This window comes from Phalacrocorax carbo, chromosome 15, assembly GCF_963921805.1.
Source record: "Phalacrocorax carbo chromosome 15, bPhaCar2.1, whole genome shotgun sequence".
Taxonomy (NCBI): domain Eukaryota; kingdom Metazoa; phylum Chordata; class Aves; order Suliformes; family Phalacrocoracidae; genus Phalacrocorax; species Phalacrocorax carbo.
The window spans coordinates 7,375,507-7,510,843 of record NC_087527.1 but is presented as its reverse complement, the minus strand read 5'-3'; the positions used below and the strand labels follow the sequence as shown (position 1 = coordinate 7,510,843).

The following is a 135,337-nucleotide window of genomic DNA, read 5'->3' as shown; positions in this document are numbered from 1 at the left end:
GGTGCGTTCCAGAGGGTGACACTGGGCTGCTTTTGCTGCAGAGCGACCACATGGAGCAGTGACCACTGCTTATCCTTGCGCAAGCTGCAGGCAGAATAACTGCTTGGTTATAAAGGGAGCTGCCAGGGACCACTGGGACATTCAAGGCCAGACTTTGCCACCCTATGGCCACTGTGGGTCCCTTTTCTCCTTGGCACATGTGGAGGTGACAGTGCTGGGGTCCCTGGTCCACCTGGGCGGGCACTCTCACCTTACTGTGTATGAGCCCGAGTCCTGTAAAGCCCCTGAGCCCGCACACCTAAATAATGCAGGGGCTGTGCGTTATGCATGCAAGTCAGCTCCGAGTGAGCACACACCTCTGCAGAAAGCAGAGCAGGTACCTGAGTGTTTCCAGGATCAGAACTTAAATGCGTAATGAGAGGCAAACAGCTGGGTGGCACAAACACGCCGGGGGAGCCGCAGCACGGCCGGGGATCACGAGCAGCATAACAAGCAGCTGCGCTCTGCAGCGTCACCGCATGCCGTGCCAGCACCGCGCTGACCCAGCAGTGCCGGTGTAAACCAGCGGAACTGCCCCGCTGCTGTGCCGGAGCAGTGCTGCACTGGGCTGCACCGCCGTGCGCCCAGCACGGCACTCGCCGGCTGTGCGGCAGCAAAACTAATGCTAAGGCATCAGAAGCAGAAGTTTAAAGGCATTAAAACCACAGGGTGATGTAAACAGTGGTTGGACTCCACGGGAACTATATTCCCCTATGGCACACACCATGCAGCGTCCCTGTGTTTCGGGTTTCACATCCAAAAGCTCCTTTCTTCCTTTTCATTCCAGTCCTACCTTAATTAGTAGAATCTGAAACACAAAAAATGAAGTTTGAATTTAACATAAGCATTGTGCTTTTGTTTAAAGTATCTGTAACACTAATTGTAATGAAGTGCCCGGGGTGAGCCAGAGGTTTATCATGCTTTGCTGGAGTCTGCTTGGGAAAGAAACCCCTGGCTGCCACCCCGGTCCCCTGTCCCACAGACACCCGGCACCGTGGCGAGCACATGTCCCGGCTGCTCCCGCAGCCATGTCACAGCAGCTAGAACTGCTTTTTGGAGCAGCTTGGTGCCTTCGTTTGCAGTCATGGAGGGGAGCATGTGCCTGGGCAGCCCCAGGCTGGCAGTGGGACTAGGGGCTCACAGACCCCCCGTGCCTGGCCAGGCGCCTGCCTGCGCTGAGGGCAGGGACCGCACATTTTGGGGACTCAGGCTCCAAACCCTCTCAGGGGAGCTGAGGGGGCTGGAATTACGGTCTTTAAGTACCATGTATTAAGTGCCTTCCCTGGCAACTGCTGTTTCCATGGAAAATGTTGACTTTCTGCCTCTCCAAGCTTTCTGCAGTGTTTCACAGAGCCATGGCGCTGCTTACGCCTTATTTTACACCGTGGACCTCAGCCCAATCAGACCTATTGGTGGTGAATAAATCTGTATTTCATGCAATTAAACTCCCTGGCTGAAGCGGTGGCGGTGCAGCTTTGATTACTCTTTCTTTCCCGCACATTGCTTTGCCCAACACAAAAGGTTAGTGGCTGCCTAAGGAGAGACTTTGCAGAAGCGGGTGGTGTTTTGCCATGGGAGGCCAGAGGAAGTCAGTTAATCGGCGTCTGTTCCCCGCCAGGCAGCAGCGTGAGGAAGACAATGGGAAAGAGCCGTGGCCTAATCAGGCGCTTTGAAATAGCCATATTTGCTGATGACAATTGCAAAAATAGAGGCTTTTCACAGAGACCGAGCCAGAGCAACAAACTCGGCAGGAGAGAGCGAACCTCCCTGAACAAGTGACCTCTAGATAAAGAAACCAAATAGCAGCTCTGAAACAGCAAGATAAGGCCACCGAGTTTCAGCAGAAACCCAACTTTCAGAGAGTTGATGCAGGCTTATTATTGCTTTACTATAATGAGCCCGTTCAGGAGAGCGGCAGGCGTTCAATCAGCTGCAGCTCCCTGGGGGGCTGATTGCATGCCATTGCCACAGCTATAATTTCATGCCCAGAATTGCTCAAGTCTCACTTTTCCCCATTTTTTTTTTGCAGACAGCGGATCAGGGGCAGTGCTGGTCCCCGCCAGCCCAGACCCTCTTGCTGCGGATGAGCTGGTGGACAAGATGGTTGCTGGAGCCAGGGATCTTGGGCATGCTACTGCCCTCAACCTGCTGCCGGCTGCGGAGGACGGCGCTGATCTGTCGGTGGAAGAGACGACGCTGCTGGTGCGGAGCCATGTCCTGCCAGCACCCACTGCTGCCCCTGACACTGACACAAAACAAACTTTCCCGGTTAAGAAAAAGCCACCTACTCTAAAGCAAGTAAATACAGCAAGGAAGCACCTGAGGCCCAAGCCCACCCTGCCAGGCCCCCCCAGGGCTGCCTCCTCAGTCAGCCCACTGGGCTCCGGCCTCCACACTGCCTCCCAAGAGCCACGTCTGCCAGCGGAGGCAGTGGCTGGGGTGGGGGACGCAGAGCAGAGCACCCCCGAGCTGCCCTGGGGGGGGCAGGCCACCACCAGCCACCCTGCACTGCAGATCTCCCCATCCACCCTGCCGCCGGTGGTCCCCCAGCCCTTCCCTGGCAGCGTGGGCGATGCCAGTGAGGCTCCGACCGCAGCTCCCACCAGCGCCGCCATTAACCAGACGAACAGTGCAGAGAGCGAGATGCACGGCTCCGCGTTGGAAGAGAGCCAAGAAACCACCACGTCCACCATCATCACCACCACCGTCATAACCACGGAGCCCACCCCGGGTAAGCCGCGCTGCCCGCACGGGGCCGGGGAGCATGGGGATGGGGTTACGGCAGCTGACAGGGAGCAGCCGGCTGTGCCGTGGCAGCGGCACCGCCTGGGTTTGTGGGGCTGCCTAAAACCTGCTGCACTTCAGCGGGGTCGGCCGCTGGAGGAGGGACCTGGGTGCTGGGTTTTAGGGCAGCGGGAGCACCTGGGCATGGGAGGGAGCTGCCGGGTGAGCTGTTCCCCCAGGGCAATCGCTGACACGAATTCCCCCCAGTCCTCTGCAGCATGAGCTTCCACGAACCCGAGGGCTACATCGACTCCACGGACTACCCCCCGCTGCCCCTGCACAGCTACCTGGAGTGCACCTACAATGTCACCGTCTACACAGGCTATGGCGTCGAGCTGCAGGTGAGCAGCGCGTTGGTAGGGGGACCACCATGGCCCAGCCCCCTACGCTGCGGCAGCAAAGGATGCAAAGAACCCATGGCCTTGGGCACAGCTGCCCTGAGCACCTGCACTTGCTAAGAAAATCCCTTACCAGGAAAAAAACCAGATTTTTCTTAGGCAGTGTAATAAATGAACTGTATGAGGGAACTGGTACATCCTGAACGTCAGTGATGATCAAAGCGTTAAAATGCCATGCAATTAATTTAACCACAAGACACTGGCAGGCAATTTGCAAAAAAGGCACTCAGCCTTTGCGGGAAGGGGTGAAGCAGCAGCGCTGTCTCCAGTGCGGCCACCAGCCCTCTGCCCCTGCTGCCCTGCCTGCTGAGAGGTGTGCGGGCAGCCCCGAGGCATCTGGGTGGGCAGCAAAAGTCCCCTCTCCAGCTAGTGCTTGCTTTGGAGGGTTTTGACAAACAGCTCCCACGCAGAAGCAGGGCCACATCCCTGGTAATAACGGCATGGTAAAAACCACATGGACGAGCAGGCATTTTGCAGCAAACCCCAACAACTGCAGACATGCGTGCCGCAGCAGAAAGCCAGGGCTGAGTTTCTGCAGGAAGGCGTCTGTAAATGCTGTGAGCTGGCACACACGGGAGCGTGGAGCAGCGGGCACGGCCGGTGCGGGTGCAGCACACCACGTGCCAGGGCTGCCGCCGTGCCAGCGCTGTGCAAACCCATCAGAGCAGGGGGTCTGGCCCAGGCAAGAATGCATGGTCAGCTCTCTCTGAAACGCTGTGTCCCACAGCCCGGCAAGGCTGGGAGCAGGGCAGAGGCCTTGACACGTTTCAAACACCATCAGTCCACGGTCTCCATGCTCTGGTGTGCAATCCTTTCTTGTTCTTGCGCTCTCCCCACGTCACCATTTGCGTCCAATTAAAATCCATTAACTTTTAATTCGTGTAATTAAGCATGTGCATTAAAAAGAGTAGTAGTTCCAGTGAGCTAGTTCCTATCATCCCTCTGGCAGGCACGAGGGGCTGACCTCCACGGCACAGCTGTGGAAGCGAGCCCCGGTGGGGAGGTTGCCCTGGGAGCCAGCAGAGCCGGGGAGCAGTGGCAGTGGCTCAGGGGCATGCACTGGGATGTGTGCACATCTCAGATGCTTTTCCATGGCAGTAACTCTGTCCCCCCAAATCCACAGGGTGCTAAAGACAAGCTGCTCCATTGTAAATTTGCCTCCATCCATAATCCATCAGGTGACACCACTCCTGACCTCACTGCATTGTAAACTGAGATTTTAATGGAGCATAAAATTAGCCTCTCCACCCCCGAGCTTTGCATTTTGCTTTGCTGATGCTGCTGAGCTTTTCAGACAAATTAAATCACAACGTGGGTCCTCACTAGCTGAGCATGCACTGTCTAGCCCGTCCAGCAACTGCCCCTGCAGTGCCCAGGATGCCTGCGGGCAGCCGGGCAGGGCTGAGCTGCCCCAGCTGGATGGGCACTGGTGGGAGCTGGAGGAGGACGGGCTCTGCGGCTGCAGGCAGCGGTGCCAAGTACCCCGGAGCTGCTGCCTGCAGCTGAGTGCAGCAAAAAGGCTGCCTGTGCCCTGTCCCAGGGTGGGCAGCAGCTCAGCAGAGGTCAGGGAGGAGGGAACGCCACCTGTCTAGAAGGGGCAAGGGAATCTTTGGCAGCAAGCTGATGATGCAGGCTTTAAACTGAGGGACTCGGGGGGTGGGACCAAAGTGGCAATGCTAACGCCATCACATCCAACAGGGGAATAAGCCAAGCCAGCCAGAGCAGTGACAAAAGTGCTTTAGCTGCCTCATGAGATGACAATCGGAAGACCAACCTCCTCAAGGGTGTGCATGGCTGTAGTGGATCCTTTTGCTCCCCTTCAGGGAAACCTGTGTGCTCAAGCACCTCTCTGAAGTGCCTGTACACCAACGCACGCAGCGTGGGGAATGAACAGGAGGGACTCGAGGTCTGTGTGCAGTCGCAGGGCCATGATCTGACTGCAGTCACAGAGACATGGTGGGATAGCTCGCATGACTGGAATGCTGTCATGGATGGCTACAGGCTCTTCAGGAAAGACAGACCAGCAAGGCGAGGGAGGGGAGTTGCTCTTTATATGGGGGAGCAACTGGAATGCATCGGGCTCTGCCTTGGAGTGGAAGGAGAACAAGTTGAGAGCTTGTGGGTAAAAATTAAGGGACAGGCAAATATGGGTGACACTGTTGTGGGAGTTTACTACAGGCCACCTGATCAGGAAGAGGTAGTTGGTGAAGCCTTCTACGGACAGCTGAAGTAGCCTCACAATCGCAGGCCCTGGTTCTTGTGGGGGACTTCAACCACCCTGATATTTGCTGGAAAAGCAACACAGAGAGGCGTGCACAATCCAGGACGTTCTGCAGAGCATCGAGGATAACTTTTTGGTGCAGTTGGTGGAGGAGCCAACAAGGCAATATATGCTGCTCAACCTTATACTAATGAACAAGTAAGGGCTGGTTGAGGATGTGAGAGTTGGGGGTAGCCTTGGCTGCAGTGACCATGAGATGGTGGAGTTCAGGATCCTGCATAGTAGAAGGAGGGCGACAAGTAGGATTACAACCTTGGACTTCAAGAGAGCCAACTTTGGCTTCTTCAAAGACCTGCTAGGAGGAATCCCATGGGCTAGGGCTCTAGAAGGCAGGGGGGTCCAAGAGAGCTGGTAAGTATTCTAGGACCGCTTCCTCTGAGCTCAAGATCTTTGCATCTCTGTGAGGGGAATCAGTCAAGCAAAGGAGCCAGGAGACCTGCATGGATGACCAAAGAGCTTCTAGACAAACTCAAATGGAAGAGGGAGGTTCACAGGATGTGGAAAAAGGGACTGGCCACTTGGAAGGAATATATTAATAATGTCAGGGTATGCAGAGATCAACAAGGAAGGCCAAGGCCCAGTTGGAACTAAAGCTGGCAAGGGATGTCAAAGATAACAAGATGGGCTTCTTTAAATACATCAGCAGTAAAAGGAAGACTGGGGCTACAGTGGGCCCACAGCTGAACAAGGAAGGGGCCCTGGCGATGCAGGATGCAGAGAAGGCGGAGTTACTGAATGCCTTCTTTGCTTCAGTCTTCACTGCTAAGGTTGGCGCTCAGGCATCCCAGCCCCCAGAGGAGGGAGAGAAAATCTGGAGACAGGAGGACTTCCCCTTGGTTGAGATGGTTTGGGTCAGAGATCACGTAGGGAAACTGGATCCTCACAAATCCATGGGCCCCGATGGGATGCGCCCACGAGTGCTGAGGGAGCTGGCAGATGTTATTGCCAAGCCACTCTCCCTCATCTTTGAAAGGTCATGGAGGACAGGAGAAGTGCCCGAGAACTGGAGGAAAGCAAATGTCACTCGAGTCTTCAAAAAGGGCAAGAAGTAGGATCTGGGAAACTCTAGGCCAGTCAGCTTCTCCTCCATCCCTGGAAAGGTGATGGAGCAGTTCATCCTGGGGGTCATCGCCAGGCATGCAGAGGAAAAGAAGGTTATCAGAAGTAGTCAACGTGGATGCACCAAGGGGAGATCATGCCTGACCAACCTGATAGCCTTCTGTGATGGCGTGACTGGCTGGGTCGATGAAGGAAGAGACGTGGATGTTGTTTATCTCAACTTCAGTAAGGTGTTCGACACTGTCTCCCATAGCATCCTCACAGGCAAGCTAAGGAGGCGTGGGTTAGATGAAAGGACAGTGAGGTGGATAGAGAACTGGCTCAACAACAGAGGTGAGAGGGTCCTGATCAACAGGGCAGAGTCTGGCTGGAGGCCTGTAACTAGCGGTGACCCTGAGCCAGCACCGTGTCCTTGTGGCCAAGAAGGCCATGGGTGTCCTGGGGTGCATTAAAAGGAGTGTGGCCAGCAGGTTGACAAAGGTTACGCTCCCCCTCTGCTCTGCCCCAGTGAGGCCCCATCTGGAGTGCTGCATCCACTTGTGGCCCCCCCAGTTTAAGAAGGTCAGGGAACTGCTTGAGCAACTCCAGCAGAGAGCTGCCAAGGTGATCAGGGGACTGGAGCATCTCCCTTATGAGGAAAGGCTGAGAGACCTGGGTTTGTTCAGCCTGGCCAGGAGAAGACTGAGGGGGGACCTTAGCAATGCTTACAAATATCTGAAGGGTGGGTGTCAGGATGATGGGGCCGGGCTCTGTTCAGCGGTGCCCAACGCCAGGCCAAGGGGCCACGGGCACAAGCTGGAACACGGGAAGTTCCACCTGAACATGAGGACAAACCCCTTCCCTGTGCGGGTGCCAGAGCAGGGGCACAGGCTGCCCAGAGAGGCTGTGGGGTCCCTTCCCTGGAGACATTCACACCCCGCCTGGACGCGGCCCTGTGCCCCTGCTCTGGGGGTGCCTGCCCCAGCAGGGAGTTGGATGGGATGATCTCCGGAGGGCCCTTCCAACCCCTGCCAGCCTGTGATTCTGTGAAGGGAGCTTCCAGTCCCTGCCCTGCCACCCCAGCCGCTGCAGGGCCCCTCCACAGGTGCCAGTGGGTGAGGACTGATGTCCTCCAGCGTGGCAGCATTAGTGAGTGCCTGACCTGCTGTTGCAGGCAGCGAGCTCTGCAGAAGGCTTTTTAACCATTAGCCAGCAGCAATGTAATGATTTATGTCCCAAGGAAGCTAGAAATAGGACTCATGGCAAGCAAGACAATAGATTTATCCCTTCTCTTTAGTTCGCACAGGGGATGTCGTACACGATACATGCTGATGAAGCCCATGGAAGAGACAGACAGTGCGGTGCAGAAACATCATCTGTGTTTGCATGAAAACCTGATTTTAAAATGACCAGTCCACCCTGTACATCATCTCTGACAGTGGGGCGGGTCCCACGGTGGTGATGTGTCCCCACCTCACAAACAGGCTTTGCCATAAAGACCCATGCCCTGGCTGCTCCCAACAAGCCTGCAGGATAGACAGATAAAATGCCAGCACCCAAGGGAGCTGAACCTGGAGGAGTCCCTGCACAAGCTGTTGCTGGCACAGGAGGGTGCAGCTGGCTGATATCACAGCCCCCAGCAGCATCTCAGCTGGCAGAGAGGCCAGTAATCATGGGGTTTGGGTTATCCCTTGCCTCCCTCCCCAGGTGCCAGGACCCATGGCAATGCACAGGGAGAGCGCAGGGCCCTGGGGTACACCCAGGCACCGTGCCTCAGTTTCCCTACTTGTAAACCAATACCAATGGCCCTATGCTGTGCCTCTTTGCAGCTTGCACTTTGGGAATTAATTAGCACAGGCATGCTGGAAGGTGGCAGTCCTAATTCTGTATTATTTCCTACCAGAAGGGCTGGGACTAGAGGTGGCAGGAGGAGGACTGGTGACCGCAGGGGTGGCAGCAGCTCTCAGGTTGGGAAGCAGAGTAAGGGACATGTGAGCTGAGGCAGCTGATGGACAGCAGGTGCCACTGCTCATCCCCAGTGTGACAGCCTGGCTGGGAGCAATGCCCGCACCAGAGCCAGGCAGGACAGCCCTTACCTCCCCGCTGCTCCCTCTTGTTTCGTCTGGTGCTGATGGACTCTCTTCCATTGCTTTTTAATTATTTCACATGTAGAAGTGCTGTGAGCTTCAGTGGCTCCGAGGCTAATTACATTGGGCAGGTGCTAGAGTAACACAGCGCAACTTCCTCAGCTGCCTCACCATGATGTGGATAATTGGTTAACATTTAAGTGATTTGGATTTAATTCACAGCTCCTGTAATGGAGATGGGCAGGAGTGATCTTACTGGGTAAGGAGGAATGGGGCTGAGCTCTCCTGCCAGGATGGTGTGATGCAGAAATGACTCACAGGGAATTCCTTTTTTCACATGGGTTTGCCAGGGCTGAGCTCTGGAGCCCAGACCCGCTCAGGGGTGCTGGTCTGGGAGAAGTCAGGCTGGGCTGGGGAGTGGAGCTGTTAAGGCACTGCGTTGCTCTGTGGTGGGGTGGCCTGGGGAGCTGAGGTGGATGGGCTCTGTGTGGAGCTTGGGCTGGTGTACTCCCCTGTCATGAGTGGTGCACGGTCTCAGCAGGTCCTGCTGGAGGCTGGACATGAGGAAGCATGTCCTGTGTGGGAGAAGGTCTCCCCCAGGATTCAGCATGAAGCACAGGTATGGCAGAGCACCTGAAGGTGAAGAGATTTACTTCTGTGAATCTTGTTAAAGGCATCTGCAGGGGAAAAGAGAAGCCCCTGGGACAGGAAAGTGCTGACCCCTGCATGGGGGACACTCCTCTCAATGTGGGGACCATGGGAGATCCCAGTGGTGGCAGGAATGACTGTGGCATTGCAGCCTTGCCCCAAAACAGCGACTGTGAGCACAGAGCCCTGGGGCTGCTCCTCTGGGCACTTGGAGCAGTTCAGGAGGCCACGAGGATCCTCTGTTTCCTTCCCTTGCACCTTTAGTGCCAGACCGTCATTTGCTGTGGGGGATATCTCCCTTCAGTGAGGAGGAGGCACAAAGCCTCAACATCAGGTGTGGTGTCAGGAAGGGCTGCCAGCAAACCTGCCTGGTGCTGGGGGTTGCCCAGTGCCGTGTGAGAGCTCAGGGTCCCTGCTCTGCTCGCTGCTGGCAGCCCCCCACACCCTTCGCAGCATCCCAGAGAGAGCTGTGCCCCAGCCTGCCTGCCCCCGCGCCAGCTGAGTCGTGCCATCGCAGCCCTGAGAGCTGTGGAGCAGCCAGTTCTCCAAATGCTTAGTTAAATTATATTTATTTTTAAAATTCTTGAATCTTCTTGGCAGGAAATAGAATTTCCCTAAAGAGATTTTCTAGTGGGTGAGCAAGGCTGGCAGTCTGAATCAAGGATCCCTCCTGTCTTCCCAACAGACTCTTTAGGAGCTGACATTGGTGCAGTCTTTGATTAAAGTAAGAACTTGTCCTCCCCAGCCCCTGGCAGGAACTTGCACATATGGTCCTTCTCGCAGCGGCTGACTGTCCCTGGCACAAGGCCACTGCATTCATCCGTACCCACCGGTTACTCGCGAGCGGACAGGGTCTTCTGAGGATGTCTGCCTACCTGGCACTGGCACAGGGAACTGTGGGTCCTTCGCAATGGCATCCCTGCTCCGGGCTCCTCTGATCCTGGGTTTACAGGAGGGGAAGGCTGCTGGAGGAGCCAAGCGGTGCCCCCACCCCATGGCACCCTGCAAAGGGCCGGGGAGATGCCACAGCATTCACCATCTCCCTCTCTTCTGCAGAGCTCTGCCTGCTTGAGCTGCTCATCTGAAACCCCTTCCCAGCAGCAGAGCTGGGGAGGGAGAGCAGAGCAGCGCGGCTGCCATCAGCTGCTTGGGTGGGACTCCTGAACATCTCTTTCTAATTTGCCAGAGTGATTCGGTGCTACATAGCATGCCTGATGCTAGTCATCACCAGAGGAAGCTAGCTGGGGAGCAGGTTTGTCCTTGAGTGATTTCAGAACAAAATGTGTTAGAAACACCCTGGAAACCTCTTTGCAGTGATTCAGACCTGGCTCAGGAAGCAAAACCCTGCCCCACTGGGATCTGGGGGGAAGCCATGAGTGCTGTACGTAGCCCACTTAGCACCCCTGGATCCCGCACTCCAGATAATTCATCCCAAGTAACATTTAATTCATGTCATTTATTAATCATTAGATCTGAACCATGCCACCAGGCGCGAGGTGTGCACGCTGTGCTCGGGAGGCTTGTTTTCAGGACAAAACCTGGGGAAGAAGAAATGACCTGGGCCGGGGTGGGGTCCAGGACAGGCACTTGCCCCGTGTTTCCGACGTGCCATGTGGCACCCGTGGGGACTGAGGATGGCCTTTCCCTGCAATGAGGGCCAGAGACTCTCTGCAGTGACCCAGCACCCTGCTGCAAAATAAGGCTCCTCCTGGGTTAAAAGCGTGGGCTGGAGTGAACCCTGTCATGCTCTGACCCAGCCTAGGGGCTGCTTAGCCCAGCCCCACAGTAAGGACCAGGCTTTTCCAGGTACTGCTCTGGGCTTAGAGACCTTTGAGGCATGCAGAGAGTTACCTGATGGGGTTGGGGTCATTTCTCCTGAGGAAATGTCCCTTCTTCCAGCAGAAGGCCAGAGGATGCAAAGCACCGCAGGTGGTTCAGTGCTGCTCCCCCCTGCAGTACCAGTGGCCCCTGGAGCCAGGCACATCCCCAGATTGTGTGCCAGGTTGGGGAGATGAGCACGGTTGAGACAACAGCAACAAATCCTTCTAGTCACAACAGTGTCGGGAGCGCTCGCAATTACGGGCTAAGGCTGTGGTGTGTGCTAAATATAGAGCCCTGGTCCTCACACACTTAAGGAAACAAGTGATCTGATGAGCATCTTTCTGCTGAGATATGAGCCCATTTATTAAGCTAAATGGACGTGAAATGCAAATGTGAGGTTACTTTTCAGCTATCTCCAAATAATAATTAAAGCCTTTTGGGACTGCTCATTAGACACATTTGCCATGTGACTCCCCATCCACTCCCCGGTGTGGATGAGGGATCCCGTGGAGGCTGCCTGGTGCAGGGGGTGGGTGGTGAGCACTGAGCCCTACAAAAGTACCCTGGTTTGGTACCTGTGCTGAACAGCCCAGCCACAGCTGAGACTGGTGAGCTGTGGCCATGGCCATGTTCCATGCCATGGTGCCCCAAGATGCAGGTCTGCTCCAAGGGCTGATGCAGAGGGAGTTGGGGTCCTACCACTCCCCTGACCAGCAACTCATGAGGCCTCTCCGTCTTCCTCCTGTCCAACCCTCACTGCTTCTACGCCCCTGCCTAAATCCCCAGTTTCTGCAGGGGACTAGCCATGGGCCAACTTGTGTTGCACAGAAGCGTACAGCTTTGAAACATGTCTCAAGCCAGCAGCTTTAGCTGTCTACGCCTGCTGACCAGGGGAGGGAGAAGGGGTCAGCAGTCGTGGGGGTCTCTTGGGCTAATGCGGGGCACAGGCTGCTCTATCGCAGCTGAATAAGCAGGTCCTGTCCCCAGTTTGCTGCCAGTGTCAGAGCAGTGCAGAGGGAAGGCTGCAGTGGTGTAATGCTCTGTGGCGGTGGGCGCTGTGTGTGTTTGGGGGTGGGACACGACTGCTCACCAAGCACCCTGCTGGGACCCCCGCCTTTGCCTCCGCAGCTCACGGGTCTCTGCTCCCACCCAGGTGAAGAGCGTGAACCTGTCAGACGGGGAGGTGCTCTCCATCCGTGGGGTGGACGGCGATGCCCTGGTGGTCCTGGCCAACCAGACCCTGCTGGTGGAGGGCCAGGTGATCCGCAGCCCCACCAACACTATCTCCGTCTACTTCCGCACCTTCCAAGATGAGGTGGTGGGGACCTTCCAGCTTCACTACCAGGGTGGGTGCCTTCCCGACGTGGCTGCACGAGGAGGGGTGGGATGGGGCGTCGGTCCCACAGGGCTCATGGGTGTGGTAGGATGCCAGGCTCTGCCCTCACAGATCAGCCAGGCTCCTGTTTCACTGCATGCCTGTGCTCAGAGCATCGTCTGAGGTGGGGGCGAGCAGCAGCTCATGTCATGTCCTGGGCAGAGGGTTCAACATGCACGGGCATCCCGGACCTTAGTGGTGGCTGTGCTTCTCACACCCGCCTTGCCCCGTTTCTGTCCCCATGCAGCAGCTTTTCCTGCACAGACTCAGACTGCAAGTCTATTTTTTCCTTGAAGAGCTATAAAAAATAGATGAGTTCAAGCAAATTCTTTTTAAAATAGAAACTGGGTCTGAGCAAAAGCAGTAACAGGTGGAGAAGCAGCAGCATGGTGGTTTGTCGGTGCTCTGCGTCTGGCACATGGCAGCGAGGTCTGTCCGTGGCACTGGGGGCACATCCAGCATGTCCCCAGCGCTCCCTGCCCAGCCTGCAGGGTGGCTTGGAGCAGACAAGCCCTAAACTCTGAAATGTGTGTGCTTGTTCCAGTGTTTATGCTGAGCTGCAACTTTCCACGGAGACCTGACTTCGGAGACGTCACTGTGATGGATTTGCACTCGGGTGGAATTGCTCATTTTCACTGTCACCTGGGCTATGAGCTGCAGGGTCCCAGGGTGCTTACATGCATCAACGCATCGAGGCCGCACTGGAGCAGCCCAGAGCCAATCTGCTCAGGTACGCTCCTCGTTAGCTAGCCTCAGTGCTAAGAAAAACTGGGATCCCCAAAGAAAAAGAATTAGAGTTGCTTTCTTTGTGCCGTGAGTTGAATGCGGTCCTGGGAAAGCATGAAAGCAATGCCCAGCTCTGCGCACAGTGCAGCCCGAGGTACCGCAGGTTTTCACGTCAGTGACAGTAGAATCTGCCTCCTAATTAGGCAGGTAAGGGAAAGGAAATTATAGATTTTATGTGTATGTTTGAGCATATATGTGTATACATAAAGCAGATAAAAACCAGGCAAGAGGTTCATGCATTAAAGACTGCTGAGAAGAGCTGGGCAGGCATCAGTGGAGGGGTCCATCCCCTTCGCTGTGCAGAAGCCGTGGGTGCAAATGCCTGCGTGTACCCTTTGCCTTGCCCGTCTCAGCGGGGCTGTGCTCTGTGTCGGCAGCACCCTGCGGCGGGGCAGTCCACAACGCCACCATCGGCCGCGTCCTCTCGCCCAGCTACACGGGGAACCAGTCCAGCAGCATGTACTGCGTGTGGGTGATCGGGGCCCCCCCGGGCCAGAAGCTGCACCTGCACTTCGAGAAGCTCCTGCTGACCGAGAAGGACAGGTGAGGCTCCAGGAGCTGCTTGTGCACCCAGGAGCTGCTGGCCAGCGGCAAGGTCTGCACTGAGCCTGTTTCCCTGCACCCCTGGGACCGCGGAGAGCTTTGCTCTGCCCAGGGTGGGACTGCAGGGAGCTTTGACGGGCACTAAATATTCCAAGGCTTGGAAGTTCCTAGCTGTCTCAGCTCCCCCACCTCACACCTCCAGCCCTCCCAGTGCCTGAGCTGCAGGCAGCCTGGGAGGTAACACAGACCCGAGCTCGGGGTGCAGCACGGAGGAGGCTGCCAGCCAGAGGATGGTGGGGACAGGGGCAGAGAAAAATCCTGGTGCAGAAGAGGAGGTTCCTGATTTAGGCGTTCAAGCGCTTAGGAAGCAAGACGGGTCTTTGAGCAAAAAGGGCTACAAGAGGCAGGCGCAGAGCACCAGCCCCGGCTATCCTGAGGCCTTGAGCTTCGTGCCAGGGGACCTTGCTGGTCTCCTGATCCTGCTGGCGGCAGGGTGATACAGTGTGCTGGGTCACACCCATCCTTTCCTCCCTGCAAATGCTCAATGACCAGCACTGCTCATCACCACGGCGCAAGAAGCTGCAAATCCCATGCTATCCTCATCCATAACACAAAGCACATGCTTGTGGTGATGATGCTTGTGTTTAAACAGTATTAACATTCAGTCTGGTAACTGGCAGTAAAGCAGGTTTATGGCTTGTAGTAAAATCAAAGAATAAAGCCCCTGTTTATGACACAGTAAAAGAGACTTATCTGGTTGGTGAATTTTTGTTTGCATGATTTCTTTAAAATGCCCTAATCAGCAGCACTGGAGGGGGAGGAGGGGCCGGGTGGTGCTCCGGGGGTGAGACGCAGGGCCACTGCTCAGATGTAACGTGATGTGTTCTCCCTTGCAGGATGGTGGTGTACAGCGGGGACACGAACCAGTCCGCTGTCCTCTACGACTCGCTGCGTGCCGACAGCGTGCCCTTCGAAGGGGTGATCAGCGACGGCTCCGCCATCAGGATCGACTTCCTCGCGGAGGAGCCCGCAGCCGCCACAGCTTTCAACATACGCTTTGAAGGTGATGTGCCCTCATTTCAGTACCTCTGAGAGCAGCAGGCCAGCCTCAGCCAATGCTCCCTGGCCTCAGGATGTTCAGGCAATTAACAGAGATATGGCTGTAGAAAAGGTCTCGGCTGCCCCCGGCACCAACAGGCCTGGTGCTTTACTGTGCCGCTGTCCCCGCGTTGCTGAAGGCACGCAGGGCTACCCAAACCTTGCCTGGTGCTGGAGTAGCTTTGGGGAATACATTTGCCTAGAAAGAAATAGGAAGAGACATAGTGAAATCACATTTACCAACAGAAATGTTGATGGTGAGCTGAGTGTCCATGGGGCACGTCTCCTGTGCCTTCGGGGCAACCCTGGGGCAGTGGGTGCCGTGTCCAGGATGGGGTCCCTCCAAACCCAGGCTGAAAAGGCCATTGATGCCATGGGAATCACACAGCCTGCAGCGACCATCACCACGAAAAGCCCAGTCTGTCCCCTTCCCTCAGTCGCCGTAGCGTGGCACTGCTGGGTACCAAACCCACGCCAGCCACAGGGACAGGGGCTGTCCTGGCTCCTGCCCTCGCTGCAGCGCTTGCTCAGCAGGCTGCCTTCCTCCTGACCTGCTGCCAGCGGCTCCTTCGGGGATGGGGCGCTGGGCAAGCCCCAGGCAGCTCACACAGATTTGCTCCAGTTGTCATTTAAGTGCATCTTGCTGCCAGGATCAGTCCCACGGGAGCCCCATGCCTCTGAGCAAGCTCAGTAACACAGAGTAACCCCAGGATAGATTGCTCAGCAAATACAGCGACTGGCAACACAGTGAGTGCGTTACTGATGCTGATACACAATGGAAGTGGGGTTTGGTTAAGCCTGCACGGCTCAGGACAGATAAACTGTTGTTAATCATGATTGCCTGTAAAATACGCCATGGAAGAGGCCATTTGTGCATGGTGGGTATGGAAGGATGTGCTTCTAGCTGGGGATGGCAGCAGACCCTAGGGATCACCTAGCAAACCCCCAGAGCCGAGGGTGTGAGGAGCAGGGGAAGGCAGTGCTGCCCCCAACCAGCTCTGTGCCTCCATGGCTAACGGGGGGTTTCTCTTCCAGCCTTCGAGCGGGGCCACTGCTATGAGCCCTACATCCAGAACGGGAACTTCACCACCTCTGACCCCACCTACAACCTGGGCACCACCGTGGAGTTCACGTGCGACCCTGGGCACTCCCTGGAGCAGGGCCCTGCCGTCATTGAGTGCGTCAACATGCGGGACCCATACTGGAATGATACGGAGCCACTGTGCCGAGGTCAGTCCCTGCACCGCAGGGTGATGCTGGGCAGTGGGCAGGAACCACCCCTGGGACCCTGGCTGAGCCCTGCCTGCCTTTTCCTCCCACAGCCATGTGCGGGGGGGAGCTGACTGCCGTGGCCGGGGTGATCCTGTCCCCCAACTGGCCAGAGCCCTACACAGAGGGAGAGGACTGCATCTGGAGGGTCCACGTTGGCGAGGAGAAGCGGCTCTTCCTGGACATCCAGCTGTGAGTAGCCCAGGACCTTGGTGAATGCCTGCCCTGCCAGTGTGCATTCCACTTCACTGCAGTATCCCTGCTCCCCCCACCCCAGGGACCCGCACCGTGTTCCTGTTCTCCCCGTCAGAGCTTCCCTAATCCCCTATGATGTACTTGGCACCCAAGGGGAGGTCCAGGGCAGTACCAGTGCCCCTCCCCGAGTTCAAAGTGTTGATACACCACCCATTGCGGTAGTTAATTGCTCCCAAGACAGCTTCCGAACTCCTCTGGAGCAAAGCCACAGCAGCACACGGCCACGTGCAGCTACGAGTGACATGCAGCACTGTCATGAGCTGGTTCATACAGGGCTGGGAAAGCTGTAAACCTTAGCTTAGTCTCTGGGATGAATGTGATACAGGCACTAAGGGAGGGCAAGGGGCAGGAGGAGGCTCTGCCCAGCCCTCCATTCTGTGCCCTGCCTTCTTTCTCTTGTGGGACCAACATGTTGGCAGGAAATGCATCAGTTCCCCTTTTGACTGCCAGCCCACTCCTGTGCCATTCAGCAACCTGGCTCAGGAAGCTGTGGGGAGCAGAGCAGAGCTACCCAGCAAGGCCCTGGCTGCACCATCCAGGCACGGGCAGGCGTGGCAGCACTGGCTGCACATGCAGGGGTCAGAGGGGTGCAGGCTTCAGTGCCAGGCTGGAAGCCCTTGCCATGATAATGCTGCCGATGCAAAGGGAATCTCCTTCGATGCTATGTTGGGTTTTCAAGAGGAGGGTGTGTTCCAAGTAGGGGCTTAGGGTCATAAAGGTTTTAAAGCTTTCTGTAAAAATCACAAGTCAAAGCTCCCAGTGCACCTTTCCTGGCTTTGTGGGTTCTTGGGCTGAGGAGAACTGGAGGCCAAGTGATTTGAAGTCATCAAACATAAATGTCACTGAGAAAATCATGTTTGACAGAAAGCAGAGATTTACTACAAATGTCAGCTTGCCATGGGGATTAGCTCGATGCCTTCCAGGAACATTCTTAATAAAACATTTGGGGATCAGCTCAGGTGTCTCCAAACAAGGCTGAAACAGACAGACTGACGTGCAGGGCAGGGGTCCCACAGTGACCAAGCACGTTGTGGGCCCACAGGCACTGTGTACACACAGCCAGCTGGATCCTGCCTGTGTGCAGGAGCCCAGGCTTGGCTGGGAAAGTTACTTCAGCCTCAAACCTAATGGAGACTCCTTCTGCAGGGCCAGGAGCATCCTGGCGCTCTCCCCCTGCCCCATGGGGAGGGGAGGACATGGTGTCCCTGCCCCAGCCCCTCCTGTGCTGCCCGGCAGCAGAGCACTGGGTGCTGGCTGTGCTCGCTGGCGGGGATGAGGCAGGACAGTGAGCAGGGAAAGGCGATCTCTGTGCCCGTCCTTGGGGTTGATCTGATCAGCTCACCCACGCCGCCAGCACCAAGCAGGCAGCCAGCAGTGGGGCTGCAAAGGCAAGAGAAACAGCCTGGCAGCAGGGCTGGCAGCCCTGGCTGCAGGGACGGGGGCGGTGGAGCAATGTTCCCCCCGCGGATGAGCATCCATCGCCTGCCCTTTGCTCGGCAGCGAGGAGAGAGCCCCTTGTTCCCTCCCGCTCACGGGGCAGCCCCATCCCTGCTGCAGACGGGGTGGGTGGAGGCAGCTGCCGGTGCCCGCCCTGGCTCTGGGGCAGGGTTTGCCGCCTGCCCGGCAGGATCCCAGCCATCTCCGGCGGAGCCGCTCCGGCTCGCCGAGCCATCGGCGGGCCGCCACTGCTCTCTGCTGGCCGCGGGGAAGGGGCGCCGCTCCCGGGGCGCTGCGGCGGGAGAGCAGCCCCGTGGGAGGGGGAGGGGAGCCCCGTGGGAGGGGGAGAGCAGCCCCGTGGGAGGGGGAGGGGAGCCCCGTGGGAGGGGGAGAGCAGCCCCGTGGGAGGGGGAGGGGAGCCCCGTGGGAGGGGGAGGGGAGCCCCGTGGGAGGGGGAGAGCAGCCCCGTGGGAGGGGGAGGGGAGCCCCGTGGGAGGGGGAGAGCAGCCCCGTGGGAGGGGGAGGGGAGCCCCGTGGGAGGGGGAGAGCAGCCCCGTGGGAGGGGGAGGGGAGCCCCATGGGAGGGGGAGAGCAGCCCCGTGGGAGGGGGAGAGCAGCCCCGTGGGAGGGGGAGGGGAGCCCCGTGGGAGGGGGAGAGCAGCCCCGTGGGAGAGACTGGCCTCGGGGGTCCGTCCCGCCGCCTCCAAAAGACTGCAGCAAGGTGGGCCTCCACGGTGGTCCTGGCCTTTTCCACGCCCTGTGCGGCAGGGTCTGGTGAAGCTGGTGTCACCCCATCGTGGGGCTTTGGGCCCAAGGGAGCCACCGGCACCTCCCCAACCTTTGGGGCGGTGGCTGAAGGCTTGCTCCATCCCGAGCCACCCAGGGCTCTAACCGGGGAGGATGGAGCTGGAGTGAGTTATGTGGTTGCCATTGGAAAACCAGCACTGCTGACCCACTGGAGACAGGTCAGTCCCACAGCACTTGTCCAGCCTGCCTGGGATGGGGCAGGGGCCGGGATGGGAACAGTGATGGGGATGGGCTGTGAAGCAGGTTTGCTGCACTGCAGAGCCAGGGCAGGCGGTCGCCTTGCTACCCCTTGGGCCTGATGCTGTCACGTCCTCCTGGGCTCCCTGCCCAAGCTGCTCTCTAACCAAGCTCTCCTTTCCAGCCTGAACCTCACCAACAGCGACATCCTCACCATTTACGATGGGGATGAGCTCACCGCCCGCATCCTGGGGCAGTATGTTGGCAGCAGTGGTCCCCAGAAGCTCTATTCCTCCAGCCCTGACCTCACCATCCAGTTCCACTCAGACCCTGCTGGGCTCATCTTTGGGAAGGGGCAAGGATTCATCATGAACTATATAGGTAGGGACAGCGGGGTGCTGGGTGCGTCCCCTGCCCTGCCACTGCAGCACAGGTAGGGACCATGACACGCAGCCAGAACAGGTTGTCCACGTGCTGGGTTTGGAAGTGGGGCAAACTGCTGTGGCACCAGCACTCCACATCCCACTGAGCTCCTGCAGAAACCCCCAGCCCCACGGCAGGTCTCTGGGTCAATCCATTCTGGGGTGTCCCCGTATGTCTCCCCTCTTCCAGGCTGGGAAGAAGGCAGTAGCATTTTTGGTCCCTGTTAGCCCTGGTCTGGCCCAGTGCAACTGTGGAGCAGAATACAGAGAGAAATTTCTGGAAATAGGGGTGCAGGTTCTGCCTACACACACTCTGTCAAGCATGAAGCTGATGGCACTGAGGCACTGCAGCAAGGTGTCCTTCTAGGAGAGGTCACTGAAGCCAGTCCGCAGGTGTGCTACTGAGATGGATGTTCCCAGCTCATAGCTCCTTGCTCTGGAGAGGCTTAGACTACATCTTGAGATGTCTGCTCGCATCATCCTTTGGTGCTGCCACGTCTGCCAGACCAGGGCGGCTGATGCCCAAGGAAGGGACAAGGACTGGGAAGGGCATTCCTTCCCCACGGCTGCCTGCGGTCTCGCTGCCTACCTCTCCCCGTACCTGTGTTCCCCTGGCAGAATTCTTCCAATCGTGTTTTCTTTCCACTGCTGACAGTCCTGGTTAGGACAAACAGTGAGCAAACTGCAATGCAGATCACCTGCAGGGATGTAGGTCCCCTCCTCAGAGCCCTGCAGCACCTGTGGCCAGGCTCAGCCATGGGCACAGCACTCAGTGGGCACAGGCTTGGGGCTGGGGAGAGCAGGGCAGAAACCCCTCACCAGAGCAAACCAGCTATGCTGTGACCACAGCATCTGCACCACTCCTCCCATGTGCCTGCAGCCAGAGCTGAGCCTGGTGTTCCCAAGTTACTCTTTTTGTTCTGACCCCATCAAAGACACTGCCCTGTTTTCATCACCGCAGCCCTCCGTCTGCTTTTAGGGTCAGTGCTGGGGAGGCTTCAAAGAGCCCCCATTACCCACTGCTGCCCCACTGTCCCTTCCCTCTGCCCAGGGGATGCCAGCCATGGATCGGGCTGCCAGCTGTGGCTGTGCCCTTTGCAAAAGGCTGTGTGTCCACGTGCAGTGGCTCCGAGGAGGGCTGTGCCACAGGCTCCCACTCGGTGGGTGACAGCAAGCATCTCTCTTGACCGCAGAGGTGTCCCGCAACGACTCCTGCTCCGACCTGCCTGAAATCCAGAATGGCTGGAAGACCACGTCACACACAGAGTTGGTGAGAGGAGCAAAGATCACCTACCAGTGCGACCCAGGCTACGACATCGTGGGGAGCGACACCCTCACCTGCCAGTGGGACCTCAGCTGGAGCAGCGACCCCCCCTTCTGTGAAAAGAGTAAGTGCCCTGAGCAATACGCTACTGTCCCCATTGCATCCCCGTGACCCACACCACTCTGTAACGGCTAGCAGCTGCCATGCCAGGGCTCCCCACTCAGACGGCCTCTTTTCCCCAGTTATGTACTGCACGGACCCAGGGGAGGTGGAGCACTCGACTCGCCTCATCTCCGACCCGGTGCTGCTGGTGGGGACCACCATTCAGTACACATGCAACCCTGGCTTCGTGCTGGAGGGCAGCTCGCTGCTGACCTGCTACAGCCGTGAGACTGGGACACCCATCTGGACCTCACGGCTCCCACACTGTGTCTGTAAGTTCAGGCAGTTTTTCTAGCTCTTGCACAGAAGGTCCGGTCCCGGGAAGCCCTTCCCCGTGGCCAAGAGTTCCCCCAGCCATGGGGGCTGGTGCGGAGCTTTGAGCTACCTGAAAGCAAGGTGGGGTGAGATCTTGTGTGCTTCCCCACTGCCTCCCAGGCTCCCTCTCTACCTCGGCAGCCCAAGCCCTGGGGCTCACCCTGGGATATGTTCCCTTTCAGCTGAGGAGTCACTGGCCTGCGATAATCCAGGACTGCCAGAAAATGGCTACCAAATACTTTATAAGCGCCTCTACTTGCCAGGAGAGTCCCTGACCTTCATGTGCTATGAGGGCTTTGAACTCATGGGGGAGGTTACCATCAAATGCATCCTGGGCCAACCATCCCACTGGAGCGGACCCCTGCCCATCTGCAAAGGTAATGGTGAGGGGCGGCTGGGGGGGCATGGGGACAGCCAGTGACTCTGTCCCCACCCCGGGACAGCCCGGGGACCTTCGTCTGGCTGCAGACTACCAGTGGTTCTCTAGCAGGGAGCTAAACTCATCTGAGGCCTGGGTGCTTCTCTGGATTTGTGCTGAGAAAGCTCTGCTCCCCCGGGGAGGGGGAGCAAACCCTCTGGCCACTGTGCTGGTGGTGTGGGGCATGGGGGGGGCAAGGGGGCTGGCCGCTCGCTTGCTTTTCTTGCTTTGTTGCTTCCCATAGCGGTTTGCTCAGGCTCAGCAGGGATGCTCTCCCTGGGCAGCCGCTGAGATGGGAGGACTCAGCCCCAGGAAACCCTCCAGGCACTGGTCTAAATAAGGTCTGGGTTTAGTGCACTTTCTGGACACAGGAGGACCCTCCCATTTCCACTAAGCTGCAGGGATGAATTATTCTTAATTACTACTTAATGAGAATAAGTGGAGACCTTGTCTCTTGGACAGTGGGGCTCTGGAGGGTACCACTGCCCCAGGCAGAGCCATCCTGCCAGTGCCTCGCTTGCCCAGCCCACTCAGTCCCCTGCATGTGCTTACAGAGACTGAGGGCTTATTAAAAAACATAAGTTTGCAGCGTGGCTTGGGACCAAATGGGGCAGGGAAACCCCAGGCCTGGGCTCTCCACACAGCCATCAGCTGCCAGCACTCTGTCAAACCCAGTTATGTACCGGTAACTCTCCATTTCTCTTCCAGTGAATCAAGACAGCTTTGAACATGCTCTGGAAGGTAAGTGACATGCATTTGCTGGATGAGCTCTGTGCAGGGCCCTCAGCCAGAGCCTGTGTGGAGCCCGGGAGGAGGGAGGGGAGAAGCAGAGGCAGAGAGGGGATTACAAGGTGCTTGCAAACGCCAACATAATAGATCTTATCCTTTTAGTAGCAGAAGCTGCTGCAGAGACATCGCTTGAGGGGGGAAATATGGCCTTAGCCATATTCATCCCGGTGCTGATCATCTCCTTGCTGCTGGGAGGAGCGTACATCTATCTCACAAGGTGGGGTGTGCAGCTGGGCTGGGGGTCCAGCGGCAGAGCCCTGTGGGGACATGGCCAGGGCTGGCTCAGCACCACCGTGCTCTCATCGGCCACACGCCCTAAGCATGGTCCTGGGAAGCCAAGCAATGAGCTCCTGCTTCTGGGGTCCCTGGGGCGCTGGCGGGGAGCCGGGATGGGGCGGACATGGGAGGATGGAGCTGGTCATGCTTTGTTCTGGGGTTGTGCTGTGCAGCCCAGCGACTCTTGTGTCTCCCCCGCAGGTGTCGGTACTACTCCAGCCTCCGCCTGCCCCTCATGTACTCCCACCCCTACAGCCAGATCACGGTAGAAACAGAGTTCGACAACCCAATTTATGAGACAGGGGTGAGTCCTGCTGCGCTTGTTCCGCCCTGGGGACCGTCCTGACGGGGAAGCGTGGGTTTTGCCAGGCATGCAGCAATAGGATGAGTCCAGCTATCCTAATGCACGAGCGCTGAGTAACAGGGCGGGAGACTCCAACCCTGTTGGTCACTCCTGAGGGGCTGGGTGGGCTCCAGCAGGCAGGAGGAGGCACAGGGGGCTGCAGGGTCCTGGCGGGGAGGGCACCACTTCCCTGGGAGCAAAACAACAACCGGGGCCTCTCTTGCCGCCCAGGAATGGGGAGATTATTCTGAAATGCAGCTGCTGCCCTCAACTGGCTTTTCCTTCTTTTCAGGAAACAAGAGAATACGAAGTTTCGATATAAGGACAGCAGTAAGAGAGTCTCCAGCTGCAAACTTAATGTACTCTCATAGAACTTCCTCAGTAACTAATCCAGAGACCATGTGGAGTTTGGTTGGACCCCTGGACCTGCTGTTGTCTTTCCTTTTGCCTCTTTATTGAAGATTTTACTGTTTTCTTCACTGTATTTATTCTATTTAAACTGCGATAGGTGTGCTGCAGAGCCCCAGGCGCAGGCAGCAGCGGGAGCCAGGGCAGAGCCTGGTCCCAGTGAGGCCAGGGTGGCATGGGGGCTCCCGCTGTCCGCCCCCCAGGCACAGTGGCACGTACCCTGGCCCTGCCCACACCCACACAGGGGGATTTTTGCGGTTCTGATATTGTTAAAAATTAAAAATGTCTCCATTGCAAGAGCCTGCAGTTGATTGCTGGGAGCTGAGGTAGGTGCAGGGTTTGCCGCAGAGTTCTGCCAGCGCTGCCAGCCCTCCCATCCCATAGCTCCTGGCTCCCTTCGCCTGGAGCAGGAGCTGAAGCCAGGAGCTCAGGGGCTTGTGTGCCACTGGGGCAGGGACCGTCCTTGCTGTGAGGAAGTGGAGCACGCCTCAGGAAAGCTGCCAGCCGGCGCAGAGCCCTGCTTGCCATGCCAGGGTGCAGGGAATGGCCTGGCATGCACAAGGTACATGCCGCTTTCTTTTCCCACTTTGCTTTGGATGCTGGAGAGGCAGCGAGCCAGGACTCACAGCTCTACGGAGAAGCATTAACCAGCGACACCCCCAGCAGCCCACTGCCTGGGAGCCGTGGGAAACCTCCCTGGGCACTGGGAGCAGAGCAGACAATGCTTCTTTGCTCATACCAGTTGTTCCTCATTAGTAACACTTACCGTGACCCTTGCCAGGAAAATCCCAGTGCCACTGCCAGGACCCTTGCCCCACTGTAGTATCTCAGGGTAAGCAGGATGGACTGGGCTCCCTGCCGCTGCTCCCGCTGGCTGCAGAGCTCCCCTTTGCTGCAGGAGGGTCCGCTCCCTGCCCCGTGTGTGAGCAGCTACATCGGCACAGCACCGGGCAGAGACTAGGGCAGTGCAGCCGACCCAGCACCTCCCACCCAGACCCCCAGCAGCTCCCACCCAAAGCCCCCAGGGTTGGCACTTTTCTGGGGCTCCCAGCTAGGCAGGAGATGGAGAGAGGCAGGGGATGAAGGTGGAGGTTTTTTGGGGAAGGAAAGGCAGGCAGGCAGCATGGCTGGGCTCCAGTGAGGGAGACCAGCCTGGAGGGAGCAGAAGAGGCAGAAGTCAGCCCATCAAAGCTGGTCCCACCATGGGCGAAGTCCAGTTTGAGCCTCAGCATCCCCCACACTCCTTCACTGCCTTCACCCCTGCCACAGCCGGACACTGGCAGGGCTGCTCCCCATCTGTGGGAACACAGGCCCCCAAAGGGCCATGCCCTCCCCGGGTCACCCACGCCGCCAGCCCCCCGGCCAGGCCCTGGGGAAGGCAGCAAAGCTGCTGACGTGTCCTTGGCTGCTGGTGTCTTTCTTTTGTCCTTGTAGAACGGCAGTTGTAACCACGGGAGGCTGGTTTAGTTTCAGGATGGTTAGTGCAACTCTGCAGTGTACAGCTGAGACTTAGTTTTTTTCCTTTAAAAACAATGAATGTGTGTTTGTAATTTGTAAAGGTAAAAAAAAAGAAAAAAAAGAAAAAAATGTGCCAAAAATGTACTAAGCATTTCATTTCCCTTCATACATGACTGTTTTTATAAGAACAATGTGAAAATTGCTGGGATTAAATATTTTTGAACATGATAAAGTACTTCCGTGGGAAGCTCTAGTGTTCAGTATAACCTCAATACAAATTGTTCTGTATTTTTAAATGTCTAAAATGAGTTTGCAGAGACTTGGCCTGCAGGTCTGGCCTGCTGCAGAGGCACAGGGGCTGCAGCAGTGCAAACAAGGGTCAGCACTGATCATGTCACACACCTCACCTGATGCCTCTGGCTTGGCTCTGAGCAGTTTCCAGGGCCAGATCCTGCCCTGGTGCAGCCCCATGGTGTTCCCCTGATCCCATGGGATGGAGCCAGCCAGGCCCTGCCAGGACACAGGGTGAGCTGGCACAGCCCTGCGGACATCTCTCCTCCGTGGGATGCTCTGCAGGAGCCAGCACCGATTCCTCCCATGCCCTCCTGAAGCCAGCCTCGCCCCTTCCCGGAGCATCACCTGTGTCAGCCCAGCTGCAGCGATGCCTCGTAGGGCGGATGGGGGTCTGGGTCCTGCCCTGAGGCACTGGGACCCTGCTGGAGACCCGTGGCCATGTCACGGAGGATGTGCAGAAGGTTTGGGGGAGCCCCGCTAGCACAGCCCAGCAGGGCAGGGAGCCTCTGGGGACCCATCCTTCCTGTGCCCTGCTCATCCTGCAGCGCAGGCTGCCTGATCCTGCCTGACCAGGACAGCATGGTAGTGTTGTGTTGACAGTTGGACTTGATGCTCCTAAAGGTCTTTTCCAACCTTAATGAGTCTATGATTCTATGAACACCCGTGGCCATCACCTGGAGTGTCCACAGGACACATGCCACCTGGGCCAGGGCAGCTCCCCGAAATCATAGGGAGAACATGGAGGGGAAGCTGCCTCACCTCCCCCCATACAGCTCTGCACTGGTTGCATCCTGCACCACTGCAATCACAGCAGACAGGCATGGCTTGGCTCAGGGAAGGTCTTGGGTTTGGTTGGGAAAAATCCCCCCACTGCTCTCCGGGAGCCCCTCTGGGCTGAGCTGCTCTGGCAGGAGCTCGTCTCTGCCTCCCGCCCCCCACCTGCAGGAGGTTTCCCCCTGAGGAGCCCTCCTCCAGCCAGCTGTGCCCTGACTCATCCCTGGGGAGTGGGGATTATGAAAATCATCAGAAGTGAGCAGGGCAGGGTCCTGCCTGGAGGGATTCCCGTGCACCTGTGGGATGGCCCTGAGCACAGCCCTGCCCCGGGAGCATGGTGGCAGGACAGCGGGTGTCCCCACCTCACCATGGAGCAGGACCAGGGCAGGTGACATGCTGCGGGTGCTGGAAAGTCCCAGGGCAAATACCTTTTCCTGACACCTGCAGAGACCCAGGTTACTCTGGCAGTGGCAATGGCTGGCGGTGAGGAATGGGGACACAGAGCCCACCCTAAGAAATGACCTCTCCTGGGGCATCTGCCACCCTGCCAGGAAACCTAGGGCCTCCTGTGCAACCCTGCACCTCCACACACACAAAAAAATAAAATTATCCTGCACTCTGAAAATGCGCTTTTAAAAAGGGTTTTGATGTGACATAAGATAATAGCTTCGTTTAGCAGCTGTCAGGCTAATGCACAGGGGGGCGAAGGAGCCAAGGCTCTGATGCGGAGCATTCCCGGGGGAGGAAGATTGGGTTATTTTTGGACAGAGATTGCAAAAGAATTAAACTGAAGGGAAAAAAAAACCAACAAACCCTTGATGCTGCCATTCCTCCTCGGTGACGTAAAGCAGGAGCCAATCTCTGGCCTCGCGCTTTGTGCCGCGGATTAAGCTTTGTCTGGGCGCAGCAGCCACAGCCATTACCCGCCTCTCCCCTGCGGCAGGCGGGAGCGGGAGGACAGAGCGTGCTCGTCCCCTGGCAGTCACGTAAGCGAGGGACCCCTGCGCCCACCCTAGCTTGGGGATGGAGCAGCAGGGACGCCTCGCCTCGTTTCCAGCATCACGGCAGGGCGGCGAGGCAGAGCATCCCTGCGCAGCCCCAGGGACGCTCTGCCCTAACACGGGGGCTTGCGCTCCCCAGTGGGATTTCATGCAGCAGCTCACTGGCCACATTCCTGCACCTTCTCCCATCGCTGGGTTATTTCTCAGCAGGAGTCAAAAGCAGTTTAGGGGGAGCTGTGCTGAGGATGGAGGGCTGGGGTGGCTGCCGGCCCCCAGCCCCCGGCTCTGCTAAGGCCTTTGCTCAGCACCAAGAGGCAGGAAGAGGATGCGGGGTGCCCACGGTCACCGGTGCCAGTGGTGCCAGAGCACCCTTCAGTGCAGAGAGCCAGAGAACAGCAGCGGGGTGGGATATTAAAAAGCAAAGAGCCAGGGGCTCAGGGCTGAGCTAGCAGAGGGGGCTGGCAGCTGGCAGCAGAGCAGCACCCAGATACAGAAATGCTGAGGGAGGGATGCAGGGCTGAGTGATAAAGACATGCTCAGAGGATCCTGCACATTACCTGGGCACAAGCTGGTCTGGAGGGGACTCAGGGAATGGGAGCCTGTGTGGTGCATGTCTCCTCAGCTTGGGGAGCACAGGGAGGGCCCCTGGGAGCAGTGTCCCAGCTCCAGCCTAAACACTCTGGGAAATCCTGGCCCTGGCAGAATACAAGCCCAGTTTTGGCTGCAGCCACATCCTGGCAGCGGCTCAGGGGAGGACACTGGGCAGTGTCTGCCCCAGGAGTACATCTTGGAAAAAGGGAGAAGGAACCGCTGGAGCCAGGAGGCTGCCATGAGACAGGACTCCTGCCAGGGTGTCACTGGTGGAGCTGAGACAAGCAAATCCCAGGGCTGTTCCCAGCCCTTCTACCATGGGACGGTTCCTGTGCCTGCTCTTGCTGCCTGCTTCATCCCTACCAGACCCTTGCTGTCACTGCCGCAAGTCCACCAACCCTTCTTAGTGCTGGCAGTGGGGCTGGGCTCACACCTCTGTCCTGCAGCCGCCCCATGGCTGTAGGCACTGGTGAGGCAGGGGCTGCAGAGGCAGGGCTGTGGGGTGGGTGCTCCCTGCAGGCTGGGGTCACGCCTGCAGCACTCCAGGGTATCCCAGCTAAGCCATCGCAGCCCCAGGACCTGTCTGCCTGACTCACAGGACTGACATTGACCCTGAGCTCCCCAGGCTGGGTGCATCACCCAGGCCAAGCAAGAGGAGAGGAGCTGATAGGGTGGAGGAGGGACCTGCAGGACACAGACCCAGGAGGAGGCTGGCAGCAGGATTAACCCCCGCAGCATCGCTGCCAGCTCCTCAGAAAAGCACAGGGCAGAGGCATGGGATCCCTGCACCCTCAGCATAGGGCTGGCATGGGTGGTGCAGGACATGTTACAAGAAACCTGTGCTGCATGCTGTGGGCTTAGTATGACTGGGGAAATGCACACCAGGGAGTCAGGATGAGACCCCAGTCCTTCAGATCTCCAGTTCCCGCTCCCCTCCTCAGAGCTGAGGGAAAGCTGCACAGCAGATGAGTTGCTGGAGCAGGTGTAGTGTTGAGAACGGGGTTGCTTCACCACCACCCCCAGTGCAGCACCCTCCAGGGAGGCATCCTAAAGGCTGAGGAAAGAGAGGGGCAGCTCCTCCCACAGAGGAGACAAGCAGCAGAGCTGAGGAGCCATGGAGGGGCCCAATGGGGGGCAGAGAGCAGAAGGCAGACAGAGGGGAGAAAGGATGGGAGTCCAGAGCCCAACACCAAGAGCCAGCAGACTCTGTGACTGCCGACAGAAGGATGCGCTGTGTGCCAAGAGCAGGCAGGAGGTGCGGGCTGAGGCTGAGGGGTCTGGGAAGGAGCAGGAAGGAATAAACTCACCCACCTTTCTCCCTGCCACACGCAATGCTGCCAGGGTCCTGCAGGAGCAAACTGAGTGAGGGGCTGCTGTGGGGAATGAGCTCGTGGGAGCACAGGGGAACAGCAGCAGCATGCAGGAGGCAAAAATGTGCCAGGACAGAAAACAAGGTGCAGATTAGGTCTGCGCTTGCCAGGGGTGAGGTTGCTCTGGAGCAAGCACACACACGTGAAGGGCTGAGCAGAGCAGCCCTTTTTTCACTTCTAAAGCCCAGCTCCAGCCGTGATGGGGGCAGGACGCACAAGCTGGCCACCTGCAGCGCACAGGCACCGGATGGCAAAACCTGCGAAACAAGGCAGGGCTTCCCCCGCGCTGGGAGCGGTGACAAGTGTCCCACGCAGCTCCACGTGGCACTCTGCCACAGGGCAGGGCAGCGCTGCCAGGGCTCTGCCTGCTGCCAGGGCTCTGCCTGCAGCCAGGCTCTGCCTGCAGGCAGCTTCGCCCAGCAGCTCATCTGACACTGGGGGAATGGTGGAGGGAGGGCTGGACCATTGGGGCTCCTGGGTCCCCTGGATTTGACAGTATTCACTCAGGTGAACAGGAAATAGGTTCGGGAGGAAAAAAGCAAGCAAGCAGGAAGCAGAAAGGCTCACGACAAACCATTTCTCCGCCAGCATTTAAGAGTTGTTAAGGGACATCCCAAACTGCTAAAAATTTTACTTCCTCTACAGCCAACCTGCAAATCTGGTCTCCTCCTTTCCATAAGGCCAAAGCCTGGGTCCAGGCAAGGTCAGTTTAGAAAGGGATCAGTTTGAGAAGCCCCTTGGTTGGCCTGGCTGAACTAGCTGGAGCCAAGTGTGTGTGGGGCGGCTGCACTTACAGTCCGTCTGCTCCAAGTGCTGAGCTGCTGCTGTTGGGCACAGCCGTGGTCTGCTGGGGCTCTGCAGCTCCTGCACCCGCTGCCTACTGGCTCTCAAAGGGAAATCCCAGGAGCTGAAGCTGCCACGGCCCAGGAACCTCAGCCCCAACACTGCGCACAGCTGAGGGAGGAAAAGCCTTTGAGCAGCAGGAAAGGGAACAGGAGACGCCAACAGACAGGTTGTCATTTACAAGCTGAGGGACCTTCTTAACTGGAGGGGCAGGAACTGGCTGTGAGCGGGGGGAGGAGGGAGCAGGGGGGCTCACACACTGCTGCCACCCCCTGGGAATGCCCATGTCCCTGGGGGCTGCCTCCCCAGGTGTCTGCATCCATGGTGCTGCATCCCAGGTGTCCCCAACCCTCCAGGCCAGCATCGCCTGCATCCTGTCAGCCAGCCCCCTTGGGAACAGCCTCCCTCCACCCCAGGTGCTGCAGCACACCCTCACATCCTTGCTGAGGCATCCCTGGTTGCCTGCACCTCAGGCATTGCCTCCCTGGGTGCTCCTGTCCCCTGCATACCAGACGCATGCATCCTCAGGGACCAGCAACCCCTGCAACCTGGGTGCTGCATCCCCAGGTGCTTGTATCCCTGCAGCCAGTGTTCCCTGCACCCCTGGAGCCAGCATCCTGCACATCCCAGCTGCTGCATGCCTAACGGTCTGTGTCCCTGGAGCCAGTATCCTCTTTCCTGGGAGCCTGCATCCCTGAGTGCTCCCACCCCTGGGGCCACCATCCCCTGCATCCTGACTGCTGCAGCCCCCAGTGCCTGTACCTTTGGAGCCAGCATCCCCTGCATGTCCTCCTGCAGGCCCCCGGTGCATCCGCACCTCCCGCAACCCAGCTGCTGCCGCCTGTGTCCCCGGCGCCCGTGCCCCCCCCGTCCCGAGCTGCCCGCAGCCGGGATGGATGCTCCCCCGGGGACCGGCACCCCCGCCTCGCAGCCGCTCCGTCCCCGGGACCCCCACCCGGGTGCCGCAGCCCCGCTGCTCCCTCCCGCCCCGCCCGGCTGCGCGGTGCGGGGGCGCGCCGCGCCGCCCCGAGGCCGCGGCGAGAGGCGGGCGCGGAGGCGGGGGCCGGCCCGCAGCGGAGGGCGGGCGGTGCCTCGCCCGGGGCCCGCAGGCTGCCGCCCCGGCGCGGTCCCGGCGGGGGCGGTGCGGGCCCCTCCTGCCCGGGCTGCTGGGAGTTGTGGTCCGCGGCGGCGGCGGCGGCGGCGAGCGGAGCGGAGCGGCGGGGAGCGGCGGGGCGCGGAGCGGCGGCCCCGCACGGCCCGGCCCGGGCAGCAGGTCGGTACCGCCGCGTTGCATCGCACGGCACCGCACCGCACCGCATGGCGGGGGGGCTCGGCGGGGGGCGGCGGGGCCGCGGGGCGGGGAGCGGTGCCCTCGGCGGGGAGCGCAGCCCCACGGGCGACACGGCCGCACCGGGTGACACCGCGGCGGCAGGTGCCACCACCACGCTGGGTGACGTTGACACCAGCACGGCGGGCAACGCTGCCACACCGGGTGATGCGGCCACACCGGTGACACCAGCTGACGCTGCCACGCCGGGTGACACCATCGCACTGGGTGAGACCAGCACGCCGGGTGACACCGCCGGGGTGGCACGCCAGAGGAAAGGGCGAAGCGAGCGCCCACGGCTGCCTGGCCGTGCTCCAGCTCCGTAGTAGCAGCCGGCACCCTGCCTCACCCCAACACTCCTGCATCCAGAGGAGGCTTCTCGCGCCGCTCCCGAAGGCGACGCTGCCGGTGCCGAGCCGAGGACAGCCTCGCCACGCGTCCTCATCGCCATAGGGTCCATGGCCTGAGGATCCCGGCCAGGCTGAGCGAAACCTGCCTCCTCCGGGAGATGCCGGGGCCCCCGCGGAACCGCCAAGGTGCAACTTTCTGCTGCATCGAAGCCTCTCTGCCTTCATTATGTAACGCGGCTGCTGCCTGGCACGGTGCTCGCCTCCACGTCCTGCACAACTTCAGTGCAATGTGGAATTTATTTCCACTCTTCTGGACTGGCTCTGCTGGTTATTAGCTGATGAGCCTTTTCTTGGATCTCAGGCCAGGGGTGCTTTATGCGACTACCTGCCTCGGCGCAGGGCCTCAGCGCTGCATGCAACTGGACTAGAAGGGTGACGGCACCGACCGGCCCAGCAGCAAGTCCTGGCCACACAGGGTCCGCTGGGAGCGGTGCTGGCATTTGGGGCCCTGCGAGGCTGCTGCCGGCACAACCCATGCGGAAGGTGGGTTTGGGCAGGTTTTCATCGGGGCTGCCTGTGCCAGTGCAGGAGGCAGCTGCTGGGCTGGGTCCCCGCGGGAGGCTCTGCCCAAAGCATCCCCATGCAGCGCAAGGCTCAGCAGCCTGAAGGCTCCCTGGCTGCGGGGCTCTGTGGCCAGGCCGCTGCACGTGGGTGTGGGGGCTTTGATCTCTTACTGCTCTGATGGTTTGCCCTGATTTTCCTCCTTTGAGTTGTTGACAACAGCCCCGGGGCAGCATGGGGCCGAGTTTGAGCTGTGCCACCCTCGTGAGCAACTCCAGCTCAGGGACCTGGAGGCTGTCGGACCCCCCAGGTCTGCCCCCCTGGGCAGTCACTTTGTCAGTCAGCTTCTGAACAAGCCTGGCTCCTGTGCTGAGGTGGCTCCCTGCTCGCCTGTCAGGGTGAGAGCCACCCTGAATACAGATCATGCCAGGGCTCTGCCTGCCTTCCCGGGCATGCTCCAGCACCGCGGAGGAGCACGGGACGATCGTGCTGGCCTTGGGGAGCACCCCTGAGACCGGCCTTGTGGCTGCGCCCTGGGAGCTGAGGCCTAGGCTGGAGAAGTTGGTGTGTCTCAAGGGATGCCAGCCAGTGGGTATGGAGGAAAGTTATCTTAAAATTCCCAGGAGGCTGTGATGTGCCACGTGGATTACAGATCCCAGGACGGGCCACGCAGGCAACGTGCTACAAGGAAGTAGGGTGGAGGTCGGTCAGGTGTGCGGATGTCCCTTCCCGGGGTGTAAACTGCGTGAAGCCTGTGTACCCAGCCCTACACAAGGTCCACAGCTTCTGGGTCAGGTCCCAGCCAAAGCTCCACCAGCTGAAGTGCATCACCATTGCAATCAATAGGGAAATGCACATTCATTAGCAGGCTGCAGGACCTTGGCAGGGAAGGACAGGAAAGGTTTGGATGGCTTCCCTGGCTAATAAACCCATCCTACTCCTTCAAGTCAATGCTCTTACTGATGAGCTCCCACAGCATCTTCCTTCCGCCCCCTTACCTGTATCATCCTTGTTTCACTCCTCCCAGATGGAGAGCTGTTTACCCTGCAGCTCCTGCCAGCCTGCATCCCCTGCCAGCCTGCATCCCCCTGCTCTGCCCCTGCCCTGCCCGGGGCCGTGCAGCCGTTGGCACATCCAGGAGGTGCAGTCTGGGCACAGCACTAGCACAGATGAACTGAGAGCCTGTATCCTTCACTCTGCTTTTGGTGCTCCAGGGCGGGCTGTGACTCTCCACACGTGCCCAGCCTGAGCATCTGCTTGGTGTGGAGACCTAACCCGTGGACGCTCCTGTTCACCTGCTTTAAATGCCACACATCAGTAATTACAAGGCTCTCTGGTGCTGGCAGCATGCCACAGGCTGGGGTAGCTCTCACGTGCTTTCCTACCTGGTTTGGTTTTCCCTTCCATTTCTCATCCATTGCCTTGCCTGCCCCTCTGCCCCCGCTGCCTGCTGCTTGGAGGTGCCCAGGAATGGAGTTTGGGTTGAGCAAACGTTGCTTGTGGTTATGAGGAGTTGGAGCACCTTCTCTTTTCCCCTGCTGCTTTCCCAAGAGCTGTGATGGTGAGGCAGGACAGAGCTGCCCAGAGTTCACTGAACATGGGAAGACGGCAGCCGCTGGTTGTGTAGCAGACTTGTCCCCTGCCCGGGCAGGGAGGACAGGCTCTGCTTTTCAGGCCAGGCGTGCAGGGCGTTGCGGCGGTGCTGGGAGCCGTTCAGCTCCTGTGACCTGTGAGCTGGTTATCTCTAGTTGGTGAAATCAAACAAGCCAACCCTGACCTGCCACCATCACCGGGTGCCCTTGCCAGGCTGGCAGAGTGCTGGGCTCCGTATCTCTGGAGGGCAGAGCTGCGGGGCAGGCTCAGGGCTGTCAGCTCAGTCGCTGGAGGGAAAGTCATTTCAGGGCATTTAGATCGAGGGGATAAACTGATTGCTGCAAGATAGGGATGTTAAGTGTCTGTTCCCAGCTTTTCCTTGCTGCCTTATCAGTCAGATTTCAGATATGATAAGGCAGAAATAGAGGAGAGAAATGGGTGGAAGAGCAGGAGGGGAGATGGTTGCCCTGTGGCAGTGGGAGCCAAGGGACCTCTCTGTCCCCGCTTCCATTTGGATATTTGTGGAAGATGCTGTTGGGAGGGGTGGGGATTTTTCTCAGCGTGGGATGGTGTTGAGCTCCTGGGGAGAGAGGAACGCTCCTCATCCATCATCCCCCCATGAGGAGCCAGTGCCCCGTGCAGCCCTGGCATGCAGCCCCAGCTGCACCCTGTGCACTGAGCCCCCATGAGGACCCCAAGGAGAAACTGTTTCCCTAATACTTCATGGTTTCTTTCCCCAGAGCCTCCCTCCAGCACTGACTTTCAGGATGATCAGCCTGGGAGCACCGGCAGAGACCTTCCAGGCACGTTGCTGTTGACCCGCAGCACTGGGACCCCCGGGCAGCTTGGCTGCCTGCCTCCCCAGGAGCTGCTGGCTGCTGCTGCCAATGAAGAGCCCGCAGGCGTGCAGGAGAGAGCCACAGCTCTGCTTCCCCATGGCAGCCCCTTCCCCCCGTGCCCTGGCTGAGCTGCATGGTGTGGGTGCCTCTGAGGACCACAAGGACTGACCGCCGGGCCCCACTGTGCGCACCCACCGCCCGCTTCACCACCATGTCTTTGGAGTGGCTGATGGACTGGAGCTGGTCCCTGGATGGACTCCGAGATTTCATCGCCACCGGCATCCAGTCTTTCCGGGACTGCGACGCCACCGCCCTTACCGCTGTCGCCTGCCTCCTGGTCCTCTTCGTGTGGTACTGCTACCACGTGGGGCGGGAGCAGCCCCGCGCCTACGCCACCGTCAACGCCCTGATGCAGAGCGCCGAGGCCAACGGCGTGCAGAACGGGTACATCTACTGCCACTCGCCTGAGTGTGTGCGCTGCACGCACCATGACGGGCTCAACCAGAAACTCTACCACAACCTGCAGGAGTACGCCAAGCGCTACTCCTGGTCCGGCATGGGCAGGATCCACAAGGGCATCCGCGAGCAGGGCCGCTACCTCAACAGCCGTCCGTCCATCCAGAAGCCAGAAGTCTTCTTCTTGCCAGACTTGCCGACCATGCCCTATTTCTCCCGGGACGCTCAAAAGCACGATGTGGAGTTGCTGGAGCGCAACTTCCAGACCATCCTGTGCGAGTTTGAGACCCTCTACAAAGCCTTCTCAAACTGCAGCCTCCCGCAAGGATGGAAAATGAACAGCACGCCCAGCGGGGAGTGGTTCACTTTCTACCTGGTGAACCAGGGCATGTGCGTGCCCAGGAACTGCAGGAGATGCCCACGGACGTACCGCTTGCTCGGGAGCCTTCGCACCTGCATTGGCAACAATGTCTTTGGGAATGCATGCATCTCTGTGCTGAGCCCGGGCACCGTCATTGCCGAGCACTACGGACCCACCAACATCCGCATCCGCTGCCATCTAGGTAAGTGCCCAGCAGGGTGGTTCATCCTGGCTGGGCATCCCCGCCACGGGTAGTGCTGGGGGCTGCAGCTGCACCTGGGTGCAGGAGCCCAGAAAGGGCCTCTCACACCCTGTGCTCTCCAAATTCAGCTGCTAAATGCAGCCCCAGGGCCAGCTAATGGCGTGAGGAAGGCTTTGTGCCTTTGGCAGCAGCAGTATCCCCAGGAGAGGCTGGTGCTCAGTCCCCCCAGGTGCCCGACCTCCCCCGGGTCCCCAGCTCAGCAGCAGGATCATTTCACCTCCTCTTCCTGCAGACCTGGAGGCGTGGGCTCCCAGCGGTGCAAGATACTGGGCTGATTTTGTGCAGGAGCCTCCGAACAACCCCCGCTGTGCAGGCAGCCCCACCTCCCATCGCGGGATGTGGGGCAGCCTGGGATGCTGCTCCAGAGTCCGAGCTGTCTCCCAGTGCTGCCCCTCCAGCAGCTCCCCCTCCTGAGATTTTGAGCGCTCTACGTGTGACACAGGCAGATGTGAGCAAAGATGCTGCTTTGGTGCAAATCAGGGGAAGGGGGTCCTGGGGTATCCCCTCTGGCAGGGCGAGCTCGGGGCTGGCAGCGCAGTGCTCCCCGCCCCACGGGCGCCCGGGATGGGGAGAGCCCACGCGGCACAGATGGTCGGGACTCTGCCGTGCTGGAAGCGGCACAGATCGCGCCGGGGGAGGCACCGCACGGGCCCTGCTGGCAAACACCGAACGCGCTTGTTCAGCCAACTCCTCTTGGGTAAACACACTCAGGCAGTGACTGGCCATTTATTTAGAATAGGAATAGACTTAAGAGCTGATCTGAGGCGCTTTCCAGGCCTGGGGAGCCGCTGGGGATCCAGGACCTGCCCTTGCTGGTGCCAGGAGGCAGCCTGCTGCCTGGTGCCAGCTCTTCCCTCTCTTTGGGGCACAGGGGAGATGCACTTTCCTTCCAAGGGCCAGTGAGGCAAGGTCCAGACTGGCTTGAACGCACCCTTCCCCAGCAGTGTGGAGCCGGGACCAGCCCTCCAGCACACATGCCCTGGGGAGATGAGTGATGCAGGTCATTCCCTTGTCCTTCCACCTTTTCCAGCTCCATCTGCTCCATGGCTTCTGGCCCTGCAGCCAGGACACAGCACCGTGCCCACGGCATGCTGACGGGCTGCTCGTGTACTAGCTGACATCCCTACCTCGGTACTGGGGACTCTGCTCTGGCTGTGCCCAGGGCATGGATGTGTTTAAGAGGCAACCAGCTCTTTCAGGCTAGCTTGCTCTGAAAAGCCAGAACACCCATCAGCATAGCCGAGTCACTCTCTAGGATTTACCTCAACCCTGCGACTGCTCTGCTGAACACACAGAGCCAAGCACAGGCACCAGCTCTGCCCCTCCGAGGGACAGGGCAGCATCCTCTGGGTGCGGATGCAATGGAAAGGCTGTGCACTGCTGGCCGCCTCCTCCCCGCCTCCCCTGGCTGCTCAGCATCCCCTTTCCAGCTGGAGTGTCTCCAGCTGAGGCCGTTGTGCAGGGAAATGGCTTTGGGTTTCGTAGGCTTTGAAACATCCGTTAGAAAAGCAGGACGGCTTTTTGTGCTCCCAGCTCTCCCGGGCAGCTGGGAGTCCCTGCTGCGCTAGCTTGGTTTTGGCATTGCTGTGAGATCCATTCCTGCTCGTTTGCTGCATCGTTACCATTTGCAAGCCACGTGAGCCCTGACCCCTTTCTCCGCCACAGCTGCATCCTCGGGGCAGGTTGACTCTGCACCAGCTCCAGCGGTGCCTGGCACTGTGGGAGGTGACATTCCTGATGCAGGGGTTGCTGGGATCAACCCTCGTCAAACTGGCCTGACTTGCACTAGTATTTTAGGAAAATACTCATTTGATTACTAGGATTCTTCTTCCTGTGGCCTTCACAGAGCCTCATCCCTTATGAGGGTTTTGCGACTCTCCCCTGAATTTCTGTCCTTGCAGCTGCCTGGTGGGGGACAGACTGGCAGCATCTTGGGTGGGGGACTGAGTGACAAGGCAGATGCTAAGTGATGCAAGGTCAAATGGGGAGCTTGTGGCAGAGCCAGGAATTGAGGCCATTTCTCGAGTCCCAGTGCAGCATTTCCTCCTACCCCAGCCTTGCAGCGTACAGGGTATTTGCAGCAGAGCTGGAGGACGGAGAGGGCAGGATCTGCCTTTGGTCCTGAAGCTAGAAAATGCACCAGGAAACTGGCTTCTTACATACACCCCCATGTTCGTGGGCTCTGGAGACCAGATGGCCATTCCAGGTACAAAAGAGAGTGCCCATGACACTGAGCTCACTGGGGTACAGTGAGTAACTGCAGGGGGGTTCCCTGCAGCAGCTGGGGATGAGAGGGACAGGAGGGAGCGGGCAGGGCAGCAGGCAGGGGCTGAGCTGCATTAGGCTCAGAGTTCAGCTTGCAAATGCAGTGCCAGCTTTGTGCATCTTTTGAACCCTGGACTTCGCCATGCACTGAGTTCAGTGCAGCACATGCTGCTGCTGCTCGCTCCCTGGAGGGAAGCAACCCCTTGGTAGCAGCATGGAGCTCGTGTGGAGCTCACTGTTTGCAGTTCAGGGCTGCTCCCTTGTCCCAGGAAGCACAGCACCGCCCGACCATCCATGTCCTCTCTCTTTGTGCCTGAAGGTCTGAAGACACCCAGTAACTGCGAGCTGGTGGTGGGGGGCGAGCCTCAGTGCTGGGCTGAGGGCCGCTGCCTGCTCTTCGATGACTCCTTCCTCCACACAGCGTTTCACGAAGGTAAGCACAACACGCGGCTCGCAGGGCCTTGTAGCCTCATCTCGCACTGATGCCAGGGGGCATCAGGGGCCAGGAAGGAACAGGCAGGCAGGGCAACTGCACCCAGTCCCTTCTCCTGCCAAGATACCTGCAGGGCTGGAGGCACCTGCATCCCGTGGGGGTCACACCGCTGCTGCCCTTGGCTTGCACCGGGGAAGGCAGTAGGCCCTGTTCCTGGCATGGTGGGGCTTGCCCATCACGCGTGTTCCCTGCTGCTTGAGCTTGGTGGAGCATCTCAGTGCCCCTTGCCCAGTGGAGCCCCTGGAGCCCCCTCCTCAGCCTGCCCCAGGGCTCTCTCCCATCCTGACTTACTTGCAGCCCTGTAGCGCTGCCGCAGCACTGCCAGCGCAGCATGGGGCCCAGTGATCCTCTCCCTGCCTGGCAGCCAGCACGGAAAGGCTTCCCTTGTTGCCCAGAGCTTTGCAGGGCGGCGCAGGCTCCGACGCTGTCAGGCTCGGCATCCTCTTGCCCTTGCTCGCGGCAGTGCTGCCGGCTGCAGCGGCCCTGTTGCAAGGCAGCAGCTCAGTGCTGACGTGCCAGCGGTGCCTTTGTCTCCTGTGCGGGGAGACAAGCTTCACGCCCGCCTGTTTTGTTGCCTCTCTCCATCACTGATGGAGGCTGTTCTGCTTCAGCTCTCCCGGATTAACCCGCATTAGTTGCTGATGGCATAAAAGCATCAAGCAGAGCTGTTTTACGCAGGGGAGTGTGTGAGGAGAGTGGGAGAACAAAAGCTGTTGCTCCCACATCAACCCTGCTGTGGAATTGGGAAGCGCAGCTCCGTGCAGCGCTGCAGGGCCAGGAAAGCTAGAATAGTGCAGCAGCAGCTCCCTGCACAGCTCCAAGATGCAGCTGCACGGAGGCCTGCTGCCCTGAGATGGGAAACCTTTGGGTCTGATTGCCCAAAGCAAAACCAGAGCCCTGGCAGGAAGGACCATGCCAGCTGCTGGAGGCACTGGGCTCCCAGTAAGCAGGCGTTTGGTGGGGTTGCACTGGGCAGATGCCTCTGCCCTGCCCAGTGCAGCTGCAGGCTGGCTGTGCCGCCGGGGGTGCAGGCAGCAGCCTCCCAGGGTGGAGCCCATCACCTCTGCACCAGGGCGAGCGCTGGCCTCTCCTGCAGGAGCAGGGCGGGAGCGCAGCCTCACCCCAATGCTTGCATCCCACCCAGGTCCCCCGGAGGAGGGTCCCCGCGTGGTCTTCATGGTGGACCTGTGGCATCCCAACGTTGCTGCCGCAGAGCGCCAAGCCCTCGACTTTATCTTCGCCCCGGGACGATGATGGCGCTGCCCAGTGTTGTGAGTTTGAGGGCAGCCAGCGGGTGGGCGGCCGTGCCGGCTCGGCTCCGCCGCAGGTGCAGCACCGCTCGCGGACACCTGCCGCACTGGACGCTTCCTCCCAGCACACGGCCTCGGGGTCCTCCCTCCCGGCGGCTCTTGTAAATGGAAACTGCGACATGTATCAACACCCATCTCTTTCTTTCCATCGTTGGCTTCAGGGATTATTTTCCAACCTGACAGCGCATCGCCTTCCCTCTGTGGTTAGCTGCAGCACCACTCTCGTACGTGTTATGTTGCTACTGTGTTTTGCAGTGTTCAGAAGTAGAGTAACAAAACCAAGGGTGTTTGTTTGAATGTAATAATGTAAAACTTCTCGTGGTCATCAAAAGAACAACACACACACATGCACACACACACACTCATACACCAAAAAGCAAACCAGCCAAGCAGCCCAGCACTGCACTCAGCCTGCCTCTGTCCCGCTTGCAGCCCCAAGATGGACGGACGGACACTGGGGGCTGCAGCAGGCACAAAGCACCAGGTGGGGGCTGCTCAGGCTGGGGCAGACAGGGCAGCGCTCTGCCCGCAGAGAGCTCTTGCACCACAAGCCCAGGGGCTCCTGCTTCCTCCCTCGCATGCCAGCGGCACCCTGGCACGTGGCTCCCCGGCCCTCCTGCCCTGAGAAACCTGCTTGCCACACAGGCAGGGAGACGAGCACGACGCCAGCTCCCCTGCTGCCCTCACAGCTGCAGCTGTCCCCAGCCACAGCAAAGCAGCAAGCCCAGGAGCACGCCAACGTACACCCTGTTGAAGGGACAGCACACATCGAGCCCTGCTCTTTAAAGTGGCCAAGGGCGGTATCAACTGCCTAAATCCCCTCCTCGCTTTATCTGCAACCTTCGGATTTCACAGCCCAAGCTGGGATGCCCCTGCAGGGGCAGGGACCCTGTTTGGGAATGTAGCGTAGAGGGTTTTTTGGCAGTAGACAAAGGCCAGGGAAGAAAGGAGGTCACACTGCTTTCTGCGGCTCGATCTTCTTTCCTGGAGCCAGGGCGAGTGTATGGAGGCAGCTCACGCATATCTGACAGCAAATGAAAGGTTTCCAAAGGCAGGAGGTGTTTAATTCTGCAGCCCAAGGAACGAGCCCTCCACCCCCACAAGGAGTCCTGCCTGCCCAGCAACCAACACGCTTTTCCTGAAGTCACCCCGCATCCAGGGTTTGTTTGGGGTTTTGGGGGTACAGAGCTACCGTACAGTTTACAACATGCGACACGTCAAGCACAGCATGTCGTGGATGCTCACCACTGTCCTTGCGCCTCTGGTTGGGAAGCGGCTCCGCCGGGCTCGGTGGCCTCGGCACGGCTCTGGGGACCACTTGCCTTTGTGCCCTGCCCGGGAGGGAACGCAGCCCCGCTCCCCCAGTTTCTTTACAGATTTTTCAGTGATTAGATTGCAAGATAAGGCAGAGATTTCAAATACATCCGAGATATTTTTTACACCTGTCTTGTTACAGAATATCTGAAGTGCATGATTTCTACACGCATCGACTACCTGGAACCAGACCCTGAGGAAGCAGGCTGGCTTGGTAACTGTCTTACAGTTTGGTAACATTCATACAGTGGATAAGCAAAGATTATCAATAAACAGTTGTGCTGAAAACAGAATGGGCTCTGCCTGCTGGTGTAGCTATTCCAGGGTCAAGCAAAACACTGCGGGGTTGGGTCCTGCTTACCCCAGCGGCCCAGCCAGCTGCTGCTGGGGAGAAACATGCTGGAAGAGCAGGAGAGCCAAGGTGGGAGGAGGGGATGGGCCCAGGCTGTGTTTGCAAGTGGTATAGTGAGTGAGGGTTTTGCTTTAAAATACCCAGCCCTGTGGCACTTCTGCCCTGACCAGTTACAGCCTCCCTGGGCCGGATTTCACCCACAGCCCATGCTGCTGAAGAGCACAGGGAGTGTCTGGTTTGTATCTCCATCCATCTACCCTACCCCTCCAGGCCAGGCACTGCAGAGGCAGGCAGCCTGCAGGTTACAGCAGCGCTGTCTGCACCCAAGGCAGCAGAGACTGTCACCAGTGAGCAACACAAAGAGCCGCGGAGCCGCCTGCCACCCAGCTCAGCACACTCTCCAGGCTCCACAGCAGGGCCACCAGCCTGACGGAGAGTCTTCACATAAACCATTTCGGAAAATGCTTCCAAGTGCCTGCACTGACACATCAAAGGCAGCAGGCAGCTCCATCAGGAGCAGCTCTTGGGCGGAGGGTGCTGGGCTGCCACTCAGTTCCTGCCCAACTGCCTGAAAGCCAGTGCCCGACATCGCCCCCAGCATAGGGCCAGTTTGGCAATGCAAGGAATCACTCAGCATGAGGCCCTTGGCCCTCGTTAGGAGCACTCTTACATGCTCAGACAGGACACAGCCAGTGCAGCAGCTGCTCCTCATGTTTTATTACTTGAAATGACCGATTCTTGAACATCCTCTCTACAATGCAACCATTAAGTCAAGGGCCTGGAGCTCTTTGCTGTACTACCCCAAGACAACTTTCCTCTTAACAATCGAATGACAGAAATAGGCCTTGGTGGCCAGATGCAGTTCAAAAAGCAAAAAGGAATGAAGCCACCCCAGCTGTTCCACTGCCGACAGACGGCACAGCAGATTGTAGTGGAAGATTCCTGATGACAGCAGGCAAAAGCATCTATTTTGTGCTTTGCTGCTGTGCCAAAACTCCCTCCTGTCCCTCTCAGGATTTTCCTTCAACTTCTTCGTGTTTCCTGATAGAGCATGCAACCACTTCCCAAAACACCCAGCTAGGAGACAGCAGGATCTCCCTCGGGGAAGCAGAGCAGTCTGGAGCTGCCTCGCAGCCCTGCCTGCTGTCTCACTGCTCCTTCTGGCAGTCCGAGGCTTTCTTGCTTCCTAAGCGTCGCAGAGGGAACCTGGATCAGGGCTGCTGAGTGTGCAGAGATGAGACAGAGCAGCATCTATGAGAGGGAGCCTCTTGGCTCAGCATGTCGAAGGAGCCCAGAGCATCATGAGAGGGCTGGAGCACACAACCATCTTGCCTCCTACCTTCTCCCACCACCTCCTCCCTCACCTACAGGATTGCTCTCTGTGCTACACTCCGGAACCAAAGCAGCTTGTCCATAACTCCAGGGAGCAATGCCTTACTCGGTGACACCCACACGGAAGAGGGCACAGAGGCAAGAAGCCTCCTGGATGGCTGTAGCTCAGGCTTTCCAATGAGGTTTCACATCTACACTGCTGTTAGCTGACAGGCAACTAACTGATTGTACTTTAGTGCAGAGCAGTTCCACTCCTATTGGCCTCACAAGGAGGACAGCAGGAGCAGGGAGCAGCATCACAGAGCTCTCCTGCTGCTGAAACACCTCCTCAGCTGCCAGAGCTGGAAGCCAGATGGCAATCCATGCCCAGCCACCCCCCGGGCCAGCAGCTGGCTCTTCCTCTAGAGTCCACTGCATTTCCAAGCCAATGTGTGCAGAGGAGCCCTGCAATGGCAGAGCTACCTTGGGAATTGTCTGCCATCAAAGCAGAACAAGAAGTTGTGACAATGGTGACTCTACCGTGTCAGCTTCTGGGATCGCCCTGCTAACACTGACACAAGTCTGCTCCCCATTTCACAGTCACGCCGGTAACACATCTACCTTTAGCCATCTTCTAAGACCCTGACAAGTACCTACTTCGCAGGAGTAATTGAAGCAACAGGCACTGCCTGATCAATCCCGCCAGTGCAGGAACTCACCCTTGGCAGAGAGCTAACTAGGGGCAACAGGTCACCCAACCCCAAACCCTCACACCAGGAATCACAAACACAACGACCAAGAAGTAAGTGGGACGCTTGCCACTGCACTGACACATAGCACTTGGACGACTCTTGGACTTTTTTATTTTCACAGTCACATCGATGTGTCTGTACGTAAGAGCAGCAGGCTTTGAAATATACAGCATAGTCAGACACAGGTATCCCTCTCTCAGGTCTAAGCAGCCATCACCGCCACTGCCCCTGCAGCCAGCTGCTCATGGGGGACGCTCTGTCTGTCTGAGCAAGAGAACAGCTGCGAGGAGCTACAAACCCTCTTTGCTCCCCGTAGCTTAAGGGGCTCCGACTTGCCTTTTCTGTCAACAGAGAGTAGACAAAGAGCAAGAGCAAGGTAGTGAAACAAGCTCCTCCAACAGGAGGGAGGGGAGGAAGCAGAAGGCCGAGGAGTAGGCAGGTGTAGTGCATTCACACCACCACCGTCACCACGGCCCCTTGAGAGGCCGGCAGGTTACAGCTGCACTGGCGGGCAGTGGAGAAGGCAGCGCTGTGCTGTACAATCACCCATCAGGCACACTTAGAGGGACAAGGATCTCCCAGATTCAGCTAAAGTATAAAAACCTCCTGACAGCACCTGTAGGAGGATTACGAGTTTTGCGGCACTTGTTCTATTCCAGTTAGTCTGAGAATATGCAGGCTCTGTTAATCAAGGTAAGGCATTATGTCATGGCAGGGGATCATTTCTATAGATTAAGAGGTATAAATAAAGCCCAAGTCTGACCAGGGCAAGTGGAGGCACAGAACTCCAGGCAGATGCAGTGTCTGACTGACATCTCTGAAAGCCAGTACTGCCCAGTAGCCTGGTGTCTGTGTAGCTTAGAGCAAGAAGAGGTTTTACTTTAGGTCAAGGCACTCCAGGAGTCTCTGCTTGTGGCAGCAGAGCACCATGAATAGTCCTAGAGCCAATGTAAACCAAGCAACACCACTATCTTCTATCTGCAGTCTTTGGTAAGTGCTAACGTCAACGTCAACGATACTCTGCACTAGCACAAAAAGTGCTGCAGGAACAAGGCAATAAGAGTGCCCTTCCTCGGGGCAAGGCAGGCTGGAGACCCCATAGGCATCGCACAGAGCCTCATGCCTCCTGTGGAATAAATGGCTTTGAGATTTCACTTATTGGAGATGAACTAACTTCCAGCACAGGCTGAGACACGTTGCCTCAGCGCATCAGTTCAAAGCAGGTTCACTCCATGCTTCAGCAGCTTTTGCTTGGCCTTGCTTGGCAAGCTGAACGCACTGTCGTGAGGGTTGGGAACACCCGAGTTGCGGAGCGGAGCACCCAGCTGCTGGAAGTAGGTTTCCTGGACGGGATTCCGGCAGGCGTACACAGCTGTGGAGGCGTTCCTAGCAGGGCGGGACAGAAGGCAGTGGTCAGGATTTACAGCTTTGTGCAAGATCCCCTCCAACTCACCAGGCTGGTCATTAGGATGCTTGTGGCACTGGACTCCCAGCTATTGAGAGGGACTTTTATGTCTCAGCAGAGCAAAGAAACACAGAGCTAAAATGGACACTGAAACCCTACAGTGTATTACCAGAAGGCCAGAGGGAACGAGACCCTCCCTTTCAAGGGTCTTGGCATCCTAAAAGAGAAAGCATCATATGTCACATCCTCTGGGACCTACTCAGCAGCATTAACACCCATGCATGTAGTCATCTTCTGAGTACTTCCCTTGCTGGGAGACCAGACCAGTACATCAAGAGCTGGTAGTTAAATACTCCTCATGTCTAACACCCCTTCTTTCCTGGAGGAATCTCACTGCTGCTGTCCATAAGCAAATCCCAGCACAGCACCCTTACAGCAGGAACCATACAAGGCTGTTTAGTCACACGTGTGATGAAGCTCAGCCAGATACTGTAACCATGAAAGGTCAAGCTGTTGATTAAAACCCACCGCTCAGTATTTACCTGCAAGAGGGCTGACAGTGAGCAAAGCAAAGGACTCTGCATTCCTCCCTGATGGAGGAAAGCAGCAACTGATATGTTTGCCGACACCCTTCTGTGACAACTCTCCATAAAAGAAAGCAGTTTTAGTCATGTTGTTACTCAGTCTGATTCACACATGGAGTTGCTTTTTTTGGGACAACACAGAATACGCCAGCCTAGCCGGTATAGGATTTAAGGAGCCAGTCAAACTAATGCTAAACAAGGAGTTCTCCAGCAGTGAAGTGTATGATTCACATTCCCTTGGCAAGCTGTGTCAGAGAAGTGAAACAGTGTAATTCCCAGAAGCATCTTTATTTCATCATGTTTTGGACAAACAAGCCGGGTCAGGCAAGCAGAATGTGCACTCACAACATAACCACCTCCCTGAGATCAGCTACAGGAACAGGGGGAGTGCTGTAGCACAAGATCAGCATTAGCCACGGCTGCGTGGAAGGGCTCTGGCTGCGATAAGACCATCTTGCCTGGCGCATTACAATTGAGTTTGCCACGCACATTACAGTGTGTTTCCAACCCAACAAGCCGTGCAAGAAAACAAAATCTAGGTTGCCAATTCTGGGTGCCTTTGGCTCCCAGCCGAGACACAAATTTATTAGGAACAGCTATATTTAAAACTGCGTCTTAGAACCTTATGGTGCCAGGAACTGGCAATATTATAGCATTATTTCTTAATCCAAAGAAACCCTTCAGTTCACTTGCCTTGGTGCCATCATAGCCTCTCAACACCCAGATCACACTGCAGGCAGAATATTAAGTAGCCCACATCTAAAGAGCAAACTTCAGGGAATACTGCAACATGACTGATCCTTGGCAAGGGACACCAGCGTGATTACAATGCGTGCCAAACCTCAGCCAGCCTTAGAAAAGGGGTTCCCCTCTTCTGCTTATTCTGTGTGCCACACAGCACTCCTGTGCCTGGAAGAGGAGGGAGCTGTAAGCATACCTTACCTAATTATCACTTCTGAGGCAGTCGGAAGCTGGTTGAAGTCAGAGTGGATCAGCGTAGCAGCTCTCAGGAAGTGCCGATCCAGAGGGCCAGGTGTGTGGGGCAGGTTGGCTGCAGAACAGGAGTAAGGGGTGTATGTTAAAAGCCCACTCTGTAGAGGAGCATGCCCCCATTTACCGAGCAGGAAAAGGCTGTGGACCTCTCCCCCACACCCTGGATACCTACAGAACAACTGGGTGACACCCTAAGCCCCAGTGTGACCTCAATGAAATTCATCAGCGGCTTGCACTGTGCTCAGCCATGCACAAAGAAAAGGCCGGTGTACCTTTCTACCCCACACATCAGAGGGGTGAAAAGAAGGCCTGAGAACTGGGTTATCTAGAATCATTGGGGTTTCTCTTTCCCTAAAGCACTTCTTCTAAGCTGGAGAGAGGTGGGACACTCCCTGTGAGGCTGCCAGAAAAAGGGAAACATTAGAAGGAACTGGAGAAATATGTGCATGGGGCTTTCTGCGTGTCAGCGGTCTACCCACAAACCCAGAGCCACAGTCTCTGAACTGCTGGCTACTACCTGTTCCCAGTTCCTGCTTCTCATAGCCAGAAATGACTGACAAACGCTCTGTTGTACAGCAGGACAAGAGGCATCACACCAAGGATAAATAAAGTCAGGGGGGAGGGAGGGCAGGTCTGAAGGATGTTGAGTCCTGTCCTCAGACCTAGTCCTTAGCAGAACCCCAAGCAACATCTTTCTGAGCAAAGCAGCAGTAGCAGCTGCTCCATCTCCCAGCGGCCTCTGGCTCTCATCCAAACAAAGCGATCAACAAGCCTTCAGCAGATTATAAACTCACACAAAAAAAAAGAGCTTCCTCAGTAGGGCCTTATACCCGGGCTATTTGATTAAGAGTTATAGCAAGCAATGTTTCTGAGAAGTTGTCTGAAGCACGAGAAAAGGTTACTGTAAACCCTGCTCTCCCCCTTATTCCTCCTCTGAAGCAGCTGCTACTCCAGAAGATGAAATCTTACCCGTGAGTATGTTCTGAACGCAATCATAGTGAGTGAAGCTGTAGGTTGTCTTGGCTGAGGAAGAGGAGTCTTTGGGCAGAGTCTCCCTCAGATGAACCTCGAGGCCATTTAGAGAAGCCAGACTGCTGTGGTACTGCAGACAGCGGAAAAAAACAAGGCAAGTGTTAGAGTAGACACCCAGCTTTGCCTGGACATCCAGGGAGATACCGGAGGGAGTTGGGTGAGTGAGGCCAACGACAAAGGGACTGGACCCCTCCACACTCTGCAGCCCAGGCTCTCTCCCAGGAACGGCTGGGAAACTTGGGCACAGAGGAAAGTAGATGAGTCTTACAGCTTACAAGTTGGTGAGACAGGGACTCAGAAAAGGCCACTCTAACCTGAAAATAAGGCATTAAACCACCTGATGCTATTAATTACAGGAAAATGCAAGACTCCATTAATTTACCGTCAAACATTACTCACCAGGGCTCATTTTCACATCCTGGCCACGACTTTCAGCCACAGCAAGGAATATTGCTTCACTTACCAGCCCTTATTATACCAGACAGACAATATAGCAGGATGCAGTTTTACACACTTAGGCTGGATTTAATTGCCTGCAGTGTTTCCCACAGCAACCTCTCAACACATGAGTAAATCTTCTAATGGGCACCCAGCCTCCACACTGAGCTTCTGGCCAGCTGGAGACTGCAGGCACTGGGCTATCACCAGAAGGGTGGGGGGAAACCAAATCCAAACACCAAGGAAACAGCCTCACCTGTGGGGTGACTAATGACAGACCCAGCACAGAGCAATGGATTCGCACAGCAACGTACTAAGACGAAAGCCAAGCTGCCTTCCTGCCTGGACTCTGAGCAGCCCAGCTGCCTCGGCTGTGCTGAGGCTCCCAAGCAGCAGGCAGGGCTCAGGCAGGGCTGAGGGGCCCTCCGGCCGTGCTGGGAAGATAAACTCCATAATCCTCCAGCCTGCCCATGTGCTTTCCTCTGCTACAGAGAGGATCAAGCCTCCATTCAGTAGGACAGCAGCGCCTGGCCTACCCTTGATCTCTCTGGTCATGGAACAGATTTTCTTTTCTGTGCAGTGAAATGAACGGATAAGACCTAAAGACAGGCAGGAAGCGAGCCTGAAAGCCTCCAAAGCCTCCTGCTCTGCAGGGAAAGCCTGTATTGGAAACTGCCCTCCCGGAGGGATGATCGGTACTGCCTGGTGTTCTCAGCTGCACAAGTAGCATATTTTACCCTTCTTTGGTGTCATTCAGGGACCTCAAAGCATTCGACAAACATTAATTATAACTAAGCTCTGACATCCCTGAGAGCTGAGGGTCATTTTTAATCTACAGATAAACAAAGGAACAGACAAGTTGAGGTTATGCCTCAAATCCACCATGACGCCAGCAGCAGAGCCCGGCTCTGCTTAAACACCTTAAACACCACTCCTCTTCCTGGGATGACAGGAGGTGCAGTGCATCTCTCCTAAGAGATAACAAATACCTGCATCCTGAGGAAAGGTGTAGTCAGAAGAACCCAATCACAGTCAAAATCCAAGCTGTGTGAAAGAACGGTTTTACTAAGATGAGATCCAAAGCAAGAGTATGTGAGATGGAAGCAGCATGTTTGGGAAAAGAGGAACCTGAATGGAACAGGGCTTTGTCAACCCTGGGGTAATATATATACATAAAGGAAAATAGACTGAAATGCGATGCACCAGTATCAGGCAGTTGATCTTGAGGCTTAATGAACTGAATGACAAACTGAGCCCGGCTAGGCACACTGCTGGCCTTGCCCAGGCATCTGATGCGAGGAGGACGTGCAATGTGTCACTAGCAGAGCTAACCCCCGCAACAAGGCATTTCACACGCTAGCTACATCCTTCAGATGCTCCTTCTCATGGCAGGTCAGAGAAGAAGCAGAGTAGAGGCTCGTTTCCAGCCACAGGTGCCGCATGGGCTGCCAGGAACTGCATCGCCTCCGAGCACAGCAGAGCTGCACTGCCAGCTGGCCAGACCAGAGCTGCAACTGGAAGAAACCCAGAGAAGCTGAGGGTACTTGTGCGATGAGCATGACCCTCAGCTCTCGAGAGCATCAGCTCCTACCTGCCTGCATCCCCCTCTCTCCCCACAACCAGAGAAGACATGGTAGGGTGGGAGCTTCTGCAGCTGCCTGTTTGAAATGAGCAGAAAGGGGACAGAGCAATGTGCCATGTCTAGTCCAAAAGGCCAAGGCTGCACCTCCTGGCCTCTGCTGATTTTGCAGCAATCCCTTCCTGGGCATGCCAGCCCTCACATGCTGTGCAGAGGTGGCATCCCCCTGCTTATGGGGGGCGTCACAGCCACAGCCTCTGAGTCCCATTGCTTGGAAGTAAAAGGAATAACCTTGAGGCTCTGCTAATGCTGGGAGTGAGCGTTAGTCTGAGCTTCCCTCCAGCTTCCAGTCTGACGGTTAAAGAAATTAGGTTGTTCCTATGGCAACTAGCATATCAAACAGGCCTCTGCAGCTTTGACTCAGCTCCCTGGTAGGGAAGCAGGGGCCAGGCGGCAGCTCTGCAGACTAATGCTACACCGGGAAACGCCGGGGGCCGGCACATCCTTCCCCCGCAGCCACATTAGCTGCACTGCAACGCTTGGCACAGAAGCCTGCATGCCCAAGCAAACCCTGCAGCAGAGTAAATCGGGATTGCTCTGGTACAGCACCTCTTTGCAGTGCCCAAGTGGCACTCTTCGCTCTGGCCCCCGGAGAGCGGCACCAAGGAGGAGCAGGCTGGGGACGCAGACAGCCAGACTTTCACATAGAAGGGAAATGCTCTGGGGACTTGCTGCCAGACACGTCTCCCTGGTGCTTCCAGAGTGAGAAGCTGTGACATGCAAAGTGGAGGTTAAACAGAGAACAAACCTTGCTTTCCAAAAAGCACTACAAAACTGACGGGGTTTCCCAACGAATCCCAGATCCAGCACAGGCCTTTGGCAGCCCGCAGGGCTGTCTGACAGGAACACCTACACGTTCTGCACCGGCACTGGCACTGACAGACAACAACAGGCAACAGGAGTTGCCTGTGAGACAACACTCTCACCTCTCAGGGTCTCTGCCTGACGTTCGTGAACAGCCTCCCACATGGTTTTAGTTGTGGTGATGAACCCTAAGCCAAATGGCTTTGCCTTGCACAACACAGAGCAGGTGAAGAAAGAAATGGGAAGCGTGATCTGATGCTCGCTCTTCAGTTGTAACCCCTGTCCCTACCACCAGACAAGCAGCAGTGAGAGTATCTGCAGTGTGGAGGACCTTTCCCACTTACCACATCTTCAATGGAGCTCCGGTCCTCTTGGAGGTTATCTTCAGCCAGCAGGGAGAGCACAAGCCCCTTAATACAGTGAACATACAAGCTCATTTTAACCAGTTTGCTCTGTTTGCCTGACTCCACACCAGCCTGGGCTCCCAGACCATCCCTCTGAGGCAACCAGCCACTCTCTCCGCTCCTGGGACAGTGCATGTTCTCTGCTGGGTCACTGGGCAGGCTTTCCTGAACCTCTACAGCTGGCAGCTGGCTCCTGCTTTGGAGCTCTGATTGTACAGCAACGGCTGGACAACCCAAACCCTGCACATTGCCACCAGCTGCACCACTGCCTTCTCCAGAGACACTGTTCTGGCTCATAGTCTCTTGCTCGTCTTGTTCACTTGATTTCCTTCTGCTCAACTCCTGGGCAGGAGGGCAAATAGCTGGACTGCCACTGGTTGCAGGATAACTTTGGAAACTGCGTTGCTCAACATCAGAGTCCACAAGGGATTTTGCCAGACTCTGACTCTCCTGGGCATAAGGGTTTGGAAAGCAAAAGCCTTCCAGATACGGACCTGTAGTTTGAGCACATTCAGCAGTACGGATTGTGGAAGGGCTCAGCAGCTGTGTCATGTCTCTCTCTAATGGAAAGGATGCTTTTCTACTGAGCTCTGAACTTTTGCTGTCTGGACTGCTCAGTTTTGCAGTTGGAGAATTCTTCGTACCGGCTTCCATTGCGGGGAAGCCCTTCAAAGGGCCTGTGTTTGCAAGGCTGCCTGATTGCACAGCATCTTCTGGTGCAGCTGTGCTTGAAGCTGGCTCAGGGGCCTCCTGCACAGAGATATTATTCAGGTCTTGGTTTTCATGAACTCCTGTTGATTCTGAAACTGCCTGGGAGCTGAGAGTATTCTTCTCTCCTCTAGGGCCTGCTGTGGACACATATGACCTAGCGGGAGATGACAAGTTGATTAAACTACTGAGTAGGATCTGTTTGGAGTTATTACATACCTAATAACAACTACCACCTCCTGGTAGCATTCAATAACTTATCTATTCTCTGCTACAAAGAGCATCTACCTTGGAAAAGAATGGGCTAACAAAGGTGAAAAGCACAGGCCTCTTACACTGCAGCCTCCTGGGAATGTCACCCCCTCAGAAAGCACAAAGGCAGCACTGTGAGCTGAGAAACAACAGAACATCGCAGTTGGTCTTGGGAAACAGTTCTGCTTTAGGCTGCTTCGTAACAGAGATATGGACCCCACAGATTCTGTCCAGCCTGAAAGACCTCAGGCAGCTTTAACAGCCAGATGACAGAGTTTGAGTTAGTACCGGAGAAAACAGTAACAATGGCTAGTGAAGACCCTGCGCCACATGTTAGCGCTCCCTTGCTGCAAAAGGCTCTCTATGCATCATATTGATTTCCTACCTAGTCATCCACTCTACTGGAAAGTCTCGGAGCTCTGAGACTTCATCTTCTGTTAGGAATACCGGGATGATATGGACACCCTGTGGCAATGGAGAATCTGCAAAAGCAATGGAGGTTTGAGGATTAAATTAACATGCTCCACCATAAAGAACAGAAGCTAGTCTCCATCAGCCCAAAGGCTTCTGCAGGAGAAGGCATGCTATCCTCCCATATCCTGGGTCACCACAAACTGACCGCATCTGACTAGGCAGCATTTTCCCATTCTCTTCATACACTTAATATCCGACACAGTTAAATTTTCCCTTAGTGTTTTTTTCTAACTGTCCTGGCAGAATACCTATAAACTGATGCTCAAAAATTATGACTGAAGGTTTGGACTGAAAGCACCAGCCACCTGTTTTCAGGGCTCTGTCAGTGGCCATGTAGGCACATGGATAACTGGAATTAAAACAGGCGTGTTGGGAATCTGCAGAACTGATAATTAAACCTGAAAGAGCAAACTCCTTTGCTTAGCCAAAGGAAGGAACTAGTTCTGATTACACAACACCCACTGGCACATGCTGACTAGTGGCAGCAACACCCTCAGGGATGTACTCCTGCATCCAGCAAGAGCTTTGATGTGAATCCCAGGGAACCAGCTCATGCTCTCACTGCAGAGATTGCAGCCCCAGAGGGTTGCCCATATGCTGCTGCTGTGCACTTGGCAACCAGTACTCTGCAGCTGGATGCTCACCAGGCTCCCGCTGCTCCTCAGCTCCAGGCTCACTCTGAAAGAAAAGCCAAGAATCAGCTCTGTGGCATGACTCAACACCTGCCAGCAGTGCCACCAGGACATCTCTTCCAGCCTCCTCAGCCTCCCTGTGACTACAGCAGATCCCAGACCATCCCCTTCAGCAAATACTAAAACTGGTTTACCATGCTGGCCAGTGATTTGTTCCTTAAGTAGCCCCCAAAGTCAAGGGGACTTCCCAAGAACCAAAATACACCTGAAAGCTAGGACAAATACCACAATTTGCGATTGCTGCCTGCTCAGGGCACAAAAAATTGGTTCACTCAACCAGAGTAAGAGCAGAGTCCTTCTTATCTGGATCTTGATGGCTTTTTTGTAGATCTTGAACATAAATAATTACCTTTGACAAGCTTCAATGCAAACAAAAATTGATCTATTTTTCACCTTTTTTGTCTATTTGTCTAAACTTTCATTGTGTGTATATTTAGCACTAAATACCTAAACTTGGGTAAAAAGCTAATCAAAACATCACACAGATGAGAACTCATAAATTCAGTAACTTAAAGACCAAAAAAAAAAAAAAAAAGGCAAATTCCTCATGCAGAAGTCTTGAAAACTTACTCAATCATAACTAATATAAGCTTTTAGCATAGCATCAGCATCAATATTTGTCCTTCCCAGTAATGGCACACAAGATCTATGTGACAAGAGCTCCCACACTGCATCCTTACAAGTGAGTATCTGCATGCAGGGAATGTGTTCAGCAACATACCTGGCCTGGAGACTCATTGCCTTGGAGGAGAACTTTGGCAGTGAGAGGAGGTGGCAGCTGGGTGCTTACGATCCTAAACGGACAAAACAAAGTCATTCATGAGCAGGCTGTCATTTCCTGAAGCTCAGCCAGACTCCCATCACACAGCGCATCAGGACACGCAGAGCCAGCAGTAATGCTCACACCAGACATCTACTTGCACTGAGCAAAACTGATGGTGCTGCAGGGCCTCATTTACAGCCAGGTGATCCCTCGGACAGTCTCTAAGGTTCTGCTGCGCCCACCTCTCCCAAACCAGCCAGACACTCTGCAAGGGTTGAAAGGTCAGCCCCAGACAGGGCAGGAGCTAACACATTGCCAGACAAGAGGAACACAAGCTGGGTGACCATCAGGACTCTCGTTTTCTTCTTTCCTTTGGGTCAGTTCCACTCAAAACTCAGAAAAACCACCTGCTGGCATTTACTTTGGGCCAGCAAAGCTAGTTGTGCTGAGTCAAGACCTCGCACAGAGTGATCCATACAGGCTTCCTGCCACCCCATGAAGAGCTGTGGGCAGTGGAGAAGATTTGGAAAGGCACTCAAAGTACTGCAGTACAGGCCCCTTGGACAGTGCTTCCAGAGGTATTCTCTCAGTCCTTCCGTTTACATCTTGTTGAGAACCACGTTCTAGAGATTCTCCAGAAGATTCTAACAAAGGAGAAGTTTAACTCAAGTACAAAGCCCTTTGCAGCGCTGTAGTACGATTCAGAGTTCAGAGAACTATGATGGCATTTGATGAAAAAAAAATCTGAACCAGACAGAGCAGTGACACAACGAGGCAGACACACCGGTGAGGGACAGAGGCAGGACAAGTCTCAACGTCAGACATCCACTTCCACTGCAATACGCTGCCAGCTTTAAGGTGCTGCAGTGACTCATGCTCAGTCTCCTGCTTGCACATATGAGATCATTCCCTTAAAAATGGCTGGCCTGCCTCTGTCAGACCTGGAAAGATGCACACATTGTGGCATATTTCCAGTGCTCATAAAAGGTGCTACAAGAACAGTCTATGCCAAAGGAAAAAGGTGCTTGAATGTTATTCCCAAGAAATTCTCAGAATCCCTCACCTCCTGTCTTTCAAGGCCACCTTTGAGGCTTTTCTTGGTGTCGTTCAGTGCCACATCTGCAGCATCTTCAGCTATGATCGGTTGAAAGAAACCAGCATTTCTTGTCGGAAATTCTGACTCATTCTTCTGCACACTTTCTACCAGTATAGACAGTGGTCCTAGCCAACAAGTCAGTCAAAAATACATATATGCAGACACACACATGCACTGTATTTGCAAGACTGCAAAGAGTACACTAAGGGGAAAGCATAATATGTACACATCTTTCTTTTTCTTGGTGATTTCCACCTAAAAAGCCCAAGAGGTTCAGTGTTCACGTCCTGCTGAATATCAGACAGCAGATTACTACTGAAATCCAAACCTTGAATTTCTTCATGCTTCCATTTCTCCTACTGATAAACATAAATAACCATTTATCCTCTTTGAAATACACCAGCAGACAGGGATTACCTTGCCTGAAGCATTAATGTTCCTGTCAGTAACAAACAGCAGCCCTGTGTGTACAGCTAGTGCCCTTGCTCTGCTCCCTGGATCCACTCTGGGATCACAGCCCTGGGAAGGGGCAGATTTCATGTGCAGGTTAACCCTTTGGGTAACGCCTGGTTACTTACAAGCCTTTGTAGAGAATGCAGCCTGCCAAGACATGGGGAGACCGCTGGCAAGTTTGCAAGATGAGAGCTGCTTTCAGTAAAAGTAGGGGGTCCACCTAGATGAGGAGAACCACAAGACGTTAGGCCAGAGAATCCTGGGAAATGCTCAAAGCAGCGAATAAATGCAAAAGCATTGGCACTAAGGCAGCCCTAGAGCCAGACACTGCAGAGGACAGGCTTTTACCTTCGTTTTGTCCAGATTCCAGAGAGAATTGAAAATCTTATGGAGGTCACTGGTGTTTTTTTGGATGTGTTCAATGTATCTGTCCCACTGTCTGCTCAGTTCCTCCTGAGAAAATGCCTGCAGACAACATAAATCCACACAGCTGTCACTGCACAGGCCTTACGCTTTCAGGATGGTTAGATGCAATCAATCTGGTCACAAAGTGACTTGTGAGGATAAGGAGGAACATGATATCGAGAGGAAACTGCTTTAGACTGCGTATCTACAAAGCCTCTAGCAGACACCCACACTACCTCAGTGCAACAAGGGGGATGGGCCTGTACACTTTCCCAGGTCCCGATTCTTTGATATGTGAGCTTGCTGTGACTCTTGCAACCAGGATGGCAACGTAAGGGAACGTGCCAGCACGCATGTGCCTGGGCACAGCTCGGCTAATCTGGGAAGTGTTTAAAGTCTCTTTCTAGGCAGAAAGATCTCAGGTGCTGATCTTTAATTACCACGTATGCACAGCGCACTGGTCCATTGTAGAAGGCAAAGAGGCTGATCAGCTGCTCCAGAAACCGTCTACAGCTGACATCAGGGAGCTCAACAGCACAGCCCAGAACCTTTAATACAGAAAGGCATGAATGAAGAATGTTTACTGACAAAACCCAGGCACAGCAGGTGAGAATAACTCTATCGCTTTCAGATGAATATGACAGGCATGCAAACAACTGTGTGGCAGGCAAACAACCCCCGGATTCACAAGTCAGATGCACAGGAAATTCAAAAATACCCACAGAAGAGCCCTGACACAGACAGGATAAATAAATAATACCAGAAATCCAGTGTTTTAGACACACTCCCTTCCCACGTTAGATGACCTAGCTCGCTGCTCTAATAGCTACCAACATTTTCCTGAAACTAAGTACTTAAATATACTCAAATTAACTTGTTATTTACAGCAATGAAGATGCTTCATTTAGTTTCTGAGTTGCCAAGAGAAACAGAAGCATGAGGCCTTCTGCCTCAGGCAGAGCTCAGTGAGCCTGGCCAGCACTGCCAGCCAGAGAGGTCTGACCGATCTTAGCCCAGTTCCCAGGGGATGGTTTGGGTCACTTTTATCATGACTCTGCCGCACACTGTTCTTTATATACTAAATGTCTGTTGACACTGACAAAGCACTACAGCAGGGAATACTGGGGGTTAGAAGGAAAGATCAGTAGACTACCAAATATGGAGACTGAGTCTTTATTATAAACTACAGCACACAGAATCCTCTTTCTAGTCATTGCCAGTACCCACGGCTACATGTAATGATGCAGAGCTAAACGCTTTGCAGCCACTGCCAGGCACGTCTTAAGAAAACACATTGGGTGTGGAACGTACGTGAAGCCTTTTACAGAACAGCTGAAGTGACTGCCACGACACACGCCTGTAGGCTGTGGTAAACATCATTTAAGCTACCTTGCAATTAAAAGTTGTGCATTACAAGTTCCCACCCTAGCTCTCCCGGGGACTACCTGTGTCAGCACATACCATAAAAAAAAAAACCAAACCAGCCCTTTTTGTTTGATAAAGTATTTCAGACTTTTGCAGTTTTAGCTCTGTGACTGCCTCTAGATCTCTTGAGCTTACCCACAGATAGTCTCCATCCACTACAACTGCAAACTTGAGCTTCCTCAGGCGAATGAGACTTGGAGGAACTCCAGAAATCTCAGTGATGCAGTGCACTACTCCAGCAATCTGTCCACAAAGCAGTTCCTGCTGGTCAGGGAAAGTCTGTCGAGGAAGGCAGGGAAAAAAGACTTTTTTTTCTTTCATTTCAAAAGGACTTGGAAAAACAAATCACTACAGTATTCACGTATAAGTAAAAATGAGTTAAGTTCAACTCAATTATAAATCAAATGCAGTAGCACAGGCAAAGCTCTGGGGAAAAAATAATTGGACTGCTTTTTTTTTTTTTTTAGGCAGTACAAGGGCTTTGAGCTTATATAGGGGCATTTTCATCCCTCGTGTGTATTTATTCACATCACCAGAACAGACCTGGACTCTGCTGGAGGGCTCCATCACGAAGGAGCAGAGTGCAACACCACCGTGCCCAGCCTCAGAAGCCAAAGGACTTCTCTGCACCGAGTCCAGCGGAGCACCACCCCAGCTGGTTCTAGCCATATGAGCTTTCTTAAAACTTTTGTGAATACTAAATAAGAATCCAAAGCTCCACCTGGAAGCCCAACCATTCCTGAACCAGAACTATCAGCACTCACAACACAGGTACTCCTTTACAGGCACTGAAAGGAAAAGCAGACATTACCTGAGGAGGATAAAAATAACAAATCCCGGCACTTGTAGGATCTCCTTCTTCCTTAACCTTTGAACCATCATAAAGGAAAAAGTAATTCCACCTAAAAGAGCAAAGCATTAACAGAAATAATTGTATGTTTGAAAACTGGTATGCTTCCCCCTCTCCTTTCTAGCATTTCAAGTAGAACAACAAAAAGGTTATTACACATAAAAAAAGAGGCATCGTTCTTACATAATCACACCGAGCTGAGACGTGAAAGCAGCACTAAAAGGGTCCCGTGCCATTACACTTGACTACTTTCATGGGTTTAGGATAGGTTCTGTAACTCTGCAGCTAAAATACGAGGAAAGAGGTATGGACTTGTGATATACCCTCCTATCCTGAGCACACAGAATAGTTACCTTTAAGAATTAACCGTGTGCAGCCCAAAGAGCTCCCACAACCTGCTGCTCTTAATTGTTGACTGTACGTGACAGGCCTTGAGGAGCACAAGATGGAGGCTTCTTTCAGAAGATGGCCTACATCGTAATGTTATCCAGCTCATCACTTCAAGGATATATGTATTTAAGAACACTTTTTTTTTTTTTCTGTTCCTACTAGTAAGTAGCTAGTTACAAGCTTTGCGTGCAAGAAGCCTTCCAGTGGAAACAGATGAAGTCTGGAACAAAAGCAACATAAAAGGCAAAACTGAAGAAAAAAGTTATGGTCTGGCCATGAAAAAAAGGCTGATTCATCCTTAGATCGTCTCGCCGGACAGAGATTCACCGGAGTGGAATCATTCACCAGAGAGAGGCAAAGCTGTTGAGACCCTGCGCTGGCTTCCAGCAGCTCTGGGTCCCGCTCCGGGCCCTGCCAGAGCCCCGGGACGCGCTCCCCGCCTCAGCGCTCCGCCTGTCAGCCGGGAGAGCGAGGATTTCCCAAAAATAGGGAGAGAAAAAGGACAAACGCGCATTTACCGGGCCTCAGCGCGGCCCATCACCCGCCGCTCGTGACCGCCCCCAGCCCCGCGGCCCCGGCCGGGCAGGAGCAGCGCCGATGTCACCTCGGTACCGACGGGACGGGGACCAGGACCGCGCAAGCCCCGGGGGGGGGGAGGCCCGGGGGAAGGGGCTTACCATGGCGCCGAGCCGGGCTCCGGCGCGGCGGGACGGGCCATCGGTGTCGGGGCGGCCGCGGCGGGACGAGCCGAGGTGAGGGTTTGTCCCTCCGGCGGGACTCGCCACCACCGAGACTGAGCCACCCGCGCTCCCGCCACCGCCGCTTCCGGGTTAGGCGGCCCGCCGGTCCCATGACAGCGGCACGTGACCAGCGGCGCTACGGCGGCCGAGAGGGGCATGGCGGCGGCGGGCGCGTGGCGCGCGGCAGGCCGCCGGCGGCGGCGGCGGGAGGCGGCGGAGGAGGAGGAGGGCGCGGTGCTGCGCAGGGTGCGGGAGGCGCGGTGAGTGCCCGGCCCCGTCCCGCACGTGTGCGTGCCCCCTCGCCGGGCCCCGCTGACGCCGCGCTCTCCCCGCAGGGACGATCTGCTGAGCTCCGGCTTCTGGGCGGCCAGCGCCGGTGCGTGCGGGGAGCGGCGGGGGGTGGAGCGGGAACGGGAACCGGGCCGCCCCCCGCCGGGCCTGACGCCTCTCTCCCTGCCCTGCAGGAGCCGTACGGGCCCCGCTGAGCGCCAGCGCGGAGCTACCCGCCCGCTGCGTCTGCTACGGCCTGGGGCGGTTCGGCGGCTGCCCGGCCGCCCGGCACCAGCTGGCCTTCCTGCTGCTGCTGCTGGAGGAGCTGGGGGTGAGGATGAGGAGGGGGGCACCGGGGTGGGGGGGGTGTCCCGCCGCCCCGGCACCGCCCACGGCCGCCGCTTTCTCCGTAGGTGCCGCCCGGCCGGTGCTCCCTGTTCGATCCCGCCTTCTCGGCCCAGGAGGCGGCGGCGCTGGGGCAGCTGGGGCTGCGGCTGCTCCCGGAGAACGAGGTGAGCCGGAGGGAGCCGCAGACTGGCAGGGGTTGGCAGGGCCCTCTGGAGCTCACCCCGTCCCACCCCCTGCTGGAGCAGGCACCCCCAGAGCAGGGGCACAGGGCCGCGTCCAGGCGGGGTGTGAATGTCTCCAGGGAAGGGACCCCACAGCCTCTCTGGGCAGCCTGTGCCCCTGCTCTGGCACCCGCACAGGGAAGGGTTTTTTTTTCTCCTATTCAGGTGGAACTTCCCGTGTTCCAGCTTGTGCCCGTGGCCCCTTGGCCTGTCGTTGGGCACTATTGAACAGAGTCCGGCCCCATCCCCCTGACACCTGCCCTTCAGATATTTATAAGCACTGATGAGATCCCCCCTCAGCCTTCTCCTGGCCAGGCTGAACAAACCCGGGTCTCTCAGCCTTTCCTCATAAGGGAGATGCTCCAGTCCCCTGATCACCTTGGTAGCTCTCTGCTGGACTTGCTCCAGCAGCTCCCTGTCCTTCTTCAACTGGGGGGCCCAGAACTGGATGCAGCACTCCGGATGGGGCCTCACTAGGGTGGAGTAGAGGGGCTGGGGAGGGGGGACTCCCGGGATCCAGAAAGGGAAGAAGGAGGCACCATCCTGCCTCCGCTGCTGGCGCTCGGCTGTAACATGAGATGTTGGTTTACATGCAGGAGGGGAAACACGGCATTGAGGGATCGGCCACGCTGTTTTACATGGTGCACTGCGGGAAAGCCTTGTACAACAACCTCCTGTGGAGGAACTGGTCCGCAGGGGCACTGTCCAAAATGGTGATCATCGGGAACAGCTTTAAAGGAATTGAGGAGAGGTATGTCCAGCCCCCACAGGGAAAGGTTCTGGTGCTTCCAACAGCGCTTTCCTCTCCTTGCCTCCTTTACTTCTTTTTTGTATTGCTTCTGACAAAGATTTCCAGGTTTTGCTCATTTTCAACTTCCTGTCCTGTTCACAGTCATCAACCATCTCTTACCTTTTCCATCCCCCACACCTCTTGAGAAAAGTCTAAATCCACAGGATTGTCATGTATCTAATGCCGGTTACCTTGTGTTATTCTAGATTGTTGTCAAGGATATTCGAGAGAGATTATTCTTACATAGCAAAGGTATGAGCCACTCTGGTTTTTTAACATTATTTTGACACAGCACCTTTTAACGAGAAAGGAAATAAATTGCAATGGGAAAGAAGAGGGTGGTTATTTTTAAGCCTTTTTCCCTGGCTTAAATACACAAGTGAATCGCTTTAGGATCATTCTACATTATCTGCAGAACATATTGCATGCAGGGGTTGGGTTAACATAACACCATCCTCATTTCACTGCCTCTTAACTGAACTTTTTTACAAAGTTCTTCGGCATCGTACATAACTTTTTCCCCAAATGCTCCTTAGGTCTTGAAAGGGACAGAGGAAGTGGCGCTCCCCACTCACCCTCGGTACCTGGACACCTTTAACGACACCTCTGTCCACTGGTTTCCCTTGCAAAAACTGAAGGAGCTCTCCCCTGAGGTTTGGGACTTTGTGGAGGAGCCGACGTACCACGAGTGTGATGACTTGGAGATCATCAGAAAGGACCAAGCTGATGAGCACCATCCTGCTGCCGTGGAGTCCTAACAGCTCTCTGCAGCAGCGGGGGCTTGGGGCTGCATCTCCTCCTACAGCAGCTTCTGCGCAGCCAAGATGAAGCTCAAGCACTGACAGTGTCATCACGCCAAAAGTGGCAGCACCCAAACACTGAGCATGATGGGACATTTTTGTATCTTATTTAATAAAAGGTAAAGCTGTGCTTTGACTTATACTCAGTTACAGCAAACAAATTTAACTAAAACCTGCCTTTTACACCATCTGTACTGCATAATGATTGCTCTTTTGATCCCCTCCCCTTTCACGAACAATTCAAAGCCTTGGCATGTACTATGCCCATTTCAAAGCATCAGGAAGGGGGAATTATTTGAGAGGGGTCTGTGGCTGAAGGTTTTGGTGTCTAGTTCCAAATGCAGGCTTTGAAAAGCTTTCTCGCAGGCAGGGGCCTTCAGCTGCTCAGTGCTGCTGAAATCAGCACTTCATCTGTTCTTCTGTGAAAAATCAGGTCATCTCCCTCTAGGGAAAAAAGCCTTGGTTTCCCCCCCTCACCTCTGTGCCCTGACCTGCTGCGGTCCCAAGGAACACATTCTGTGAACTTGCTGGAAAAAATCCCCGCCCTTCCAGCTCTGCGTTGACAGGGCAGAGGGGGCAGCTGAGCATCCGGTGGCCCGCGGGCAGGCACCAGGCTGAAGGAGCCACCAGCACACCGAGAGAGGTGGGACAAGTCCCGGCTGTGTGCGGTAGAGAGGAGCCCGTTCGCTGCACAAGGGACACTGTTGGGACAGTAACTCTCAGCCAGAGCAGTGCAGCAGGCAGGAGAAGCTGTGACATGTCTGTCACCGGAGACCTTCAGGACTCAGCTAGACCGGCCCTTGCCTATCTGCTGCTGGAGCAGAGACTCCCCTCCCATCGTCCCTTCTGACCTGCTGATAAACCTCTAGCACAGGTGGCAATTACACAAGCACCTGAACTGCTTGTTCCTCGCTTAGCACCAACTTCCACATGTAATTTCATCTCTTGACACTCCCTAAACAGCTCTTGTAAGAAATAACTCCTTGCATACAGCTACAGTTTCCCTCTATTTACAAATCTGTAGCTTCTTTATTCTAAGACAGTTACACTAAAAATATTAGCAAGACAGTCTTGTCTTCACAGTGCAAAGCGGGGCCTCACTTAGCCATGTCGATGAGACTCTGGAGAGAGGTTGGCACCCAAGTCTTTTCTCCTTGTACAAACACAACACCCCTGTCAATGTAAATGACAATCCGTCCAAACGTATACAACTGTTTTCCTTCGTGCCGCTTTCCAATCACAGGCATGAAAACAATGTTGTGTTCCTCTGCTTTTGTCTGAATGAGGTCCTTAAAGTTCATTGGCACGGAGCTGGCGGCCACGCCGATGCCGCGCTGGGCCATGTTCTCAGCCTCGCGACGCTCCTGCATGGCTTCGTACTGGAAGTCTTTCCTCCGTTCGGTGTGAGTAAGGTAGGCGATGTTCTCTCGAGCGCCGGGCTGCATGTACCCACCTGTTTGGAGAGACAAAACACGTAAAAACAACATCCCAGTCCCTTTCTGGTGGAAGGTCTATGGGTAAACTCCAGGACACAAAGAGTAAAATCAATCAATAATGCTCTGAATCCTCCTTTACACATCCTAATTCATTAAGTTTTATACTGTTATTGCTAATACGACAGACTAGCTACGTGACTTTGAGAACTGCAGCAGAAGCAACAGGATTTGATACAACCCCAAATTGTATCTGAGCACGCACAGGCGAGGAGCATGCTGCACTGCTACTGGCAAAGGCAAGATGTGGACAACAAAAAGAATACTCCTCAAAGCCAAAACCTGGCTTGTGGTCTCCACATGCCGCTGCTGGGTTACAAACAGTGACTATCACAAAATCAGGCTAAGGATGGGGAAGCACCACGTTGCAGAAAGTAGCATTGCATCTGGAGCACTTTCACTACCAGCCCCAGTTCACTCTGTGGCTGCATGAGTACACCATGCCAAGCATGTCCCAATAGGTACACTCCTCTTTGTGTAACACTTGCCTGTAGCTGTACCATTTTACCACAGAAATAAACATAATACTTAAAATAGACTCGAGGAATCCTCCATGTTTCAGATGCAGATTCTCCATCACATGGTACAGCAAGGGGGTAGGAAGAATGCAGTAAAGGAGTTCTCAGTCTTGGAGGACAGGACAGTACTGCTCCCTCAGACACAGCCTTTTATACAGTTTAATTCCCAGCAACTTCCTAACAAGCTCTTTTAGGTCACAGGGAAAGTCACGTGGAAGGAAAGGGCAGTGCTCTAAAGCTAACGAGAAAAACCAGTATCTCACTGTAAAGAAAAAAGAACCCAACAAATTATAGCTTCAGGAGCCAACATCTTTAAATTATGGTCTCTCAGTGACCGACATAAAATACACTATGATCAGGCAAGGCTGAAAGATACTCAGTTGCTTAAGGCACAGGCAGCCAGCCACCAAAAAACTGTTTCTGCTTCAGTGAAGCACAGGCAATTATTAAGCAGCACCTTACAGGTGTTATTTACGGACACAGCAAGGTAAAACACACTTTGAATGTCACTGCTCATGCGAGCTGCTACAATGCCGATTAGCAGGGTCATGCCTAAATACAGACTCACAAGAACCAAACACCTACCAACACTGGAAGAAACAGCCCGGTTCATGATATCAAGAGCTTCATTAAATTTGTCTTTGATCGATGGATGCGCTAACACTTGGTCTGAGAACATGGACTTCCAACCCAAGTACCACTTTGTAATCTCTTCATAATTGGGGCTGTTACTAAGCCAAGAGCACAGCACCTGCAAAACATGACAGATCAAATGCAGTACTCCAGGTGCATTTATGGAAGAGTCCTTATTATCACGTAACCTGTTTATTACTGAGCTTTTGTTAAAAGAAAGGACCGTGACAGTGTTAGAAAATAGTCTGTTCTGATGTGTATGGAGCTATGAGTGGAAATCACCCCATTTGGTAGTTAAACCATTTCAGCACTGGGGCAACAATTTCTAGGCAGGAGTCACTAAAATGCTTCACAGTGAATCAAGCCTGTTTACTCAGCCTTGACAGTTTCTCACCTGCAGCCACTTTGGGAAGAAGTGTTTCTCCAGCAGCCCAACAAGACTGGAGACAGAAATCATCCCCTCCCAGTCAATCACCCAGTAGAAGGCATCCATGTGCTGCTGGTGAGGGTTTATGATGAGTTCGTTCAAACACATCCCTGGGAAAAGGGGGAGAAGGGTTAGGGAAGAACTTAACTCACAGTTCTACCAGTGCCCTGACCTATTTCACTAGCAACACCCACGATTTGAGGAGGACCCGTGTAGCATATTACCCTAAGGGAGAGTCAGGATCTTTAAACTGCTTGCCTGATCCCTGCCCCCAGATCAGGGTGTGCTTCTATTTCCAGCAATTACAATTTGCTGCCAGAACTGAGACTGTTAAAACATCTGACTGTCTTTTAGACTACAGAGCCTTCTAGCCAGTTTGCGTAGCTGAATGGTGAATACAGGAGTAAGAGACATGTTATAGCTTGGTACTATCTGACAGCTGTCAGATATTCCTGTCAGGTGAAGAACAGAAGAATCACATGATTTAGAAAAATAAGACAGAAAATATTGAGAATAACCAGAGCACTTTCCCCTATTTTCCAAAATGTCTGCCTCAGAAGACTGCACAGTACTAGTAGCAGAAAAGAAGATGCAAGCTTGGTCTAAACTTACTAATAACATTCTTTGAAGTAACGCTGGCAGCCACGTTAACACGTTATCTTTTCTAGGTGAAAGGGGGAAGGTGGCAACCAGCAGATTCCAGAAACTCAGCACCGTTTGGCTTGTCTCACCTAGCTTAGGCACAATGTTTTTGACCATGAAAGCCTCCCATGACCCAGGTGTGAACACATCCTTCCAGGGCTGAAGAATAAGTTTGGCAGAGGAGTCACTGGGATGCCACTTCTGGAGTGCATTCGCCAGCTTGTTTCGGATGGGAGAATACAGCGGCTCTAATCGTGCCTGCATCAGGGGAAGCCAGGGGTGGATCCATGAATGGATTGGGACCGTGTCTGTCAAAGGATTCCAGCTTTCGACCTTGAGGTAAAACAGAAAAGATTAAAATAAGTCCATCCATTAGCAGTAAGTCTTGCCAGATGCAGAGAGAGCTATAATGCAACCCCCTAACTCCTAAATGCATTGGCAGAGGCAGCAAACTGGTATTTCAGAAGTTCTAGTTGACTGAAATTCAAATACTGGTTCAGAGCATGGCTTTGTTCTAGCGCCGCCCTCTCGTCTTACCTCTTTCTGTAGCTTGGGGAAGATGAGCTGATCCAGAATGTTATCCAGTATCCAGACAGGAACAACATTTACCCAGCTATCCAAGAAATCCACCATCGATCCACAGTTCCGCGGTTGCCACTGCGCCACTATGTTTCTGACATATGGCATCCAGATTTCCCACATCAGTCTGGAAAAAATAATAAATAAATCAAAGTTTAAGCTTAAAGCTATAGCCCCAGGCCTAAATAAACCAAATGGCAACTGTTATTTAAAAGCTACTTCTTTTTATATAGCTGACAGCTGGATTTTAACAGACATATGAAGAGAATCATCTGGAAAGCACACTTGTATCTGTTCTTTTCCATCCCTGAGGAAGCAGCACTTGAAGACGCTGCACAAAGTACAACTCATTTGCTCTTTACCTGTGGAAAGCATCTGTTGTCAGGTCCTGGCCACTGTGTGATAACAGCTGATCGTTCTCCAAAAGGTTCTTCCACTTGGCTATGATCTCTGTGCCATATGAACAGTCCTGGAAATGATACGGCAGGAGCAGCCTTTATCCTTTTTCATTAATTTCAGCTGGTGTTTACGAAGAGCAGGCTGCTGGTACGCTCAGCTACAGACAGCATTCTCACCTGCTAGGGTGATGCAAGCTAGGACCTCACAGCTGTGATTAGTAAAACCCCACAACAGGAGAATCCCACTTTATGGATTTAATGTACCTCCAGTGGGGTGGGGAAAGATAGTGTGAACTTTTTCAGCTGTACAGAGAGAATTCAGACTCTTACCTATCACAGCTGAAATGGCATGAAGAACAGACAGCACATATCTGACTATTAGAAAGACAGACTTCTGCTTTTGCTAAAAACCAAGGACTAGAGACTTAGCTTTCATCTACTTTTTCCTCCCAACACCCATTAAAAGGGATTGATTTTAACCTTCAGGCTCCTAAACTGTTAGCCTACAGTCGCAGAAAATGTCTGAGAGCGGGTGCAGAGCAGATCCATCTTTTTGCACGCGTGTATTTCGCTCTGCCATGAACACTGTTTTCTCTGGAACCTTCCTCTCCCACGCCAGGCAAGAAGAAGGTGGTTTTTCTTCCTCTTTCTCTCCAGACTGACATAAATTTGGGAAAAGGAGTGGGGAGGGGGGAATCAAGATAATAAAGACTACTTAAGCCATCAAGAACTGCAGATAAATCAAACTAACACCCACCTTGAGGGGATCCCAGTTCTTGAAGTAATCTTTCATGAGAGGATAGACTATTGCCACTGCCAGATCTACCCTATCAGACATTCTGTACTCTTCATAGTACTTGTCCTGAAGCGTCTCAAAAATCTTTGCACACTCATCCAAGGTTAAGGGGTTTTCACAGCTGGGCTGCATCCGTCTCTCACACTCTTCCACCATCTCCAGCACCTTGCTGAGGTTGCTAATTGCTGTCTCCTCATGCGAGAGAACTTCAGACATCTTCTGTATCTCATGGGTCAGGTTGACAACCATGTCTCTCTCGTACTGCAGCTGCCGGTCATTCTGGATGATCTCCTGCTCTGTGATGTCAATGAGAAGTTGCAGGTTGTGCTCCAGCTCAGGCAAGGCAAACCCCTGGGGCTTGCAGTCTTTGCCCAGTGGCTGCTGAGGACTGTCATCTGGGATATTGTGCTTGTGACTAATTTGACTGTAGCTGTAATAAACCTTCTGCTCCCGGCCCGTCATGTCTATAACCTTCCAACAAACAACAACAAACATGTCTCAAAAAAACTGTATCTCATGTTTAAAAAAAGGAGGAAATCCCTTACTGCAAACTGAAAGCTGAAGATTTCCAAGTCCCTAAATTACAGCAGGCTACTAATACACACTGCTATTCTGAAGGAGGCAACTGGGCATTGCCTGCAGAAAGGCCTACTCCAGACATGAAGAGTTAGACCAAATAAGAAACAATTTGGAATCAGAGCTGGAAGTGTCTCCTCTTCTGATCTCAGTTTTACCATTTCACTGGGTAATTCTACAAGCAGTGATGATGCAAGTAGCATGCTATTTATTATTGTACAGAAGTCTTAGGTACTTTTATACTTTATTTAAAGACACATTAATTTTAGATGAATAATTTTATTAAGTGCATACAAGACTAATCCCTTACTGTCCTTTAGGTAGAAGATGGTTCAAACTATGTGTTTAGTTGCACAGTCCCAGTAAGGACAACTGTGCTTTCAGAAGTGGATGAGCATTTTATCTATGACAAATGTGAAACACATAAACTTAACTTGCAATTAAAAGAAAAAAAACTTGCTTAAAAACAAATCCAGCGTCCTAGGTGACACAATGGTCTATTACATGATCCAGTGTTGAGTCCGAGGCCTTGATTTTAATGAGGCTGCAGACAGGCAGTTCTTAAAACTGGCTTCTGTCAAGGTTACTGATGACTAAAGAGCACTCACAATACCAAAATGGACAAACTGTTTCCCAGAGATGCCACCTCTTGGGTTATCAACCTTACCTTGACTTGAGACAGCTCCTTCTGAGGGGCTGAAAGCTGCTTGTTGATCCTGCCCTTGGCTTTCAGTTCTTCTACTGTCTTATAGCTGTATTTGGGCTTTTTCTTGCCTCCATTAGGATCCTTCCGCCACTGACTGAGCTCTTTTTGGAATTCCTAAACAAAAAGAAAGAAGAGTTGTGCTTGCTGCTCTGTGTCATGGCCCAGATTTGTCTCTGTTCGCTACAGGAGAATAACCATCAGATCAGTGAAGAATGCTGTACAGCAAAATAACTGGGAAAGCAGTAAAGCTCAGTGACAAACCGGCTCAGATGCTGTGGTCTGGTCTGTTTTGTAGGGTTTTTTTTTTCTCTTTAATTTAAACAAAAGACAAGGATTATTTACCTGGGGGGACTCTTTGAAGGTGGGGTTCTAGCAAGACTACTGGAATAAAGTGAGCCAAAACCAACAAAGAACATTAAAGTGCCAAGGAAAATATGTCTAAATGAAATTAACATGCTACGTCTTTAGTTTCTGACCTAAAATGAGCCCAAACGGTTTTCGCTGATACAGAAGCTAATACTAGAACTGAATTTTGTACATACAACACAACAGGGAAACAGATATACCAAAAATCATAAAAATACCTCCTCAGCTTCTTCTTCCGAGTCCACAACAGGAAAATCTTGCAAAGACTGGCTGGTTCTTTCAGAGCCATATGCCCCCACAGCTCCTTTGCCTTTTCTTTGTTTGGCCTCAATTGGATTGATAATACCTAAGAGGACAGCAGTTAGATTAGAAGGAGCAGTTTGTTTACTGAGAGAGAACAGCAAGTGCCTTTCCTACAGTACCCTAAGTTATCAAATCAGCCCAAACATCCAGCCTGGTATTCTGCCTCTATCACTGTAGTATCTTCTACCACTTCACTAATTTCTTAGTGGCTATAAAATCACTTAGTTCCAGCACACACCAAAAAAAACCCCAGAGTATTATTCACATTTGCATATCGCTGCTTTTTTAATCTATCACATAAAATTACTTCTCCTTTTCTGTGAGTTATCTACCTTTGGAATTTATCTCCCTTTTCTTTCTCTTTTTCTTTTGTAAAATAACAAGAGCATAAAATCGGCCTGTGGTAATTTAAACACACTTGAATCTTATAATGAGAACCCAGATCACTTAAAAGAGATGCAAGAAAACAAGAATGAAGTTGTAAGCCACCTGGAGATGGCAGATCTTTGAAGAATCCAACCTCTTCTTGAAATTACTAGTTAACAGTAAACGACCAAATAGGCAGTCACAGTACCTTGAGCATTCTTCCCGAGACCTCTTCCAGGGACATAACCCATCTTCTGGAGAAGCTTCTGCCCAATTCCCTTAGTGTGTCTCTCCCAGCTGCCAAAATCCACAAAAGACTTTGTCCCCCCTACAAAGCCTTTCTGACTGGGCTTGAAATTACCACCCTGTTAAAACAAATAAACAAACAGAAAAACCCCACACAACCTTAAGGCACTGTAATAACCAAGCTCTGTATAATTTCACTCAAAAGGAAGGTTCTTCCCAGAAACGACTCAGTTGTCACCACACTGCACAGCCACTCTATATCATGACTTGGGAGGCCATGTATGCTCCCCGCCATCTAAGGAGTTTCCTGAAATTCCTTAGATGGAAAAGTCCTGACAAGCTTAGGCTGACAAGCTACCAGTTATGAGGCTCTACCACCAACTCTAGCTGAAGCTGACTCCTGATTTTTTCTGTATCTGGTAACTGAAAATAAGAGTTAAATTTTTTATCTATAACACACCTAGATTTGTGATACTGTTCTGTGAGATTTAAAAAAAAAGTCTTTGAAAGGCAATAAACCACAGGCATTCTTTCATTTTAACCTTAATTGACCAAAGGGAATATTAAGGCTGATAAAAGGGCCTAAGAGGACTGATGTTCCAGAGGACACATGACAATACATCGGAGTAACTACAAAAGACAGAGAAAACACCTCCCTTAACAGCACGCTGCTACCTGTGGTTCTCTGGTTTTAATGACTTCTCCTTTCCTTTAGTGCTCTATTATTATTTCAGCATCTTTGACTACAGCCTAAGTTTCATAAATACACTGCACAGAATTGAAAACTTCCTGGGTAACTCACCGTTTTTAACTTCTTTGGCACAAACTCTTTAGGGATTTCTTCCTGCTTAACAGGTTTTTCATCTTCATCCGAGTCTTCTTCTGACACATCCTCAGCTGCTGACTTTTTCAGCCCGGCGCTGATGAAGTTCACAGGAGCCGAGTAATCCCTGGAGCTACAGCAGAACGAGACCTGTAAGTGAATTCGGTTCCAGTGGACCAGCACACGCGTTCCTACACAAGCCTTGGGAATGCTATGCCTTAGAACCCCTCCCGCCCCCCCCAAAATGAAATATTAAAAAGTTAAGAGCAGCATAACGCTGTTATTGCCAGAAAATAACATTTTCCCCGCCCCGAGCTGCAGGGACGCGCTTGCATAGGCAAAGTCCCCCCTCAAGGCAGTCCCTGTGCCAGGCTGCGTTGTTCAGGAAGGGGTTTATAGCCTGAAAACCACCGAGGAACTGGGTAGCCCCCCCAGCCGTGCCCAAGCGACTCTGCAGACCCGAGGGAGCACGGCCGGGGGCCGCCAGACGCCGGGGACAAGGCGAGGAGGGGCCCCTGCCCCCCGGGCCGCACCGCTTGCCGCCGAAGCTGGGCCTCTCCTCCTCCGAATCGCGCTCGGCCCACACGCCGTAGGTGGCCTCCTCCTTGCTCTGCCGGTGGCGCTGCCGGTGGGGGTTGAACTCGTTCTGCAGGTCCCAGTCCGACACCTCGAAGTTCTCCATCTCCACGCCGTCCTCCCCATCCGTGCTGTACAGGTGCGACATCGACATGGCGCCTGCGGGCACGCCCCGGGCCCACACCGGACACACGGACGCCGGGATACACGGACGCCGGCCCCGCTCCTCCCGCCGGTCCCGACTGCGCCGCCGCCACCCGGAACTGAACGGTCTCCTTCCGGTTACCGGAACCCCGGGGCGCCGCTTTAGCCACGCCTACGACCATAGAGCTGGACGGAGCGGCCACGCTAGGGCCTGACGGACGGCGGCTCCTCTATGGTTCGGCGGTCCCGGGCACCCTGCACCGCCGCGGGGGGGGGGGGGGCTGAGAGAGGGCGGAGCCGGCGCTATTAAAACAATACTTTAATTGTGTGCAACAAAGGAAGGAGGCGGGGGGTGGTGGTTGTGTGGGCTCATATATTAACTCTGCAATAGCCTCTGTAAGTCACAGTAAAGGGCTTGGGGGGCGGGGGGTGTCACTTGCACGACAAAAGCTCTACAAGGTCAGGACACCTATTTCTGACCCGTGAATTAGAGAACATCGTTACGAGACATTTAAACACGATTTAACGAGTCCTCCGGCCACGGCGTACAAATTCTCTTCCCGATGCATGCTGTCGCCCCCGTCAAGTATGGATTTCCACAGATGCTTTCACCACGGAGCGTTCGGAAAAAGGCAGACGACAGGCATCTGATGTGTAAAATGTTTGGCCTTTGCAAATAAATGCAAATACATTCCTCCGATAGCAGTCATTTTGGCATTAGTATTAGCAAGCAATATGCTTGGATAACCGATTTCCACTGGTGCCGTTGCAAACTCTTCTTTGTTGGACAACAAAAGGCCATTTGCAGCATTCTGGAAGAGAGAAACACACAGGCTCGGGAGCAGGATCTGGTCATGCCAGCACAGCAGGTGCCTGACTAATGGTTTTGAAGCAGCCGTGATACAAAAAAAAACATGCTTAGAAAGAAACCAACTTGCAGCTCCAGGACTGGAGGCACACAACTTCTATTTTCCCTCAATGTCTCTGATTTATTTTTTTTTTAGCACACTATACTGCTTTTACCTAGAAACTGGTTTTTAAAGGGTCATTTTTAGTAAGAAAAATGACACTTTATGTTTTAGCACAGAGGCTAGCTGAAAAGAGAGATGGAAAAACATCCAACATATCAACAGTTGTATCTGGAACAGAAACCCAGGGTAGCAGCTTTGTTTTTCCAAACTGACAGCAGATGCAACTGCTTTATCTTCCCTTCCACGGGTCCATGGCACGTCCTAGAAGACAGCTGGGAAGCAGCTCAGCTCATCTACACGTTTCCACATCCCGTTTCAATGCTCCCCACAGGGACAGTCAGTAATAACTCTCCCAGGTGGCTGATTTCAATTTTGCTGGAGTAAGCCTGTTTCCAGAGCTCAGAATTCCTGACAAACCGTCTCACATAACAGCACTGTTCTGAAAACCTAAAGCAACTGTGAAGGGGATCATTCACATAACAAGCGTGCCTGGAGCAGCCCGGCTAATCCACAGGCACAAGAAATTACACAAGCAAAATGCTAAACCTGGGGCTGTGCAGGCAGATTTGCCTAAGTCCCAAAGTGAGGTACAAGGTCTTACCTGGAAATCATTAATTTTCTTAGTGAGAAGATGATGTGTTCTGAGTCACCTAGAATAACCCAGAAACAGAAGGGTCAGCTTTAAGCCAGCGTCTGCAACTCAAAACATTCCCGCTGTGTTCCCAGAAGCAAGAAAAGGAAATGTTTTGGACACAGAAAGCAGAGTGAGGGCAGAGAACCAGCAGCCAGGAGACGCTGCCGTGAGACTGCAGCCTCCCGCTTTGCTGCCGTTCACACAACACCAACCACCCTGGGCAGCCAGCCGGGAATCGCCAGCGACACCTCTCGCAGTGAAAGCCGCTACGCGCTCGCTTCACCAGCGGCCCAGCTTCCTCAGCCTGGGGCTGGGCTCGGCATCTTCTCGCCCAGCGCTGGCGATGCAGCTCAGTCCCCTGGCTTTCTTTAGGCAGCCACACGCTGAGCAGGTAAAGCCTGCCACCTTGGATCGAAACATCACCACTCACCTACTGCACATCCCTACTGTGCAGGCAACGCTTTCCAGAGAGCCTTTTTTTTTTTTTTTAAGTCTGTATGTGCAATATCTGCAGGACTGCTCTGCATTACAAAAGATGGTTATTAATTGTCTTCAAGCACTGCTCTTTAGGGAGGGAGCCTCAAACGTGCAAATCAGACAAGCCACCCTTCCCTAAGGCAGGCAAGGCCCATGGCAATGAAAACTTTAAGTTTTGGAACAGAGAACAAGGTGGGAAGTGTCTTAAAGTCAGCGAGAATGAAGAGGACAAGTTTCTCATGAGCAAACACAGAACTCCACAGCACAAAACCATACACACGAGCAGACCAAGAAGGAGGTGACAAAGACGAGTGAGAAGGGTCTGAGGAACACAGAATACAAAGAACATCAACATGGAAGTGCGGAGGGTGGGAGCGGTGCACAGCAGGAATGACAGGCACATTGACCCCGTGGATGGAGGCAAGAGAGCAGGGACACTGCCCGCAGTTGGCTGCCCAGCCTGCAAATGCCCATAAGAGGGAGCATGGGACCAGGCATCCAGGATTAACCATCAGGGCAAAGCCCTCAGAAAGGGCAACAGAGTCTTACCTGCAGATGACCTTTCAAATTGGCTGGCGTTTTATAATCCCCCTTTAAAACCTATGGAAAAGAGAAAATTGGAGTGACCCTCCTGGGGTAGTGGCTCTGTGAACATCAGCAGTCCACCTCATTAACTGTGTCCGATGTCCCAGTATACCCGAACCAGCGGAAATGCTCTGATGGGCATTTGTTCTACATCAAGGTGCTATACTGGGGCAATAGTGGGAGGTTTCCTCCTTCGTGACGGTAAGCAAAGCAGAGTTCCCTGCTGGGGCAGGAAACCAACACAAGCAATTCTGTTTCCCCCCCTTAGCCTGGGAGGGGAGAGAATTTCAGTCTTTACCACTATGCCAGTTCTCCAAATTCATCCCAAGAAGTACAGAAAGGTCCATGTCAGAGACCCTGAGTCCCTAACCCTGCCCAGGGCAGATGTTCACCCAAATCACTTGTGTCCTACAACAGCTCTCAGCAAGCAGAGAGAACAAAGAGGAGCTGTAAGAGACCAGAGCACTTGGAGCATGGACCAGCTCCTGGGAAGCTTTTCCAACCTTCCAGGTCAGTGCTGCTATTTGCCTGCCTGCGCTTGATCTGGCACGTAGTACCACAGGGACCGGGGTCCCACCTGCAGGCGTTCCCCTGCTCCCACCAGTGTGGCAAAGGACATCTCATCCAAGGGCACCGTCACGTGCAAAGCTGAGGGAGCCACAGAGTCCAGGCTCAGGCTGGGGAGGAACCGGTCCACCCCAAAGCATGAGAAACTCCCTCTATTTATTAAGTGCTGTCCGTGGCTCTGCAGCTTCTTCCTTCCAGTTCTGCTTCAGGGACATGGAGTCAATAGTCTAGAAAACATCTGGTTTTGCTCAAATGCATTACGAGTCTCTACTTGCATTCCCTGCGGGAGTGGCTGGTGAGCAGCTACACACGGACACAGCACAGTCTGCCCATCCTCCTGGGGCCAGATGGGTGTGCCTAGTGCCTACAGCTGTACCTAGATATCAGCACACACCAGTAACGCCCACGCCTGGGTTTGGGAGCTGGGCTGGGTCAGGGAGGGACAGGTCAGTATTTGCCACACATGAGAAACAAACACCACCACAAAATCATAGGGGACATCATCAGTTTGAGACACATCATACTCAATCTACTGCACACATCTGTTTTGCAATCATCTCAGTGTAACTGCGTGTCTGTCATTCCCAGCCTCCCAAAAGGAAGAGAGTGTTGGTTTCTCCACTGCTCTTTTTTGATTCGGTTCAGCAGCCTCTTCTGCTCTGGAGAGCCCTGTGGGTGCAGAGACCCGCAGCCCCCCGACAGCGCCCCGGGCAGTGACACTCACTCTGTGCGTGTTGTTGACAACTAAGGGGTCGGGGTGGCCGTAGTTGGGTGGGTTGGCGTAGGGGTCATAGCCGAGCCTGGCGAGCATCGGTGCGATGTGGGCCATGTCCTGCAGCACATCCCCTGGGATGTGCCCGATCCACTTAGATAACGCCTCCATGTTCACCGGCTTGATAACCTGGTCTGTTGATCTTTCTATCCTGGGGAAAAATAATACAGAAAAAAACAAATCAAGACACTAAAGTTGGATTTCACACACGTACTGGGCTCAGACAGAAAAGCCTTCAGCGAGGTTCACTGCCAGTTCAACATTTTGCTTCCAATGCCCAAGACACACACGCAGCACAAACACTCATGGCCTGCCGGGTCCGCCTGGGGCAGAGCCGGTGCGAGGCACGGCAGCGCAGCGCTTCCCGCTCACAACCCTGCTCCGGGGGAGCAGGTCCCGGCAGGGGTTTCCACAGCCCCAGGGGTTGGGTCGCCTTGTCCGGGGGGATCCCTCCTGCACTGGGCCAGGGTGTTACCAGGACACCTCTGCCTATTACAGGAAAATAATGAAAGATGTGTGGTCTGTAGCACAAATACACCGCATGACCCCACTGAAAATCCAAAAACTTATCTGTTTAAGCAACCTCGGCAAAATTTAACCTGAGCAAATAGTGCTGAAAGCTCTGGAGAAATCATCACTTCAGCCATCAAAGGTGCCTGCATCTCTCTATCCTACACCACAGCTGCCTTCCTGGTCTGCCTGGGGTAAGGGCGCTGGGACATGCTCCCCACTAGCCATGCTCCCTGCCCTGCAAACTCCGAGGAGCAATCTCCTCGCAGGTACAGCCCCCCCTCTGCACCCTGTGCTCGGTGGGACACCGGCCCAGGTCGAGCAGCCGCCTGCTCAACTCCAGCCAAAGGAAACCACACCCCACGCAGCAGAGGTGACACAACGTCCTAAGAGGGATGAATGTGCACAGAGGCTGTGGATCCTGAGCCTTGTGAGGGCATCCCAGTTACCGCCTGCTACGGTGCAGGCGGTGTCATGCAGCCTCGTCTGGAAGAGCATCGCACGGCAGAGGGAAGCCGAGCCTGGCCACACACCCAAGTCCGTCCCCAAGAAACAGAGCAGCTGCATGTCCACAGCTGCCCTCGCCACTCTGGCATGAGCAATTTATACAAAGACTGCTTGTATGGTTCCCTTACACCACTGATTAAATTTTGCTAAGTTAGACTTAAGCCTCCATTTAGGAAATAAAGAGCATTAAAAGATAAGAAGGTGGGAGAAGGCAAGCACCCCCCCGGCACCCCGAGACAGCCACCCAGCAAGGAGGGAATGCTGGGGTGTCTCTCCATGGCACAGGTATTTCTTTTATTCTGCAATACCAGCACCAAATCTGGCAAGAATTGCTGCTCACCACTGAAAGCCGTTCATTAGCAGCAAAACTAATCATGGTAAGGAGGTACTTGAGGACAGGTGGAGAAAAGAGGCATTAAAGAGCTCATGTTTCAGAGCAAGCCGTTCTTTTCAAATTAGAAACCAAAATAATTTCTGCACTGTCAAGACAGACGAATGAAGCAGTCACCTGCTCCCAAAATCCTTGCCTGACAAGCTGCTCTGTTGGGTACAACAGATTGCTAGCCTTCAAGCTGTCTTCTACTCAGCAACACAAAACCTACTGCAGCAAAACTGGACACGCTGCCACTTCTGCCCCTGAAAAAGCATGCATAAACACAAGCGACGCATCTTTGCCCCCAGTTCTAGCCTTGAACTGCTTCGTGAAATGAAAATGCTCCTTAAAAAGCCGTGGCAGGAGCCGAGACACTCACTTGGAAAGCGACACCCCGCCAGGCTTCCCTATCAGTTCCTCATGGTGCAGCACCGTGTCACTCCAGGAGATGTCCAGGAACTTCATGATGGCATGCATGGACTGCTCGGGGTGCAGCACCAGCTGCTCGTAGTAGACGGGCAGGCACCGGGACCGGCCGATCTCCAAGCACTGGGAGTACATCACCTCGATGGCTTTGTTCCACTTGGTCAGGCAGTCTCGGTAGCTGTTCAGGTCGAAACCTGCGATGGTCACTTTCCGTGTGATCATGGAGTGGACTGAAGCCCGGCCATCTCGAACCATCAGGAGGAATTTGGAATTGGGGAACAGCCTGGACAGGTAGACAGAGGACTTCAGCGTGAAGGGGTCCTTGTTACACAAATACCTGGCGGGCTCACCATGCTTGGCAATCACTTCCAGTATAAAGGCCTGCATAGCAGCATCCAAAACTTGGTCCGTCACTCCTGCTTCATCCAGGCGCATCTTCTCTCGCCCCGATTTAGACCAGGCCTGCCGCATTGCCAGCACGCGGGGGATGATGCGGGTCTCCTCTCCACAGCGCACCTCGGGATGGGCATCGAGCATGGCCCTCATCAGTGTCGTACCGCTCCGTGGGACCCCACCAATGAATATCAGGGGCATCTCCTTGCTGTAGCGGTACTCCACATGGTTGGAGCCCATCATGACCAGCTCCTCATTCTCGGGTCTCATCAGCCTGTGCCTCCTCTCACTCAGGACTTGCTGGCACTCCAGGACCTGCTGGCCAAGGTGCAGAGTCACCATCAGGGCAACCACTGAGCCCAAGACCAGCAACACCCTCCTCATGGTGACCCGCATCCTGTTCTCTGCACAGGCTGGTGACCACACTTCAGCTTTCAGCTAGCAAGTGTTCAACCCAACAGGCATCTGCAAGAGAAACACAGCATGGTCAGAGGAACAGGAGCTGCAATCCAGCCCAGCGGCACCTCAGCATCCAGCCCGGCTCCTTCAGGATGCTGACACCATCCCAGGGTTTCAACATCTCTTTCACTTATCAGCAACTTCCAGGCTAGGTGTCTTCTACCCAGAAGGTAATTAAAGTCTGCCTCAGAGCACACCCAAAGAGATTATTTCTGGACTGTTTGTGTACCCGGAGTCACCGGTTTACAGCTGAAGCAAAGCTCCAGGAACGTTTTGGAGAGGAGGGGCCACGCATACCCAGTCAGTCCTTATTAAAAAAAAAAAAAAAAAAAAATCTTTACAGAGCCTTTTCTATCCCACATGAAGCCCAAACCCTCCCTGCAGTTCTCCTTCCTTCCAAAACTGAGCTCAGCACACCGTCTTTTCACTTCTGTCAGCCACCTGTCTCCTTCCTACATTTTCTTTAATTTCAATGTGCTGTCACAGGGGAGGGGAGAAAACTGAAATAAGACAAAAACAGAAGCATCTCATGCAAATTTTAAGGGTCTGAGTCAAGAATAGTAGTTACCCATTAGCATGAAACACTATGAGAAATTAAACCATCTGAAGGCTAACAGCCACACACAGAGTCAGTATTAAACACCCTCCCTCCAGAGACTGACCTTACGTAAAAATCCTTGAAGAAATCATCTGGCATTAAGGCTTTTCAGGTTTTCTGCGTCTCCGTAGGATACCCAGCAGGAAGCCTGCAGTTTCTGCAAGTTCCCTGCTCTGCTGCCTACTCAGGAGGGACTCCTGTGAACGCTGGCACTGCTTCCCACACCCTCCCCCCTTCTGCTCCATTTGCGAGCACAGGTTTTGCAATCCTCCCCTGGGCTCACCCAGGGATTTCAAGTTCTTTGTGATTATGTGGCTGGGGCGGGAGCTGAATGGAGTGGAAGGAACGGGGCGTCCGTGCGTTTTGTTTTGCTGACAATCCAAAGAACTGCTTCAGAAAAACGTTTTCTCCTCTCAACTCTCTCTGTGAAAGGGCACATTTAGCAGTGGCCCGTGCAAAGCCCCTTTGTGGCAGGGAGCAGGCAGGAGAGCTGCCCCAGAGCCAGGCAGCCTCCCTGCCCCTGCCCTACCTGCCAGCACAGGCGGCCCCAGAGCCAGCCAGGCGCTCGCTCCATTCCCCTTCCAACCCGACATCCCACTCCACCCACCCGGACAAGCGAAGCGGTCAGCAGCTCGCCATCCACCCGCTCTGCTTTTATCCACTTCTGCTCAAACCATCAGATCACCACGACATGAAGAAGCAGCGCCTCTTTGCCCACCCAGGCACACATTTTCCCATCCCAGCAGCAAAGTAACATCACCACCACCATTAAATTTGTGGCTCTTTAGCACCATGGCTAACATCCTGGCCAACTGCTTGGTTAACATACCAAGGTTAAACAGTTTCCAATGCATACCCATATACTATATGAAAGTCGGAAAGTCAAATGCTGGTCCATTTGATTAGATGTAAATCAGAGGGAACAACAAACAGCTCTGGCATTTATGCAGCACCGAGTCAGAGTCAGATCCATTAAAAAGACAAGTGCTCATCTGCTCCATCCTGCTATCTCGATCTGTTACAGTCATGTAAATATATTCAAATGTTCACCCTAAAAATAATTGCAAATGCAGCATGACCCATTTCAATACAGTGTAGCTGGAGCAGTCAGGATTTAAGGCCAACTGGAATAATTACAGCTATGCAGACCAAGACAGGCTAATTAGCAAGACCTGCAGTTTAAAAAGGAGGCTCGGAGCACAGAAGTGCTCTGTTCTTTGCAAAAATGGCTTACAGTGAGCGTTTCCCACCGAGATGCTCCCAGCAGCTCCGACCTGAGTGCCGCCAGAGAGGAACAAAGGGACTCACTCATTTTGCTGTGCGAAGCGGGAGGCTGGCTGGGAGCCTGCGCCACCGGCCCTGCTCCGGCAGCACCCAGCGGGACAAAGCGCCGAGTCCCTGAGCATCCTCCTGCTGCCCCGGCCAGGGCAGACACGCAGCCCCCACCGCTGCCCATCCAATGCCACCAGCATGGGGAAGCTCGCGCTCCACTGCGAGGCAACAGGAAAGGCAGAGAGGCAGGTGCCAACGGCTGCCGTCGGGGAGCATGGCCTCTCCCCTCCTGCTGTGCTCTGGACTCTCCCCGTTGCCGCAGCACACCGCTGCTCCCGCCAGAACAGCCCCGTTCTGCCTCCTGCATGGCAGCCGCGAGCACTGTGGCTGAAGCAGAACAAACTTCTCTGGTGGGATTACCCCAGTGTACCCAGGCGGGCTGAACAAGCATCCATGAGTGTGCTTGGAGGTGGTCTGCTGAGCAACCGCAAACAATCCCACCTTATTTGCTTATTTTCAATTCTTTTGTGCAATCCTCCAGTAAGAATTCCCCAAAATTTATGGGGCTTATTAGTCTATGAGAGAACAGGGATGGATCATTTCCTCCACAGCAGGTATCTGGTGGAAAATATCATGGCATAATTAGATGGCACGACTGTCTGATCAGAGACGACCTTCTAGTTCTTCAGATGCCTAAGCTGGCTCTGAGAGCTTTCCACTCCAGCAGGAAATAGGGAGCTCTCAGGGGCTTCTCTGGAACATCATGGCAGGGACTGAAAACCACTGCAGCTGGTGATGGGGAGCAGAAATCAAAGTGCCAGCGACCAACCCCAGGCTGAAGCCCTGAGTACAGCTCAGACACTGCAGGACAGTGATGGGCTGTGACCCACAGCTGGGGACTCCGTCCCTGACTGTGATCAGGGCAAGGCTGGTACCAAGAGCAGAGAGCGTGGGGGGGGCGGGGGGGAGCTGGTGGGGAAGTGACAGCAGAGCAGTGACAAACAAGGACACAAAAAGTCCTACAGGCAGAAAGTCTTCCTTATTTTGCATGCTGATTGGATATTAGTACAAAAAAAGGCTTAAACCATTTCTTGTCAGCTTGTGAAGGCAATACAATATTAACAGGGCATCAGCGTCGGTGTGCACAGACATATGAAATATTTATCAGCATCACAGGGGAATCAACCACTCTGGCGCTGCTATGCATACGCACTTACCTTCCCCTGGTGAGTTCATTCTGCTGCTAGCCGAACTTCATGCTGAAACACAGGTGGCTGTGAAAATACCTAGTGGGAAAGAAAAGCCACGATGTTGATTTATTTATCACAGACATTTGCATTTGCAGTGACAAATGATGCTCTTCTCCTTGGCAACTGCCCCTGCTGCACGCACCCTCCTGCCCACAGCCTCCCTCCGAGCCCAGGGGAACGGTGGTCCTGGCTCACGGGCAGCCAGACGTGGCATGCCCGAGACTCGGCCATCCGCCCCGAGGCACTGCTCCACCATGGTGGCATTCGCGGGGCTGAGCCAGAGGAAGAAACCAGGGGAAGCAGGAAGGCGTCTGCTCTTTTAGGAAATGAAGCCTCCTGGAAGGGAGAAGCCTCAGGGGGACAGGAGCAGCTGGGATGTTTAAAACCCAGAGGCTGACAGTCCGAACATGGCACGCTTCCATTGCACACAAGTGACCGGCACAACAGCCTGTCCCAGAGGAAGCAGCTCCAGACTCGCCTGGTGCAGGCTTTGGTACAAATGCTGAAATCAGGCACCAGTCAGGCTACAGTCAGGGTCCCCCAAACCAGTTAGAACAAAAGGAGACGGGGCCCAGAGGACCCTCCAGGTCTGGCAGGTCACACTCCTGCCTCCAGGCAGGGTCACAGGGATGCCAACCTCTGCACTAGGAGCTGCCCACGCTGCCGGGATCTCCCCGGCTCCAGCCCAAGGAACAAATCTCTCTCCAGTCTCACCACCTGCCAAGGCAGCAGCATCGGCCCCTCGTGGCATGCAAACCCCACCAGGTAGGCAACCAAAAGCCACGTGTCGGCCCAAACGCCAGGTTTCCCACAAGGACACAACACCTGCACCCATGAGGAATGCACCCATCCTGGGGAGCCCAGCAGCTGCCTGCCCCGCCTTGGCTGAAGCTCTCCTGCAAGCACAGAGCATCCCAGTGACAGCGCGCCTGCGCAGGGGTCCTGCCCACGTCCCACCAGTGGTACGGCGGCCGTGTCCCCGCGGGACACCCTCCTCCAGGCATGGGAAGGGAGCGGCAGGGCGTACTCATCCCAGCAGGGCTGCAGCTTTCCAAGCAAAGCCACTGGCCAGAGGGCTGTGCTGCAGCGGAGCACCCCGAGGGCCCAGGCAAGGATGGCACACTGCTCCGAGGTTCACAGTGCGTACATGGGACCACAGGCTCATCGTGGGGCCGCTGCAGCTGGGCCCTTCCCGCAGTCAGCTCCCCCTTAATGCACGATGGCATCCTGGCCTTGGAGGATGTTTTTGAGAACATTTCAAGTACAGACACTAATTGTTATTCCAGCCACCCAAGAGTCTCCTCCTCTCCTGCACAGCTGCCATAGAACATCACGCAGCCCCTCCACTTTAGCACTAATTAGAAACCAGAGGGAAACTCCACCCAGCATGAACTTCGCAAAAGCTTATCCGCAGTGCACGCATCGCCCTCCTTCCCTGCAAGGCCTTCTGCTCGACCCTGGCCTGGCCTCCATCAGCCACGGGATTTCAGGTCCAGACATGGCTGCAGGTCTGCGTACCAGCAGCTGTATCCCTGGATGTGCTTCTGCGGTGCCATAAATGATCTGGTGTGCGGAGCAGTGGCGGTTTAACAGCCCAGCCCCGAGACACTGTGCTCCGGAAACAGCTCCAAGTCTTGACTGTGCATGCACAGACAGACACACAGACACACACACGCCTGCGGACTTCCTTCCTGATGCCTCCCACCGCAGCACGGGGCCATGCAGCATGCCGCTGCGCGGCTGCTGTGCCAGCCAGGCGGACACTGCGGCCGAGTGAGCACCAACAGCGAGGACCAACCGACTGCAGCCTCCGCATCCTCCTTCACCTGCTGTTATGAAACCGGCAAACCACCACCGCTGCCGGAGAGCAGTCCTCCGTGCCCGCACAACGCAGTGTCAGTGTAGCTGGGGCCTCCAGAGCAAGGCAGCCGTGCACCATCTGTAGTGATGAAGCAATGTCTCAAGTCCATTTTTTAAAGCCGCAAAGTGTTACAAACAGACAACAAAACCAGTTTCTACAAGAAGCTGAATATCATCAAAAAATGCATTTTTCTTTAAATCATTCCCAGAAACGATTGCTATTAACTGCAACTTCCCCAGAAGACATAGGTGTGGCCTGGAAAATTTTAGTTCAAATTGTTGACGCTTAACAAAAGGACGAGGAACTGCAGATGTCTTTGTGGCGGAACAGCGGCAGAAGCTGTGGTCAGCAAGAAACATCCTAATACATCTAGCTTGCATCTTCACAAATCAGCAAAATTTAATCACTTAATTGATAGTCTTCAGTTAATTCAGACGCAGCATGGAAACACAGAAATAAACACAGCTTGCCTGGGGGCAACCGCTGCCGACCCAACGTAAGCTCAGACAAACGACGCACCCAGAAGCGCTGCCACTGCCGAAGGCGGGCGTGTTTCTCCTGGTCTCTCTGGTGGCAACTCATAATGCGTGTTTCAAAACACCCAACGACTCCAAGGCATCTCCCTTAGCAGGACAGAGATGCTCACATCCTGAGAGGCAGCAGCAAACAGGTCAAACAAACCCCAGGAGAGGAAAGCCAGGAAGAACCAGCAGGGGCTGAGGGCGAGGAGCGGGAAGGACAGGCTGCTGGCACAGAGGCGCACAGGGAGTTTCTCCATCTCAGTTTCAAAGCAGCCCAAGCAAAAGCTGATAAACAAATTTTAAAGCATTCACCAAGAGGTCGATGAGCAGCCCTGGAAAGCCGCAAGCAGGGAGCAAGCGCCAACCGCTGCTTGCTGCTGCGTGCCCACGGAGGCAGCCGAGGGGACGGCAGAGGCTGAGGTTCACCAAGGCGCAGCGTCAGCCCCATTGAGCAACGCGTGGCTCATGCTCATCCGCCCCCAGCACAGCAAGCATCGATCCCCGCGGAGACAGCCAACCTGTGGGAGCAGGGTCCAACCTACACTGCAGTTTGCTGCCCACCCCAAATCGATACTGCAGCCGCTTGCAGCGGAACAGGAGCTCTGTACAAACCTCTGCTGGAGGTGAGCAATGGCCTGAGGCTCCGGGAGGTGAGAGAAGAGCCCGCTTTTATGTGCATGAAATTAAGCTGTAGCTGGCACCTACAGCACACGCACACACAAAAAAGTTGCTTTCAGGCCACCAAGTGGAGAGAACAGCAACACTGACAGCAGAACAGCTCTAAAGATGCTCTGCAGGCCACAAACCCAGATGTAGCTACAGGAATCAGAAGTCAATCCCAGTAAAAATACATGGATTTTAGAGCACTTCAGGGTTATGTGTCCCTTTGAAAATCCTCAAACAGAATAGCGCTGTGGTTTGCATTTGCACTGCTGACATCATCCCAAGTAAAACTGGAAGAAACAGGCAAAAGACTGCAAGAATGGGTGTTTAAGTGCATATCTTAGCACCCAAACCACAAGATGGATGTTTAAGCTTGCATCTTAGCACCCAGCTGGCTCAGCTCACCTCCACAACAGCTGCAGGGCACGCTGACACTGCTGCACTTACAGGTCCTCCCCCAATTCCTTTCAGCTGAGCAATCTCAGCATGATGCATCAGCCAGAGTCCCTGCAACAATGCTGGCTCTTGAACATCCACTCTTCGCCTTCCACTGCGAAAGGTGCTCACCGTCACTCTGGCAGCTCTGCTCAGACGCTGAGGCCACCCCAGCAGCGAGGCACGAGGGTCTGGCAGCACAGCCCACCACCGTGGCAGAGCTCCCGCTCCCCGGCACCACCACAACTACTGCATTCCTGCAGCCCGGAGGTCACTGCCTTGGACCTGCAGGGGCAAGAGGGTTTCACAAAAGACCGTTTGCCAAAGCACAAAGCCCTCCTCCGAGGGCAACATGGGGACATTTGTTTTCACTGCTGAGTACCTAGAAAAATAAACTACCAGAATCTGATGCCCCAAGCATTAAGGCAGCACGCACAGTCTTCAAATTCTGGCTTTCTTGCTCAGAAAATCCTGCAAGGTGGAAGCTCCGAGCACCCCAGCACACCACCCCAGGAGAGCCTGGCCAGGATGCATGCACAGCACGCCAGACTGCTTTAACAGGCTCTAAATCACATCAACAAAGATTTGACAGACATTTCACAGCACAAATGTACTGTTTGTTTATTGCCTCGAGGCTGTTATGATTAGAAAAACATTTTCTTATCCTGCTCAATGCTACAATGTTCACAAAATAATAAAAATCCCACCAATTTACAGCATCTTCACTCCGCCCGCCACTCGTTCCAAGCACAGCAATGGCATTTTATTGTCCGGCGATGGAAACCACAGTATCCACTTCTGCCAACCTCTCTGTAAGGCAACAGCCTTTCTCTCAAACTGGTTTCTTAATTATGAAACACCCTAAGTGAAAGCTGCTGGCTGGATGTGGCGATGGAGGCACCCACCCCAGCGACCTGGCACAAGCCACCATTCCCACCGCGCCCCAGCAAAGCTGCGGCAAAGCCAGGAGGAAGGGGCCTCGCCACGTCCCCCTCTTGGCTCAAGGAGCAGGGTCAGGAGGCACAGCTGCCGCTGGAAGGACTGAGCCAAATGAGGGGTGCAGGTGAGGAAGGGAGACCCACCCACTGCTCCATGCCATGAGAGATGGGCACCAGAGCAGGGGGGTGGGTGTCTGGGACCCCCCAGCGATGGATGGGGCCACCCAGATCATCGGCTCAGGTCTCCGCTTCGGAAGCGCTTGTGCCAAAACAGCAGAGGAGCTCTGCGCTTTGGAGGGACGCTTCTGACTTTTAATCAACCCACAGCTCCAGTTCTCAGAGCTTTACCTTTTCTTAATTACTCTGCAGTTGCTGCCCCAGGGGGACAAAGGCAAAGCCAGCGCAGGTGCCGCTGCAGGACCTGCACGAACAGTGACAGACAAACACACGCTCGCTCACCTTGCGCCCTGACCCGTGGCCCCATCGTCCCGCTCCCCCGTCCTGAGTGGGACAAGGGGGCTCTCGGGAAGCACAGAGCTGTTTCCCTGCACTTCTGACCAGAGTCCCCCCCAACTCCCACCCCAGGCCCAGGGTAGGTCCCAGGGGACCCCGACAGAGCTCTCCAGAGGGGCACAGGGAACACTACAGAGAGGAGCCGGAGTTTGCAGCCTCTGCGTTAACTCACCACACTTGGTGCAAACAAGACTCTTCCCTCCCAAAACTGAACGAAGATTCCCCACATGAATGTAGGTGGTCAGAGCCCACCATAGAACAGGGAGAAAAAGCAGTGAAAGGAACTTCTAGAAAAAATACTAAGTATCTTCAAAAAAATTTTCCAAATCCACATGCCAAACCGTAAGTCTCAACAAGCTCCATTCTTGTGCGCACAAAGATCAGGATTTGCAATTAAAAGGTTGTTTCTGCAAGAGAAACCCCAAAACCTCAAATTTGCTTAAGAAACAAAATCAAAATATTTTACTTCCCCATGCATCAACACCAGGCATCCCCAGAGCTGAAGGCACTAACTGAGAAGGCAACATGGACCGAGGGGCATCCTGCATACCCCTTGGGCAGCGAGGGGAGGGAGAAATGCCGGAGGCAGCCGTGCTTTGGCAGCAGTGCCCCATCTCCCCGCTCAGACCGGCCCCAGGATCTCCACCGCGGCCCAGCCAGGCTCAGCGTGTCGCCTGCCACAAGGCCGAGTGCTCGGCATTTTCACAAAGCCAGTAATTTTGGGAAGGACACAGCGCGCTGCCCAGCACCCACATCAGCAATGCGGGAATACGTGGCCTCCCACTTGATGAGGCGCAAAGCCCGTGTGCCTGCACAGCCCCCAGAGAGGACATACGACAACCTCCCACCAAGCCCCAGCGCAGGCAATGTTGTTGTGAGCCATGGATGGAAAAAAAGGAAATGGGTCCCTCCAAGACATGCCGCTCGGTGCGCAGCGTGACTGACCCGTAAGACAAATTACCCTGAACAACACATCCGAGTGCTTCACGGCTCAGTTCCTGTCTTCAGAAGCCCAGCTGTAAGCCCTGGGTCCTCTGCTGTCATTTATGTCTGCAAATGCTGGGCCACTGAGGGCTGCCTCTGCATGCTACCCAGACCCACTGGCCTGCAGCCAGCTGTGAGCACAGCTGCCCGGAGGAGCAGGGGGGCTGGGTGCTCTCCCACCCCCATTAGAGCACGTCCGGGCACAGCCACTGGCAGGAATGGTCGCTCACGCTGCAGGACCTACCCCCAGCACTGAGCAGGAACAGGAGCACAGGAAAAACCCCAGCTGCTTCTCCGTGCCCCACTACAGCACTCCGCGATTGCAGCGGCTCCAGAGCCGACGAGCACCCGGTGGTCACTTCTCCATGGAGAAGCACCTCGATGCTGCAGCCCCTTGTGAATTCCCCAGTCTCAGCTTGGGCTCACTCGCCTGGAAACACGCAATGGGAACCACCCGCTTGCTTAACTTCCGAGCGCTGCGGATTGAGCAACCCTCCGCCACTGTCAGTGGTTCGTGTCTGCAGGCCCTGCGAGGGGGAGAGGGGCTCGGCGCAGCTCCTCGGCAGGACCTCCCACATGCTGCACGGTTCCTACGGGCAGGGCCGGCCCCAGGCAGCATCACCCAGCCTGCGCTACTGCCTGCACCCGCACAGTGAGGCCAGCACAAAAGGATGGACTGGGAATGAAAAGGGGGGGGGGGAAAGCGTCATTCACCTTTAGATAGGTTTTCCTTGCGGAGAATCCCTGCGATACTGGATGCAGACAGGGGTTAAGAGAACTGCACAGACTAAAGGCTTGCAAAATGATATGCAATAAAGCAGGCAGACAACAATACTGCAAGCTTCTCCTGCCAGCCTGCACACTCGCTGCCTGTGCTTGGGGGTCTGTGAAATCCGAAGTGAAACACGCTCTGCTGAGACACGAGGCTGAGGCTTCCTAAATGCATCACAAATTCGTCAGAAGAAGCATCTGTACGGTGCCAAATAAAACCACCTGCTAGGTGTTTGTTTTCTCTCTCCAAAAATGTTCTTGACAATCACTGCATTTTATAGTGCTCCTGCCATCCCGCACATCCCCTGAAGGCTCGGCGTATCTGTAATGCAAACTGCCTTTGGATATATCTTCCTAAAATAGCGACAGAAATTACTAATACAGTTTTTAAAACCTACAGGCAGAGAACAGCAGTGGCACAAGCCTGCCCGTCCTTCTGGTGAGCCTACCAGCAAACCAAGTCCCAGAGAGACCCATGGCAGCTCCCACCTCGGCATCCCCAGCGTGTGGAGGGCATAACTCTGCCTGTATCACCCTACAGCAATGCCCCCCAACACTGGCTGCAGCACCAGCTCTGGGCAATGCCTGGAAGGACCCGCACGGCACCGTGCATGGCTCAGCTGCCACGTGGTACTGCTCGTCCCAGGTGAGGGCTTTCAGCTCAGCAGAGGGGGCCCCAGAGCACTGTGGTGGCCACCCCATCTCAGCTGCCATGCCACCAAATATCAAGGCATGGAAACTGGCTCTCATGGCCAGGTCCTAGCAGTGATGCTCTGGTCTTCTGGGAAACACGGAGCTGTGGGCAGCAGCCAGCCACTGCTCCCCTGGAGAGCAGCGCTGCCCCCTGAGCATGCACACGGGCACAGAAGCAACTCGCAGGAATGGAGAAAGCTCAGTGCTCTGGACCAAAACACCAGGCTGCTGGGAGGGCATTCACCAGTGCACCAGCAAGGTCCATTGGCCCTATCCTCAAACTCCACTCCTGTGGTTTCACAGGCAGACCGTGGGGTGGTTACGGAAGTCAGCACTGGAATTCACGCCCCGTTCTCAAGGGCTGCCTCCCCTGCGTGAGCACCCTGCAAACCCTTGGCTCTCTCTGCAGGCAGCACAGTACGTCTGTTCATGCCAGATGCCACATGCAGGCAGCCACCGAGCACAGGCTGCAGCCAGCCATGCTATTACAAAACCCCGCTTGGAAGAAACATTTGAACCTGTGTTGGCACTTGACAAGCTCCCCATGAGCACGCTGCAGCATTCCCAGAAAAGCAATGTCAAATCTGGAAACCTGTTAGCACAAATCATTTTAATCTCTCCACTCACCCTTGCTCAGTACCCAAGCATGAGAGAGTAGCACAGCTGTGAAAAGGGGGGACTCACCGCCCATATATTAAGTACAAGCAGCTGGTGGGGCCGGGCTCTGACTTGCAGAGGAAGACATGTGAAGGGGTTTCAAGCTGTGAGATGTTTTTTGGACAGAGACTGAGCATGCAAACAAACACAGTAAGGGACAGAACAAAGGCCCGCGCAATGCAAACCATACACTTCCCATGGAAGATCACGGCCCAGCTCACGCTGCCAGCAGCAGGGAAGCGCTGCCAGCAGCACCAAGGACTGTGACTCCGGCCACGAGTCCCAAGGAACTTGAACTTGCTATAGAAATAGTGTGGATTTTGCATCCCTACCATGCAGCACCATAGGGCAGCGGCCTGGTGACAGATGGGTAGAGCAGGGGGAGCATCAGTGTTTTGGGTGGGCTGCAAGGCACCAACACCACTGCTCGGGAGCTTGTCTGCAACCCCCCTGCCACGGGACCCTCATCCTGAGGACACCCAGCAGAAGCTTACAGCTGCCCAGGCCTCAGCTGCTGTCAAAACCTTTCTTCCCAGAAGTTGAGGCTAACACCAAGCGAGACCTGTGGGTGCAGCCTCTCACCCAGCACTTGGTTGCCCAGGCCACCGCAACACAGGTGGCCACAGTCACCCCAGCAGAGGAAGGCAGCCCTCGCCCCTGGGCACTGCCCCGGCCCGTGGGTACCTCCTGAAGGGTGTCATGCCCAAGCCTGCTCTGGGCACCACCGGCAATGCACGGGTGACAGCAGGCACAGCCTAGTGCTGGGCTCCTAAAGGGGTGCCAGGGAGACCGGAGGCAAGGGGAACGTGCCAGAAAGCAGGAAAAAGGGAAAAAAAGGACACGGAACACCCTACACTGAGCACCCTGCACCCCGCACTGTGTGCTGTGCACCAAGCACCAGCCTCCGCACGCCGTGCACTGCACATCACGCAGCCCGCATCCCCCACGCACTGAACAGCCACCATCCCACGCCGCTCCCCGCACCGTGCACCGCTCGCCGCGCCGCCCCGCCCCGCCCCACGGCGCACCTTGCACCGAGCACCTTGCACGCCACCCCCCGAGCACCGAGCGCTGCCCGCCGCGCTCCCGCCGCCCGCTGCTACCGAGCCGCCGCCCGCCGCGCAGACCCGTCGCTGTCACCTGCCGGCCGGTGCCGCGGCGGGGGGCACCGTGCCGGGGCCGGGCGCTGGCGGCACACGCAGCCCGCGCCGTGCCGTGCCGTACCGCACCGGCCCCCCGCCACTCACCGGGGCCGCCGCCGCCGCCGGCCCGGAGCGGCGCGAGACGCGGCGACGTCACGCGCACGAAGGGCCGGGATCCCCGCGCCGCGCACCGCCCCACTGCGCATGCGCCCCGCGGCCGGCGGCGGGAGGCATCGGGCGTGGGGGGGGGGGGGGGGAGGCCAGGATCGGGCGACACGCGTGTGCGCGCACCGGGGAGTGCGTGGGCTGCGTGTGTGCGCGCGCGGCGGTATCCGTGGCTGCGGAGGCGCGCGGGGCCCCGCGGCCCCGCTCCCTGCGGAGCGCCCACTAAGGGCCGGGGTGCGCGCACGGGGCCCGGCACGCTGCAATCACTGCAAGCGCTAATCAGCACAAGTGGGAGCGCAGGAAGGCGCCACCGAAGGGGCTTCACCGGGAGGGAAAGGGGTAGTGAGGGCCGGGGCGGGGGGCGCCTGGGAGGGGGCAGGGACAGCGTCCGAGGGGAAAAAAAAACCCACCTTCAAAGTGAATTGGTCTTTGATTGAATGCAATTACCGCTGTTAATTATTTACCACGCAGGTGAACCCCTCTGCGTGCCGCTTGCAGACCTTGCCTCTTGGCCTGTACCCATCGACAGGGCCCTGTGAGCCCCTGCTGCCCCACGGGCACGGAGGGAGCTGGCAGTCCCCCATGGTCCGATTGCTCTCAGGGTGCCCTGAGACCCCCTGCCACACCCATGAGAGACCCCATGGGGGCTGGTGAGGCCAGGCTGGAGGAGCCTCCTGCCACCACCTTCCCTGTGCATGCTCCTGCTTTCATGGGGGTCTCCCTTGTCCCTGCTGCAGCGGGGGCGGGGGGGGCAAGGGTGTCCTGCCTGAGAGGGTTTTACCTGGGAAAATCACCCTACATCGTGTCCCACCCAGCTTCCAACACAAGGCTTGAGCAGGACAGAAAAGCAGAGCTGATGCAAAGCATCCCATGCACCACCAACACCAGAGCAGCTCTAGTCTTCCGTGTTTTTTAATTTGCCTCACAAGGTAAAGTACATCCAGGGAATGTGCAATGTACAAGGAAAGTGCTGAGCAGGGGAGGCGGGGGTGCCCCACAGGGCCCGGGACTCATAGCTAGCAGGCAGCACGCTCAGTTGGAGGGTGCGTCGGGGGTGACAAAGGTGCCCTTCTGGTCCCACTGCATGTCCCGGATGCGGCGGATGGACTGGATCTGGGGCTGGAAGGCACACCACTCATTCCAGTGTCGGAATTCTCCGGTCTCAAAGAGGTACTGGTAGCCTCTGTAGCCAGGGTACTGGTACCCGACCCAGCTGCAGGGAAAGCAAACAGAGGGCACCTGAGCGGGGTCAGCCAATAAAGGCAGTGGTGACATGGCCGGCATACTCTTGGAAAGCCGGCAGAGCCCCCTGCCTCCCATGCGCTGGGTGCAAACCCCTGGGCTCCACCACCGAAAACAGCCGTTTGGCATTTTCTGGGCACCCGAGACCCCCGTGCAGGGGCTCAGGATCAGCTGGCAGCGAGCCAGGGCACGGGGGAGGACAGGGAGCCCGGCAGGAGGCAGCTACTGCCATGGCCCGGCTTACGTTCCACTGGGCACCTGCACGCTGCCCACACGGTCGCAGAAGCCGTAAGCCCAGAGGCTGGGCACGTCGTCCTCCTGGATTTCCATCTTGTTGCCCTTGAAGTCAGCAGACTCGTACAGGGAGATTTTGTGGTCCTCAGCCTCCTGGGGAAGACAGAGGGAAAGCGCCGAGTCGAGTGGCCAAAGCCCTGAAGCTTGCAGCAGCAAGGCATCGAGCAGCACAGATCCAGCCCTGGCCAGACCCCGCTGGGTGCTTTCTGCTTCTGGACCACTCACCATTTTGATGGGACGCATGGACATGAAGCAGTCGCTCCGGTAGCTGCTAGACCAGGTGTCCCAGCGAGGGTACTCGCCCTTCTCCAGGATGAACATCTCCCCGCGCATGTTGGCCTGCTCGTAGGCCACCCAGCTGGGGAGAGGGATAGGACGAGACAGCAGGTCAGATGCCACCTAACAGCTCCTCTCCTGCTCTGCCAGCCTGTGGGGTGCTGGAGCCAGGCTCCCAGCACCCAAACAGGCTGTGGTGTCAGGGCTGGCCCCACCATCCTGCTCCCACCTTTTTCAGAGGACAGACACTACGGCATGCGCAGAGCTGGCAGCTGCCATGAAGCACTTAGCTCTCAGTGGAGCGCTCACTGGTGCACGCATCCAAGGCTGGCAGCAGACACCAGTGTGCTTGCAGTGCTCCCCTTCCTCAGCCCGGGGAGCAGCAGGACCCTGGGGCAGCTGGCAAGCCCTGCATGCTGCACACCTGGAGACTCATCCTTGCGTCATCTCAGGACTTTGTTTTCCCTCTTGCACCACTGAGCCCCGGCCAGGGCTGCCCAGGCTGTCTAATCCTGGCACGCTTGCATGCTTCACTGCGCCAGCTTCAGCCAGCTCTGGCATTCATCCCATTATCAGGGTGTGGGCGCTCAGGGTTTGTTCAGCTGCAATGTCACCTCTTTTGCAATGCCACAAGGTGCTGCTGTGCTGTGAATGTCACAGGCTCAGGGCTGCAAAAACCCTTGACACCGGCATGGCCCTGCATGTGCTGCTTCCCGTTTCCCCTGCGAAACAGGGCTATTTCTGCAGATGCCAATAGGTATTTTATTTTCCTAATGTCAGGAGACATGTTTGAGTGCCACAGGCAGTATGACCTTATACTGACTTCTAAGGCGGAGCTTGGTTGATTTTGCTTGTGTCTTTCCCTAAGTAAGTTTTTCGGCACAGAGTCTCACCAGTGACTCTCAAGAAGACTGAGGATTTAGGACCCCAATGACACTTAAATACTCTGTTCTCCAAGTTTCACCCTTTCTATATCTAGCGCAGCTTCCCAGGCGTCACACCTGAGCTCCATGGGGGCTGCTCCATCCCCCTTTTGTTTCAAGAAAAGTTGTATGTTCCGGGTTCTAATAAAAAAGTTGTCATCAGTGCTATATGGTGTCATTCAAGGTGACCAAAGGTCACCTTGCCCAGTCCCTCAAGGCTGCCATCAAGGCAAGCCGTGTCCCATGCATCCTTCCCGCAGCACTGCCAGCCCCCACCAGCTGTCCCACTGCTGCCAGGCTGCCTTCCCAGGCACGGCATTTCCAGCTGGGCACGGCAGTGGTGAGATGCTCTTTCAACACAAAGATCATCTGACTGTGCAGTTATCATCTAGTTTGGTGATCATTTTTGTCCCTGCTTGTGTCAACTGTTCCTGTGGATTTCAGACCTTCCCAGCCCCCTTAACCCTGCTCAGCTGCCTGGGTGCAGGTGGGCCTGGGGCTGCCTACCTGCCCTCCCCTGCCCGCTCCAACCCTGTCCTTGCAGTGGCCCTGGTCACCAGACCGGTCCAAAGGACTGGCCTTGTTTCACGTTGGCTTCTCCAAATTCTACAGGTCTCTTGCATTTCATAGACAGCCTCAGGTAGCAGATCTGATGGACAGCTTTCCTTAGCCTTTGGCGTTACCTCTAGTGCCCTTTGCTTTACAAATGGCCCTGGCGTGCTCCCCACCTCCCCAGGCTGTCCTGCTCTCCTCAAAGGAGACTTGGGGTCCCCAGCTCTGCTCCTGCGCTGCCCCTGCTCTGCTCTCTGCCTGGGCTGCAGGGAAATGCCCCTGCACATCACGCTGCACCTGGGGCTGCTCCCCAGGACTGCATCACCACCTCCCCAGGGCATCCCCAGGGATACGGTCCTCTCCATGGCTGGGGACACTTACGGTCCAGAGGTGACAATGACGCTGCGCACCCGGTCGAAGCCACGGTCTGCCAGGTTCTGGCACTCAGTGGTGAACTCCATCTGCCTGCCCTGGAAGTTCTCCTGGTCAAAGACGGTGATCTGGGGGCAGAGGGAAAGGGTTGGACAGGGACAGGCATGCTCAGGGAGGGCAGGGTGGTGCTGCGTGTCCCTGCGTGGACGCAGCATCCATGAACCCACTGCCCACGTGTACTCCTCAGCTCTCCAAGGCTTCCTGCAACTTTTCAGGTCTGGTGCCTGGCCAAGCTGAGCTGGGCTCTGTGATGAGCAGCCCCATCCCACCATGGGCTGAGCACAGGAAGGTCCCCTCCTGTCAGTCATCCCTGCTGCCAGACAGCCTCATCCTGCCCCCAGTTTTGCTGCTGTGAAGCCACGTCTCCCTGTGCTGGTGCCCACATCAGGCCTCAGCCAGGCTGGGAAGGAGCTGCTTTTCCAGGAGCTGCATCCGTGCCATGGCTTTCACTGCCTGGCATGTGCAGAAGTGTCACCAGAGCCCTCAGATCGCTCATTCCTTGTCCCCAGCCCCACTGCGGCACCTCTGTGGCACAATGACCTGGCGTCACCGTGGCCTTTTGGTGCTGGCCTTGTCACCCACTGCCTCCTCCTCCACCCTCCCACAGCACTGCAGGACCCCCGCATGTGGAGGGTCACAAGACAGAGCAGGTGGCAGCCCTGACACATGACCCAGGGGAGAGCATTTCCAAAGCCTGTCCCAACAAGCTGTCCCAGCCAAAGGGCACCCAGAGCGCATCCCTCCTAGAGCAGCCCCGCAAGCGGCTGCTCGAATCCTGCACCTAGAGAGCTGCTGCCCAGGACAGACACAGCAGGGAAGGATGGCCTCATCGACACTCTCCACCTGCTCTTGGAGGAGGGTCCTTGCCCCTGGGCCGCCTGCATTCTTCTCCTGCTGACTGCCCCAGAGATGCTGCTACCATCCCTCACCCCCGGACTGCATCACTGCATGTGCGGAGCAGCCGGGCTTACCCTGAAGGCTTCTGTGGTGGGCTCCTCACCCTTGCTGTTTGTGACGGGAGCAGGGTCAAAGGATGGAGCTGCCGCTGGGGCCGCCTTCTCCCTGTCCTCCGCAGCCTGGCCAGGAGCAGCGGGTTTTGTGGTCTCAGACATCACGATGTTGGGCTCAAGTCTGGGACAGGGCACCCGGCAGAGATGCCAGCAGCAGGTTAGAGGGGGTGCATGGCTGTGGGCGCCCACCACCTGCCCCGGCCCTCGCCCTGCCCCAGGGTGGTTGCATTGAGATGGGGGGACTCAGCAATAGGGTGGGTGGCTGGGGCTGGGAGGGGAGCTGCCGGGAGAGGTTCTCCAGGCAGGCACAGGCAGCAGGGTCCTGCCTTCACCAGGAGAACCATGGGAGGTCCCAGGTGCCCACACTCTCCTTCTGTGGTCAGGAGAGCCCTAAGCATTGTCCCACCACTGCAGGGGTGCCCAGGGCAGTCCCGAACACTGGTGCCCAGCCACTCCCTGCTCTCCCGAGCCGGGCTGGGGCCTGATGCTGCACCGGGTGCTGGGGTGTCCTACACGGGGTGTGCCTGGGAGCCCGGCTGGGCAGCAGGGCAGCATGTGAAGGGGTGAGAAAGGGACAGCCCAGTTTGCATGAGGCTCCCCGGAGGGCACCCTGCCAGTGGCCCCACAGGTAAGTGTCACCAGTGGCTGCTGGGGGAGCAGAGGGCAGTGGGATACTGAGCACCGGGGTGCTCTAAGACATGGTGGCTACAGCGGTGGTCATGGCTGAGACCCTGCGTTTCCCTCTTCCCCCCTCAGGTCCGGCTGCAGTCCGGTGCCCGGGGACTTTGTCCTCTTACCTGGGCAGCTGCTGCTTCTTGTTGGAGTGAGCGGGCTCGTGTTTTGGGGTGCAGAGAGGCCCCCACTTTATAGCCTGGCAAGGGCAGACCCCCAGGCAGGCACACAAAGGAACTGCCAGCTCATCAGTGTCTGTGCGGCCGCCCAGTCATCACATCCTGCAAAACGCTGGGCGAGCTGGAAGCCTCTCCCCAGCCCCGTGCCCAGCCGCTGAACCCAGCACTTTCCTTTGTGCCCGTGGCACAACAGAAGACCTGACCGTGCCACTTTGCAGCGCGCGGCGGCACCCGCTGCCCCACGTGCGGCCACCCCAACAGGGCATATATAGCCCTCATGTGGCCTGGCCAGCACCGGCACGCCACCCTCCCCTGCCCACTGCCCCTGGTACCAGACCCACACAGGCACCCAGCTCCAGTGCTGCTGCAGCCTGTGCCCCGTGGCTGCATGGTGCCCAAGCCCTATGGCTGCACTGTGCTCATTTCTCCCCTCTAAACAGTAAATCTCTTGCTTTAAACATCATTCCATACCCACAAACGCCTGAGTGCGCTGCCCTGAAGATTCCAGGATGCAAGACTTAAATGTTTTGAAATGCATCAAGAGGTTTTTTGGTTTTTTTTCTGAATGACTTGTAATCAAATCTGACACTTTCCAAAACATCTCAGTCCCTGAAAATTATGTTCTCCTTTGAGGATTTCCCTGGTAACTGTGTCCACTGGCTGGTTTTTAGCTCATTTAACCTGTGCTGTGCTGATTCTATACCATCCCTAGTTTTGCCATCACCACGCTGTACAGTACCAAATCCCACATGGGGTTTTGGTGCATCAGTGCTGTCTCTGACTGATGGCAGGTGGAGGGGGCCATGGGGTGGCTGGCTGGGGACACACTGGCCACCCATCCCTCCTGCGGCTCAGTCTGCGGTGCCACAGCTCCTGCACCCCTTGGCTGCTCTCAGCACCAGGAGGCACTTCGGGGGAACCTTCCCCTGATTCCCACCGAGCCTCCTATCAGCTGCTTGCCCTGTTTGCCTGCTGTGTCCCTGTTCATCATGTAAGTACCTGCACACTTGTTTCCTCCCAGTACTTTCCAATACCCTCAGCCTCCTGCAAGCATCCAGCACCAGCACTCCTGGGCTGGCTCCTCATCGCTGGCAGCAGTGAATTACTCAAGGCTGCACGTTCAGAAAGCTCAGAGCCTTCAGTTTTGCTGTCATCTTTTATTCCCCTCAAGAGTAGGTAGCATCAACCAGCAGCAGTGGGATCCAGCTGCACCCTCTGGGCTATTGTCCAAAAACCTGAACAAAAAGCATTTATTGATGCCTTCTTTTCTTGTGGTTTTATGGCGGGCTATGCTGGGTGTGGGTGCTGCTGCCCCATTTCCCCTGGGCATTCCCCACAGTCTGGTCTCTCACCTTGACACTGGGCATCTTTTTATAATTCATGGCTTTTGATTTGCATTCATTTTCATGTTTGTTAGACAGATTTCTATTTTAGGCTGCATTCTCTTCCTCTCGGTGCCAGGGTGGGTTTTTTGACCGTGCTGCCTTGCCTGTGGCTCCTGAGCATTAATCAGCAGGTCTTACCCACCCCCCAGCTCCTGCTGCCCTGCTCCTGGCTCCGCTTTCCCTCCAGCTCCCTGCACCTTTGAACTTGGGCACTGGAAAACTATGCTTGGGGGGACTCAGCTGTGCTCCTGATGGCTGCTCCATGCTGCTTTGGCTGTTACTCTGTAGGCTCAGCAGCACAGTGATTTTTCCTGAGATGGTGCTGTGGAAGGGCTGATGGCAGGGATCTGTCCTCGGCAGTTCCTGAGCCCCACAGACACAAAATCTCCGCCCTCCCCACTGACCATCCCTGCAGCCAGCAGCAGGCGCTTTAGAAAGCCCCTTGCTGCAGTGTCCCATCCTGCCCCAGCCCCTTGCTTGCACCGTCCTGCCCCAGCACGGAGGGGCATGTGGGAAACACAGCTCAAACACTGCCCAAGCCTCACCCCCAGTGCGGATGGCTGGAGCTGACCCAGCTCAGCCCCAGCAGGCACAGGCACAGGCGCATGCCCAGCGCGAGGGGTTTGTTCTGCCCCGGAGAGTCCTGCTGCATGCAGAGCTCCTGCTGCTGTGTCCCCTGCCCAGCTCTGAGTGGCACCGTGGGTGCACCCAGTCCCAGCCTGGGCTTCATACAACAACATCCCAGTGCCAGGGCACATCACAGAGAGCGAGCGAGCTGTCGTCACCGTGCTGGTGACCAGCAGCAAGCTGAGTTTAGCTCAGGCCACAGTGAGAGGCTGTGGGCAACTTGTGCCAAACACACATTTGCTGGGGGCTGCATATGTTGGGGACAGCCTGCACAGCCCCACTGCGGCCTGGAGCAGCCGGTTGCATGCGAGATCCTCAGCTGCCGTACTTGCCTGCTCTGCCTCCCCCACAGTGCCTGGGGCTGCCAGGGCTGTGGCTGCACATAGGAGGATGCTCCAGCTCAGCCACCTGGCAGTTTCCTAGCAAATGCTGTCTCAAAACACAACACTACCTGGGAACACAGGTTTTGCCACCTGGCCCAACAGCTTCCTTTCGCTGCTGCCCCACTGCTCCCTGCTCTGACAGGCAGGCCGCGTGGGTGCCTCTGCGAGGTGCCCAGCCCTCAGAGCCCTGCATGCTCCCAGCATGACCCCGGGACGATTTGGTGGGGATGTCGCTGTGGGCGAAGCTTGAAGGTATTTAGGTACCCAAAATGTAGATGCAGTGGGCTCTATCCAGGTCCCTGCACACAGAGGCAGGAGGCTGCTGCAGCACTTCCTAGGTCTTGATCTGCATCTTTAGTCCCTCTAATGCTTTGCAAACCTGCTCTGTGCTTTCCTGTGCCCCCAGTCCCCGCTCCTTACAATGCTCCGTGATTGCTGTGTGCTCAGCTTGCAAAAGAGCTGCCCCGGCTTTCGGGGGGAGCTGCTCTGCCCTAGCAGGGACAGCAAGCGCCGCCGCAAGCGGAGACACGCCTCCCCTCCTACTTCCCAGAAATGCAAGTGAGAAAACCTCCGCACACCCCCGGCCCAGGCACGGGGCGGGCAGTGCTGCCCAGCGCCGGGAGGAGCGCTGCCAGAGCTGGGAGGCATGGTTCCAGCCCGGCGGCACGCTGGGGCAGGGCATGTGGCAGGAGCGCCGGCAGACCCCCAGGGGCGATGCCCCGGCTCCAGACCTGCGGGGCTGGGGGTCAGAGCCTGTGCCCGGTGGGCTGGGGGAGCGGGAGCTGTGGCGTCCCGGCTCATCAGCTTCTCTGCAGCATCGCCTTTGTTCTGCACAGTCCCTCCTCCCCACCATGTGCTGAGTTAGAGGTTTCAGTAATGCTCTTCTGGGCTCTGTCTCTATCCAGAGGCTATAAAAACCCAGCCGGAGGGCTGCTGGGCATGTCACCTCCCCAGGCACCAGCGCCTCACCCCAGGTAAGCGCGGGAGCCTGGCAGCAGCTGCCTCTGCCCCGCATGACTGGGTCCTAGGAGCGGAGCAGTTGTGGGGATATGTGGAGGAGGATTAGAGAGCTGGGGCTGGACATTGTTCTGCAAACATGACCCGGCCAGGGGCTGTGGGGTCCTGCAGCCAGGGCATGAGACTAGGGCAGCTGCCATGGACAGGCTGTGGCACCGCTCTGCTGTCACACGCCTCGGCGCGGGGGAATGGTGTGGGGGGATCAGGCCATGGCAGCGGAGCGGGGTGCTGCTCCTCAGCGTGGGCACGCAGCCACCTCTGCAGTGCTCCTGGCTCAGCACTGCCCTGGCTGCAGCCCCGGGCACCGGCCCTGCCTGTTTGGGGTGAGCATGCCAGGGGACCTGCACGGGGCTGCCTGCGCCAGGGCTGCCTGCACAGGGGCTTTGGCAGCGGGATATGCCTGCAGAAGGAGGAGCCTCCCTGGGCAGCCCCATGCACAGGCACGCAGCGTGCTCACCCCACTGCGGTGCTGTGCCATGTGCCGTCAGGATGGCTGCCAGGGCTGCAGCTGCCCTGCCAGACACCCACTGCTCCACATGGCCTGGATGGCAGCCCTGGGTGGGCTGGGAGAGCCCTGGCCCATGCTCTGCACCTGCATTGGCGTGGACCCACTCCATCACCGTGTCCCATGCTGCTGGTGAAGGGATGTGCACAGGCTCCCGAGGGTAGTTTCATCTGGGCAGAGGCTGGAGTGAGCCCCGCAGAGCAGAGCAGGCGACTACGGACTCCTGCCTTCATCTGCCTGCACTGCCCATGCAACGCATGGCCCGAAGCCCAGTCTGAGGACATGGGAGTCCCAGGGAACAGCCAAGCCCCCAGCGCAGGGCTGGTGGGTCTGGCCAGGCTGCAGCAGCGAGGCCAGGCTCATGGGGGCCAGCAATGCGCTGGCCCCAGGGCAGGTTTTAACAGTCCCATTCCCCTGTGCTCCAGTAGAGCCACCATGACCCACCGCTGCAGGAGATCCTCTGGTCTCTGGAAGGTACGGGAGCCTGGGGAGGACCGGCGACGCAGCCTGAGCCCCGTGAACACCCAGGCATGGGGGTGCAGTGTCTCCTTGGGGCCTCTGCACCCACGGAGCCCCCTGACCCACTCCATCCTCCCCAGATCGTGGTGTGGGATGAGGCTTTCTTCCAGGGCAAGAAGCATGAGTTCACCAGTGACTGCTACAGCACCCCAGAGCACGGCTTCAGCACTGTCCGCTCCTGCAAGATCGAGAGTGGGGCGTGAGTGAGGGTTACAGGGGGCTGCCACCCCATGGTGCTGTGGGACCCCACGGATGTAGGGGGGTTGGAGGATGAGATCTCCAGTGCTTTTTGCCACCCGAGCCATGGGGCTGCCTCCTCCAGGGAACAGCCTCATCCCTGCAGGGTACAGCAGGCTCTGCCCTGCGTGTGAGCAGGGTGGTGGGTGCCACGGGGGTCTTACCCCCCTCCCGCCCTGGCAGGTGGGCAGGTTTCGAGCACTGTGGCTTCCAGGGGCAGCAGTTCGTCCTGGAACGTGGCGAATACCCGTGCTGGGAGGCGTGGAGCGGCAGCAATGCCTACCACGTGGAAAGGCTGTGCTCCTTCCGCCCCATCGCCTGTGCTGTGAGTGCCCTGGCTCCCTGCCGTGGGGCTGGTCCCCAAAGCCCACCGCTGGCTGCCGGCCAGGGGGCCGGGCAGGGCAGCTGTGCCGACACTGTGCCCCTCTCGGTGGCAGGACCATGGGCGCAGCAGGCTGATGATCTTTGAGCAGGAGAACTTCCAGGGCAGGCGGGGGGAGCTGAGTGATGACTGCCCCTCGCTACCCGCCCTCGGCTGGGGTAGCAACGCTGTGGGCTCCTTCCTCGTCCGTTCTGGCGCGTGAGTACTCCAGGGGCTTGCACCGTGCTGGGACCTGGCACCAGGGGCAGCTCAGAACCTGCAGCAAAGGGTGCTTCATGGTGCTGCCAGCCCTGAGCCGCTGCCGCTCTGTGCTCTCTCGCAGGTGGGTCTGCTCACAGTACCCGGGGTACCGGGGCTTCCAGTACCTCCTGGAGAGCGACAGCCACGGGGGCGAGTACAAGCACGTGCGGGAGTGGGGCTCCCACGCGCAGACGGGCCAGGTCCAGTCCATCCGCAGGGTCCAGCAGTGACTGTCGGCACCAGAGCCGCCAGCCACATGCTCTGGACACCGTCTCTCCCGCAGGGTGGCGGGGGCAAAGCTCAATAAAGGCTCAGTTGTCCAAGGTGGCATGCTGGCAGTTGGGGAGGGGGTGCCATGGGGGTGTTTGGCCGAGAATATTGCCATGACTGAGGGCAGGGTGGGGACTCTGCAGGGGCAAGGATGGGATGGGGATGATGACTGTCCTTTTCTGCCCCTGCAGCCAGCACAGGCATCCACATGTCCCCATTGCAGGCAGGGGAAGGCCCTGCCCAGCTCACGTACAGAGCTGCCATGCAGTGTGATGGCCTGCTGTTGGTCCCATTGCCAGAACCCAAGGAGCTGTGGGGCTAGGGGCTGGGGCACACTGGTCAGGCCCAGTGCAGGGATGAGGAGCAAGGCACTGAGTCAACAGGAACAGCAATGCAGCCCTTGCACAGTGCTGCACATCCCACCGGTGAGACTGTCTGTCTATCCCATCCCTGTGCTAGCCCAGCTGCCGGCTCAGGGGCCCTGCAGGGCCCACACATCCCCACTGCCCCGCAGACTCCATCCGCTCTGCCAGCACCTGCCCGGGGCTATGCTGCAGCTCCAGCAAGGCTGAGGAGGACACCATGCGGCCACTGCTGAGCCTCAGCCTTGCTCGGGAGCTGGAAGGAGCTGCAGGATTCAGCAAGCTGCAGCTGCACTCCATGCACAGCCCTGCACCCATGCACACACCTGTGCATGCACCCCTGTACTCATGCACACCCACGCACACAGCCCTGCGCCCAGACCAGCTTGCAGCACCCTCCCGTGCCCAGAGCAGAGCGGGGAGCCCGGGGCAGAGGCAGGTGAGCCCCTCCACCCACAGTGGTGCAGGGGACCAGGCCAAGCCGTGTGCTGGCCCTGGAGCAGCGAGGTGACACCACAGGCTCGGGGCTCTGCATTTGCCACAGCAGCGCAGCGGGCACAGGCAGGGCCTGCTCCTCCTGCCTGGCCCTGGGCTGTCACTGCAGGAAACCTGGGCAGCGAGAAGCCATTGGGTACTGCTGCTAAACCATCGTCTTCAGCTCCTGAGAAAGCAGTGGTTAACTGAAGCTGAAAATGTGACGGGGAAAGGCTGCTCTGGAAAATTTCTTGTTTCAGACAAGCTCTGGAGAAAAGGTTTGACGTGATGAAAATATCCCATTCCTGACATTTGCAGCAGAAAAGACCACCATCAGAGGCAATGCTGCCCAGGAATGGACTCTCTCCGCAGGAAATCGTTATTAAAAATGCAGAATAGAAGAAGAAACAAAAAGTTTTGGGGTGGGCTGAGTGAAACCCTTCTGCCGCCCCAGGACAAACATGTCTGGAGCTGCCAGTCAGCAAGACCTGGAGGAGCAGAGCTTGCAGGCCCCTTCGTGGCCACATCTGGTGGGGAGCCCGGTCCCGCCCAGCCCACGCTGCCCCTGCCCAGCCCCAGAACCCGGGGAGGACGCGGGGGGGCGGGAGTGGGGCCGGCGTGCAGCCAGGCACGGAGGGCAGCTGGCGGCGGGACCCGTGGGTCCCCGGGGACCCAGCGGGGACCTGGAGAACAACGCAAGAGCCCAGCAGCTGCACAGCCCTCCGGCCCCCAGGATGGGGGGTCTGCCCCGCTGGGCACGGCCGGGCGGGGCTGCGGCACTCCCGGCCCCCCCGTGTGCTGGCCCCACGGCCACGGACGTGTCCCCAGGCTGGGCTGGGCTCTCTGCCGTCCCTTCCTCCCCGCGGAGCACGGCCGGATCCTGCCCACCGCCACCCCGAGTGGTTTGCCCGCAAGCGCTGCCTGCCCAGCATCCTCTGCCCCGTGTTCCCTACCCCACGGGTAGGGGGTGCCCCACGCCACCCCAAATGGCTGTGGGGAGCCCGTGGCAGCAGGGCGGGCCGGGGGCCCGGCAGGGGGTGGATGGTGGCTTTTGCAGCGGGGGCCGTGGCCGGGGGTTGGTCCCGGGGCCTGCCGCAGCGGGGAGCGGTGCGGGGCGGCGGGCGGGGTGCGGGAGCGGGGGGTGGGGGGCGGGAAGGTGACTCGGCCGCATTTCCAGCATTAAAATTTAATGGGAGTTGCAGCATCCTCCTGCGCCGTAGGTAGGGCCGGGCGGGCCCGGCGGGGGCTGCGGGGAGGAGGAGTTTGCATGGCAATATCTTCCTCAGGGATGCTCTCTGGAAAGCTCCAGCACAAAGAAGCTGCACGGCGGCCAGGAGCGTGCGGAGCCCGGCGGTTCCCGAGCCCAGCCCTCCCCTGGAAATCAGGTAAAGCCTCGCTTACATTTCTCTCTGCAATTTTCCGGATGGAAATGTTGCTCCTCTCCAGGCGCTGGTGAGGTCTGGGGGCGCAGGGGCATCAGGCGGAGCCCCGGGGGTCTCCCCCTACCTCGGGGCGGGATGCACGGACAGGAGCGGGGAGAGGTGCTGCCCCGGGACACGGCTGGTACTGCGGGCATCGCTCCCGGGAGGATGCGGGGCCGGCAGGCGCTGCTGCTCCGGCAGCTCGGTCTCAAAAAAAACCCCAGAACCCCAATATATTAATATTCCTGGTTATAAATAATTCCCACGCGAACCCCCACGCAATGGCAGGAGCCACCAACCTCTCCCAAGGGGTACCAGGCTGGGGGCAGCCTGGGCCCCGCTCCCTTTGTTAGGGGCAGGAGCAGCAGCGCATCCACAAGCGTGTTCCCGGCCACAGACCCGGCCCGGCGGGGGATGCCCGGTGCGGGCGGAGGCACCCCGGCAGCCTGGCTCCCGCCGGCACCGGCTGCAGCCCCCGACCACAATTAATATTAACTGATGCACCACTTGTTTGTATTTTTTTTTCAGAAACCTCATCAAGAATAGGGCTCGAGACAGGTAAATGGATTCTTGCCTGATTTTCAATGCTCCTGGAAGGAAATGTAGCCAAAATGCTGGTTTACTTCTTTGTCTTGAAACCACCATTTTCTCCTAAACCTGGTGATCTTAGGTAGGGGATTAGAGGAGAGGCCGGGGCCAGCGCCCCTCCAGGGTGCTTCAACACAGCCCTTCCCCCTGCAAAGAGTTAACCTGACAGATGCTACCCGGGCTCCTTTTGGGGAGCCATTTTCTCTCGCTCATTGTCTCACCGCCTTTTGTGTGTGCAATTACATCCTGCCCCGGGGAGCCAGGAGGAGCCCAGAAATAATCAGGTTTTTAGTCGTTTCTGGGCTTGCAGGGAGATTTCCCCCCCCCGCCCCGCCTTCTGCCGGGGCTGCCCAGGCTGCCCAGCCCCAAGAGCTGCAGACAAAGGGAGGCAGCACCCGGCACTGCCTCGGCAGCAGCAGAGCCTGGGCTATGCTGGAGCCTGGTGCTCTGCTGGCTGGCAGCGAGGGATGGGGAGTGCTGGCAGGGCCAAGGGCAGGGGTGCTTTGAATCCGCTGCGGGAGCTGGGGGGTTGGGGGTGCCCAGATGCTGCATATCACAGATTGCCCCTCCGGGCACGGGCAGCAGAGTAGCCAACACTATGCCTGCAGCACGGCAGGAGCACACAGGCAGCTCACGGTGGTGGCATGCCTGCCATGCACAGGCAGCTCGCCTGCTGCCCTCACCTCCCTGCTCCTGCCTGCAGAGGAGCTTGCACTCCCCTCCAGATTCCTCTTTGCTTGAGGGGGCTTTTAGCTGCCGTTTAATCTGAATGCTGCACCTAGGTGCTCAGCCCCAGGGCACCGTACATGCCACCAACCCCCTGTGGCAATAGGCAGCTCGAGCTCATGGCTGCCATACACAAGACGTGTGTTTGGCTAAGCGCTGCTCATGCAAAATTGTTTTTCACCCCCCTGCCTCCTGGGATGTTCTTCATTGCGGGTTGAGAGAGGCCATCCTGCAGCAGCCAGGCTGTGCAGACGCGTCCTGCCTGCCCCACCACAGGCACCTCCTGCTTGGATCCAGGCAGGGAATCCATTTGCCAGATGCTTGATGGCATCTTGGGTGCCTGCCACTGCCCAGCCCCCTGCTGAGTCTGAGCCTGGCTCCCACTGCCCAGTCCCACAGCAGCTGGTTTGCAAATGCTGTCTGGGCATGCTGTCCCCGCAGGAGGGACTGTCCTGCAGGCAGCACCTGCAATATGCGGCGATAATGAACTATGGGAAGCAATAGCGGCTCCACAGCTGAACTGCAGACTCATCACGGCCCAGCTCCCCTGGGACCTGTTGCCATTATGGCTTTTCCATGCGGGCAGGGCAGGAGGAATGCGGGCAGGCACAGTCTGGCTGCTGGCACCAGCTGTGTGCGCCCACACCCCTGCAGATGTGGAGCAGCACCCACCGCAGCACAGCTGTGACTGCCACCCACTCCACTACAGCCAGCACCTGCGGCACGTGCAGGTACGAGTGACCCAGTTCAACCACAGGGCAGAGGCAGAGGCAGCAGTGGCAGTGATTAGTGGCAGTGGCAGAGGTGGCGGGGCAGAGGCACCAGCAGTGGCAGGCAGTCCCAGCAGCAGACAGGGACAGAGAGTTTGGGGCGTTGCCACCATTCTGGTGTGTTCTTCCCAGTGCCCCCGGGCCTGGTGGCAGTTCTGGCTCCCCCCTACGCTGCACGGGGACAGGCACAGGAGGGAGAGGTGTCATTTCCTTGGGCACTGGGTGCCCCTGAGCAAATGGCAGGCAGCCAAGCAGACCCACATGGGGGGTGAGTACATATTCCCATGGGGACCTCCCCCATCTCTGTCCTGCCTGCCTTTGTCGCGCTGCTGCCCACAGCAGAGCTTGGCACCAGCTGCCTGCAGCCACACGAGCTGCTGTGAGCAGCTGGGCACCTAGGAGCAGTGCTGGCTTTGGTGGGCATCCATGGGGCACAGGGAGCACCTGCTGTAGGGGGCAGCTGGGCCTTGCCATGCTACCCTTAGGCAGTACCAGGACAGAGGTGTTAGTCTGCCTGAGCTGGGAGGACACCTGGGCTGGTCCCTACTCCCCAGGGCAGCCCAGTGTGGGGAGGGAGAAGAAATGCAGGGCAGGCTCAGCTGCTGGCAAGGTGTCTCACCCTGCAGAGGTCTTACATCCCAGTCCTGCAGGATCTGGCCCTTCCTTTGCACCAAGCTTTGGGCAGCGCCCAGCCACCCTGCAGGGACCAGGAGTGATGCCAGCAGTGGTGGGGTCCTCAGCAGAGGATGTTGCCTCAGGAATTTGATCCTGAAGGGATGGGGAGCTGGAGGAATGGCAGGGGAGCCGAGGAAGGCTCAGCCTGTCTTCCTGCCCACCCTGCCCTGGCCGGCTTTCCTGCCAGGCTTCCAGCAGCACGATGCATCCCTCACTGGCTCGGCTTGGCTCCGCCTGGGGATGACGGCGCCTCGTTGCTCTCCTTTGCTGCGTTGGTTGCTTTCTTTTGCAGCTGCTAATGACTGACCTGAGGTCTGTTCACACACAGTCCCCTGCACGGCCACGGCAGTGGAGCAGCCAGACAGGACGGGGGGACAGTGCATGGCACTCGCATAGCCAGTGACTACAGGTAGGACCCCCAGGGAGGAGGATGTGGATGGTGCCAGCCCCATTCTCTCCCCACCCCTTGTGACCCAGGAGGGCTCTGGGCAGCCGAGACCCAGCCTTCCTCCCCAGATGAGCTTCCATCCCCTTGTGGGCTCTCCCTAGGCTCCAGCTGGGTCCACGGGGTCACACTGTCCCCAGGGCCACCTGCATGAGGAATGTGTCCCCTATGTGTGCCCAGTGGTGGGGAGGGGGCAGCCACCACGCTGCCCAGGGTCTCACAGCATCTCTGCTCCCCAGCACCACCAGCCCCAGGAGCACAGCCCCAGCTCCTGCTCAGCCAGACCGGCTGTGCCCAGAGCGAGGCCGGGGCTCAGGAGCCACCATTGCTGCCCACGCACGGATGCCAGAGCTGAGCCAGCCCCGGCAGAGTGACCCAGTGCCAGCTGCCATGGGCCAGAGCCACGAGCCCGGCTGCTGCGGGGGACATGGCCGAAGAGACAGTGGTGGTGACACCTGAGGACATGGGTCTGCATGAGCGCGTGGTTTTCCTCCAAAGTACTGGGGTCCCCTTCCCTCCTGCCCCTCCATCCCAGCCAGACCCAGTGCATGGGTCTCCCTGTGTGCCCTCCCCAGCAATGGGCAGGGCATGGGCAGGATGCCCGTCCTCTTCACTGAATGCAATGTAGAAGGAGGGAGAAGGGGAAGGGGACAGGAGCAGAGCTGTGCCAGATCCTGAAGGAGACATGATAGCCAGAGCCCAAAGGAACCCTGGTTGTCTCCACTGATCCTGCCCATCCCTCTGTCTGTCCTGCTTTCTGCTCTGGAAGTGCTCTGCACTGCCACGACCTGGCAGGACCCTGACTCTACTCTGCTTTGAGAAAACAATTGGTTTGTGGAGCAGCCTGGAGCATGGGGAAGGACATGGGCAGCACATCCTCCTCCTGAGAAGCCTGTGGAATGGTCCATGTGGGGCCAACAGTGGTCCCGTAAGCAGTTGCGACCATTGCCTGCCCTGCTGCCCGCTCCAGCAAGGATCCCCCAAGCATGTGGGAGGGCTGGGTGTGCAGCAGACTGGGGGCTGAGGGCAGATACAGCTCATGGCAGGCTCATGGCACACATTACAGCCTCTTGACACCCAAAATGGAGAAGCATCCTCATGGGGACCAGAGGGACCTAGCGCTGCAGGAGGAGGTGAACCAGAGGGACACAGGCCAGAGGGTGCCCTGGGTGCCCCTTCCCAGGCCTTATTTCTCAGGGCATGATGCAGAGCCGCTCGCTGCTCCTGCCACGCCTTGGCAAGCAGCACGGCTCTGCCGCGCGCTCCTGCAGGCAGCCCCGCGGAGAAGCAGCTTCTGATGGGGAGGGGAAAAGCTATGGGGCACCTTTCCGCTGCTCCATATAGTGGGTTTTCCTTCTGGACCTCCTCCTCCCTCCATGGGCAGTGGGGGCTCAGTGGAGACCCAGAGCAGTCATTGCTGTCTCAGCAGAAGCCCTGCTTTTGCAGAGCTACCTGTAGCCTTGCCCCAGGCACCGCCTGCGGTGCTTTCACCCCTTTCCTCTCTGCTTCTTCCAGCTCCTTTAGCGCCCTTACCCCGGAGCCCTGCAATGCCGAGACAGTCCGGCACTGCTGGGATTGTCTCCTCCGTGCAGCCTGTCTCTTGTTGCCTCCAGTTCCAGGGCTGGAAAACACATGTTGTGTGGGGGTACATGCTGCTCAGGACATTTTGTATCTCACCAGCACGGATGATAGGGGCAGATCCCTGCAAAACATTTAATTCAGAAAGTAGGTTACATTACGCAGGCTAAACCCTCTGTTAACACCTTCCCAAATCTCAATCCAGTGGCAAAGCCCAAAAAAGCCTCCTGCTCTCTTGAGCCGGACCCCCTCTGCTTCCGCCAGAGCCAAGCAGACCCTCCCCGGGAAAGCACTCCGCTGGCGGGGGGCTAACTGGGACCAGCTCTGCATGCTGCTGCTGTGCTCCGATATTAACCTACTAACCCGCTGGGACCCCTGCCGCCCCCTCTGCGAGGGGTGCTGACGCCCCTGGCAAATGGACTAACCCACTAACCGGCTCCGGCGCATGTCCTACTAACCGGCCTTGTCTCACCTCCTACTAACTGCGGGCAGCCAGCGCTGTCTTTAAAGGGGAACGGAAAAGCTGGGTAAGTACATTTGTAAGTGCCGGGTGTTGCTGTGTTGGTGACAGGCTGCACGGGCAGGGCTGAGCAACCCGAGCTCCTGCAGTGGGCAGGAGAGGCAGCTGGCAGCCCCTGCCCCGCGCAGGCAGCCCTCGCTGGCACGAGGAGGGGGTTTCTTCCCAGCTCACCATGCCCAGGTCTGCCTGTGGAGCCTGCTGCTGACTAGGAGCCTAAAACAGTTTTATCAGCAGAAGCTTTTCAGTTCCTTTTTAAGCCAGTAGATCTCTGTTACTAACACATTCCTGAACTGAATTAAACAAACTAACGGTTGCTGCTTTTCTCTTCATTTCTCTTCCAGTATGTATGTCCTCTAAGTCAGACCGATTGTGCCATGCTTCTGTTACTAACCACCTGTACTAATTGTTCCTGACTTGTTTTTCTATTGCTACTAACAAATACTCTTTGCACTTCGATTCTCGGATGCTATTCACCATGACAAATGAACAGGGGCCTCTTCCTGGACTCTTGGTTATTAACCAGCAGCAGCCCGATTTTCAATGCTGCTGAGCATCTCTACCTCCCATTTGGTGCGATGGAAATGAAGGTGCTCAGGCTGGGGGGCTTTGAAAATTTCTCTATTGGCCTTCTGTTTTCCAAGAAATTTCATGTGGCTAAAATGAAGAAAAGAGGCTAAGTGAAAACAGGGCAATGCATAATGGCCGTAAAGGTCCAGCAAACCCAGTTAGCAGAGAGATTCACCCAAAGAGCGATGCTATTGCCATGAGCCCTACCAGAGCCTGAGCTTGGGGCTCTCCCGGGGCCCCAGTTCTCTCGTCATGGGGAATGGTGTGGTGCTGCTCCCTGCATCGGTACACAGGTGCCGGGGTGGCTGCAGCGCGCTCCTGGGTTCCTCTCTTCACTCCCTTTGTCTCTCTGCAGTCTATCTAGTGACCCTGATGCATGTGGAAGCCATTGCTGGCAGCGTGGTCCTGACTAACCGCACAGCGCCGAGGGCTGCGTCTAACCACTGGGTTGGTACTCGCAGGGTCCCCCCAGCCACGAGCCGAACGGGCAGGAGCGGGCAGTGGGTGGTGGAGGATGATTCTGCTGCTGGCTGCCTAGCAGAGCCAGGGCGCTGTGAGGCTGGGACAGGGGCACAGCCTGTACTTTGCCTGCCTGTCATTTGGCTAAACGTCCCCTGCCTCTACAAGGGTTCTGCTGGGGTTAAGGCTTCAGGATCTGGCCCATCTGTATGGGGTTGGCATGCAGGGTAGTGATCTGTGGTAAGACGCCCTCAACAGTAAGTGCTGGCTGTACCAGCAGCAGCGCTGCGATGACCAGTGAGGCAGAACCAAGCCCTGCGTGCCAGGAGAGGACAGTGGCCCTGTGCTGCTGGCCAGGACAGGGGCTGGCTCATGAGGACAGCCCACACTGTGGCTGCTGGGGGGACACAGCAGTGGGGTGGCTTGGGGGGCGGCTGCCTCAACCAAGGGTCAGGGCAGCTTTGCTCGGGTGGGTTGTACGGTTCCAGACAGCATCCAGGTCTGGCTGCTCTCTCTTGGCTTTGGCTTGTGCTCACTAACCCCAAGGCAAGGACCTCCCCAGATAACCCAGTGTTGCTGGTTGGCTTCAGTCTCAGCCAGCTGGTTGGAAGGCAGAGCCAGAGTGGGGTCCCCTGGGCAGCCAGGTTCATCCTGTGATGCTGCCCACCTTCCCTTGGCATCCCTGCTCTGCACTGACTGCAGCCAGGTCGTTCACTGGGGGGTCTTGCTGGTCTCTCACGCTGATGGGTCTCCCCTCTCCACCCAGCTCCATGGCTGCCTGACCTCCACCATAACTCACTAACCACACGCCTCCCTTTCCTCTGCACGACTGGGATCAGAGGGGAGTTTTGGGCTGATGCTCCTGTGTTTTGATTGAAGGAGGAGGCAGGGCCCTGCTGCAGGCTGGGAGCAAAGGGTCAAGCAGAGGTGTGGGGATGGGAAGGAGCTGGTGGCGGCGGGACAAGCTGGGTTGGGCCCATCGAGGCAGGCAGGTTCAGGGCTCCTGCACAGATCAGGAGCACCATGAGTGTTGGGCTGGCGTTGTCAGAGCCCACCCGTCACAAGGGGCTGCCCTCCCACAGACCCCCCTTTCAGCTCCAGAGCAGCCTTCCAGCCAGCCATGCACCCACAGGGACCTCCCCAGGCTGGTCACTGAGGGAAGGGATGGGACTACGAGTCACCCAGATGGCCCAGAGGATGCACTGGGCAAGTGTGACCCTGCACAGGCAGCAAGTGTTGCCCAGGGACCCCTTGGTAGGGACAGGCCACCAGTGCTCATCAGGTGGCTGCGCCCCCCTGCAGAACCACCGGTCCTGGACAGAGAGGGGCTGCAGGGGGGTGATGAGAAAGGCTTCACAAAACAGCCAGGTTGCTCCTTTGCTCTGCCCTGGCACCTTTGGCCTCTCCACCCCTGCTCCCCATTTCCCTTGGCTGGGAGAGAAGTCACTCTGTCCATCTCTCTTTGCTGGTGCCCCCAGAACTGTCTGAAGAGGGGAAGCAGCAGCGCAGGTGGGATGTGATGGGCAGATCCCCCTTTACCAGCTGCAGCGATGGTAGGCGTGGGGCCAGATCACCCCAGTAGCGATATGGGCAGAGGTCCAGGGATGGTGCCCAGCCCTGGGGTGCACCATCCTGCCTAGGGCATGCTGGCCAGGGCTGGCCAGGGCTGGTCCTGCTCTGCTGGGACCCTGCTGCTGCCCCACACCCAGTGCGGTAGGAGTGGGCACGGCCACAGTGGGGCTGAGTGCTGGCACGGGGCAAAGATGCTCTGGGGAAGGGGGTCCTGGTGCTGCCTCAGTGGTGCGAGCAGGAGTCCTGTGGGACCCCACAGCCCTGAGGAGTTCCCTACTGCCTGTAATGTCTGCTGTGAACATGGCAAGTGTGCAAACAGCCTGCAGTCTGGTGTCTTTGTGGGGCGCTGGGGGCTGGGGGAGCTGGGTGAGGATGGTCTGGGGGTGCCCCAGTTCCCATGCACACCATGCCATGGGGCACAGTGTGGGGCATGTGGGGGCCAGGGCAGGCGATTCTCGGCACGGCCATCTGAGCATCCCGCTGAGCAGCCAGGGCCACCTGATGGGGGTTTTGGGGCAGGAGGGGATGGAAGCGCGACAGTCCCTGAGTGCCCAGTGGGGAGAAGGGGCTTCGTCCCGGGCAAGGGGAGTGCGGGGGTGCTGTCACCTCCTCGGGCACTGCCGGAGGACGGCCCTGGAGCGGGAAAACGACCTCGCCTGGAGCAGGCAGGGCGCGCAGCCCACCCGGGCAGCGCGGGGCCGGAGCCGCCGGCGGGCACAGCCCCCAAACTGCGCCGACACCCGGGACCCACCGTGGCGGGGACGTGCCCGGGGTCCCGGGCGGGGGGGTCGGCGGAGGGGAGCCGCAGGCAGCGCGGGGCCGGGCCGGGCAGCAGCCGGGGGCTGCGGGAGGACCTCCCCACGTCTCCCGGGCGCGGGGGGCAGGCCCGGGGTGCGGGGTGCTGCCTGCCCTGTCCTGCCCTGCCCGTGGGGCGCTGGGCACCCGTCGGTACCGGCCCGGCCCGGGAGGGCGGCGGCAGGTGGAGCTCGTGTTCTAGGAAAGCCCTGCCCGGAGCCCGGCGGAGCCCTGCCCGCAGTCCTGCCTGCAGCCCTGCCCGCAACTCGGCGATGCCCTGCCCGCAGCCCTGCCCGCAACTCGGCGATGCCCTGCCCGCAGTCCTGCCTGCAGCCCTGCCCGCAACTCGGCGATGCCCTGCCCGCAGCCCTGCCCGGAGCCCGGCGGAGCCCTGCCCGCAGTCCTGCCTGCAGCCCTGCCCGCAACTCGGCGGTGCCCTGCCCGCAGCCCTGCCCGCAACTCGGCGGTGCCCTGCCCGCAGCCCTGCCTGCAGCCCTGCCCGCAACTCGGCGGTGCCCTGCCCGCAGCCCTGCCCGCAACTCGGCGGTGCCCTGCCCGCAGCCCTGCCTGCAGCTGGCGGCAGAAGGGGGGGCAAAGGGACCAGTGCAGCCCCCCGCGCCCCGCAGGGCAGCCCCGGGCGGAGACGTGCCACTGATGCCTGGGTGCTGCAGAGCAGCCCAGCCTCCTGGGGAAGGGGCCAAGGGCCGACACCCTGGCACCCTGGCTGCCCCGCAGCCGCCAGCAGCTCCTGCGGGCTCCTGCCCAGCGGGGTACAGTGGGGGGCATGGGAGCGGGGGGAGCCCAAACCCACGTCGGCAGCAAGGGATGCGTGAGCGGCAGTGCTGGGTCCCGGCATGGCCCTGCCTTGCTCCCAGCGGGGTCAGGGTCAGTCCGGAGCCACCCCGGAGTGGGCAGGGGAGAACAGAAGGGACCTGCCAGAGCTGGCAGAGCAGCAGCCGCATCCTGCACTGCTCGGGGTAAAGCAGAGGCACCGCAGCTGTGGAGGAGGCGCTTGGAACAGGGTGGCAGCTCCAGTCTGGGACACGACGGTCATGCAGAGCCGGGACGAGATGCTTGCTTGGCCCTCTCCTGGGAGGGAGGTTGGAGAGCCACTGGCCGCTGCAGCTGTGGGAAGGGGAGCCCCAGCTCCGGCCCCTGCCCGGCTGTTCCTGGTGGTGCAGGAAGGCAGCAGCCAAACTGCTGTGTTTATTTTCCCCCCAGTAAGCAGCATTTTGACATGTCACAGCAAGTCTCTCAAACACATGTTGACAGAAAATGTGTACAAGCAAGAAAAATGTTCATTTGCATCAAATTGCGAAGCGATTCTGTGAAATTGATACATGGCATTTCTGTGAGCAGCTGCGGGCGGTGTGGGTGCCTCTGCCACCGCAGGCAGGGAGCCATGGAGGGTCCCCACTGGAAGGGCTTCGCCAGGGGGATTGTGAAATCCCAGAGCACCAACAGCTTTCCCAAACGTCCCAGTGTTGGCCCTGGAGCTGCCAAGGGACCTGGGGAGATGGGCAGGGTGCCAGCCCGGTGAGCATGTCCTGGGGCAGCAGACGGCAAAATGGCTGTGTCCAGAGCCTTGAGAGTGCGGGAGGCTGCTGCAGCCATGGGAGAGGTTCAGCCCTGCCAGATGCCTCTGCTCCCAAGCCTCTCCCCCTTACCTGGGCTCTCAGACTGTCTGCTTTCTCCTGTGCTGGCATCGATCTCTTGAGCGGGTGCACAGAGAGCCCAGGGGTCATGGGATGCTCACTGTGGGTGTGAAACACCCCGGTGCCCACAGCTCGGCCCAAGCCCCAGCTGCACTGCGCTGCATGGGGACGTTTAGTGTCTCTGTCCCCAGATCTGCAAAAATGACATTAAAAAAAACCCCAAACCTAGTTTTTCCTTTTTCCCCTCCCTACCTTCACTCTGTGAGGCAAACGGAGCTGTGCTCACCCTGTGGGCACTGGAGGCTGCTGGCAGTGCCAGGGCTGTAACTGTGCAGCACACCCATCACACTGACCCTTGGCAAGGATTTTCCCCAAGACCCAGAGCTTGATCCTGGGCAGCACCGCGTGTTTGCTGTCCCCAGCACCTCACAGGGACAATGCAGGGGGACTGTGTTTGGCCCAAGTGTCGCAGCGTGGATTGAAATGCGGCTGCAAGCGTGGCCTCTTGATCTAACCTCATTAGGAAGGTGGAAGTAATAGTAATTAAAATAATGAAGTCCCAAACTGTGCTTCTCTCCTGGTTTAATTTATTTCTGGCCACTTCTCATTCCCACAACTAATGCTCCACCGAGTTAATATTCTGAAAATGATAAAAAGATGGGCAGTGCAAATTGAAACATGTTTCAGGAACTTTCTGGGTGCCTTTTAATGGTGTTTACACCCAGGGCTGTGGTGGTGCCAGCTGGGGAAACACATCTTCATCAGCTAATGCTCTGCCTTCTTTGCCACCAAGCCCCATTTCAGAGTGAACCCTGCAGGGACCTACGCGCTGCCAGGAGCCATGCACCACTGGGAGCTCTGTCTGGGGCTGCCGGGCTGCCCTGCCCGCTGTCCTGGGAGGCGCTGAGCTGAAATACCCCTGGAAACAAGGGGAAAGGAGGGAAAGGCCAATGCACCTTAAATGGGAAAACTGTTGCCAGCTGCAGGCACCACTGTGGTGCCGCACAGGGCTGTGCAGGCAGCGATGGCATCTCCCTGACGGGAGGGTTTAAGCACGTGCCTTGCGGTCCTGGGTGGTTGGTGTGGCTGCTTGCCTCCGGGCGAGGAAGAGCATCCTTCCACGAGAGCCATGCCTACCGGCTGGAATCCACTTGTTTCCCGGATGGTTATGACTATTTCATATCTTCCAGCAAACAGAGCCGAAAACCATGTGTGGAATAATGAGTAAAGCCGAAGCTTAAGACAGGAGATCCTGGCACATCTTGAAGCAATTAAAATATCAGTTACAATCTTCCGTGCGTGCAAAGACACCATCCTTTCTTCTTCCATCTTTGCAGAACAAGGCAGTGGCTGCGACTTGGTTGGGCACCAGGGTAAATATTTAAGTCCTGCCTGGAGCAAAGCGCACCGTGGCTGTGCTGGCGGCAGCCCCAGCGAGGCGAGCATTACTCCATGGCAGTTAGCGGGGACTTGCCTTCCCGGCAGGTAGGGATGCTTCTCAGTCTCCCAGCTGGGTGACGGTGCTGGTGATAGATCAGCCTGGCTATTCCTGAGTGAGAAGCCCACTAGACAAAAGCCCAATTCCCATCAGCCCAGCAGATGTGGGTCACCCCAGCAGCAGCGGTGCCTATGACGCAGCAGGGAGGGCTGGGGAGGGCTCGGGGCGATTTCTGGTGAGCAGGCTTGGTCCGCCCTGCCATGGGGTCCCCTGCACCATCTCCCTGGGGTACGGTGCCTTCAGGAGTGTCTGTGGCTGCTCCGGCTGGCCACGGTTGGGCTCTCCCCTCTGCCGAGAGTGGGCTCCCGGCCTGCGCTGCCGCACGCTCTCATTAATACGTGGGATTGTAAGGCGATCTATAATTACATGCTAACTGAGTTTTCTCTAAGTTGGGTGAGGGAAGGTCACCAAGGTAGAACTGGAGTCAGCTTATTGTTATTATCAATCAATAACCTATTTATTTTCCAACATTCCTATTAACCTCTGCAAGCCACTCGCCGTTTCCATCTGAAAGGGCTGTGCAGCCGCTTTGCTGACTGGACAACTCTGATTGAAAATGTAACAGTGACCCGACCCCAAAGGCAGAATCCAATTAAAATAATTTTCATTTGTAGATTAATATTTTTTAACATGTTCTACATTCCTTGCTTCAGCATTTCACACAGGAACTGCTGCCTCATTACACTAGCAGCCCGTATCGATAGTGCCATAAGAAAATAATTACAATTAATTAGACAAGGAGACTATAGGACCATCCTTCTACAGGGAGCAAGGGACGGTGTTCAGCTGCTGTGAGCCACCCCCATGGTGGCGGTGGCAACTGGGACGCCCGTGGCTGGTGGGACAGGGCTACCCTGCTCCCAGAAGAGGAGAGGGATGGGGTGGTCTCAGCGCCTGCCTCCTTGTACCACTACACAATCATCAGCCCCGGGCAGGGGGGCAGGTGAGGGTCAGCGGTGGTCCGGCCCACACTGATGGAGGCGACCAGATGCCCCAGTGATGGGCACATCACAGCATGGCAGTTCCCGTCCTCAGCCTCCCGCGGAGCCTGATGCCGAGTGCTGCCGGGGGATGCAAGGGAGCGCAGTAATTGGCTGATGAAGCTTGGTCTTAATGTAAAGTCTATTATTAATAACGTGACTTTGATAATAAAAAGATTAAAATTAAGTTTACGGTTTGCTGACTGCCCTTTCCACACTGTAATCATCTCTCATTCATATTCATGAACCACTCATTAGTAACCACTGCTTACAAGCAGGCTAAACAGCCAAACCATTCAGCAGCCACTATCTCCTTAACTGCTTAACTTGCTCACTGATTACCAACATCAAATTAACTCTGCAGAACGGATCTAATAAGCTTCCTGGTGGCTTCAAACCTCCTTGAAAATTGCTCTGATGTCTCCATGGGGTCCTATTAAAAAAAATTCTTCCCCTGCGAATATTGTGCTCTTGCGAGGGCAATGCATGAGGCTGCGGTGCTGCTGCCGCCCCGTCCCTGCCCGGCAGCACCAGTGCCTGCTGAGAGTAGCGCTGAGGGTGCACCGCGCCGCGCCGTCACTGTGGCAGCCCTGTCCTTGTATCCGGATGCCTTTGCAACACAAATGGCTGTTTGAACTAATGTGCTGTTTTCCTGGGAGCCTACCCACTGCCCGCTGCCCTGATCCGCTTTTCCCAAATCTGCCTCCTGATAAGACACAAGTTTCTTTCTAAGCAGCAGCAGCCACTAAACCGCTGGCCGGGGAGAGCTGCTGGCTCCTGCCCTCCCACCCTCCCCTTGCCCTGGGATGCATCTCTGCAGCATCTGCCCAGCCTCCAAGCAGCCCCTTGCCACTCCCCGCCAGCCCCTGCCTCCAACCCCGATTCTTCATTAAACACTGCCAAGACTTAATTTGACTATTTGATAACTTGGGGCTTGCATAACAAAAGAATAAATAAGAACGACCTTTTCATTTAATTACTTCTTTCAGCTGTGGGAAATATATTAGCTTTCTAGCAGTGTGGTGCGAGGAGGTTTGGCAGCGTTTGGGAGGAGCAGGGGACCAGCCCAGTGATGCTCTGTCACCACAGGGATGGCTGGCCCTGGTCTGGGCCAGGTTTGGGGACACCGGGACTGCCTACACTGCCAGGGACAGCACGGTGCTGTGGAAGGCAAGCTGTGGGCTGGGGACGACGCTGTGCTGGCAGCTGCCGCGCTCGGCACAGAGGATGGGGGTGGCTTCCTGGCAATTAGCTCTGATTAATATTTCAGCGGCGGCCCAGCAGTGCGGCCATGGCCATGTGGAGGAATGCTGGCGCCGCTGAGCATCACGGGAGGCGAAGGGGAACCTTCCTCTCTCATTGCCATGGCAACCGTGGCGGAGCGGCTGGAGAGCTGCGAGGGGTGTGGAGGGGGGGATGCATCCCTCCCTGTAAATAGCCCCCTGGCTGGGGTGGCTGCGAAGCCTCCCCCAGGATCCCCCTCTGAGAAAGGGATGGATGGGCTGTACCTGGTGGGATGCCATGGGCCCCCCATCACCCAGAGCCCCTCCAGCCCCGACTCTGCCTGGGGCTCCGGGCCCCATGCACACATCCAGCCCCGCTGCAGCCCGGTGGGTTGCAGAGAGCTGGCCCCAGCTCCCCACCATGCAGTAGGGCTCATCCCCTCCGGGGACAGCAGGCAGAGCTGGCTTCTCCTGCCCTGCCTGGGAAAGGCCCTGGGTGTACAAGGTGCACTCATGGGATGCTAAGCCCCCCGCTCCCTGCCCCATGCCCCCTGAAACCCCGGGGCGGCAGCCTCCCACCCTGCCCAGCACTGACAGAATGAGTGAGGCGGCTGCAAATTCCCGCACCCAGCACATATTTTCTGCATGCTGGTGAGTGCATCTTGCAGCAAGTCAGAGACAGGCGAGATTTAGTAGGCAGGAGGCGGAGAATTTGTGTATCGGCTCCCTGCTTTATGGCACTGGAGTTGGGGAGGTGGAGGCAGGCAGCAGCTGGCAGCGTGCAGGCCCCCAACCCTGCATGGCCATGGGCACCTCCTGGCCCCATCGCTCCGAGGCTGTGAGGGACAGGGTCTCTCCGCTCGGTCCCGAGCCCTGGACCCCTGTGACCTCAGGGTTAATGCTGTGCTGCCCCTGGAGCCAGAAGTGTCCCTCTTGCATGGGCAGAGGGGTCATGGACCATGCTGCATGCCTATCTCCTGCCCCAGGGTGGGCAGAGGACTCTGAAACCCTGCCCCACACCATCCCTGCCCCTCACCATCCCAGCCCTATGCCGTCTTTGCCCCAGGAGCTCATCGCAGACCCACTCCCCATGGAGGAGCCTCCAGAGCCGCAGCAGCATCGCTTCAGTGCAGGGCAGGGCAGGAGGGGCTGGGCACGCCGCAGGGTGAGGCAGCGGAGCATTGCCACTGGCTTTGGAGCAGGCAAGGAAGGGGGATCCTTGGCCTTCTGTCTGGACAGGGGAGACCTTCCTCACCTGATCCCTGGCACAGCTTAGAGATGGGCCATCTTGGGCAGGTAGAAGCCGTTCTGCACCATAACCTCTTACTTTCGCTCCCCATCCCTTACCACCCGCCCCCTCACCTCCCTGCATTTTCTTCCCACATTCAGGCTAGAACTGATATTAATAATGGCTTATTTCAAGTTTTCAACCCACTTTCTCCCAAGAAAATATTTATACTGAACTGAATTTTCCATTTCTTTTCAATTACTGCTGTGTCTGATCACCTCCCCACAACTTTCCTCTTTAGCCATAAACACAAATCCTATTACCTTTTCTCTTTCTGTGTTTTTGCCCTTTGATTTAAGCTGCATTTTCTCCTGTTTTCATCAGTTCTGGACCTCTCCTGCTGTATATCTCCCTGTTTATCTACTTTCCAAAGGCCTCCTCTTATTTCTCCGGCCCTGATCAATACAGCTGCAGAGCCGGCTGGCAGCTCCTCTCCACTGCTGCCTGTAGTTTTTCTTGGGGGACTTGTCCAGTATTTCTTGTTAAGCTTCTGTCTCAGCTTGTTCCATTTCTCATTAGGTTTTAGCACTGGCATTGTAGTATTTCTTGTATTTCCATGCTGCCCAGCGGATCTCTTGTAATTCTTAACGACGAGGCTTAAAGTCTCACTCTTTAGTGGACTCCCGAGTCCTTTCTGGCAGGGTTTGAAGTGGCAAGCAGCGTGACACTTTTATTTTCAGGTGGAGAAAAGAATGTCTCTGGTTCCAAAGCAGGCCATGATTTTTTCTAACAAAAGGGGCAGTGGGGATTATTTGTATTTTATGGCTGTTATTCCAGGGGATGTATTTCCTGGGGCCGTGGCAGGTGGCAGCCCCTGTCCCTGCGGTGCCAGGAGGGTGGGTGGCAGCACCCAGGGCTGGGGCACCTCGGTCCCGAGCTGAGGTGTGGATGGAAGGGATGTGCTGGGGACGCGGCTGCAGCACTGCCAGCGAGGTAGAGCTGGGCAGCCCCTGCTGAGCCTCCTCTGTGCCCCCGAGCCTCCACGAGCCGTGACCCTCACCTCCCTGGGCTGGGCGGCTCACAGCTGGAAAGCATCCTGGTTATTTTCAAGGTTTTTTTAATCTGCATGCCTCTCAAAATTTTCCTTCTAAGAGAGAAGCTGCTTTTAAAATATATCCCAGCTTTCCAGCTGTCAGGAGCCAGCAAATGTATTGCTCTCCATGGCTGCATTTCTGAGTATTAAACATGACGCGCAGTCACCGCTACACAATATTTCCTCAGATGCCACTGCACCGCAGGAGCCAAACAGTGTCCTTTAAAATAAAACCAATTTTTCCTGTCTCCTCCACAGAATAGTCTTATTTATACGCACTCAAACAGCTGTTACTGCAGGTTAACCAAAGGTTGTAAAAACATTTTTCAAATGCCCTTAACTTCGCTTGGTTTGTTATTGAAATTGTTAATCCTGGGTTTAGATTTTTTTCCCTATCATGCTGGTATAAAATAGGCAAAACCAGACCTTCTCTGGCCCTAGAGCTTCCTGCCCCCCGGCAGCGGCTCGGACAGCAGCTGGGTGCCTCCCCAGGCGGTGCCAGGGCCATGCGGCTCCTCCACACCGCCCAGGAGGGATGGAGATGGCCGTGTCAGTTCAGTCCTTGCTCTTCTGTGTTAAATTTCTGTCTAGCAAACTCCTCTGCGGATCCACACAAGCATACACACACACGCTCCTCTGCCCTGGCTGTGTTCCCCTGCCGTGGCCGGGGACACTTTGGCTTTGGCTGTTGAGGTTTTTCTGACAACCTTGCAAAACTCTCAGGATTACATCAATGGCTTCTGTTGCCTTGATTCCTCCCTAGACCCGTGCAAATGGGATTTGCAGCAATTAAACTACTGGCAAAGCCACACACAGGGCCAGCCCCAGCGAGCAGGCAGGGCAGCGGCCTGGGGACCGGCGCGGGAGCATCCCCCTGCCAGCAGCAAGGACGTGATCCTCCAGCCTGGGGGGGGCTGGTCTCACCTCCAGCTGCCTGTGCAGTGCGTGGAACTTCATCTGATGCTGCAAGGTGCTGTGCAATGCAGTGCTGGGCAATGCAATGCAGCGCTGTGCTGTGCAATGCAGTGCTGTGCTGTGCAATGCAGCGCTGGGCAATGCAATGCAGTGCTGGGCAATGCAATGCAGTGCTGTGCTGTGCAATGCAGTGCTGTGCTGTGCAATGCAGTGCTGTGCTGTGCAATGCAGCGCTGTGCTGTGCAATGCAGTGCTGGGCAATGCAATGCAGTGCTCTGCTGTGCAATGCAGTGCTGTGCTGTGCAATGCAGTGCTGTGCTGTGCAATGCAATGCAGCGATGTGCAATGCAGTGCTGGGCAATGCAATGCAGCGCTGTGCTGTGCAATGCAGTGCTGTGCTGTGCAATGCAGCAATGTGCTGTGCAATGCAATGCAGCGATGTGCAATGCAGTGCTGTGCTGTGCAATGCAGTGCTGGGCAATGCAATGCAGCGCTGTGCTGTGCAATGCAATGCAGCGATGTGCAATGCAGTGCTGTGCTGTGCAATGCAATGCAGCGATGTGCAATGCAGTGCTGTGCTGTGCAATGCAGTGCTGGGCAATGCAATGCAGTGCTGTGCTGTGCAATGCAGCGCTGTGCAATGCAATGCAGCGATGTGCAACACTGTGCAGTGTGATATAGTGCTGTGCAATCTAATCCAATCTAATCTAATCTAACCTAATCTAATCTCTCTTCCTCCCCTGCTCGCTGTGCAGCTGGGATCGGCACAGCTGTGGCATGCTCCTTCCTCTGCACTCAGCATCAGCTCTTTCTCCCCAACCAGCGCTTGGCCAATGTCCCCGAGGGTCACCCACCCATGCAGTACCCGGACGGCTGCTCCCACTCCTGCACCTCGCCAGGAGACCTGGCGCAGCCAGGTCAGGGTTAGCGTTGCTCCCATGGCAGATGAGTGATTGCCGTCCTCCCCTCTCACCCCAAGAACGCCATTCCTATGCAGATGATTCTCTCATCTAGGAGTGGGAAACCAAGGCTGATGAAATCCAATCTCATCTTCAGTCTGATTGTGATAATTTGCAACGAGCTAAGGAAAAGTGAATTATTATTAAATGCAAATAAAAGTTAAATAATGCTGTTTGGGAGCTGCTCTATGTCGCACCATCCGCATAAATCAGGGGGATGTTTAACCCGGAGTAATACATCACCGCAGGTAGTTACCACCTCCAAATACCTGGCTTTGTGTCCAGAGCTGCCCAGACCCTCAATTACCCTCCTGTTAACTGGGGATGGTGGTTACACGGCTGGGGATGTGAAGGGGAGGTGCAGCTCTGCCGCATCCCCGTGCGCAGCAGCTCCTGGAGCGCGGCTGGGCAGAGGGACGGGCACAGCAGCGGGGACAAGAGGTGGCCGGAGAACGGAGCCGGCCGACCCGCACTGAGAAGCCATGGAGCATCCTGATGGTTTTATGGCCCTGTAAATTGTCTACCAATCCAAGGGCTGACAGAGATGTATTTTTAGCTGCTGCAGCACAATTAAGTCTTCTTGTTAGTCTCAGGAGGAGAAGGAGGTTGTTGGTTTACTTGCAAATGCTTGAGGTAATTCTCTAATGGCTCCTCCACCATTACACAGACACTGTTTTCAATCTCTTATCATATGTAATCCCTAATGATTTCTCTGTTATGTCCTGTTTTATTAAAGCGCCATTGAACTATAGCCTATTGATTTAGATTTCACAGACAATTGAAATTTAAATTGACTCCAAATTGAATGTCTCCGTGCAATCTGTGTTCCGTACTGAAGACAGATAAAATGCTTCTATTTTTGATAACAACTTATAGCAGAAGCGTGTTTTAATTTCAGAAAGTGTGGAAGGGCGTCAGGATTTCCATGACAATGTTAGGTGGCTCGGACAGCAGCGGTTTTCTGACCCGTGTGGGCATTTAACATCGCCCCGGGGCTTGGCAGGAGCTGCTGGAACCCGGGCAGCGTGCTGCAGGTAGGCGTGCACGCATTCCTTGGAGTTTTATTTAGAGAAAAATTGAGCTTAATGCCATGAAGGATGCAGCTAGCGAATTCCTGAAGGGCTCTCGGCTCACTGAGCATGAGCTGAGCTGCTTGTGCCGGCTGCCTGAGCTGCCAGCGGGGTGCTTTGCCACTGGGATGCTTTTCAGTGCACGGCAGCACCGCGAGCAGTGGGCTGCGGCGAGCAGAACCGACATGCGGCTGGCACAGCCAAAACTCCACCGGGTCCCTAAATGTCTTCCAGGTTTTATTTGCTCCCACATTATTCACGGCTAAAGCAGGGCTCTGGGCGGTGCACAGACCTGGCCAGGGGCAGGACCCCATTGAGGGGAGCACGCGGGAGGAGCTGCAGCTGGACCCAGCATCACAGCTCTCTGCTCCCCGTGCCCTGTCCCAGGGTGTCCCCACAACGCACGGGGTGAACGCAGCCGTCCCTGCAGGCTCCAGGGACCTGTGCCTCCGCCTCCCAGGAGCTTTGGTATAAATAATAAAGAGTTACAGGCTGCTATCTGCCACAGGCTCTACTTATATGCCTCCCGCTAGTAATAATGTCTGTGTTACAGCCGACCTTAATGCCAGCAAAGATAATTCTTTCAGTGCAATGAACTGTTTATTGGCTGATGGATACAGCCCTGTCATGCAGGGCGATCCCCGCAGACCTGCAAGCCCGCAGAGCCCCTGCGCAGGGATGGGAGCACGGGGGGCCCTCTCCATGGCTCAAGCATCCCCCCGACATCCCGCAGCGGTGCCCAGCAGCCCGGTCCCTCTCCCAGCCATGCAATGTGCCCGCCGGCATCTTCGGAGGCGAGGGCTTGAGAAACCCTCCAGAGCAGACCCTGGGGGCAGCCCCGTCCTGCCTGAAACCTGCCCCTGCCCTGAGCGTGGAGGTGGGTCCCCATGCCGCTTCCCCATCCCCTGCCCTGCCCCCTGCCAGGGCCCGTCTCGGCAGCTCCGGAGCCGCTGGGAGCAGGTGCAGCATCCAAGCGCAAACGGCCCCGCGTGCACACGCATGGCGGGGTGTGTGTGTGTGTACACGTCGGGGGCCGTGGCTGATGAAGTGTGCGGCGTTCCAGGCTTTTAGAGACATTTACGTTTAATCTACAGTTTAACATTCCTAGCGGGAATACTTCACAGCTGAAGAATGTTTTCCCCAAGCCTTTAGTCTCATTTCTGACATTTCACCTGTCATATTATGTGCTTTTCAGGGGAGCGAAATGGCAGCTTGTCTCCTTAAAAGCGATGGACACACTGTTTGTCAATGAGGCGAGCTCTGGGCGCCGTCCCCTGCTCATTTAGAAACAAAACTCACCTCAAATGATGGTTTGAACAAATAAGCCGCCTTGCCAGCCTCTTTCCACTGGAAGACATGGGGGATTTCCCAGCCATCGGGGCTGGGTGCTGTGTGCGGGGAGGGTGCTGCAGGAGGACGGGTGCCTGCTCCAGGGATGAGAAGGCAGCAGGAGGCCTGGCAAAATCTGCTAATGTTAATGCTGCCCACCTGGAAGGACAGCCCACCCCCAAATACATCTGGTTAAAAAACTCACCTGCCTTTAAAGCCCACCTAAACTCCTACAACCGGAGCTGTCACCTAATTTATCAGGTTACTGCGGTTTTCTAAGAATGATAGACAGTAATTAAAACTAAGCTAATAACCTCCTCACTCTTGACATTTCTACAGGGGTTTTGTTCACCATTATCTACATATAGATTAAAAATTGTAATTGGACCAGAGATAGGGTTAGAAAAATCAACCACCTTCCAACTGATAGTTTGCTAGTGAGTGACACTTTGAAATTTTATTTAATCTGAGAAAATTGAGTTGAACTCCAGCAAAGTTGAGTTATCATGAAGTACCTGCATTGGGTAGAAAATGCACTCCACAAAGGTATGGGAGGAAAGTGTGGGCAGGGGGCTAAAGCAGCGAAGGGGACCCCGCTGCAGGGCTCCAGCAGTGCTGCCCTGCTGCCAACTGGCCAGGAGAGTTTGCACTGGGAAAGTTTCCGTACCAAAATAGTCAAAGTGGGGCAACTGATGATGCTGGCAGCACCGGGTGCTTTAAAGCCTCCTTGCAAGTGTTGGGAGCAACCTGCCAAGCTGGCAGCTAATCCAGTCTCACCCAGCTCTTCCCAATGGACAGGGCATCACTGTGGAGGTTTGCTGCTCCCCGCAGGCACCTCGGGTGCACGAGCGCAGGCGCTGCAGCAGGGAGATGCTTACGGGAACCCGCTCCTTGCTCCTGACAGCAAGCGCTTAGGCGATCTGCCTTTTATTGCTATGGCTAGTGGTCTTTTATCCTGCTATCTTTTGCAACGGGGCTTATTCACGTGCTCAGCCACAGTGCAGGACCCTCAGACCAGAGCTGTTGCTTGGGTGACATTTCCCTGGAGAAATGTGCCCACCCCAGATGCTTTGGCAACAGCAGGGAGATGACAGAGATCCGGCTGTGGGTGACCCCTCTGAGGAGAGGGACCCCCATCCAGCATAGACCGGGGGCAGTTAGCAGGCGTTGGTGTTAGCTTTAGATGGCTGATGCTTTCCCCTGGGCATCCCAGGAAAGCAAAGATGCTGCAGGCACTGTGCATCCTCCCACCCAGCAGAACCCCATGGGGGTGCACATCCCACCCAGCAAATCCCCCCGTCTCCCCAGCACCGTGCCACGCAAGGATGCTCAGGCACTTTGGGGGATGATGCCGGCAGGCGCCAGGCTGTGCCTGGGTTGCCGGAGCGGCACGGCAAGGCGGCTGACATGCCGCGGTGGGCAGGGGTCAGCGAGCAGAGCCACTGCTCATGAATTTCATCGCGCCGGTGCAGACAAAGAGCATCCCCATGTCAAGCTCTCTGCTAAAACTCACCTCTTCCTCTGGTGGCTATTTCTTCTGTGTTATTTATGGTGATTTTTATTCCGATCTATTGCAATCCATGATCACTATAGACACTTAATTATTATCGCAATAATTATTATAACACAGTATTAGTAATGGAGTAATGACAGCATTTATTTTAAACTGTGACATAGTAACTAAGCAGGGCAGTATTAATTGCAATGGTGAATTATCCTCATAGACACTATTTCAGTTATTGTTTTGTCACTATTACGTTTATGACAGTAATAATTACATATCTAATATACTCATTATTGTTAGATATACAGAATAAGTCTGAATAAATGCAGCAATTAAGGGATAATGTTTCTGGTGGGGAGTTGAGGTGCAAGAAGTGACTTTGGTGGCTGGTTTAAAGGCTGGAGTAAGGCAGGGGCTCTCCTGATGGAGAAGACCTTCAGTGGCTCAGCAGCTGTCTGTGCTCCTGCACTTTGTGCTGGTTCTGCGGGCTGTGCCGGGGGATGAGGGCTCAGTATGGGGAAGCCTCCTCATCAGGTCTCTTGGATGGCCATCACATCACCCCAAGACCCCAGAGAGACCTCAGGTCCTGGAGGTGGGGCAGTTCGAGCAGGGATGCCTGACCGGGGGGATGCCTGTGAGCGGGGGTGCCCAGGGATGTCTCACTGGCACCGCTGGCTCTTGGGGGGCCAGTCCAAAGGCTGCCCTGGCCATGGCTCGTCCCCTGCCACCCAGTGCCCACGCTCCTCTCCCCACTGCCTCCTGCAGCAGCCCCAGGCCAGGGTCCCCGTGCTGCTCCCTCTGTGGCTGCTGAGACAACGAGCAGGGCTGGGTGCCACGCACCAAAGCAGCAGTTTCTCTCTTTGCTGTTTCTCTCCCCTTTGTGTGTGTTTTTCTTATTTTGTCTCCAAGGAAGCGAGATCAGCTCCAACGACAGCAGCAGCAGCACCACCAACATCCAGTCTCAGCTAATGCCCCAAGCACAGTGTCACCATCTCCACTGCTGGCTGAAAGATTTTGCTTTTTCCCTTTTTGAAGCCTGGCTCTTGCCAAGGGGAAAGGAAAATGGTTTGTTAATTGAAAGCTTTGCTTAATACTCAACGTTTAAGATGCTATAACTGCTTTTCTTCCTTTCTGTGCCTCTAATAAAAGCCTAAAGAGATTTGTAATGGTGATTGTTGCCAGGGGGCTGACCCAGCTCCGGTTGTAGGGTTTGACACCCTCCCCCAAAAACCTTGTTCAACTAGTGCGAGGGTGGCTGCAGCCTGGCTGACCTCCATGGGACCACTGAGCATAACACCAGAGGGATGAGGAGAGGCTGCTGCAGCCAGGCTGCGAGACCCACCCCGCTGAGCCTCCCCGGGGGCACGCAGCAGTGGGGCTGCCAAACCGGACACCCGAGGGGGTGGGAGAGGGAAAGCTGCTGCTTCTCCTGCAATTTTATCCCACCGGCGCTACAGCTCCTGTTTTCCCATATCACCTGCCTCATATCACCTGCACATCTTGACGCCTTGGTCTCAGAGCTCACTGCACTCTGCAGAGAGCAGAACAAGAAAGGGGTGTCTTACAGCCCTGCTAATTTTACTGGGGATGCCCTAATGTGCTGGGTTTGTGACTTCTCAGCTCTTGATTCGCCACCTGCAGCACTGCACTAGTCAGGTCTCACCTCAGAATTTATGAAGAACAAGCCATAAATATTCTCCCCAAGTCACTTTGCTTAAGCAGCTGTTGACGTGCAGCTGTGGAAGGCAACAAGGGCACAACTCAGTTGTACCCCAGCAACAACAGTGACGGGGGAGGAATACACCCCACGGAGCAGTTTTGTTTCCCCTCAGATGCGGCTTCCATCAGCCAGGTGCCTGCAGCGGGGGCTGGTGCAGCCCGTGCTCCCCAGGGAGCCTGGCAGCGGTGCGAGTGCCGCTCATCCAGCCTGGGCAAAGCCTTTCGGGGGGGGAAGCGCGGTGCTCAAGTCTGGCAGGGCAGCGGTGCTGCGTGCAGCGTGCTGCCCGTGGTGCGCAGTGATGCAGCGTGCAGCCGTGCAGCATCCGGGGGTGCCGCCGTGCCACGCGCTGCCTGCAGCGTGTGGCGCACAGTGATGCAGCCACGCGGTGTGCAGTGATGCAGCCACGCGGTGTGCAGTGATGCAGCCACGCGGTGTGCAGTGATGCAGCCACGCGGTGTGCAGTGATGCAGCCATGCGGTGTGCAGTGATGCAGCCACGCGGTGTGCAGTGATGCAGCCACGCGGTGTGCAGTGATGCAGCCATGCAGCGTGCAGTGATGCAGCCACGCGGTGTGCAGTGATGCAGCCATGCGGTGTGCAGTGATGCAGCCACGCGGTGTGCAGTGATGCAGCCACGCGGTGTGCAGTGATGCAGCCACGCGGTGTGCAGTGATGCAGCCACGCGGTGTGCAGTGATGCAGCCACGCGGTGTGCAGTGATGCAGCCACGCGGTGTGCAGTGATGCAGCCACGCGGTGTGCAGTGATGCAGCCATGCGGTGTGCAGTGATGCAGCCACGCGGTGTGCAGTGATGCAGCCATGCAGCGTGCAGGGGTGCAGCGTGCAGCGGTGCGGCGTGCAGCGGTGCGGCGTGCAGCAGCGTGGTGGCACGGCACGGTGCGGTGCATCGGCGCATCCCCACACGATGTCCCTCTTCACCCGCGGCACGGCCGCATCCCGCCCTGCCAGCCACCGCCATCCATCACTGCCGACCCGCCGGTCCTCTCCCAGACAATAAGGGAAAATCGGCCTTTTCAGGAGAGCCACTTTGTTGTTTATACAAAGGAGTTTGGCTGTTAACACATGTAAGGTAATGGGATCCCCCACCGGCTGCTCGCAGGGCCTGCGCAGGGGTCTGCCTGATGGATTACCCACACCATTCATCTAAATTATGTCACAGGCAATAAGCAACTTGCTTAATCTGTCTAAATGAAGGGCTGGGTTAGCTGCCGCTGACACGTGCTTAATGTTCCCTTCCTCACAATCACCAGCAGCACGGCACGACGACAGCCCCTGTCCACATGGTGATATGCTGTGAAGGGGCCAAACTCCCCCCGGGTGTAGGGGCTTCCTGCCCGGCTGCCCCGCAGCAGCACCTTGCACTCAGGGGTCACATCCACCGGACCAGCTCCCGGGGTGCAGGGTGGGCGCCAGCCCCCAGGGAGGGTGCTGCTGACATGGATGTGGGTACAGGCAGGCACGCAGTGTGCGGTGGTCCTGCCCCGGCTCCGGCACACAGAGAGCTGCCTGCGGTTTTGCATGTGTCCAGAGGCTGCATCTCCAGCTTGGCGGCTGCCTGCACCAGGGCTTTGGATGCAAAGTCCGGGGCGGCTAGACCTCACCAGCAGCAAAGGCCTTGCACCTCTCCGCTATTCACACCAGCTGCTTCGGCCAGCAAAGCCGGGGGAGGTGCCTAGGCTCGGCTTGCTCATACCTGCGAGCTCCAAGGGCCAGCCTGGTGCCTGCTCTGGGTGCAGACCCTGTGCCGGGTGAGCACAGGGGTTCCCCTCGCACACAAATCCTCCCTCAGTGTGAATCTCATCAGCGGTGCGGCGCGAGGCGGTTTTTGCTGTGGCGCGGCTCAGTGAGAGCAGCTGCCGGGGCGAGCCCCCCCGTCACCGCGCACGGAGCTGCAGCGTGTCACCGGCGTGGTGACAGGTGGCGGGGCGGCTCGCGTGCGTCAGCTCCCTTGCTGTACAAATGCAAGCTGAGATGCGGGCAGCGAGCTGGAACGCTGCCTGGCAGCAGGAGCCGCCGTGCTGAGCCACGGCTCGCTCCGGCCCCACAGCGGGGACAGAGCAGGGGTCTCCCACACGTGGCTGAGGGTCCCTGGGGGTCCTTGGCCAGTGTGTGCGGAGCAGCCCGGGTCAGTGGCTTCCATCGGCCCTGCAGGGGCTCGGGGGAGTTGGGAGGCTGCGGGACATGCAAATCCCAGGTTCGTCTGGGGTGCGTGGGAGGCTGCATCCCTGCCTGGCAGTGCCAAGCGTGACAGCGCTCCGCTCCCGGCCGCGGCTGGGACTGGGAGCAGGTTCCTGATGGGCTGTTTCCACCATCCCAGTGACGAGGGCCCAAAAGGGACCAATTCCCTGCTGCACCAGGTGCTGTGTGAAGACATACTAAAGAACAGCAAGCTCTGTCTGGAGAAACTGCACTCCCGAGTGACTGCAGAGGAGGCTTTTCTCAAAAAGCAGGAGACCTTTTGAAAGTTCTTGCCTGTTTTGGCTAGTGCAGGCAGGTTTGGTTGCTGCTTGACCTCCTCAGCAAAGCCAGCTGTTGTGATTGAACCCCAGCTGCAACTAAGCAAACACTCTTGTGTCTCCTGAGCTAACATGCACAGTGTAAATGAGAGGAATGGCTCGTAATCATCCATTCAGGCATTAGCATCTATCCTGCATGCTTCATGAATAAGACAGGAATTGGCATAAATGCAAAATGCATGTTGATCTCCTGGGGTAGAGATTAATTCTGCCCCAGAGCCCTGCAGGTGCTGTCTGTATTGCTTGGTCCCTCCATTTGCGTGGGGCGAAAGCACATGCGTGGGACCGCACTGCACCAATGGCCCGCTCCCAGGATGGAGGAAGCAGCTTGAGCTCCTGGGGGGTTTGGGATGTGCCTGTGGTGGTCTGAGCACGGTGGTGCTGTGGGGAGCCAAGGCCACCACCGCATGGCAGCGGCAACCCTGCTTTCCCTGCCAGGGGGGCTCATTTTAAGTCACTTCTTGTTCCCCAAAAAACCCCAGGAATCCCAAACCCCATCCCCAGAATGGAATTTCCCATGAATTCACTAACGCAGTTTGTGCAACAGCTTATCTTTTTTAATTATTCTTTTGCAATAAAAATTAGAGTATTTTTGCAGCCCAAACTAGCAGGACGAGATTCTGTAAAAGCAGTAGATTGAGAGGTGCCCAGCTGCAGAGACTCAAACCCTGGCACCTCCACACCCACGCCGTGTCCCCTCATTTCTTGATTTTGGCTTATTGAAACTGTTCATGAGCCAGGCTGGCCGGGCTGGCTTTGGGTGAGGTCCAGCAAGGTGTCTTGTCCCGTCCCGTCCCATCCTGTCCCCTCCTGCCACCACGGGCGTCAGCCCTGGGGCAGGCTATTGCATGTGGAGCAAGATGCGATGCGGCCAGGACGCAGCAATGGAGCTGCTGAAGCTCCAGCCCCAGGGGCGCGTGGGGGCCACGTGTGCCACAGCCATGCATTGTACCACCTGCCGAATGCACGTTAATGAGGACCTGAACACTGAAACCGTCATAACAGCATTGAATGGAAAAAAATCCAGGTCGTGGTTGCAAAATTTAGGAAACAAAATATATAGGGAAATAGATGCTAATGTAATTCGTGTTTATGTAAATTCTTCACATTGTACTTGTGGTTTATGCTAAACTTTCCAAAATACAAGTGAGAATGGGCATTTCTGATGTGTGTTTATTTCTCTTTATTCTACATCATCTTTTGTGTTTATGAATATTTGAAAAGAATGCAAGTTTATGATTAATAAAATTCTTAGGAGAGGGTGTTTTCAAATTTTTGGGATTATTTGAGTAAACACTGTCCCTCCCATGTGCCCAGCTGCTTACCCTGAACCACACTGCTCCCCGCTCTTGCCCGAGGAGATGGTCCCTGGCACTCAGGCAGCCTCGCCTTGTTAGAGCGGCTTCAAGCCTGAGCATGCATGGGGAAGGGCTTCCAGGTGAGCCTGGATTAAACACCTTCTGCACCATCCAAGCCGATGAAAGCCCACATGTGCAGAAGAGGCAGCAGCAGCCGGGCAGAGGACACCTCTGCCTTCCAGCGCGAGGAGGTCGAGCCTTTCCCCGCGCCCTGGCTCGGAGGGTCTGGGGGTCACTGCTGCACGCAAGCTGCTCCACTGCCTCCCTCCTGCTTCCACAGTCAGCACTGCCCTGGGCTGGGAGCGTGCCCCTGCCCCGGCAATGCAAGTTACACTTAGCAGCAAAATGGAAGCTATTTGCAAAGATGCCAATGCAGTAGGCCTGGACTCTCTGCAGTGGGTGCTGGACTTGTAAACATCGGTGTCTGCGGGAACACAGAGAAGCTGAGCACTAACTGCCTAGTTCAGAGAGAAAGAGATTAGTGCTGGGCTTTGGAAGACTTAATAGCCTTCCCAGTGCAGTGATAGAAATTTAAAAAGAGAAGAAAAAAAAGAGAAAGGAAACAGGCAGTGCTTTATTTTTATGGAATCATTGACCCAAAAGTGCTAAAAACCAGCTATGGGCCGTCAGCTGGTGCTTACTGCCGAATTAGTCATCCCTGCTAGCCAGGTTACTCCCAAACACTAATGACTGGAGGGGACACAGTTTCGTTGCAGCAATGAGACATTATTTAGTTCCTCTTGCTGCTAAAACACTGCTCTATTCCAGATAATGAGACACCTTCTGCTTTGGTACCATTACGAGATTTTGCAAACCCATCATGTAGCCAGCAGGACCAGCTCAGAGAAGTTTTCCACTGAGAAAAGAGAGTAAAACTTCAGGCCACCGGTGAGCCTCGGCGAGGGACACCTCCTTGCGTGAGCCCAGCTGCAGCCTGGCCCTGCTCACCCCGCTCTCCGGCCAGCCGCCCAGCTGGGGCTCCAGGTATCGCCCACGGCCGGCTTCCAGCGGAAGGCTGCAACGAATCCCCCAGGATATTCACACCAGTTACAATAAATTTGGTCCATCCCTGCTCATACGTCCCGCGCTGGGGCTGTGCAGCACTGGGGGCTCACCGAGGGCTGGGCAGCTCCTGCAGCCGTGGTCCTCATCAGATGCTCTCGCCAAAGGAGGAATCGACCTGGCTTATTTTAGAGATGAAAAAAGGAAGGGGAGGAGGAAGAGGTCCCAGCTTTTCTCCCAGTTTGGTGCCACACTAATGACTGGAGATGGTGGCAATTTGACGAGGCCATTGGTCCTACAGTGATGGTGTTTGACTTTCTGACTAATGACAAGGGATGGACTCTCTGTTAAAGCAGATTACAGTGGAACAGCTCCGGGCGATCACCCAATCACATATTCAGAATGTTGCAAAGTAAATTGTCTAATAAAGCAATAAAGTAAGGGACTGGCTAAATGATTTGTCTTTTAACTATTGTAATGGAATTTTTTTAACATTGTTTTATGTTGGAATGCAAAAATTATTATAAGTAATTAGAGTCATTTCGATTCCAATCTCTGCTTGGGCTTGACATATTTTGCATACTTCCACCGCATATAACAAGTCAGCTCATAAAAATGCAGGCAGCTTGCGAGCTTCGCAGCTCAGGCGAGAGCGGAGGTTGTCTAAACTAGCGTAAAGCTGCCTTTGCTCTAGCATGAGAGGAGGGAAGGGCGGGGGAATCCGGCACCACGTAAATTTATTTTGTCTCATTAGGGAGCAAGGGAAAAACGAGTTTGTGCATTGCAACAGAGCAGCAGCATCCACCAGCTCGGGAAGCGCCCTCGCAGCCTGGCACCAGCACGGCTCCTGCCGGCACCTGCGGCCCCTCGGGTGCTAGCAGCCCCAGGACGCAGGCTGGAAGGGGAACGCTCAGTGTTTCCTCCCTATTGTTCAGCTGTTCTGAGGGTGCGCAGACACTGACAGGCTCTAAGCATATATTTATCCACTCCGCCTCAAAAGCAGGTGTGTTTTAGCAGAAAACCTTTGGGTGAGGTGGGGTGCTTGGCAGGCACCCCTCTTATCTTCCATGGCGTGATGATGGTCTCATCAGAATTTTAATAACACTATATCTAATCAAGTCACACCCAGGCCTTTGCAGAGATTGCCATCAGCTTTGCACACACAAGCCCTGGTACAGCTGCCTGCACCGAGGGCATCACTCCTCGCGGTATCAGCCACCCACGGATAGCTCTGCCCAGGGAAGGGAAAGAGCACGGGAATTAGAATAACTTTGTTACAGAAAGAAGAGAAATCCTATAAGGCAACGCTCAGCCGCTGCAGGAACCGAGTTTAATACAAAACAGGTACATCTCTGCTGGTACCAGAAACACGTAGTTTTTACCCTGACTGTCAGGTCTGAGCTGGTCTCTGTGTTCAGATTTCTGCCCGACTCCTGGAGCAGCTGTGGTGAGCTCAGCTCGTGGTGCTGCCTGCCCTCTGCCTCTCCTGCCCGACACAATCTGCACCAACCAAAAACAAAGTTCAAAATACCCAAGATGCTTCAAAGGCAGAATAACAACAGCAATAGGGTCAGCCCCAGCAGACTGGGAACCGCAGGTTGATGGTGCAGGAGGGCTCTGGGCCAGGTTCTGTGCCAGGCTGCCAGACTTTGTCCTCGGGTGTCAGGAAAGCCACCAAGGATGGCTGGTCTGGCTGCATGGTGCCTGCGCTGGGGCGGGCTGGGCTGCTCAGGCCCCCAGGGCTGTGGCAGAGATGAGATGCTGCTTCTCAGCTGGGGCCGAATCCAGCTCATCCCCCTCCGGAGGGACTGCGCCGTGCTGACAGCGCCGTAGATCTGCTCCCGACAATCAGATGGGATCTTTTACCCGCCGCTTTATGTATCACACCCTGTACACAGCATCTCAATACCAGATCTTATTCTTTCTATTTGTCTTGTTTGAAAGCCCCTGTGTAAGAGAGACAATTTTTTAACTGTAAGATAGATTGCCTGGAGCTGTGCGACAGCAGGGATGGGGAGGCAGAGGATGATGGATAATGTACAAATGATTAGAGGACAGGCCGCACAAATTCAGATGGAGAAAAAACCGTTACCAGCAATGTCACACCTCTCTGCCCTCTGGTCAGAGCTTGCACGAGCAGCTGGCTGTGCCCACAGCTCCTCTTCTCCTGAGCTGGTGGGGCCTAACACAAACCCTGCACCTCCTTATGGCCACAAAACTGCACCAAAGGTGATTCCTGCGTTGCAGGATCCCTCCCAGCCCCACTCACCCTACCCTCCTCTGGTGCAAGGGCATGGCCTGCCAGTGCAGGGCAGCGGCATGGGCAGCTCTCCCACAGGGTTTCTTCCCCATCCTTGTCCTGCTCCCAGGGGAGTCACGGTGCTGAGAGAATACAAGTGCCAGTGAGAGCAGGGAAGGGCAGCTGAAAGGAGACCCTTGCTGCCAGATCTGGCAGGAGCACGGCTGAGCGATGGCAGGGTAATTGCTAACAGGCCCCAGCACACCCTCCTGGTACAAAGGTGGGGCCAAAGCCCACTGTGCAACAGGAGATGGTGCACAGGTGCTTTCCGAAGAGGATGCTCCAGACCAGCCTCCCAGGTACCAGCATCTGGTCCATGCAGGATCCCACACTCAGGCTAGCCTGGGTGGCATGGTGCTTCAGAATCACAGAATCATGGAATTATTTAGGTTGGAAAAGACCTTTAAGATCATCAAGTCCAAGCTAACACCTCCAAGTCCACCTTGCCGCGCTGTGCCCCTGCACCAGCCACCCTGCTTGTCTGCAAACAGTGTCTTCCCCCGGGGCGTGTGCTGGGGGGTCAGCGCCGCGTGGCACTGCCGGGGGAGTGATGGCACTGGCTGGGCTTGGTGGGACAGCCCCGCTACTGGCAGCGAAGGACCTGTGGCTGTGGTGGGAAGCGGGGAGGAGCAGCGGAGTGAGGGCCGGTTACTGGCGCGCTGCTGGCTGGCACTGCCACTGCCCGAGGACATGAAGGCAGCCACTGCTTGCGAGCCTGGCTGCGGTGCAGTGTGAGCTGCCAGCAGAGCTGTGCTGGGCTTTGAGTTTCCTCTACCGTCTCATTAATCCTGATTTACAGGAGAAGGCAGCAGGCTGGGGCCCTCTTAACAGGCTGTCCAGGCTGCTGATTTGCCTTTGCTGAAGACAACGGTGCCCCGGAGACAAGCCCACACTGAATTATTCAAATCAGTGCTGAGGCAGGGGAGTGGGAGCCCGTTAGCGTGGCAGCGCCCCGGCTGTAGCCATGCTCCCGCGTGCACGTGGCAGCACAGCCCTGGTGCTGTGCCTGCAAACGGGGTGCCAGCAGGGTTGGCGGTTGGCAGTCCCTTG

General features: G+C 56.1%; 8 protein-coding genes and 1 long non-coding RNA gene across 20 annotated transcripts in view; 5 read left to right on the top strand and 4 right to left on the bottom strand.

The window, feature by feature from the left end:
• SEZ6L (seizure related 6 homolog like) overlaps positions 1–24,937 on the top strand; it is a 52,493-nt gene extending 27,556 nt beyond the window's left edge. The window contains exons 2-17 of one of the 2 annotated variants that reach the window (XM_064466394.1): positions 2,069–2,770; positions 3,031–3,164; positions 12,250–12,442; positions 13,016–13,201; positions 13,635–13,800; positions 14,697–14,863; positions 15,934–16,128; positions 16,221–16,359; positions 19,028–19,224; positions 20,459–20,653; positions 20,772–20,963; positions 21,189–21,383; positions 22,133–22,165; positions 22,319–22,430; positions 22,691–22,793; positions 23,125–24,937. In XM_064466394.1, coding sequence (XP_064322464.1) covers positions 2,069–2,770; positions 3,031–3,164; positions 12,250–12,442; positions 13,016–13,201; positions 13,635–13,800; positions 14,697–14,863; positions 15,934–16,128; positions 16,221–16,359; positions 19,028–19,224; positions 20,459–20,653; positions 20,772–20,963; positions 21,189–21,383; positions 22,133–22,165; positions 22,319–22,430; positions 22,691–22,793; positions 23,125–23,154 — 2,939 coding nt within the window. In that variant the 3' untranslated portion in view covers positions 23,155–24,937. Of the gene's footprint in view, positions 1–2,068; positions 2,771–3,030; positions 3,165–12,249; positions 12,443–13,015; positions 13,202–13,634; positions 13,801–14,696; positions 14,864–15,933; positions 16,129–16,220; positions 16,360–19,027; positions 19,225–20,458; positions 20,654–20,771; positions 20,964–21,188; positions 21,384–22,132; positions 22,166–22,315; positions 22,431–22,690; positions 22,794–23,124 lie in introns of both variants that reach the window. The other variant, XM_064466393.1, reaches the window with a different exon arrangement.
• A 5,760-nt stretch (positions 24,938–30,697) lies between these two features.
• On the top strand, positions 30,698–40,985 carry ASPHD2 (aspartate beta-hydroxylase domain containing 2). Of its 2 annotated transcripts, none has more exons than XM_064465856.1 (4): positions 30,698–30,844; positions 34,143–35,260; positions 37,905–38,018; positions 39,223–40,985. In XM_064465856.1, the coding sequence occupies exons 2-4, from the start codon at positions 34,375–34,377 to the stop codon at positions 39,330–39,332; spliced, it is 1,110 nt and encodes a 369-aa protein (XP_064321926.1). In that variant the 5' UTR covers positions 30,698–30,844; positions 34,143–34,374; the 3' UTR covers positions 39,333–40,985. The 2 variants fall into 2 exon arrangements, with proteins under 2 accessions (XP_064321926.1, XP_064321927.1); XM_064465857.1 differs by lacking the exon at positions 30,698–30,844 and adding an exon at positions 30,997–31,791.
• Positions 40,986–43,205: 2,220 nt separating this feature from the next.
• On the bottom strand, positions 43,206–59,005 carry HPS4 (HPS4 biogenesis of lysosomal organelles complex 3 subunit 2). Its single transcript, XM_064465845.1, has 13 exons — positions 58,602–59,005; positions 57,496–57,586; positions 56,820–56,963; positions 55,700–55,807; positions 55,203–55,319; positions 54,980–55,074; positions 53,264–53,336; positions 52,495–52,528; positions 51,762–51,858; positions 50,357–51,281; positions 47,069–47,201; positions 46,049–46,157; positions 43,206–44,503 (listed from the first exon to the last, which is right to left on the bottom strand). The coding sequence occupies exons 1-13, from the start codon at positions 58,820–58,822 to the stop codon at positions 44,332–44,334; spliced, it is 2,319 nt and encodes a 772-aa protein (XP_064321915.1). The 5' UTR covers positions 58,823–59,005; the 3' UTR covers positions 43,206–44,331.
• On the top strand, positions 58,787–61,239 carry SRRD (SRR1 domain containing). 2 transcript variants are annotated; one of them, XM_064465858.1, is made up of 7 exons: positions 58,787–58,924; positions 59,000–59,040; positions 59,129–59,265; positions 59,348–59,446; positions 60,100–60,254; positions 60,500–60,545; positions 60,830–61,239. In XM_064465858.1, exons 1-7 carry the CDS (start codon positions 58,821–58,823, stop codon positions 61,049–61,051), a joined length of 804 nt encoding a protein of 267 aa, XP_064321928.1. In that variant the 5' UTR covers positions 58,787–58,820; the 3' UTR covers positions 61,052–61,239. The 2 variants fall into 2 exon arrangements, with proteins under 2 accessions (XP_064321928.1, XP_064321929.1); XM_064465859.1 differs by lacking the exon at positions 59,348–59,446.
• Positions 61,182–70,823, bottom strand: TFIP11 (tuftelin interacting protein 11). Its single transcript, XM_064465844.1, has 12 exons — positions 70,499–70,823; positions 69,945–70,098; positions 69,105–69,261; positions 68,446–68,573; positions 67,823–67,975; positions 66,541–67,050; positions 65,748–65,854; positions 65,344–65,512; positions 64,896–65,139; positions 64,132–64,274; positions 63,690–63,855; positions 61,182–62,546 (listed from the first exon to the last, which is right to left on the bottom strand). The coding sequence occupies exons 1-12, from the start codon at positions 70,693–70,695 to the stop codon at positions 62,191–62,193; spliced, it is 2,484 nt and encodes an 827-aa protein (XP_064321914.1). The 5' UTR covers positions 70,696–70,823; the 3' UTR covers positions 61,182–62,190.
• A 166-nt stretch (positions 70,824–70,989) lies between these two features.
• Positions 70,990–89,855, bottom strand: TPST2 (tyrosylprotein sulfotransferase 2). 9 transcript variants are annotated; one of them, XM_064465855.1, is made up of 8 exons: positions 89,763–89,855; positions 80,447–80,515; positions 77,589–77,666; positions 76,461–77,365; positions 74,644–74,842; positions 73,317–73,367; positions 72,258–72,306; positions 70,990–71,497 (listed from the first exon to the last, which is right to left on the bottom strand). In XM_064465855.1, the coding sequence occupies exons 4-7, from the start codon at positions 77,294–77,296 to the stop codon at positions 72,277–72,279; spliced, it is 1,116 nt and encodes a 371-aa protein (XP_064321925.1). In that variant the 5' UTR covers positions 77,297–77,365; positions 77,589–77,666; positions 80,447–80,515; positions 89,763–89,855; the 3' UTR covers positions 70,990–71,497; positions 72,258–72,276. The 9 variants fall into 9 exon arrangements, with proteins under 9 accessions (XP_064321925.1, XP_064321922.1, XP_064321921.1 ...); XM_064465852.1 differs by lacking the exon at positions 89,763–89,855 and adding an exon at positions 81,117–83,904; XM_064465851.1 differs by lacking the exon at positions 77,589–77,666.
• Positions 89,856–90,738: 883 nt separating this feature from the next.
• Positions 90,739–94,653, bottom strand: CRYBB1 (crystallin beta B1). Its single transcript, XM_064466178.1, has 5 exons — positions 94,513–94,653; positions 93,491–93,609; positions 91,584–91,716; positions 91,309–91,451; positions 90,739–91,035 (listed from the first exon to the last, which is right to left on the bottom strand). The coding sequence occupies exons 1-5, from the start codon at positions 94,651–94,653 to the stop codon at positions 90,855–90,857; spliced, it is 717 nt and encodes a 238-aa protein (XP_064322248.1). The 3' UTR covers positions 90,739–90,854.
• Positions 94,654–98,433: 3,780 nt separating this feature from the next.
• Positions 98,434–101,001, top strand: CRYBA4 (crystallin beta A4). The gene is made up of 6 exons (XM_064466078.1): positions 98,434–98,771; positions 99,745–99,793; positions 99,919–100,037; positions 100,259–100,400; positions 100,513–100,655; positions 100,780–101,001. Exons 1-6 carry the CDS (start codon positions 98,512–98,514, stop codon positions 100,925–100,927), a joined length of 861 nt encoding a protein of 286 aa, XP_064322148.1. The 5' UTR covers positions 98,434–98,511; the 3' UTR covers positions 100,928–101,001.
• A 1,590-nt stretch (positions 101,002–102,591) lies between these two features.
• On the top strand, positions 102,592–111,458 carry LOC135315760 (uncharacterized). Its single transcript, XR_010375257.1, has 4 exons — positions 102,592–102,763; positions 103,090–103,188; positions 103,753–106,392; positions 106,668–111,458. It is a non-coding gene; the product is annotated as an uncharacterized LOC135315760 (long non-coding RNA).
• Positions 111,459–135,337: the final 23,879 nt, after the last annotated feature.

What these genes read in the sequence shown, in the direction of transcription:
- SRRD (XM_064465858.1), top strand. Translation starts at nt 58,821, where the DNA reads ATGGCGGCGGCGGGCGCGTGGCGCGCGGCAGGCCGCCGGCGGCGGCGG. An exon ending in TTTAAAGGAATTGAGGAGAG is followed by an intron (nt 60,255 to 60,499) that starts GTATGTCCAGCC and finishes GTGTTATTCTAG; the next exon opens with ATTGTTGTCAAGGATATTCG. An exon ending in ATTATTCTTACATAGCAAAG is followed by an intron (nt 60,546 to 60,829) that starts GTATGAGCCACT and finishes AATGCTCCTTAG; the next exon opens with GTCTTGAAAGGGACAGAGGA.
- HPS4 (XM_064465845.1), bottom strand. Translation starts at nt 58,822, where the DNA reads ATGCCCCTCTCGGCCGCCGTAGCGCCGCTGGTCACGTGCCGCTGTCAT. An exon ending in CCAGTAGAGTGGATGACTAG is followed by an intron (nt 51,282 to 51,761) that starts GTAGGAAATCAA and finishes ATCTCCCGCTAG; the next exon opens with GTCATATGTGTCCACAGCAG. An exon ending in GGAGCTCCATTGAAGATGTG is followed by an intron (nt 47,202 to 50,356) that starts GTAAGTGGGAAA and finishes CGCTGTCTGCAG; the next exon opens with TACCACAGCAGTCTGGCTTC.
- TFIP11 (XM_064465844.1), bottom strand. Translation starts at nt 70,695, where the DNA reads ATGTCGATGTCGCACCTGTACAGCACGGATGGGGAGGACGGCGTGGAG. An exon ending in TCTCGGGAAGAATGCTCAAG is followed by an intron (nt 68,574 to 69,104) that starts GTACTGTGACTG and finishes CTGTCCTCTTAG; the next exon opens with GTATTATCAATCCAATTGAG. An exon ending in TCTTCCCAAAGTGGCTGCAG is followed by an intron (nt 63,856 to 64,131) that starts GTGAGAAACTGT and finishes CATGTTTTGCAG; the next exon opens with GTGCTGTGCTCTTGGCTTAG.
- CRYBA4 (XM_064466078.1), top strand. Translation starts at nt 98,512, where the DNA reads ATGCCCCGGCTCCAGACCTGCGGGGCTGGGGGTCAGAGCCTGTGCCCG. An exon ending in GCACCAGCGCCTCACCCCAG is followed by an intron (nt 98,772 to 99,744) that starts GTAAGCGCGGGA and finishes CCTGTGCTCCAG; the next exon opens with TAGAGCCACCATGACCCACC. An exon ending in GATCCTCTGGTCTCTGGAAG is followed by an intron (nt 99,794 to 99,918) that starts GTACGGGAGCCT and finishes CATCCTCCCCAG; the next exon opens with ATCGTGGTGTGGGATGAGGC.
- ASPHD2 (XM_064465856.1), top strand. Translation starts at nt 34,375, where the DNA reads ATGGTGTGGGTGCCTCTGAGGACCACAAGGACTGACCGCCGGGCCCCA. An exon ending in CCGCATCCGCTGCCATCTAG is followed by an intron (nt 35,261 to 37,904) that starts GTAAGTGCCCAG and finishes TTGTGCCTGAAG; the next exon opens with GTCTGAAGACACCCAGTAAC. An exon ending in CCACACAGCGTTTCACGAAG is followed by an intron (nt 38,019 to 39,222) that starts GTAAGCACAACA and finishes CATCCCACCCAG; the next exon opens with GTCCCCCGGAGGAGGGTCCC.
- CRYBB1 (XM_064466178.1), bottom strand. Translation starts at nt 94,653, where the DNA reads ATGTCTGAGACCACAAAACCCGCTGCTCCTGGCCAGGCTGCGGAGGAC. An exon ending in GTCATTGTCACCTCTGGACC is followed by an intron (nt 91,717 to 93,490) that starts GTAAGTGTCCCC and finishes CCCTCTCCCCAG; the next exon opens with CTGGGTGGCCTACGAGCAGG. An exon ending in GTGCAGGTGCCCAGTGGAAC is followed by an intron (nt 91,036 to 91,308) that starts GTAAGCCGGGCC and finishes CTTTCCCTGCAG; the next exon opens with CTGGGTCGGGTACCAGTACC.
- TPST2 (XM_064465855.1), bottom strand. Translation starts at nt 77,296, where the DNA reads ATGCGGGTCACCATGAGGAGGGTGTTGCTGGTCTTGGGCTCAGTGGTT. An exon ending in TTGTCAACAACACGCACAGA is followed by an intron (nt 73,368 to 74,643) that starts GTGAGTGTCACT and finishes TCTTTTCCATAG; the next exon opens with GTTTTAAAGGGGGATTATAA. An exon ending in ATTTGAAAGGTCATCTGCAG is followed by an intron (nt 72,307 to 73,316) that starts GTAAGACTCTGT and finishes GGGTTATTCTAG; the next exon opens with GTGACTCAGAACACATCATC.